Consider the following 121,896-nt stretch of genomic DNA (forward strand, 5'->3'; position numbering starts at 1 on the left):
ACCCTCTAGCCCATAGGTCACATTTGGCCCATTTTCCCAAAACTGTGCCCATCTGCCCTACACCTGACATCAGATGTGACATCAGCTGTGGGGCAGATAGAGACTTGGTTGGATTGACTGTGCAACTGAGTTTCCCGCGGGGAGACAGCTGATCCCTGTGGAAAGCAGCTTTGCCAGCCCTGTGCTTGCTTAGCACTTGGGAAGCACTGAGCACAGGGCTGGCAAAGTGCATTGGGCAGTGCTTCCTACATGTCTGACGGTCACCTGACTGTCAGGCATTTTGGAAGCACTACGCAGAGAAGTCAACTTTGACGGTTGGGCAGGACAATACACCTGTCAGTCATCTGATATCATAATAGGTGATTGACTGGTGGGTTGTCCTGCCCACCTATCTCATTTGTCCCACAGGGGTGGGGAGAGATAAGGATCTGGCCCACCACATCAGAAAGAATCCCATCCCTGGCCTTAGAACAAAGGGGAACATCACCCACCCAATTAACGACTAAGTTGACTTTCTGTGCTTCCTGAAAAAGCAGCTGCTCTCTCTTCCTTGGCCCTTGCACGAACCACAGCTACACAGCATGTGTTCCTTCCAGGATATATGGACCACATGGGAAGAGCCCACGTGGCATATCCTCTCCTGCCAGCATTTTTCTAGTTTCTGGGGAAAGAGCAATGCTAAACTGGGCAGAAGCCATGGTGTAAGCTCTTTTCCCACATGGCTCCAATCTCTCAAACTTATAAGAATGGTGCAGGAGGAATGCCCACTGCAGCAACTGACATCATCATCATACTGGTTACATGCCAAAATGACTTCTAAGCAGTTTGCAAGCATAAAATCCATTAAAAATTCATATAATTACAGAATACACAATAAAACCATTCCATCAAAGCATTAAAAAAATCCATAATTAACATATACCATAAAACAAGCCAGTTAAAAAGCATAAGTTAAAACAGGAAAAAACAATTAGACCAGGAGGTTCAAGTTCAGGGGAATGCTTGCATAAACAGCTGTATACCTGCCCTGGGCTCCTACTGGGAGAAAGGGTGGGATATAAATCTAATAAATAAAGAAATAAAGAAATAAGATACAGATGCCAATAAAGATGGGGCCTCTTGTATTTCAGCAGGGAGGACATTCCACAACACTGGTGCCACTAGTGAAAGAGCCTCACTCTGTGTTACCACAAGGAGATAATCATCTGGCTGTAGCAAAACTAACCAGGTTCCGTTTGCCAGCTCACCAGAGAAGACATTTCAGAGTTTTGATGCTGCACTCCAAGAAGGTCCTGTCTTTTCTACTTACCCATTTGATTTTCTGCGATGGCATAGGACCACAGGAAGCCTTCTACTGAGTCAGACCTCTGGTCTATTTAGTTCTGTATTATCTACACCAGCCTTTCCCAACCTTGGGTCCCCAGATGTTGCTGGACTACAACTCCCATCAGCCCCAGCTGGCCTGGCCAATGGTCAGGAATTACGGGAACTGTAGTCCAGCAACATCTGGGAACCCAAAGGTTGGGAAAGGCTGGTCTCCCCTGATTGACAGTGGCTCTCCAGAGTTCCAGGCAGCGAGTTCTCCCAGGCCCTATCTGGAGATACTTGGAATTGAACCAGGACCTTCTACTTGCAAGGAGCTCTACCACTGAGCTACAGCCCTTTCCTCTTCCACAGGACACAATGCAGGGCCTCCAAAGTTGATCTTAAAGCTCGAGCAGATTTGAATGTGAGAAGGCAGTTCCTGAGGTAACCTGCTCTCAGGCCATTTAAGTCAATGCCAGCCTTTTAAATTGAACTCAGAACCTGTAACTGTGAGGTCAATCAAAACAATTGTGTATTCCTTCCCTGTTTACTCCTGCCTCCAATTCCTTCTTCTGTTGTTTCTTCTCTCTCCAATTTTTGATGGTAAGGTCCTTAGGGCAGTGACCTACTGTCTTGCATTCTGTAAAGTGCTATACATACTGATGACCCTAAACAAACAAACAAACAAACAAGGTAACAGATACAGGATCAGAACAACATGCTCCTGTTAGTAAAGGTAAAGGTGTCCCCACACTTGTAGTGCGAGTCGTTTCCGACTCTTAGGGTGACGTCTTGTGACGTTTACTAGGCAGACTGTATATATGGGGTGGGATTGCCAGTTCCTTCCCTGGCCTTTCTTTACCCACCAGCATTAGGGTTGCCATATTGCCCAGTTAGCCGGGTTTTACTCATGTCAGCAATTGTGCTGCAGCATTCTGCATTAACTGCAGTCCCCAGGCCAGGTTGTGCTGCATGGGGATTTCTATGACCTTGGCTGACTGCTAGGATTTTTTTAATTTGGGTTTTTGGTTATGAATCCTGACTGGTTGTGGGATGCTGAGTTTTCTGCCTTACTCATAGGAATCTTGTTGTGGTTGGTATGGTATTACACTTAGGAAAGTGATACTGCCTTTTGTGTTGTTTTTTTCCTATTTGCATTTCACTTATCTTTAACCTCACTCCGTTACAGCCATAGAAGCAACAGCAGCATATGCAAGATAATTAACTCCCATTAGTGATAAGAGCAAGAATTTATAATTATTTCAATTAAAACAAGAGGCTTATCAATACTTTGAAGAGGACCAGATATTTATTTTCTTTCTGAGCCCAGGACTGGGTCTTTCATGATGCCCGGGGGGGGGGGGAGCAGGAGTGTAGTCAATAAGACAGACATCCTGGCATTGGTAATCTAATTAGCAAGGTATGTGTGGGGTTGTTGCACACTTCCAGGCCCAGTTTCATTTTGAGTATGGAGGTGGAACCTATGTAGATGTGGTTGATCAAAGAGAGAAGAAATTTTGAGTTAAGCAAAGCTCTGCTTTTATAAAACCTAAGAAACATACAGATACTTTGAATGTCTGAGTGCCTGCACCAGTGGAATACTGGAGGAACTTGTAAAACTTGCTGCAACAGTGTTTACAACTGAGCATGTGGTGTGAAAGACTCCTTTTCCTAACATTTTGGCTTCTTGTTTTTCTCCACCCACCACATCTCTGAAATATATCGTATATGTAATGGTTAACCGTACTGCTACCCTGACTTACTTTATGTTTGTTGCTATTTTGTGTTTTTATTATGTTTTTATATTGATTGTGTATTTTTATTGTTTTTATTATATTTGTAAGCTGTGCTGAGCTCTGTTTTTAACAGCAGAAGGGCAGGATATAAATCCTCTTAATCAATCAATCAATACTCCATAGTGTTGGAAACTAAAGTCTAGGCATTTAAGGCTGAAAATGTGGCTTTTAAAAAAAAGATTTCTCACATCTTTCCACAGTTTTTGGTGGTAATTCCTAGGCACAAAAACAAAACAACTGGACAATCCAAATATTAATATGCAAATATTTGCATAATATGCAAACAATATGCAAATAATTTACATAATATGCAAATTAGCCTGCCTGGATTTGTGGAACTGGAATATTATTATTATTATTAACTTTATTTATACCCCGCCGTTTTTCCAAATTGGAACTCACGGCGGCTTCCAGATAAGAAAACAGATACAATTAAAACCTACCAAAGTTAAAAGCATATAATACATAAATAAATAAATATAGACAGATATAATTAAAAAATGAACTCTAATTTAAAATAGCATTAAACTGTTTCTGATAATTAAAAACTATACTCATAAAATCAGAATAATTAAAAAATAAACAAGCAAGAACAATATAACCTTCTTTTGGGCCTATCCTTAGCCGCCTTCGGAATCAAAGGCTTGCTGAAATAAGAAAGTTTTTCCCTGTCGACGAAAGGACTGCAGGGAAGAGGCCATTCTTATCTTCTTAGGGAGGGAATTCCAAAGCCTAGGGGCAACCCTACCCAGCATATGCCGGGTACTCATTTTACCGACCACGGATGGATGGAAGGCTGAGTGGACCTCGACCCCTTTTACCAGAGATTCGACTTCCTCCTTCCTTTGGAATCGAACTCCGGCCGTGAGCAGAGCTTTCGGCTGCATTACAGCTGCTTACTATTCGGCTCCAGCAAATACTATGGCAGCTGCATTTTGGACTTATTGTAGTTTCCCAACAGTTTTAAAGGCAGCTCCACATGCAATAGTCCAGCCTAGGGATATGCTAGTAATGAGGTAGCCAATGTGGTGCCCTCCAGATATTGTGAGCTACAGCTCACATCATCCCTGTTCATTGGCCATGCTGCTGGGGCTACTGGAGTCGTCGGTCCCCATCTGCACTATACACTTTAAACTGTCATGGTTTCCCCCAAAGAATCCTGGGAACTGTAGTTTGTTAAGGGTTCTGGGCATTGTTAGGAGATCCCTGTTACCCTAACAGAGATACAATTCCCAGAGTTCATAGAATCATAGAATAGTAGAGTTGGAAGGGGCCTATTAGGCCATCGAGTCCAACCCCCTGCTCAATGCAGGAATCCAAATCAAAGCATTCCCGACAGATGGCTGTCCAGCTGCCTCTTGAATGCCTCCAGTGTCGGAGAGTCCACTACCTCTCTAGGTAATTGATTCCACTGTCGTACGGCTCTAACTCAGGAAGTTTTTCCTGATGTCCAGTCGAAATCTGGCTTCCTGCAACTTGAGCCCATTATTCCATGTCCTGCACTCTGGGACAATCGAGAAGAGATCCCGGCCCTCCTCTATGTGACAACCTTTCATGTACTTGAAGAGTGCTATCATATCTCCCCTCAGTCTTCTCTTCTCCAGGCTAAACATGCCCAGTTCTTTCAGTCTCTCCTCATAGGGCTTTGTTTCCAGTGCCCTGATCATCTTTGTTGCTCTCCTCTGAACCCGTTCCAGTTTGTCTGCATCCTTCTTGAAGTGCGGAGACTAGAACTGGATGCAGTACTCAAGATGAGGCCTAACCAGTGCTGAATAGAGGGGAACTAGTACTTCACGCTATTTGGAAACTATACTTCTGTTAATGCAGCCTAATATAGCATTTCCCTTTTTTGCAGCCACATCACATTGTTTACTCATATTCAGCTTGTGATCAACGACAATTCCAAGATCCTTCTCACATGTCGTACTGCTGAGCCAAGCATCCCCTATCTTATAACTGTGCATTTGGTTTCTTTTTCCTAAGTGTAGAACTTTGCATTTATCCCTGTTGAATTTCATTCTGTTGTTTTCAACCTAATGCTCCAGGCCATCAAGGTCCCTTTGAATTTTGTATCATCCGCACATTTGATAAGCATGCTTTGTACCTCCTCATCCAAGTCATTAATAAAAATGTTAAAGAGCACTGGGCCCAGGATTGAGCCCTGTGGTACCCCACTCGTTACTTCTGCCCAGTTTGAGAAGGAACCATTGATAAGCACTCTTTGAGTACGATTCTGGAGCCAACTGTGGATCTATCTGATAGTTGTTTCATCCAGCCCACATTTAGCTAGCTTGCTAATCAGAATATCACGGGGCACTTTGTCAAAAGCTTTGCTGAAGTCAAGATATATTATGTCCACAGCATTCCCACAGTCTACAAGGGAGGTTACCCAATCAAAAAATGAGATGAGATTTGTTTGGCAGGATTTGTTCTTCATAAATCCATGTCGGCTCCTAGTAATCACTGCATTGCTTTCAAGGTGCTTACAGATTTACTGCTTTATAATCTGCTCCAGAATTTTTCCAGGGATTGATGTTAGACTGACTGGTCTGTAGTTCCCCAGTTCCTCCTTCTTGCCCTTTTTGAAGATAGGGACAACATTAGCTCTCCTCCAGTCATTTGGCACTTCACCAGTCTTCCATGATTTCGCAAAGATAATAGACACCGGTTCTGAGAGTTTTTCAGCCAGTTCCTTCAATACTCTAGGATGCAGTTTATCAGGCCCTGGAGATTTGAACCTGTTCAAAGTGATTAGGTATTCCTTGACCATTTGTCTATCAATCTCAAGCTCCAATCCTGCCCCTTTTACTTCATGTTTCCCGGGAGGGTCATAGACCCTTTTTGGGAGAAGACTGAGCCAAAGTAGGAATTGAGCACTTCTGCCTTTTCTTTGTCATCTGTTATCATCTGCCATCCTCATTGAGTAGCTGTGCCACCATTTCTTTTCTCTGTCTTTTACTATGGACATACCTGAAGAAACCTTTTTTGTTGCTTTTAGCATCCCTCACTAGCCTCATCTCATTCTCAGCTTTAGCCTTCCTGACACCATCCCGGCAATTCCGTGATACCTGCCTGTACTCTTCCTTTGTGGCCTGGCCTTCTTTCCACTTCCTGTATGTGTCCTTTTTTGTTTTCAGGTCATCTCTAAGCTTTTTGTGAAGCCACATTGGCTTCTTCTGTTGTTTCCCCCCTTTTTTCCTTGTTGGAATTGCTTGCCATTGCAATTTTAGAATTTCCTTTTTTAGAAACTCCCGCCCATCTTGGACTCCTTTTCTCATTAGTGTGGCTTGCCATGGAACTGTACTTACAATTGTTCTGAGTTTATTAAAATCAGCTTTCCTGAAGTCCAGGGTGCGCGTATGGCTACTCTCAGCTTTCGCTTCTGTTAAAATCAAGAATTCAAGTATGGTGTGGTCACTGTCCCCCAGAGTTCCCGTAACTGCCACTTCATCCACCAAATCATCTCTATTGGTTAGAATCAAGTCCAGGATACCCGATCCTCTGGTTGCTTCCTCCACTTTCTGTAGGAGGAAGTTATCTGCAACACAAGTCAGAAATTTCTTGGAGGGGCCGTGTTTGGCAGAATTTGTCTCCCAACAGATATTGGGATAACTGAAATCACCCATTACTACTACATCATGCCTCCTCGAAACATTGGCAATTTGCTTTTCAAAAGTTACATTCTCATCTTCTCCTTGAGTGGGTGGTCAGTAGTAGACTCCAAGCACCACATTCCTTTTATTACTTGCCCCATTAATTTTAATCCAGATACTCTCGGAGGAGCTACCAAGTTCATCTTCCTGTATTTCTGTGCAGGGATATATATTTTTAACATATAGCGCAACTCCACCTCCCTTTTTATTCCTTCTGTTCTTCTTGAACAAGTTGTATCCTTCAATTGCTGTATTCCAGTCATGGGAGTCATCCCACCAAGTTTCAGTTATACCTATCAAGTCGTAATTGCCCTCCTGTATTAAGAGTTCAAGTTCGTCCTGCTTGTTTCCCATGTTCTGCACATTAGTATACAGACATCGAAGACCATGTGATTTATGGCTTGGCTTCCTTGCTACATTTTTCTGAGGACTGTTACTGGGGCCTATTAGAGCCGATCTCTCTGGTCCGCTACTGTGCATAAGCCTTCATCAGTCATTACCACCAAGTTTATGTCTCCCTCCCCTTTAGGATTCAGTTTAAAGCCCTCCTGATGACCTTCTCCATGCTGTGGTCAAACACATTCTTCCCAGTCCTTGTGAGATGCAACCCATCACTTGCCAGCAGTCCATCTTCCAGGAACCATAGCCCAGGGCCCCAGAATCCAAATCTCTCACGTCTGCACCACCTTCGTAGCCATTCATTCACACGGAGTATTTTTCTTTCCCTTTCTACTCCTCTTCTAAGTACTGGAAGGATGGGTGAAAAAACTATCTGGTCCCCAAAGTCCTTGAGTTTCCTTCCCAGAGCTTCAAAGTCTGATGTTATTTCTTCATAGCTCCGTTTGGCAGTATCATTTGTTCCCACATGGATGAAGAGAAAGGGATACCTGTCAGTGGGCTTGATGAGTGATGGCAACCTTTCCGTCACATCTCTAATCTGTCCTCCTGGTAGACAGCATACCTGGCAAGTCCAAGGATCTTCTCGACATACTTGGGTTTTCGAGTCTCCCAGTACTAGTCTCATGTTGTTGTGGGGCGTGGTTTCCTTGTCCCTGCTTGATTGAGCTTCAGCCTCTTGCTCGTTGTCTCACAGCGTCTCCTGCAATTCTTCCACCACAGGCTGTCCTCCAGTCTCCTCCTCAAGAGGTTGAAAGCGGTTCCATAGCTCCACTGGTGACGGGTGTCTTCTAGCTCTTCTGCTCCTAACTGTCACCCTTTCCCACGGAGTTTCCTCCACTTCGTTATTCCTCTCCAAAGCAGTCTCCTCTTCTGCTACCACATGCTGTTGCTCCTCCACCTCCACGTCTCTTTGGTGCTGTTGTTCCAGCGTTCTGTCTAAGAACTCTTCATCTTCTCTTATAGTCTTCAGTGTAGCCACCCACCATTCCAGGCCTCTCACCTTTTCTTCCAACAGTGCCACGAGCTTGCACTTGTTGCACATTTACGCCATGTTTTTCTCAGGCAAGAAAACAAACATGGCACACACCTTGCAGGTCACAACCACTGGAGAATCCTTCCCGTTCATACTCTCTTCTACTTTTTGTTTCTTTCTAATGACTTGTTTTGCAGTGGCCTGTGCTTTGTCCTGCCCTACTGCAGGGTAAACTTGAGAGTCCCACTGGAGAATTAGTAATTTGTTTGGTTTGTTGTTGTTATTGTGTGTGGTTTTTTGGGGGGACCTCCCCCTTGACCTCCCCTGTGGAACTCCTTTGTCAAACTCCTGTTTGCCCTCCCTGTTCACTCACTCTTTTCTTTCGCTCTCTGAAAGCTGGCTTGCTTTTATGTCCTCACCTGCAGATCAACTGAGACAGCTCACTCTGCTCTGCTCTATTAGGAGTCAGGAAGCAGGTGAGCCTACCTAATTTGCACTTTCTAAAACAATATGAGAGCCGAAACACAGCCATCCTTTGAAATTCACACTTTTCTGAATTTTGCAATGCAGTTCTCCAAATAAAAGAAAATGCATGTATTAAAGTGTGCATATATTTGTGAGAATAATGCATTAGGCAAATTTGCTTAATATACCCAAAGATGTGTATATTAAGCAAAATGCCAAAAAATATGCATATTAGGGGAAATTAAAGTGATGATTAATTTTCATGAGACCTTTTTTTGAAAACAAAATTGCAAACTGATGTCTAAATGTGGAGAACTTAAACTTAAGACTAGAAAAAAGAGAACCAGAGAGAAACTGAAACTGTCAAGATTTACCCATTAATTGCCTATTACGCTGTGTAGTGCTGCTCTTAGGCAGAGCTATATGTTATTTTATGTATTGGGTGAACATAGCTGCCTGCATTTTTTGACTCTCCCTTTGGGTATAGCATTGAGGACCCTCACAATGTGCTCCTGCACTTTGAAATTTTCCACTTTCTACTACTCTTTCCTTCATGCTTTTGAAATGGTGGAGTGAGGCAAGAGAATGACATTCCTAGTGCCAAAAGGTACCTGTGGTTAATTATTAAGCAATTATTTTCTCTTCCCCTCCCATCTGCGTACATGCACAAATACATGCTATGTTTTCAAACAAAGGGAACACGTGGGAAGACAAAGAGTGTTGTAATTGGCTGGGGACAGTGAAATGTGTCATAATGAATTTCATTGCTCTGTGCAATGTGGGATCATCAGGAAGACAGGGAGGGGCATTCCCTGAGCAGTTTAGGTTTCACTTAAGAACACTCGGAATCTCCATCAGGTCAGCCGTCTATCGGGCTTGCAGTGAATTCCAGCACACGAAGAATCTCCAGATCCTGACTTGCTCCAATCAAAGAGTCCAAAAGCAGAACCAGGGAGCTTGCTGGGAAGGTCCTTCACAGATCATTCTAGGCCACTTTGGCAAAGTCCTTTTTTTCCACCTAGAACAAATGTACCCTTTCCATTCATATGTTTTTATATGAACTGTATTTGTGTTTTGCTGTATGTCGCCCAGAGTGGCAGACTAACCTCTGCCAGATGGGTGTCTAATCAAATTTAATAAATAATAATAATAATTCAGGCTGTCCCCAGCAAAGCACAACAGCATCAGAGATCCAGTTTAAAAGCAGCACCTGCCAGCACACCTTAGATCAAATCCCCATTAAAACTGTCTCCAATACACCACTGCTACTACCGCCACAACTGCCAAGCTCCATATGACTTTACATGCTTTTGAGGTCTGTGTGGGGATATTAATCCCCTGCCACCCTGGCATCTCCCTTCCCTCCCTCCCCCCTTTTGTTTTTGAGATTCTAAAATTGAAGTAGGGTGACCTGGGGGGTGCAGTTGAGGACAGCACGTTATGATGTATAAAAATTGTGAAAACTTTAGCAAACTATTAATAGCAAAACCAAATTCTATCCCCTCCTCCAATCCCCCCCACTAAGGGATTCAAAGTGACTAACGGCATAGAAACAAACCATCAAAACAATGAATATATTATGAAAATAACATATACACATGCATTATGTTAAGAGAAAATGCTTGCAAAAATGTGTACAACAGTCAAAACTGCATCCAAAAATGTGTTCAGTAGGAAAAATTCTCACTAAAATGCTGGAGAATTTTCATGAGGATTTAAAAAATAAATCACAAATTACTGCAGAAATGTGGAGAACCAAATTTAAAGTTGGAAAAATAAGAATTTGAGAGAACTGAAATTGACAGATTCTTCAATCCCTAATTTGGGGGTAGACTTTGGTAGTATTTCACGGGAAGGATTCAAGGTGCTTACCAGAAATTTAGGCTTGTGTAATTAAAGTGGATTAAAATGCTCTGTTGCCCTAGTGCAACAAATCCACTTTTTAAAAAATGGATTTCTTGCTTTTAGGAAAGTGATGGGGAAATTCATGGAAAAGTGTGGGACAAAAAAGACTAATGGGAAGACATATAAACACCACAATAAGCATATCAGAATAAATGCTAATTGTCATATACAGTAGGGCCCCGCTTATATGGCGGGTTAGGGACCAGGCCCCTGCAGTAAAGCAGAAATCGCCGTAAAGCGGAACCCATTGACTATAATGGGTCGCGTTGCGTGAAAATGACGCGAAAATGCCACAAAAGCGCAAAATGGGCTTTAAAACGGGGAATTTCCCCTAATTGAAAGCCACCGCATCAGCGGAACGCCGGAAAACGGAATGCTGCAAAGCGGGGCCTTACTGTAAGCACTCACAAGCAAATCAGAACAAATGCTCAATGAAGTCCAGACATAGTCTAACCTACACATTTGTGCAAGAAAATCAGGATGCATGCTCAATAAATAGGTCATCTGGAGGAGTCTATTTGTGAGCAGTTTGTTTATGTACCAGCTTTGGAAGCCAGCAGACAGAGAACAACCTTCAACAATGTTTAACACTGTGTGTGTGTTTGGAGCAAGAGGGTGGTAGTGTGAGAATGGTAGTGTTCCAAGTCCACTCTGTCTTCAGTGTCCCTGTTTTCATTTATGAAATCCTTCAGCACTCTTTACATGCAGCCCAGTCTTATCTGCCCAGTAGATCACTACACTCTGCAGGTGAGAGCCTCCTGCAGATACCATCTCATCAGGAGGTCCATTCCGCACAATATAGGAAGCAGACCTTTAGTGTAGTGGTACCTATCCTTAAATATCAGACAGGCACCATCTCTGATGACACGCAGCTCTATTTCTCCTTTTCATCTTCTTCAGGTGAGGCTGTCAATGTGCTGAACCGGTGTCTGGCTGCGACAATGGACTGGATGAGGGCTAATAAACTGAGGGTCAATCCAGACAAGACTGAGATGCTGCTAGTGGGTGGTTCTTCTGACTGGATGGTGGATGTCCAACCTGTTCTGGATGGGGTTGCACTCGCCCTGAAGGAGCAGGTTCATAGCTTGGGGGTTCTCCTAGAACCATCTCTGTCATTTGAGGCTCAGGTAGCCTCGGTGGCATGGAGTGCCTTCTACCAACTTTGGTTGGTGGCCCAACTACGTCCCTATCTGGACAGGGATAATCTGGCATCAGTGGTCCATGCTCTGGTAACCTCTAAATTAGATTACTGCAATGCACTCTACATGGGGCTGCCTTTGGAGACGGTTTGGAAACTGCAGCTTGTGCAAAATGCAGCAGCCAGATTGGTAACAGGGACCAGACGGTCTGAACATATAAAACCTATTCTGGCCCACTTGCACTGGCTGCCTTTATGTTTCCGAGTTCGATTCAAGGTGCTCGTATTGACCTATAAAGCCTTACACGGCTTGGGACCACAATACCTGATGGAATGCCTCTCCCGATACGAACCCACCCGTACACTACGTTCAAGAACAAAGGCCCTCCTCCGGGTGCCTACTCCAAGGGAAGCTCGGAGAATGGCAACAAGGGAGAGGGCCTTCTTAGTGGTGGCCCCCAAATTATGGAATGATCTTCCTGACGAGGTGCACCTGGCGCCAACACTGTTATCTTTTCAGCACCAGGTCAAGACTTTCCTCTTCTCCCAGGCATTTTAGCATGTGTTCTATATTGCTTTAAATTTTTAAATTGTGTTTTAAATTGTTTTTTAAAAGATGTATTTAAATTGTATTTGTTTTTAGTTATTGTAAACCGCCCAGAGAGCTTCGGCTATGGGGCAGTATACAAGTTTAATAAATAAATAAACAAGCCTTTTAAGTAGAGACCTTATCCCAGTCTGTGTCTGTGTTGGAATTGCTTTTTAATCTGTTTTTACAGCTTTTTTTAAAAAAGATGTTTTTAAATATGTTTTGTTTTAACATGTTTGTTAAAGATGTTTTGATATATTTTAAAGTCTGTTTTTATGATGTCTTAGAGTGTTTTTAGTGTTTTTGTTTGCCACCCTGGGCTCCTACTAGAGGAAGGGTGGGATATAAATTTAATAAATAAATAACTAAAATTGGAAATTCGAGACAGGGAGCTACCAGCCATATTCAAGTCCTGACATATCTTCTTTGAAATTAGATAAAGCACTGATTAGGAGGGACTGGGACAGGGATGGAAAACCTGTGGGCCTCCAGATGTTATTGGATTCCAACTCCCATCTGCCCCAGTCAACATGGCCAATGGCTAGGGATGACAGGAGGGGCATTTGAAGGGCCACTGGTTCTCCACCTCTGGACTAGAAGCAATGTCTGTGAGAGGCTTGCAGATCTTGGATGTTGCTGGACCAGCGCACCTGGTATCCAGAACACCCTCTGCCTGAAATTCCCACAGGAAGGCATCTTCCTAGGCCATTCTGGTAACATGTGATGTGAATTGGACTGTAGTGTCCTTGTATAGGGAAACTGAATGGCTTTCCATTATGTGTACATGAAATTGCTCGTGTATACTCACAGTTATCATATGTGATGGTATACTGTAGTGTACATGATGCTTCCTTGATGGAAGCTAGAGCTATCAGAAATTAGAATTATAGAGCTACTCATCATAAGTTCAGTATTTTGTGAGGTTTCATGTGAAAGGGCCTTCAGACTCTAATGAAAGTCTGTTATGGTTATAGTATGGCCAGGTTTGTCTGGGTTTGGGGCATGGCACCCAGTGTCCCACTGTGAGCTCAATTACCTGTTGAAAAGGGCATGCCTGGGCTTGACTTTCTAGCATCTGGATGACTGTCTCAGACTGGTTTTCTAAGAAAACTGGTGAATCGTTTTTAGTTCTAACCAGTTCCCCTCTTTAAGCCCCTGGGGCATCTTTTCTCTGCTCCTCCCCTGTTGCTTTTCTATCTACAATAACATCACAAACGGGTCCCGGCTTCTCAAAGGGGAAGCCCCAAGTGACATTCATGCAATGAAGTAAGCTGCTTGTGGTCTCTTGGCCAGGATGTGGCAAGGGAGAAAAATGATGGCCTTTCTGACAACAACCGACAATGGGGGAGTCAAATGCTTTGGGAAGCTAAAGGGGAATCAGAGGATCCTTTCCTGAGGGGTTAACCGCTTGTAAGCTCTGACTGCTGCATCATTTCTTTGTTGTTATTGTTATGTGCCTTCAAGTTGATTACGACTTAAGGCGACCCTATGAATTAGCGACCTCCAAGAGCATCTGTCATGAACCACCCTGTTCAGATCTTGTAAATTCAGGTCTGTGGCTTCCTTTATGGAATCAGTCCATCTCTTGTTTGACCTTCCTCTTTTTCTACTCCCTTCTGTTTTCCCCAGCATTATTGTCTTTTCTAGTGAATCAGGTCTTCTCATTATGTGTCCAAAGTATGATAACCTCAGTTTCATCATTTTAGCTTCTAGTGACAGTTCTGGTTTAATTTGTTCTAACACCCAATTATTTGTCTTTTTCGCAGTCCATGGTATGTGCAAAGTTCTCCTCCAACACCACATTTCAAATGAGTTGATTTTTCTCTTATTCGCTTTTTTCACTGTCCAACTTTCACATCCATACATAGAGATCGGAAATACCATGGTCTGAATGATCCTGACTTTAGTGTTCAGTGATACATCTTTGCATTTGAGGACCTTTTCTAGTTCTCTCATAGCTGCCCTCCCCAGTCCTAGCCTTCTTCTGATTTCTTGACTATTGTCTCCATTTTGGTTAATGACTGTGCCAAGGTATTGATAATCCTTGACAAGTTCAATGTCCTCATTGTCAACTTTAAAGTTACATAAATCTTCTGTTGTCATTACTTTAGTCTTTTTGATGTTCAGCTGTAGTCCTGCTTTTGTGTTTTCCACTTTAACTTTCATCAGTATTCGTTTCAAATCATTACTGGTTTCTGCTAATAGTATGGTGTCGTCTGCATATCTTAAGTTACTGATATTTCTCCCTCCAGTTTTCACACCTCCTTCCTCTTGGTCCAATCCTGCTTTCCGTATGATATGTTCTGCATACAGATTGAACAAATAGGGTGATAAAATACACCCCTGTCTCACACCCTTTTCTATTGGGAACCATCTTACCATCTCCTTCGTGAACCTCTTGTTAGGAAGGGGATTCGCCACAGGTTGGGGTGGATTCAGATTGCAATTCAGTTTGCATTGAAAGCTGAATGAATCAATCAAATCCGCACAGTATGGGAACAGAAACACAGTCAGAACAGAAATATTTGCACTTCTCTGAATTTTGCAAAGCAGCTCTCCAACCAACTGGTGTTTACAAAAATGCATATTTTAGGGGAAAGTGTGCATAAAAATAAATATATTAGTGAAGATAACATACAAAAATGTATTATATTAGGACAAACTGCTTGCAAAACTGTGTACTTTAGTCAAAACTGCATACAAAAATGTGTATATTAGGAGAAATTCACACTAAAATGCTGAAGAATTTTCATGGGGATTTAAAAAAACAAACGCAAATTGCTGCAGAAATGTGGAGAATTGAATTTAAGATTGGGTAAATGAGAAAGTGAGAGAACCGAAACTGACAAATCCTTCCAGCACTAGCCACAGGTATGGATATCCAAAAATCCCAACAAAAATCAAAAGGAAGCAGAAATAGCCGCAGTTTGCATGTTTGTTTGTGGTCAGGAACAGAAACAGTATTTCTTCAAATTGATGTTTTTTAAGTTCACAAACAATTCATAGTTACATTATGTTGACGTTTCCCTTACACTGAAATGAATGTAAGTTATGTTACTTTCATAAGCTACGCAACTAATGTTAAATAGTGGACAGCAAAACGAATAACGTGGTATTTGGTGGAAACCAAACTGCAGCAGAATAGAAACAATGTTGATTGTGATGAATACAACTTGGAATGGAAATAGCTACCCTCTTGCCTTCCTAGTCACAGGTAGCCTTAGGAAGAGACATCAGGTGTGTTCATACACTAGATCAGTGGTTCTCAACCTTTATGAGCACGGGACCCCCTTTATAAGCTGAAAAAAAATGTGACCCCCTCCCCCTAGGGAGGCAGGCTGGCTGCCAGGAAGGAAGGGGAAAAGCAGCCTTTCTATGCAGGCTTGCTTCTTTTTGCTTCACAAGAAGCCCTCCCCTCTCATTCTAAGTAACGGCACTGTCAGTAGTGGCAGTGCAAGGAGACGGGAATCAGTGATAGTAATCCCCTCTTCTTCCTGGTAGCTCCACCCTCAGCCTCCTTTGGCATCTGCCATGTGTTCTATAGGCAGATGCCTGCCCTTAGTGCACCTGAAAGACGCTCTGGCGCTTCAGCAAAAGGCCTCCCCTCTCGTTTGGAGCAAGGGGGAGGTGTCATCTGCAGCGCCAGTGGGAAGCAGACAGTGTTGAGGGAGTGAAGACTTCTTTAAAAAAAAATAATAATAATTTATTTCTTTACCATTCATGGCCCCCTCTGGATTACTTCACGGCCCCCCTGGGGGTCCCAGCCCCCAGGTTGGGAACCACTGCACTAGATCTCATTCTCTAGTTCACCACTGCAGACTTCACTCTCCAGTTCAGCAACAGTGGATCTGTGTTGTGTAGTCTAATCAGGAGTAAGGAACTGAGCCCGCAGGTTGGCAACTGACAGTGGTGACTAGTAATCACTGGACCTGGTGAGATAGCCAAGGGGGGTCACCAGAGGTAGGGCCAATAATTCTGTTTTTCTTCACATCCCCCTTCCTTGCAAAGATACTGGAGACACTTCAGCTATGCAGTGTTAAAAATATGAATAGGGGTCTGCCCTGCCTCACCTTGGTGACCAGCCTCCCATGGCAACTGATTAGGAACATAGCTACATAGGATGCTACCTCATACCAAGTCAGACCATTGGTTCATCTAACTCAGTACTGTCTATTCTGACTGGCAATGACTTTCCAGGGTTTCAGGCAGGATTCTTTCGCAGTCCTACCCAGAGATACTGGGGATTGAACCTGAGACCTTCTGTGTGCAAAGCAGATGCTCTTCCACTGACCTAAGGATCATATGTTGAATTGAACAAGGGCAAGGGGGCCAGCAGTGTTTGCTCTGACCATTGACTCACTCCCAAGCAAATCAAGACAAAGAATGCATCCAGATAGGGGCTTAGAGTGATATTGTTCTAAGTCAACCTGTCAGTGCAAGGATTTTTCTAATGGGACTTTCCCCACTCTTCTCCCATAGTGTGCATCCCGCACCCTCCTGGAGGGATGAGGAACCCCTAGAACGTATTTCAGGGGTGCATGAGGAGGAGGGGGAAGTCCCATTGTGTAAGTGGAAACCTTTATGCTAATGGGATTATTACCTTAGTACTACATTTGATCCCACACTTAATTTTCAAAGGGGTCATTGAGATATTGCAAAAGAGTTATTGGCAACAGTTTTTTTAAATTAAACTTATTGGATTTTTCTCAGAAAGGGTAAATCCAGATTAAAGAGGGGGGAGAGTGGGAATATGTGTTGGCTTGCTGATGGCAGTGACATCATGTGGACACACTGCAGAAAACATTGGCATGCACGATCAGCACTAATCTCACAATAAAGGCCCATCTGGAAGCACCCAAAGGCAAAGATCTCTTCTTTCCCAGAATGAGCACCCACAATCTTTTTGGCAGAGCCCTCCCCTTATTGTGTGCCACAGATGTTCACTCCAACTTGCATGTATGAATTAAGCAGAGAATTCTAGCAGAGCCTCCACTGCTGATCACACTGTGGGGGACAGGGTTAAAGAGCCCCTTTACTTGAATCTCAGCTCAGGGAAAACAACTGATATACACAGTATTGTATGTGTATATGCACATCCACGCACACGTGCATACAGAGGGACAGGCATGTATATGTGTGTGGGGAGGATGGCTGGGAATCCTGGGGAGATGGGCACATGCTGAGATCCAAATTACACAATATCAGAAGCATATACTTAGGGCAGCAATTTGAAAAGGGTCAAATATTTTAAGGGTCAGACTTTCAGGTATGTTTCACATTACATCTCTTGTTATAAATCTGGACATGGGAAAGTTTGGTATGCTTTCCAGCTCTGAGGGATTTATGCCCTAAAGACCTAAAGCTTCTGCTTCAACAATTTCTACAATGCAAGTGGTAGATGCTGTTATTAGGAAATACAGAACCGGGCATGTATGTGCATAGCACATTAGTGGTGCTTTGAGAACCACTGCTGCACTGTGTGCATGGACACAAACAGAGCTCTAGAGTGCGTATCATTTATTCAAAAGAGGGTTTTAATCTGAAATGAGAATTTCCCCCATCATTATGAATGTCATATCAATGGCACTGGATCAGAGATAACAGAGAAACTTTCCAGGACCCATGGAAGTGTCAATATGTCACACATGCTTTCTGAGCTGTAAAACAAAGAGCAGAGGGGGAAGATGGCAAATGTGATCTGTAGAGTCTATTGTCTTTTGGGTGCCTGTTGAAAACTTTCCTTTTTCAACAAGCCTTTTAAGTGGAGTGGTGTAGGGTTTTTTTTATCCCAGTCTCTGCCTTGGATTTGAATTGTTTTTGTATATGAAATGGTCTTATATGTTCGTATTGTTGACATTATTATTGTTAATCACTTTAGAATGTTTCATGGGAAGCAATCCAGGCATGGAATAAAATGAAATGAAATGAAATAAATAACTATTCAACAAGAGCAGGTGTCCTGACTACTCAGACCAAAGCCTGGCACATTTACAGGAGCAAAGAGGTATCCCGATTACGGTAGGCCTCTCTGTGCAAGGAGACATCTTTGGCTGGTGTGGTGGGTCTTTCTACAGCTCCTTCCTCTAACCCCAGTGCTCTTCAACCATGGGTTGTCAGTAGGGTTGCCAGGTCGGAACCATCCAAAAACCTGAGAAAATGGGGGCGGGCCCTAATGATGTCATGGGGCGGGCCCTAGTGACATCACAGGGTGGGCCCTAGTGATGTCATTAAACATGATACATTGTATCAACCACAGTTGCTTGGAGCATACCATTCAAAAAAAATTCTCTGGAGATTAAAATAGAAATCTTACCTAAAATAGGGTGTTCCTAGGTCCATCTGAAGTGACAAGGTCATTCTTTCTCACAAGCTTAGGGTGATGCAAAATGGAAATGGACTGCCTTCAAGTTGATCCCAGATAGGGTCTTCATGGTAAGCGGTATTCAGACAGAGGTGGTTTACTATTGCCTTCCTCTGAGTCTGAGAGGCAGTGACTGGCCCAAGGTCACCCAGTGAGCTTCATGGCTGTGTGGGGATTCGAACCCTGGTCTCCCAGGTCGTAGTCCAACACCTTTAGGGAACATTTAATCTAGCTTACTTGCTTCTGGCAAGAAGGGTTTACGTGCCCTCAGACCAGGCCATTGTAGGAAGAAAGGAGCTTAGTGTTGCAGAGATGTTAGATGGGAGCACAGATGGATGCCCCTGAAGGCAGCAACTGTAAACATGCTTATTAAGGAACTAAGCCCCATAGAACTCAATAGGAGTTACTTCCTCCACTTGCTAAGACTCAGGCCACATTCACACCAGACATTTAATCCACTATTATTCCACTTTAAACAGCCATGGCTTCCCTCAACAAATCCTGGGAAGTGTAGTTTGCAAAGGGTGCTGAAAGCTGTTAGAGGACTCCTGTTGCCCTAACAGAGCTACAATCACAGAAATCTCTGGGAAGAGATTTTGAATCACTATGGCAAACTGTAGCTCTGTGAGAACAGGGGTCTCCTACGTTGCTGTAACTTGAGCCCATTATTCCGTGTCCTACACTCTGGGATAACTGAGAAGAGATCATGTACTGAGAATGCTTCATGGCTATCTTGGCTTGTGCTCCTCTATTGTGATCTGTGATTTTGCTAACAACAACAGCTGCAAAGTGAGTTTTTAATCTACATTTACTTAAGACATATGTTTGTTGTTCATTGGGTCAAGGCTGAGTAAACTGCTACATCAGACAATAATTTAAATTAATTAACTTATTTTATAGAACCCAAACTTTCTTGTAGGCCTGTAGGAGTTTCATAGGCACTAATGCAGGGGCCTAGTGGGTAATCCAGCCCTGCACATAAGTATGCCACAATGCTGCTGGAGGAGCCCTGTCGGATCAGAGTAAAGGCCCTTCATATCACAAGCTATATGGCTCTGTGTACCATTTGCTGGGAATCACAAGTGGGGACAGCGCTGCTGCACTCGGGTCCTGCTTGTGGGCTTCCCACAGGCATCTAGGTGGTCACTGTGCAAACAAGACGCTGGACTAAATGGGCCTTTGGCTGATCCAGCAGGGCTGTCCTTATGTTCTTCAAACCCAGCATCCAACCCTGGCCAGTCAAACGCATCCTGTAAGCTCACAACCAGACAGCAAGGCGATAGACCAGGGATTTGCAAACTCACCACCACCACTACTTGAACATTACTGAGGGTCTTGGCAGACCACTTAATGACTTTTTTGCCTGCTGAAGCAATTGGATGGTTTTTAATTGCATCAAGATGAAACGTCTTATAAAAGATTATACAAAATAAGAATAATCTTTTATAATGCTTGGGAAAATAGCAGGGAGTAGAAAAATAGGAAGGCCAAACAAGACATGGATTGATTTCATAAAGGAAGCCATATGATTCCATAAAGGCATGCCTACCAAGATCCTGCTGTGCGTGCTTCTTGGATATTCTGGACCTCGTCCCAGCTATCTACAGCAAGATAAAGGTGGAGGGACAGGCACATCAGCTCTGAGAATTGTTCAGCCCACAGCCGCTGCCCCCTCTCTCTGAGGTTATGCAGCCCATCACTCTCTCTGCCCCCTCTCTCTGAGGTTATGCAGCCCATCGCTCTCTCTGCCCCCCTGTGATGTTCCTATATTAATGTATATATGGTAAGTGTTGGTTGTTTAGAAGATACATGGTAAGTGGAGTGAAAGAGGAGGGGGAGTGAATGGGCAGTAGAATGCTAGATGATTGGCTGAGTGTTTAAAATGGCTGAACGTATAAAAGGAAGAGTGAGAGTGGAATCTGGGGGGAGAAGAGAAAGAGTGGGTTGTTTGGTGGGTTTGAGAGAGTGGTTTACCAGGAGAGAGTGGAGAAGGAGGGGGGTGGAGTTCGGATTAGTATTGAGTAAAACCATATGCTTATGTGCCTTAAGAAGAAATCTTGTTAATCTTGTTAGCTTTGTTATCTTTAATAAATACTTAATTTGGTTTACCAAAGGCCTGATCCTTGGCTGGGGTTTCACAGACCAGAAGGGAGGGTAAGGTAATGACCAAGGCTGAAGGGAAACTGTAACAAATGGTGGCAGCGGTGAAGAGAATAACAATACCAGTATTCAGAGTCTCTGGGAATACTAGTATTAGGACGTGACTGGTGGTTGCCTAGCAGGGGGATCTGTTGAGATCTGTGCTAGAGCGGGGAGAGAAACAATAAAAAAGGACAGTCCGGACTGGTGGAGTCCCTGGTGGTGCCTAGTGACAGGCAGTAGCCACGCGCAGGTAGGAACCTGACAGGGAGAGCCAGGGAAGGGTGTCACACACCCCTCTAAGGTTATGCAGCCCTCTCCCTGAGAGTCTTCAGCCCCTGTCTGAGGGTTATTCAGCCCTCTCCCTGGGGTTCCTCAGCCCATCTTTCATATATAAATATTCAATATATTTAGGTCTGAACTTTCACAGATTTATCTATATTGATCTCTATAGGGCTGTATAGACATGTATAGGATTGTTCCATGAAAGCCTACATCAAAAACCATACATATTCTAATAACAGGCAGTGAAACATGCAATATTTTAATAACTATAATTATGATAGTTACAAGTTGGTATTTTCTTTTAAAAAGTTGGTGTTTTGATTTAAAAAACTTAACAATATGCAGGAAAAATGAAGAGTAAAACTACCCCCTTTCTACCAAAACTTCTATTGAATGTAGGCCTTAACAGGAAACAGTTTCAGGAAGTATAACAGACACAGCATGCCTTGGCTTGTTGCCAGTAAAAGGGAATTGCTTCAATGGCTCATTTAATAAGTGTCATTGAAGCCATTTTCCTTCCCTGGCAGCAATGTGTATGTATGCCATTGTTGGCTTTAAGCAGAGCTTGGAAAAGTTACTTTTTTGAACTACAACTCCCATCAGCCCCAGCCAGCATGGCCACTGGATTGGGCTGATGGGAGTTGTAGTTCAAAAAAGTAACTTTTCCAAGCTCTGGCTTTAAGATATATAAAAAATACACACACAACACATCCAAGCAGCCTGGCCATGAGGGATGATGGAAAACATTCTGAGAAAGCAAACTGAGGAGGAGAGTATGTGATTTATGAGAGACTTCTGTTAAGAAAATGTTTCTAAGAGCATCAGGCCCCTGTGAAAGTAAATATTTGTAGTGTCTTTAGCTACCTAGTTGTTGCTTCTTATCAAAGCCTCAAATTCCCAGCCATCTTTTCCTCCTTCCATGCAGTGCAAAGGATGAGGAGGATTTTAGATGCATGACTTGTCTGTCTCAAGAGATAGCCCTGAGAATCACAATTCAACCTTCCTATTAAGAGCTCTGGATAGCAGTTACTGTTATTCCTTCTAATAGCCAAGTCAGGTGGTGACTACTGACAGCTGAAATGAAGCCACTGAGAAATAAGAGGGAGATATCACTGCTTACCTTTTGCAATAAGTGCCTGAGTGTTGTGTTTGGAATTAAAGAAGGACTAAGGGTTTTCACTGGTTGTCCTCTTCAGGGATAAGTCCCTTGTACAGCAATTGCCTGCTGGAACACAGGGAAGCACATTTACATAATGCAACATGAAAGAGGCTTGTGGCTCACTGGGGAGGATATTGTTCCTTCTAGACTTTGTATGCCGAACCAACAGACAGACAGTCCCCTCTCCTCCCTCCCTCCCTCCCTCCCTCCCTCTCCCTGTCTTTCTCTCTCTCTCTCTCTCTCTCTCTCTGTGCCTGCCTGAGCCAGCCTCCAACCTGCTCCTGCCTCCAGTCTCAACAGCCATCTCATTCGAAACGACGAGCTCCTCCCTCCCAACGGCTGTCTCATTCGAAATGACGAGGTGCTCTAGCAGCCGCGATGGACACCGCAGGCACAGACTGCCTCTGGGTGGGAGGAGCGGCCGCCATCATGCATGCGTGCCTCAGGCGGACACTCAAAAGCCGGAGATCAACGTCTTCAAAGCAACTATGGCCGGAGGCCGGAGACTGCCCCCTTTTGCCGGAGACTCCGGCAGAAAACCGGAGATCTGGCAACCCTAGTTGTCAGATGTGTGTGGACTACATCTCCCATAATCCACAGCCAGCATAGCCCAATGGTCAACGATGATGGGACTTGTGGTTCACACACATCTGGGGCCTACAGTTGAAGAAGACTGCTCTAGCCAGAGCTGGGCAATGATGGCATACAGGCTGAATCCCTCCCTGATAACAACCCGAAGGTCATCCATTCACGACCCACTAAAGGCTCAAGGCAAAGGACAGCCCATCAAGCCAAGCCCTAGACTGGTTCTCCCTTCCTGCTGCTTTCCTCGTGGAGTGTCAAGTGACAAATTGGAGGGAGTTGTGCACTCATGCTGCAAAGAGGCCTCCTGCCTGGATGCAGTGGATGTTCTGCTTACTGGTTTCATCACACTTACTCCAGTGCAATCCCTAGTCTGCCGTTCTCCTGACATGTAAGAGGCCAGAGGTGTGGGGGGGGGACTAAGAAGGTCAGAAATGTACACAACACACTTTCACTGGGGTCAGATGAGCCCCCATGAAATAAACTCATAACACATGCCCTGCCCAAGGCCTAGAAAAAAATAATAAATGGAGCCATCCTACATGTGAAATTGCAGTCATTGCTTGAACAATGCATGCATCTGCAAAAGCCCTCTGTCCAAATAATCTCTCATCGTTACTGTATCATTAATGAAACAGTGAAGATCATAAGAAATGCTCTCTTAATAATACTGTCAGTGTACCAAATTAGGACATGGCGCTTACAGAGAAAGGCATGCTGGGAGCCTCTCCTAGGCTTCTCCCCCCAACCCCCCTCCAACAATTTTTTAATGTTTGGTGTCAGGATCAGCTTTTGATACGTGTTGTGCTCTTTTGTTTTTTGGTTGCATATAGTCTTGTAACATTAAAAGAAAACAAAGTGAAACCAGCTGAGAAGCGAGAAAAACAAACCCATCAATTGTATTCACAGTGTTAAACAGAAATGAAGTACAAGACAAAGCCACTGTGTGAGGAAAAGAATTATTTTCTCAGCATTTCCTCAAGCGTAGCTAAGGCTGCATACACACCATATATTTAAAAGGCACTAAGAGCACATGATTTCACTCAATGAATCTTGGGAATTGTAGTTTGTGAAGGGTGTTGGGAATTGTAGTTCTGTGAGGGGTAAGCTACAGTTCCCAGGATTCTTTGGGGGAAGCCATGGGCTTTAAATGTATTTTAAATGTTTGGTGTGTACACAGCCTAGGCTCCGTTTTGATGCACTATTAGTTTATTGTATTTTCATCCTGATTTGCACAAAGTTTGCGGGGAAGTTGAACCACACCGGTTATTTATTGAGCATTCAGTCTGATTTATTTACCCAGGGTGGTGGTGGTTATATGATGTGATGTCAAGCAACCATTATCCCAAACTTTCTAGTGCATTTTTTCCATCACTTTCCTTATCACAAAAAGTCAGATTTTGGAGGGAATTGCATACCCTGAATTTTGCCAGTCCCTCCTGAAAATAGCATCAATCTGGAAGCTCCCTAAGTTTATCAGGCATCTTCATAGAGAAGAGATGCTTCATTGAGGTATCTTATTTACTTTTTTTAAAATTGCACATATACTAGTGGGATCTGCAACAAAATATTGCAGTGTGGAATTTTCTTGTTCAGGCTTCCAGCCAGGCAGTCATGTCCTTTTCTAGGGTCCTTCACTCCATTTCCTCTGCTCCCCACTCGCCACCCTCAGTTCCACCCACTCCCCAACAATCAGTCAGCATTCCATGGCCACTTCCATGTTCATTCCTTTTTGGGTTGTTTTTGTGGTTTTCTGCCCTTTAGGTTTTTCTCCCTGAAGATCTGTTGTACTTTTGCAACCCTTGGGGCTCTCCCAAATTTACCATACCTCCCTCTTCTGTGTGGACTGTGTCAATAGTGCCATTTGGCAACATAAGGACTGGCACTCATCCCTGAAATAGAGGGAATGATGGTGCTACTCTCATATTGAGCTCCCGGTAGCCCCCCATCTAGAGAGCTGATCAAGGCCACACTTGATTAGGGATGGGGTGGGTGGGATCTGATTCATTTCTCATTTAAAGGTGAACCTACATAATTTGCATTTTATGATACAATATGTGAACTGAACCACAGCTATCCTTTGACATTCACACTACTCTGCATTTTGCAATGCAGTTCTCCAGCCAAGTGTAGAAAAATGCATAACTATAGTAAAGTACGCATAAGAATGCAGATATTAGTGAAAATAACATATCAAATTAATTATATTAAGGAAGGTTGCTTTGCAAACAGATGGTTTATTAGGAGAAATTCTCACTAAAATGCTGATGAATTTTCCTGAGGACCTTAACAAAAAAAAGAAATCACCAACTGATGTGGAGAACTGAACTTGAGAATGGGAAAATAAGAGAAACTGAAATGGACATATTTGCATTTGTATCTGTCTTTTACTCTGGTCTATGCCTATGTATGCTATATTAGGGCTTCACTGTATATGTTTTCTGTATCACATTTTGGTTATATAATATTTGCTGCTCCTTAATTCTTTGTTTATGGTTACTATAATTTTATTTTACTTGTTTTATTGTATTTTCCAAAATTCAATAAAAAGGATAGTTTTTTAAAAAAAGAAATTGACAGATTTGCCCATTCCTACCCATGACAACCTTCAGTGAGGCTGTATCATCAGATGCTTACAGGTCATTCACTGTCCTCATCTTCTTTAGTGTTAAAGAAATGAATGAAGCTGGAATTTTTGTTTTAGGCTGCTTCCAGATGGGTGGCTCCTAGTGCTTCCCAAACATTGCTCTTTTGTTGAAAGCAAAAAGAACAGCGACTGATTTTCCAGTTTCCATGCTGCTGGAACTACTGTACTTTTCCCGTGGAAATATGATCTCACTATGTTTTCTCCATACCTGTGGGCATGACTTAGCTGCTATGTGTGAGGAAGAGAAATGTCCAATTCATCTGAGTAGCCATTTGAAGCTTAGCACATATTCATTATAAACTTTGCACCTGGTGTCATTTTATCACCTCATTTATTTTTTAATCAGTCTTTTGGTTAGCTCTGAAATGCTTCTCCACCTAAAATATTTTTTAAAATATTAAAATAGTGAAATACCTCTTAAATGCCAATTTTAAAAAATGATTTCTTCCAGTGACCTCCACTAACCACCGTTTTGAGACAGGAAATGAGTTTTTACAATAATTTTAAAAGTAGCACATAAAGTGTTATAGCACTATGACACTCTGTTAAGTGGTATTTCACTACTATTTGAATATAAAAAATATAGCCGGAAAGCATTTTAATTAAAAGATGAATTTAAAAAACCAGGGTGATAATATGGCACCTAAACGTTATAGTGAAAATGTTTTGAGTTTTGACAGGTTCACCTGTCTGTTCTCTGTCTACATCAAGATCCCACCATTCAAAGAAGATCTACACCTGGGTAGATTGTATTACTCTTCCATTCTTCTTTTTTAAAAAGGCAGCCTTTCTGAGGTCTGAGAAAAGACAGAAGAACCACAAGGAAACAGAAGGCGACAGTGAATGAAGGATGGCACAAAGTGAGTGAACCAAACAGCAATTCCACACTAAATCCTTTGGGTACTTCCATGGAAGCTTAATAATTTGCACATGGGTTGTTGAGATACCACAAATAGGTTGTTGGCAGCAGTTGTTTTATTATTATTATTATTATTATCATCATCATCATCATCATTATCATTAAAACTTATCAATTTTCCCCCTGAAAGGGTAAATCTGGATTAAATGGGAATTAAATGGGAATAAAATACAGCCTTTCATTTTGATGTCAGTTATGTTGTATAAATGCTGCAAAAATTCTCCATGCATGAGGAGCGCCCCTCCCAATAACACACTTGCCTCGAAGCACCCTTGGCTTGAGAGAGAGACAGAGAGATTGAGGAAACTGCAAAGACAGCCCTGTAGCCACCCTTCCTTGTTAGGTGGGGCATTTGGGGGGGGATCTGCGTAGTGCCAGCCTATCCCCTCACCCTGGGTGGAGAGGGCATGAGGGCCAGGCCTGGGGAAGGGAAAGGCAGCAGCCTTCCTCCTCACTCCTCCTCCATCCAGATAGTTTGTCAACTTACATGAATGAAGTTTAATCGGTTGAACTGTCTCACCCTTTTTGGAGAGATCCCCAGGAACACCAGACTCAAAAGCTTGTTTTTGCCTATTGCTACAGTCTCCTTTCACCTGTGGCCTGTCCCTGTGTTCTGATTCTTCATGAACTGTACTACTTTAGTAAAGGCAGTGAACTCCTGAGCTTGGCTTTGATGCTGCATGAGGTATCTCAGTTTATTTATTTATTATTTTATTTATATCCCGCCCTTCCTCCCAGCAGGACTCCCAGCAGGACACTAAAAACACTTTAAAACATCATAAAAACAGACTTTAAAATACATTAAAACAAAACATCTTTAAAAACATTTTTAAAAAAGCTTTCAAGACATCTTTAAAAAAAGGTTAAAAACATATTGTTTAAAAAAAAGGTTTAAAAACATATTAAAAAGCAATTCCAACATGGACGCAGACTGGGATAAGGTCTCAACTTAAAAGGCTTGTTGAAAGAGGAAGGTCTTCAATAGGCGCCAAAAAGATAACTGTCTAATATTTAAGGGGAGAGAATTCCACAGGGTAGGTGCCACCACACTAAAGGTCCATTTCCTATGTTCTGCAGAACGAACCTCCTGATAAGATGGTATCTGCAGGAGGCCCTCACCTACGGAGCACAGTGATTGACTGGGCATATAAGGGGTAAGACAATCTTTCAGGTATCCTGGTCCCAAGCTGTATCGGGCTTTGTACACCAAGACTAGAACCTTGAACTTGGCCCAGTAGCAAATGGGCAGCCAGTGCAATCCTTTCAGCAGTGGAGTGACATGTTGACAATACCCTGCCCCAGTGAGCAGTCTTGCTGCTGCATTTTGCACCTGCTGCACCCTCCAGGCCAACCTCAAGGGCAGCCCAACATAGAGGGCATTACAGTAATCCAGCCTAGAGGTTACCAGTGCATGGACAACAGTGGTCAGGCTATCCCGGTCCAGAAACGGCCGCAGCTGTCTCACCAGCTGAAGCTGGTAAAAGGCACTCCTAGCCACTGAGGACACCTGGGCCTCTAGCAACAAATATGGATCCAGGAGCACCCCCAGACTACGGACCTGCTCTTCCAAAGGAAGTACAACCCCATTCAAAGCAGGCAGCTGACCAATTATCTGAACTCGGGAACCACCAACCCACAGCGCCTCCATCTTGCTAGCATTCAGACTCAGTTTATTGGCCCTCATCCAGCCCACCACTGAATACAGGCAGCGGTCCAGGGCTTGCACGGCCTCTCCCAATTCAGATATTACAGAGAAATAGAGCTGGGTATCATCAGCGTACTGCTGACACTTCGCCCCAAATCTCCTGATGACAGCTCCCAAGGGCTTCATTTAGATGTTAAACAGCATGGAGGACCAGATGATACCCTGCAGCACCCCACAGCTCAACTGCCAGGGGGGCGAAAGACAATCACCCAATGCTATTCTCTGAGAACACCCTTGGAGATAGGATCGGAACCACTCAAAAACAGTGCTTCCGATACCCATCTCACCAAGTCAGCCCAGAAAGGTACCATGGTCAATAGTATCAAAAGTCACTGAGAGATCAAGTAAGAGTAACAGGGTCACACTCCCACTGTTCTTCTCCTGATACAGATCATCCATCAGGGTGACCAAGGCCGATTCAGTTCCATAACCAGGCCTGAACCCAGACTGAAATGGGTCAAGATAATATGTTTCAATTCCAAGAGTACTTGCAATTGCTGTGCCACAACCCTCTCAATCACCTTCCCTAAGAAGGGGGTATTTACGACTGGTTGGTAATTGTCACAGACCAATGGGTCCAGGGTGGGCTATTTCAGGAGCGGTCGGGTCAACAACTCTTTCAGAGGGGGTGAAACCACTCCCTCCCTCAATGATGCATTGACCACACCCTGGATCCACTCGGTCAAGCCCCCTCGGCAAGCTTTAAGAAGCCAAGAAGGGCAAGGGTCGAGAGGACACGTTGCTGGCCGCATCATCGCAAGCACTTTGTCTACGTCATCAGGCCTCATCAACTGAAACCGTTCCCAAGAATGTGTGGCAGACATTGCACTAGACACCTCATTGGGGACTACAGTAGATGTGGATGGGGCATCACGACTGCTATGGAGGGAAGCAACTTTACCGTCAAAGTGCCTTGCAAACAATTCACAGTGGGCCTCCGAAGGGTCTAAAACTCCATTTCCTGGAGTTGATGTCAACAGACCCCTGACAATACGGAGAAGCTCCACCGGACGGCTACTTGAGGATGCGATGGAGGCAGAGAAGTGGGCCTTCTTCACTGCCTTCACCGCTGCACAGTAGGTATGGTTATGATGTTTTACTCATGCCTGATCAGCCACACAGCACTTCTTTTGCCACTTGCGCTCTAGCCGTCGTCCAACCTGTTTCATTGCCCTTAACTCACTGGTGTACCAAGGTGCAAACCGGGCTCCACAATGCCAGAGAGGGCATTCAGGGTCAACCGTGTCAAGAGCCCGACACGCCTTGCTGTTCCACAGCGTGACAAGGGCTTCAACAGAGTCACCTGCTGTATCTACTGGGAACTCCCCCAGGACATTCAGGAATCCAGGGGATGCCATTAGTCTCTGGGGGCAGACCATCTTAATCTGTCCACCACCCCTGCAGGGAAGGATCAGAGCCATAAGGCTAGGAAGTGTTCTGACCATGACAATGGGGTGACATCCACCCCCACCCCCATCTCCAGACCACCCCATCCTCCATCTGGAGCAAAAACCAAGTCGAGGGTGTGCCATGCCCAGTGCATCAGGCTGGTGACAACTTGAGACAGCCCCATGGTCATCATGGGGGCCATGAGGTCCCGCACCAGAACACTAGAGGCAGCCTCAGTGTGGACATTGAAATCATCCATGACTATTGTTCTGGGCTCCTCCAATACCACAGCCAAGACGGCCTCTGCCAGTTCAGTCAGAGAAGCTGCCGGGCAGCAGGGCGGATGGTACACCAGCAGCAGCCTTAGTTTACTGTCTCCTTGGGCCGACACCAGATTCCACCTGAAAAACAAACTTGTCCATACAAGTTTAGGGAAGGGCAGAGAGAAAATAAACACTTCAGGGTGTGTTTGTTAAACCCTGCTTGAGAGTCCCTCTTTCTAGTCTTGTTCCTGACCTTTAGATTTTCCTTCCTGTTGGAAAATCAAGGGAAAACTTTTTAACTGGCTGGCTGCTATATAAAGGACAGTGACAGCCAGCGTGGTCTACTGGTTAAGGTGTTGGACTACGACTACGAGGTTGCCCTAAAGGGCTGAACCCTCTGCAATCATTTTGGCTCATGGCAGGGATGTGCGTGCATAGCATGCATGCATGCCGTCAGCCAAGATGGCGGCAGAGGCTTCAGCCCCTTAGGGAAACTCGGCCGCCATTTTGGTTCAGGGCAGCACTGTATGCACAATCACACAACAGCCGAGAAAGTTAGGTTGAGCAAGGGAATGGTGGGGGCTCTGGAGCTCTCACCATGTGATCCGCGGCAGCGATCCTGCAGCAAATCACGGAAGGAGAGCAGAGGGGCCCCTCAGGGGTCCCTGTAGCCTCAGGGGCCCATTGGAGCCGGCCCTGATTTCACCCTTTAGCAATAAGCACTCAATCCTGCTCTATTAACTATAGTAACTGCAGAATAAACAAGCTCTTACTTCTTACTGTAGGCAAACAAATATGCTTCTTTTATTGCTGGCTGGGTAGAGAGCACAACTGAAACTGAAAAGTAGAGCAAAGGAAAGTCCAAGGGATGGAGCCTAACTGTAGTCCATAATATAAATTTCTAATAGTTAACTCTACAAGGGTCATGTTACTATGCAGCCTGTTATCTTCAGAATCTCTTAATTATAGGGTGATTGTGATCATGAAATATTCACCCACGGTCAGGGAAAGTCTTCAATCAGCAGACTTTTTGGGTCTCTTCGAGATGAAGCTTTTGTTTTGCACTCGCCCTGCCTTATTCATTTAATTTTTCGCAGGGTCCCATTCTTAAATTGCTCCTGTTCTTATAACAAGCTGTCATTCTTTAAATGGAGGCTGTCATTGTCTGTCATGTCACAAATTAAAAAGGCAATTTCCCCACAAAATCCTAGAGGGATGAAGCACAACTCTAGGGGGACAGCACCCACCCCCATTTTTCCCACTCTGGCTACAGGCGTGGAGGGAGGGACTAAAAGGGAACCAACCAGAGGAATCCTAAGCCTTACCTATTAATACTGGGCAGGGCAGCAGGGGGTGGGGCAACCTTTCCTTTCCTAGTTCCCTCCCATTGCCTTCAATGACAGGCAACTGACTATGCCAGCTCTGAGGTAGCATAGCTTCTGGCTCTGTTTTGGACAGAGCTTGGAAAAGTTACTTTTTAAAACTACAACTTCCATCAGCCCCAGCCAGCATGACCACTGGATTGGACTGATGGGAGTTGTAGTTCAAAAAAGTAACTTTTCCAAGCTTTGGTTTTGGAGTATGTCAGCTGCTGAAGGCCAGGGTGAAGGCTGATCCACTACGTCGAATGAGATACTGCCCCACCAACCACAGCCCACTTTCCTGCCTCTTTACTTACAACCAGTCCGGGGGGCGGGGGGGGCGGACAGCCTGTCAGATTCCTTCTCCTTAGCATCAGTGTTGCCCATTGTAGAACTGAGCAGGGAGAATGATGGGGACAAAACTAGAATTAGTTGGCTCTGCCTATCATTTGCTCTGGCTACACCTACTGTTGGCCTCCCTGCTTTCTGCCCTTCCAGTCCCAGGAGATAACAGCCACCATTGATTAATGAAGCCTAGAATCCTGCAGACTGGCCCAGCACCAGCGGGCAGGCAGATCAGGCACTGGCTGAGGCCTCTGGGGCTGGGAGGGTGGAGCTCCTGCTCTACAATCCCTGCCAGCGTCAGGTCGCAGGGCACGATCGGACAGTGGCACGGATCACAAAGTGGGAGCTCCACTCTCCCAGGCGACACACACACACACGTGCATGCAGCCAGCCCATGCTTAACTATGCCTGGCAGAGCTTGGAAAAGTTACTTTTTTGAACTACAACCCCCATCAGTCCCAGCTAGCATGGCACTAGATTGGGCTGATGGGAGTTATAGTTCAAAAAAGTAACTTTTCCAAGCTCTGATGCCTGGGCATGGCACCTCTTGTATTGCTGTATCAGCGTGCTGTGCGCGCATGCCTGCTGACGTAGCAACACAAGAGATGGTACAACCACGTCTTTTTAAGCATGCACATATGCATGGGGGGTGGGAGCCGGTGGCAGTCTGGTGCTGGCCCTGCCAACAGATCACTCTCACACACACACAACTGTCCCATTTGCGGCCTGTGCAAGGGAGGTACACACAATCCTATACCCTCCCATGGACCATAGGATTGAACCCTAAGTATCATTGCCTATTATCAATTTTAATTTGCTATTTCAGTGCATCTTTTACTGTGTGTCATCAGTTGCCCAGAGGCTTTTTAAAAAAATGGGTGTTGTCTAACATAATGCCATACATGACCAACGTGGCAAGTTTCAACGCCACCTTTTGATGGTTTCATTGCTGTGAAAGTAAGGATGTGAGCTAGGGTTGCCAGGTTCAATCCCTGAGACTGATCCTGTAACTTTAGGAGAAGAGAAAGTCAGCCAAGTGCAGGTGTTCTTGCAACCCCGTAATGAGAAAAGCCACAAGGTGGAATTCTCCCTCCCCCCTCCACAACTTTTAAAGATACAGAAAACCTCTTGGTTGCCAGGCCCAGCCTCCAAGAGGTCTTCTGTATCTTTAAAAGTTGTGCAGGGAGGAGGGAGAATTCCACCTTGTGGTTTTTCCCATCATAGTGTTGCAAGAACACCTGCACTTGGCTGACTTTCTCTTCTCCTAAAGATACAGGATCAGGCCAAGATCAGGCCAAGAACTTGTCAACCCTAATTGTGAGCTGATAGTGATTATGATGTCAGCATATGTATACGTGCACATTTTTTAGGCATTCCATATTGATACACTCTCATTAAGCAATTGTACTGATTCCTCCTACACCTGTGCAGTATGATTATCTCAGCATGTTTTGATGACAGGGAAAATTACTGTCCTTGCAGTCTGTCTTGCATCCTTCCAATAAGGCATATAATTCTGTGCATTATGTTTCATTGCATTAGTATTGCAGGAGGAAGTAATTCCTTTTGTCTGTCCTGCTACAAATAAGTTTCACTGAGTGATCCTGAGCTCTGGTATGAAGAGGGAGAAAAAAATCTATTTAGGCTGCAATCCGATGCAGTTACAACAGAGCGAATCCCACTGAACACAATGGCCTGAGTAAACATACAGAGGATCACACTCTTAGCCACTTTCTTTACCCCATGCATACTTTATTAAATCTCTATCATGTTCCTTTTCCTTACACATCTTTTTTCTAATTCTCCATGCCCCTTTCCGCTATCCATAATTTCTTTCAGTCCCTTTCTTGTTCAATGTAGATTGCATTGCATTTAGTCAGGGGCCATCTCAGTTCGGTGTTCTGTGCCACAGTGTTCTTCAATCTAGTGTCTCTAGATGTTTGTTTGTTTGATTGATTGATTTATATCCTGCCCTTCCTCCCCGCAGGAGCCGAGGACAGCTGTAGATGTTGTTGGGCTACAGCTCCTATCATCTCTGACCATTGTCTAAACTAGCCTTTGCCAACTAGTGGGCCACCAGATGTTGTTGGACCACAATTCCCATCTTTCCTGACCATTGGCAATGCTGGCTGAGGCTGATGGGAGTTGTGGTCCAACAACATCTGGTGGCCCACTAGTTGGCAAAGGCTGGTCTAAACTGTCTGGGGATGATGGAAGTTGTAGTCATACAACATCTGGGGACCAAAGGTTGAAGGACACTGCTGCAAAGTATCTAGCACACTGTTGATGCTATATAAGTATTGGTTGGTAGGCTAGTCTGGGTTAGGTGCAAGTACAGACTTGGAAGCCAAGGTGCTGAGGTCCACATTACAATTCTGAATTCTTGATTTGACTAGCTCAGTGCTCTATACGTGGGCGGCTCTTGAAGACAGTTCAGAAACTTCAGTCCACGAGCTTATTCACAACCTGGCACAAGGATTGCCCCTATTATCTTATATTACATTGTTGTTGTTTTTAAAAGTGTCACTTGTCATTAGTTAATTTCTGGTCTTAATTCAAGATAAACTCTATAGGCTAGAACATTCAGAAAACTGAAAGGGAAAAGGGAGATACTTGAAGCTCAATGAAGAAACAAGACCTCTGTGAACAATGGTGGCAACTAAATTCCTCAAATGTCTCAGGAAACCACTCCGTCAATAACAGAGGGCACTTCCAGACTGCCACTATTTTCAGGCAGGATTCAGTCATGTACTGGAAAATTCAGATTGAGCAGTTAAAATGAATTAGTGTTGTTGTGCAACAATCTTACCTCCCCCTCCCCCCCAAAAACCCAAACTTTTTGTGATAGGGAAAATGCACTTTAAAGGGTGGGATAACTAATCAGAAAGAAAGCTTAATAAATAGGCTAAGTCATCTAACCTCCCTGCAAACAAATAAGGATGAATGCTCAATAAACCAATCACCTGGAACATATAGACAGTAGTTTTGAGCAGCGACTGGACCTACAATCGCTATCATTGTTTACACTGTGTATTGTTCTGCTTATAAATTTCTAGTTTTTTTTAAGTTGGTGAAAGGCAGGATCCATCAATATAAATAACATAGGTAGGGAGACAGGACTTGTGGGTTTTGAAAGGGGGCACATGGGCTTTTTGGCTGTGTGGGTGGTGGGGCAAGGGGGCACTGATTATTTGCACAGTGAGATGGGGGAATGGGAGGCCAGCTTCCTGGTTTCCTTTTCCCAAGCTGTTTTCTGACAGAGGTATTAGATGAGGTAAGGAAAAACACTTTGGATTTTCTGTGTGCAGGTAGGGAGAGGAAAGGGGGATTTATGATTTGCCCACCCTGTTTGGAGCTGCCTGTGTCCTAGCCTGGGGAAGCATTAGGCAAATGAGCTGATCTCTTAGGTTACCCACAATCCACACTGGAGTGCCCAGAGAGGGGATTTGCTTCTGCTTTTTCCAGTGGACTTAGCAGTGTCACAATGAAGGGGACCTGCTGGACTTAGCTCTGATTCCTGACATCACTGCAATGTAGTACCACCCCAACCTGTCAGCTCAGAGGGGGAAATCCCCATGATTGGCCTGAGTCAACCTGTGGTATAAATATAGAGATCCTGGTTCCTCAAACTCTCAGTCTCAAGTCAAGTCCTCCTGCATCATCCCAGACTCCATCTGAATTCCTCAGAGATGAAGGGCAACTCAAGGAACCACTGGGGAATCTGCCTCCTGGGGCTCTTGCTGCTTGTTGCCACCTCAACAGGGATGAGATTGCCCAGGAAAAGCAATTTTTCCTGGCAGGATTGTAAAGATGCCTCACAAGAGATCCTTGGGGAGTTGTGGAAGTTGAGAGTCAATAAGCCGCTAGTGGTGAGTAAAAACAGAATTCCTCATCTTCACTTAACAGAGTGGTCCAAAGTTCCAGACAGGAGCATGGACCGTAGGATAGGCATACAGGGAAAGCCCTGACAGCACAGAATCTTGTGGCACCTTAAAGACTGCTGCTTTTATTGTGGCATAAGCTTTTCATGGACTAGTCAGCTTCCTCAGATGCATGAAAGGTCATCCTGAATTGGCAAGCATATAGCCACATGGTGGTGGTGGGCTGGAACGTAGAGGGGCAAGTTCAGAGGGGAAATGAAATGCAAAAGAAGGCAATGACACCCACAATTACCTGAAAGCAACTTAGGGTCAAATGGGTTCATTTGTTGGGATTGTTCTGACTGAGCACCCCTCACAGCTAGGAATGGGGGAGAAATTTGATTCAGTTTGCAACAAAGGCAAATTTACCTAATTTGCACTTTACGAAATAAGATGCGAACTGAAACACAGCTGTCCTTCAAAACCCATGCTTGTCCAGATTTTGCCAGACAGTCCTCCAGCCAACTAATATGTACAAATATATGCCTAAAATATGCATGAAAATGCATAGGCAACATTGCAAACAAAAATGTACATATTAGGTGAAACTTGCAGTAAAATGCTGATTAATTTTCCTGAGGACTTAAAAACAAAATTGCAAACTGACATAAAATGTGAACAACTGAACTTAAAATGGGGAAAATGAGGGAAGTGAGAGAAACTGAAATTGACATACTTGCCCATCTCTACTCGCAGAAAAGTGAGAGGGGAAAGGCTGTAGCTCACCACACATGCTAGGTTCCAGTCCTCAGAATGTCCAGATAGGGCTGGGAAAGACTCCTCTCCTGGCATGCAAAGCCCTGTAGAGCAGCTGATTTAATCCCCCCACACACACTGTGCTGCCTTTTAGAGAGAACCCTCCCAAACTGGCTTACATACAAAAGGAGAAACAAAAAAAGCTTTAATATCCATTCCAATAAAATACAGCATTTTAAAACATTCCATCATCTGGCGGCACACACATGTAAAACTAGTTTTAAACAATTTAAGGGGGGAAATAAGTTTTAAAACAGTGGCACTGCCATCAGCCCTTAAAACACAGACATTCAGGTCAGCATCATTCTCAACTAAAAGCATCTCAAAATAAATGGATATCCATCTGAAGCCCATTTAAGAGCCAGAACTAAGGGCATCAGATGTCAGAGATGGCTCCATCCCTTGAGAGGGAGCTCCACAGTTGTGGGGTCCCCCAAAACCCCAAAGGTATTGTGCTAAATGTTGAAGGACAGATGGTCTACTTCCTCGGTCTATGGGAAGAAGCAAGAGAAAGCTACTTAAGGACTCTTCCAGTTATTTACTTATTTTGGTTGGGATAGGGGTAGGGCAGAATTTGAAAGGCTGAGAGTGGAAGGGCCTGGGGAGAAGCAGGCAAAACCATGGTGGAGGGAGTGATGTTGGGGAAAACAAAGACAATTAGTTGCAGTGTTGGGCAACCTGTGGCCTTCCAGAAACTGCTGGAATACAACTCGCATCATCCCTGACCACTGGGCCAGGCGGGATGGGGCAGATGGGTGTTGAAGTCAACAACATCGAGGACCACATGTCCAGCTCCAGCTCTGCTTCAATGAGAGACACGGGGCAATGATTGAGATGGGTTTTAACACCACATAAGCTCACGTTCTTGTACTGCATGTTACTTACAGTGCAATCCTATGCATGTTTACTGAGAAGTTGCGCTATTTTCGTTTGGTCTTATTCCCAGGCAAGCGTGCATAGGATTGTAGCCTTAATCCAGAGTAACTACCACCCCCTAGCTCTGTACTCACAGTCACTTAGTAGATTAAAATCCCCACTTCAACCCCAAGTGTGCATGAAGGAGGCAGGAAGAAAAATCCAGCTGCATAACAAAATAATTGAGAGATGTGTTTCTATATAGTCATTCCAGAATTTTCTAATATAAAACCTTTTTAAAATATCAGACACTTTCACAGTTTTCCAGGTTCATCTCACAACCAATAAAAATTAAAGTCTGGCCCAGCACATTTTGATCCCTCCCTCCTCACATACACACACACAAAGTGCCTTAAAAGTTTCCCATTCTATCTCATTTCTCTTCATTTTGAAACCTTGTGATGTGTGATGCAATTGCTGTTTGTTCCTCCCCCCACTCAATATTCTAGTATTGCAGCATAATTGGTCCTTGTCTTCACATGATTGGTAGGAAAAATCCATCCTTTTACCACTCTCTAACAGTTAAAATTTCACTACTCAGATGTAGTGCAATTCAAGAGTTTATGGAGTAATGGAGGTTAAGGTGCTTTTGGGTGGGCTTCAGATGGTTTTCAGCTTATTGGGTGGATTGTGGAATGCTTAACCTTACTGATTTATATTTGGGGCTTAATTCTTGGTTAGGTTTCTAATCTACTCACCCTAAGCCAGTAGTTACTAATCTTGTCGGACCCAGCCAAGACACACATTTAACACCCAGCCTGTAACTTAAACCCCACTTTTAATGTTTTTATCCCATGTATCCATCTTTCTCCTCACTCTCTAGGGCAGGGACGAGGAACCTGTGGTGCTGCAGATGGTGCTGGACTATTGGGCATGTTGGCTGAGTCTGAGGAGTCCAGCAATATCTGGAGGGTTAGCCACACCTGCTCGATGGAAAGGAGAACCAGGTTTTTCTAGAAGGAGAAGGGCTGTAGCTCAGTGACGGAGCATCTATTTTGAACGCAGAAGGTCTCAGGTTCAGGCCTGGGATCTCCAAGCAGGATTTCATGGCTTTCCTCAAAATATTGGGAACTGTAGTTTGTTAAGGATGCTGGGAACTGCCGCTCTGTGGTGGGTCTCCTAACAACTCTCAGCACCCGTAACAAACTACAGTTCCCAGGATTCTTTGGGAGAAGCCCCAGAGAATGTTAAAGTGGTATAACTGTTTTAAATGTGTGATGTGGATGTGACCATAGCTAATACTGAGTTAAATGGACTAGTGGTCTGACTCAAAGTAAAATAGCACTTCCTGTGTTCCTGCATGTTTAAGAGAGAATTTTGAGTTGCAGCTTTTCTCATTCCTACATAACAAGCTGAAGCTACAAATCCCTCTTCTGCATGACTCAAAGAACTATGTTGTGGTCCGCATCTTGTGACTCCCTGTCTTTCTGTCCTTTTTTTTAAAAAAAAAATTGGGAAAAAAATGGTGGCTACCACTGAAGCAAGCCACTCTAGATCAGGGAACAAACTATTTTGAATTGTAAACTGCTTTGGCAGAAAGGTGGTATATAAATACACCCAGGCAGTCAATCAGTCAATTTCTGGATCCCCACCCACCAGCTGAAGTACAATGCCGCCAGGATAGGAACTGAAGGAACTATCCACCTGATAGTCGGTTTTAACAAGGCAGAACTAGCCCTTACATGTAAACATATGTAACTAAGTGCCAGTGGCCTTTTAAAAAAACAGCAAGCCTGAAAGCAGCTTGGGGAGATGGGAAACGTCAAACAGCACTGTGGGAGGCGATTGTTAACTGCTCAACACTACCCACCTTGAGTATTCCCTATTCATGTTATTTACTCTTCGCAGGCTTCATCTGCACCATACATTTAAAGCACTCTTATACCACTTTAAACAGTCTTGGGCTTCCCTCAAAGAACCCTGAAAATGGTAGTTTGTGCAGGGTGCTGAGAGCTATTAGGAGACCCGTTTCCCTCACAGAGCTACTATTCCCAGAGTTCCCTGGGAAAAGGGATTGATTGTTAAACCACTCTACAAATTGTACTCTGAGAACAGGGGTCTTCTCTCAGCACCCTTAACAAACTACCTTTCCCAGGATTCTTGGGGGAAGCCACGGCTGTTTAAAGTTGTATGGTATTTATTTAAATCTATAGTGAAGATGGGACCTCAGAGAGTCCTGGAAATTGTTGTTCTGGAAGGATGACAGTACCTGAAACTACAGTTCCTACAATTTTGGTGGTGTAGGATAATAGTTAAAGTGGGTAATATATTTGCATCGTTCTTGTTTACTATTTGGCTGTGGAAGGAAGGAACACAAATTGTACCTTGAGAATCAAGGTGTATGCTGTGGAGGCAATGGACAACCCAACATCAGCACTGTTTCTGAGGGTGTGAACGATCCTGGAAGTATAAGCATACTTGTAATCACCCTTGTAACCACTCTATATAATCTTTTGCCTGGCTCATTTTCAACATGAACCACACACTGGGCAACAATGCAAAACAGGCGTGTGTACAAAAAATGTCATAGACAGTCTAGTGACATATTTTGGGCACCTATGATGTCAGAAAAAAGAAAGTGACAGGTGTGTTAAGTGTGTGTGGCACTGCTAATGGCAAGGCACTGTGCCTTTGTAGCTAGGATCTAGCAGATTATTTTCAGGGCTAGCTGCAAAGGGGCAATGATCCCCCCCCAACAGAAGCAACAGGGAGTGTTTTCTATAGGGGTGGAGAGCCTTTTTCAGCTTGAGGACTGTATTCCCTTCTGAGCAAACTTCAGAGCAGTGGTGAACAGGGCCAGAGGCAAATGTGGACAAAGCAAAAAATGTGAATTTTCTCTTTGCACAACAGGCTAGTTTCTTTGTGCACACTCACACCCCCTTCTCTACCCTCCCTGTGAGCAAGCAAGAAGCATTATCAGACTTCAGGAACACATTCTAGCCAGGCAAAAAACCCTCAAAGAGGATGTGAAGTCAGGCTAGTGAAGGGTGTGGGCAGGGGAGAAAGGGTGTTGCTGAGGAGAGAGAGTCCTGAGGGGCAGATTAGGCCCCTGAGCCTGAGGTTTCCCCCACCCCTGATCTGCCACTGCCAGCTGGGACATTATCTTCCATTCAACATAATTTCAAAAGAGAATCCCATTTGAGGCTTTACTTGGATTGTACTTCCAGCTCAACCCCTCCATAATTTCAGGCACTATGCAAAAGCAGTAGAGGGGGTGTTGGAACTGGGCAGCAGAGGTGCTGAGGGAGGGATGGAGTCCTATGATCTGGGACCAAATCTGGGTGGCTGTGAAAGCTGGGAGGTGCTGCTGAAGGAACCAACAGGTGAGAAAGGTAGAAGTAAGATGGAAAGCTAGACAGAAGGTATACATGGTGCTGGGTTTCAGGCATGCTAGAGTGATAGCTTTACACCCAGAGCTTTTTTGTGTCCCCACAGGTGACAGCCCCAACTATCCCATTTTCCCAGCGGATTGAATGCAGAGACAACTGTGATCCAGATTCCCTGGTTAATAATAAAACGGTAACTGTTTTTATCAAAATCAAGCAGCTATATTGGTCCTTTATAACAAAAATCCACATGGCCAGTAAAAGACACTGAAGAATGTTCGTGAGGATTATAAAAAACACCGCAAAACGCTGCAGAAATATGGAGACCTGGATTTAAGATTGAAAAATGAAAAACTGAGAGAACAGATGTTGTCAGATCCTTCTGTCCCTAATTCTGAGGAAAGTTGGCACTCCTTGGATGAAAACTCATTAGTTTATCAATTGGCAAACATTTTTTTTCTGACAGACAACCGATATTCCCATGCAATACATACGTAGCCACAGAGGATTGTTAGGTGTCTTTAAAGGCACAGTCATTCATATTTGGCCACAGTGAGAAGGCCCACCAGGCCTAGCACAGTGCCCTGACTGAAATGAAAACGTTGTAGAAAGCACATTGGAACATGTCCCGGGAAGCTTTGCAACATTTAGGCAGTTCAATAGCAGACACTCAGGGCTTCCTTGTCAGTCATTTTGATGTGGAAATGGTTCCCTGAAGGCAGGAAAGAATATAAATTATTATACCATACACCAGATAATTATCCACTCTTTCTTACAAAGCTGAGGAATGATTGAAGAGTTGAAAGTCAAAAGCTGCCAAATTCCATTTCTAGTTCAGGGATGCCAGAAAGTCTAGTCAGTGGGACAGCGCCTGCCCCCTACCCTGGCCTAGTCAGGTGTTGGGTCAGGCAGTGAAAAAAAGGAAGGGGGTGGTGGAATAAACAGCTTTCACCCAAGTATCCATAGCCAGAACTCATAACTTAGGGGAGCCCTGCAAGTTGGTATTTTTTGTGAGTGTATTCTGCTACATGGTAGTGATGCAATAATAGTGCATTAGTGGTGGATTTATACTGACCTGTCCACACATTATTCCACTTTATTAGTTGTTCTGTGATGCTTCCCCAGCATTATAGCGTTATTGCCACCTAGAGGAACATTCTAGCCCTACACCGCAACAACAAAAGCGGGACTCCAAAAAACCCAACCCCAGAACATTTGTGGTATGAAAAGTTACAGGATTTCAGCAGGAAGCTATAGGATATGCACCAAATGGAAACAAAGCAGTATGTCTGCCCTCTAACATTTACAGGCACAACTGGTATTGAAAGTGGGATGGTATATAATCACCCCAATATCATCATGAGCACAAAATCATCATGAATGCATAATAAAAATGATGTCTACTCTGCTCTAAGTATCCACATCCAGGTCTCATAATTTAGGATTAGGAGGCAGAATTTCAGTAGCAGAGGACTTACAGGCAGTCTGGTCTTGCATATCCCCCCGCCTGCTCTTATTAAAGTTTGCTCTTACATGGGGCTCTCAGTAGTTTTTGCATCCAAGGGACTGGTGATGACAAGGTCTACAGCAGCTTAATTTTAGCAGTGCTGCAGCCTCTGATGTTTACTGGGCTCCAAGTATTTTAAAATAATAAAATAAAATGACCATTGGTTCTTGCTCTCTTCCCTAGCACTGCCTCAATAAGATCCATCAGGGACTTCGCCATTATCATGAACTTCTGGTCCAGTTTTCTAACCCAGAGTTAACCACCAAGCTACAAAATGCCTTGCTTAAGGCAAAATGCCTGTTGCTCCTTTCAAAGGTGGGTATATGTCTATGGGTAGAAGGGGTTTGGCCACAGGGAGGCCTTGGAATCATGCATCAAGGTTGGAGAAGTGAGAAAGCCAATGAAACAAACAATGAACAGATGCAGATGTGAGGTTTTTAATATTATTATTTTAGACCAACCTTGCCAACATCACAGCTAAAGGAGCCAACTTCACTGTCATGCATGGCACAATCATAAGGCCCATGAGCAAAATGGCTGGTTAAGGAATGGCAAGGGAGTAGGCTAGAAGGATTCTTGTGGGAAACCATCCGAGGCTGTGAGCACACTAGTCACCTACAGCAAAGCATTCCCATTGGCCACACCGGGAGGCGCAAGGGGTTGATCTGGCTGGGGCTGATGGGACTTGAGTCCAACAACATCTGCACAGCCACAAGTTCCCCATACCTGCAAAAAGCAGAGCCAAGGAAGAGCTCTCGTCAGCTGGCATGGCTGCTACCAAGCAAAATAAGACACCCACTTTGTCCCCAAGCCAGGGGGTGTTCATTTTAAAGGAAATCTGGAGTTGGAGAGTTTTCTCAGAGAGGGCATGAGAAGCCTTCAACATCACCCTGGTTGAGGGCAATCTTGGACTCTATTCAGTTAAGGCAAGAGGGAAAAAGAGGGAAAAGAAAATGAAACTAGGGTAGGAACCAGGGAAGGCTCAATCGCAATGAGCTTTCCAAGTCAGAAAGACAGCCACAGTTTAGGAAGCAGAGAGGAAAGTAGCGTTTTACATGGACAAGCCTGAAAGGACAGAAGCTGGAAGTGAGTAAAGAGGCAGGATTGGGGAGGAGATTGTTTTGTGGTGGGGATCACCCATCACCCTCTAATTTGCTCAGCATGGGGTACAAACAACCTCTTCCATGCAGATTTGTTTGCTAATTGAGAACCAAAAGTTATCACAAAAACAGAACATGCAGAGAAAGCACAAAAGCAGAGTTCTAAAAGCATGCCATTGTATAAAGCAAATGATCCATATGTGCCTCCAGACTATAACTATTTTTCAGGAGGGATTCAAGCAAAGACCAGAAATTTAAGTTAGCGCAATTATAGTGGATTAAAACGCCTTATCACGTTAGTACAACAAAGCCACTTTTTTTTTAAAAAAAGGGACTTTTTGCAGTTATAAAAGTGACACATGCTAGTGTGTACTGCATCACCTACAAATCGTTCCTCTGGATCCATTGCTTGGGGACTTGACAACCCAGTATCTTGCCGTCCCAGTGAATTTTCAGTAATCTAAAAGCTAGCAAGCAAAGCACCAGTCCCAAAATGAAGGTCATGAAATAACTTGGGCTGATCTGCTTTCTCAGAAACACATCTTTCTAACCTTATAAAGGTGGGATGAACATCCGTAAGGGCAGAGGCATTGTTACAGATGTAGCCATGTGGATGGGAAACACATATAACCCTCGCGGAGGATAAGGCTATCAATGGCTATTAGCCATTGATGGCTAGTTTCTACTTCCACTGTTGGAGGCAGCATGCCTCTCAATGAGTTACTGGAAACGATGACTGCTGTTGCGCTGAGGTCTTGCTTGTGGACTTCCCATAAGCATGTGGTTAACCAGTGTAGAAACAGGATGCTGGACTAAGATGGGTCTTTTGGCTTGATCCAGCTGAGCACTTCTTATGTTCTTCACCATGATACTTTTATCTTCTGCAGGTTGGAGGCAACTTTGAAAGCAGCAGCCCAGTCAGTCCCACCTTTGTGACAGAATGGGAGAAAGGACTACTGCAGGACTCCATTCTGTGGCGTCTGCAGTCCTTTGCGGTTGTGGTGGCAAGGGTCTTTTCCCATTGTGCAGCCTTAGGTGGGGATGCAAACTGAGAGGAGAGAAACCAATGTGGGTTGCAGGATTTGTGTCCCATTATGTGCTTCCATTTTATTTAATATTTATTTATTGATAGCTTGTATGTATTTAACGTACTTGTTTAGTACATTATTTAATGTATTTATTTATGTTGGCCTGATCCTTGCTGGACACTGATAATGGGCCAAAATTGTGTAGGGACATTATGTGCCAACTTTTTAATATTAAAAAGGGGGCAGGTTTGTTGAAGAACCTTGCCCCCTTCACCTGTTTTATTTCCATACTGTCCATTCCTTTTTGAGGGATGATTTGTGGGGTATGAACGTGCAAATATTTTGTATGAATCACTCCATTAAAGTTATTTTTTGTTATTCCTAATGTGGAAATAGCTTGACATTTCATTTGTGGAATAGAGGGGGAAAATATATTACAGGGAGAGAGAGTATGTCTGGCAAGCATCAAGCTTAGGTAGGGAGCTGGTGCTTGAAATAACCTGTCTGTTACTCTGTGTGTCCATTTCTCCAGAGGGCCACAGGTTCCCCACATCTGGCACAATGCAATGAACGTCCCTACCGTCATCTCATGGCAAATGGAAATAACATTGGGGGCAATGAAGGGCACCTCTAGACTGTCAGTATTTTGCAGGAGAGATTCAAGCACATACTAGGGGATACAGATTTGTGCAGTTAAAGTGGATTAAAGGGCTCTACTGTCATAGCACAACAAATCCACCCAAAAAAAGAAGGATTTTTTTGTGGTTTGGAAGATGACGAGGAAATGCACTGAAAACTGTGGGATGAACAAAAGATTAATGGGAAGACGTGTAAACACACAGCAAGCCAATCACAGCATGAATCCTCACTGTAATACACCGCCCCATAAACCAATCAGAATGAATCACCTAAAAAAACCCACCAGATACAATTGAACCACCACAAGCAAATCAGGATAAAAGTTCAATAAAGAGGCTGTCTAGAGGAGCTCTGAGAGAGTACTATCCAAAGAGCAGTTAACATACAATCCATCACTAATCCCTTAGCCAGGACCAACGGGAAAAAATAAAAATGGGCAGAACTTGGCAACAGGAAGACAAAGGAGATCTTAAAACAGAGGTGGGAAACCTATCAGTCCTCCAGATGTTGCTGGGCTCCATCAATCCCAGCCAGCATGGCCAATGCTCAGGCATGAGGGGAGTTGTAGTCAGTGGAGATTGGTCCACTAGAGCAAACAGGACACTGCCCCACCAGCCTCAGTCTGCACCCAGTCAGCCTCCACGTGCCTGTCTTCCTTCTTATAATGAGTCCAGCTTCTTCCTCTTCCTTAGTCTCACGTGCTGCCCTTGTAGAACTCAGCAGGGAAGAGGATGAGGACAAAACTAGAATTAGTTGGCTTTGCCTGTCATTGGCACTGGCTCCACCTACTGTTTGAGCTACCTGCCCTCCACTCTACCAGTACCAATGAACAGTAGCCCGCAGTGATTGTAGTCCAGCAACATTGGGAGGGCTGCAGGTTCCCCACTCCAGTCTTTGCAGACTCAACAGAGCTTTGCCAACCCACACTGGACAAGCTGGTCTTGCAACTGCATCTTATTGCAAAAAAACAAACAAAAATCACAACAATCCTGCCACAACTCAGGTCTGAAAAAACATGGGAGGACAAGGCAGAACACACTGGACTGCAACAATTTGATAATGACATTAATAGGATGGTCTGTAAAAAGAAGACTGAATGAAAGGATTGAAGTGCCAGAGAAAAGGGCTAATATGGATGCAATGACTATCTTTTCTTGCATATACCAGGTTACAGTTTGGTTTGCCCTCTCCACTACTCCAAGTGACAGGACGTTCCAGAGCAGCTTGACAGGTCAATTGCTCATACAGAACGGTGAAGATTATTTACATATATACCGGTTGAGCTGGCAGGCACATATAGGCAACAGTGATACCCCTTCCCAACTCAAAACTCTTCTCTTCTCATTTTGTACCTAACAACCAAATCAGGATAACTCTAATGGTCCATACAACCTTGATTAGGCTCCCTCCCCACCAAGTCCCCAGCATATCACTCCAGTTGAATGTTCAGAGTAATCATGAAGGCTCAAATTTTCAGGCTGGTTCAGCATCCTCCTTGAGTTGATTAGTAAGAAAGCTCTGCTCTGCCCTGGAGCAGAAGGAAAACCATTAGGCAGTTGGATGGCAAAAGAGCCGCAGTCTTAGGTGTCCATCTTGCCAGAAATCATTATCCATCTTTATCCATCATCATCCATCTTGCGGAAGCGTTCTATTTCCAAGATGACGATAGCTTGTCTTTTCAAGTGGGAGCAGTGATGGTAACATAGGAGTCTAATGGAAATCTCTTTCATCTACATACAGCTCTGGGAACACATCAGGTGGCACAAACAGGCCAGCAGGCACCTGTGGCAACTGCGGATCCTCACCTGGTGGTGGAAGAAAAGGATCTGGGGGGGGACAGGAGGGAAGGAGAGCATCATCTGGGAGCTGAAGGGGGAAAATACTGTAGAAATCTGTGGTAGGCAGAGCCAAAATGGAAAACTGAAAGCATTACAACTGCAGCAGTCCCAGGAGATAATTCTGTGGCACTACCTCTGAGGAAACTGATTTCTCCCTCAAGAGGACTATGGATCCACTACTCACCTTGCCTGTCAAACAGAAGACCTCCAAGGCCGTGCTCTAATCCCTCCATCATATCATTATGTAAGAGCTCATTGTTTGCATGGTGTAAACCATTCAGCTCAGGAGCTTGGACCTCTTCTGATTGCCTAAAAGAATGTGAGCATTTAGTGAGCGCAAGGGAAGGCAAGGGGCGCCTTCTGCCACTTTTCAGATGCAGGCCTGGCTGAAATGTTGAGGCAGAGCCTTTTTCTATTAAGGCAACCAGGTTGCAGAACTCTCTACCTAGTGAGGTTTGGCTGGCTGCCTCCCCTTTAAGCATTAGGCAAGCTGTTAAGACCTTTTTAATCTTGCCTAGCTTTTTAGTGTGGGTTAAAGCTTTGTCTGCCTGATTTAGCAGGGGTGAGGAACCTCCAATCTGAGGGTCCAGTTAGACCCAGCCGGTGTCCCAATTTGGCTGAATTCCCTCCCCCAAACCACATGCACCTGCCCATACCTGATGTTATATGCAATGTTAAGTGCGGGGCAGGTAGACACACAGCTGCCAATGCACAGTGCATCCTGATTGTTCGTTGGCAAGGGAGGTTTGCTGTCACTATCAATCAGCTGATTGGCGGAAAGATCAAGCCTGCTGGGATCAGCTGTGCTACTGAGTTCCCCTTGTAAAAAGTAAGTCACCACCTATCTGCTGATGTCCAGTAACTTCAACCCTTGCTTCGCTTGGCTTTTGCCACACTACAAAGGAAAAATGGGTCACAAGACATTGATGGGAGGGCACGCCCATCTGTTGAAGTGACCTACCAGGAATTTGAGAAATGCAGAAAGTTTCCCACCCCCAGCATAGTGGATGAAGTGGGTTTCAAAATACATGGGGCAGCCCCAAAGGCCAATGTCTCCAATAGGCTCAGAACCAGAAAGAGATGTGATTGAACTTGGCAGGTGGGTTCAGTCTAACGAAAGAGAATTTGGAGGAAGAATCATAGCAGTTAAGCTCCTGAAGAAGCTGTGTAGGGACGAGTTGGCACTGCTCACCTAGAGGAGACTCTGATCAGGCGGCGGTTCAGGTATAGCCTCTGTTCCATCAGGTCCGCTGGGAAGGAGAAAAGGAATGTATACAGGACAGTCAGAAGCAGCATCAGCCCTATTCACCACCAAACCAACAAAGACAGTCCTGGGCTTACCACCCATGACCTCTGCCTAAAAAGATTTTGCATTAAGAAAGTGCCTGAAATTTGCCTGAACTTTACTCAAAGTCTATTCTGTGAAGAGGTCAGGAAATCTGCGTCCCTGGTACACACATGTGCACTTTTGTTTTGCATAATTTACTTTGTAGCTTTTGAGACGCAACTTCATTCACACAATTGGTAACTTTGAATTTTTTTTAAAAAAAGCAACGATATTTGCATGGGGATCTTCACCCAGAATGGGACTGTGGTGTGGGAGGAGGAGGGGTTATCTCTGTGCCTCTGCCACAGACCTGATTGTGCCCTTCCGTCTGCAAGTAGCAAGTACAGGATAGGTGTGATCCAGATCAGGAGTAAGGCAAGAGGAAGGAGTTAAATCCCTTCACCTAGACCTTATCTAGACACAGATACATACACCTTCCACCAGGCAAAGATATGCGATTATCCTCACGTCTAATGTGACTTTTGGCAGCTGTGGGGAAAAACGGAGCCCTGCTCTCCCACTACAAGAAATCCTATACAACTCTGCTGTTTTCAAGGTTTAACACCAGGCATTGCCCACATATTTTCAGGCATATCTGCTTAGATTTAGCTTAGGCTGCTTCCACACATGGGCTTAATATTGCAACTGAGTAATTTAGATATTATAAACGGGTCGTTGGTAACAATTTTTTGTTTTTAAACTATCAGATTTTTCCTGGAAAGTTTAAATTTGGATTTAACGATCTTGATGTCAACAACCTTTTGTGGATTCTGCATTTGGGTGAAAACAAAGCAAAGCGTTTTTTATTGCTGTGGAACCTTTCTGGAAGAGATTTCACAGTGATTGGTCCAAATGTATTTTTCTTCTCTAGAAGAGAACAATGGTAAAAGTTTGAAGCAGAAGCTGGCACTATACGGCACTGATTGGCTCTCTGCCTCATGATGTCACCAATCCATGGAGCACTTTTGCATTTTTTTAAAAAAAGGTTTGTTTTAAAACTTAAAACAGTGACAAGTGAGTAGATAAAACCTTCATGCAGAACTTGATTTTTTAAAAAAGAATGCAGACAGCCTACTTGAAGCATGGGGGGATGGGGAGAGGAAAGACTGACAGCTGGGTCAGCCTTTCATTTGCTAGTGTGCCTGTGTATCCCCACACCAAAGCTGAAGAACTGCTGCAAGCTGTGATTTGTATTATGCTTGTCTTCACCTTTAGAGCAGGGACCTGTCAAAAATGCTATAACACTGATGGTATTATATAAAGTTAATCATCACGGCAGCCATAAAGGCTGTAAAATTTGTTTTAAAGCCTCACATGCAATAAAGTTCTCTACGGCTGATTTCTGCATGATGAGACTCTAGAAGCACAGAATCAGAAGCAGCTCCCCTGGTGGAGCAGAGCCACAACAGCAGCTTCGCAACAGGTGTGTGGCTGCTGCTTTCTGGGAGGGACGAGACGGCTTGTTGCAACGTGGGTACTCCAGCAGGAGCACCACCAGGCAAGCCAGTTCTGTACATAATATTTATAAGCCCTGCCCATAAACATGAAAAAGCAGCACATCTGAATGCTCTGAAATCCAGGCCATAAATTGAATAGAATCATGAAGGAAAGAACTGGCAGGCAGGAATACCTTCCCGGCGTTCACTGTAATAAGGACGAAAAGCTTCATCTCGGGGAATGTCAGGATAGAGGTACTGGAGTGGGTTCTCAGGGTTGACTTCCTTAGCCAGGAGCTGATAGTCACGAATGATGTCAGGCAGTGGTATGACCTTGAGCTCATCCTTGGTATAGGGCTCCACTGATTGGAACTTGGGGGAACCTGGGGGAGTTTACAAACACATAGATAACCAAAAGGCAAAGAGGCCTGAGGGAAAGACTTCTCAATGTCAGGTGAAGATCTTTCTATTAACCCAAGTTTTTTTATTGTGTTTTAAATTCATAAATCTGTATATTGTTTTATGTTATCTGTCGCACTGATTAATTTGTTTATTGTTGATTTTTATTATTATATATTATAGATTGTATTCAATGTACCACTAGGTCAAATGTTCCATCAGTGCAAGGATTTTTCCTTGTGCAATGAAATGTTCTCCCCCTTTTCTTCCCCTCATACAACTCCTAAATCTGTTCTGTGGGTTCCCCCAATCCTCTGGACCAGTTTTAAGGATGGAGAGGAGCGAGCGTGGGGCCAGGAGAGGGGGGCAATCCCCTTAAGCTAGTTGGAATCGCTCCACTAGCACGAGGATTTAGTTGAATACCATCCTGTATTTTTAATATGGTGTTGTAAGCAGCCCAGGAAATATTTGTTGATGGTCAGCTAGATAAAAGTTAAAACAGACAGACAAACTTAAAATTAAAATTGTCTGCCTACATCAAACGCATGCTCAGAAAAGAGGAGGTGGACTGATAAAAAATGGAGGATGTATAAATACCTCAGTTTGGAAATTCTCAAGCCAAACAATCTATTTATTTATTTATTTATAATTATCAGATTTTTACTCTGCCGTTCAATGTACATGTAACCCAGGGATAGCCAACGCGCTGCCCTCCAGATATTGTGGATCACAGCTCTCATCAGTTTTGCCCGAGGTCAGGGATGATGGGAGTCGTAGTCCACAACATCTGGAAGGCACCACACTGGCTACATTGATGTAACCCCATGTAAGAAATGAGCCTTCGTGTAATCCAGGGCAGAAGCTCCAGTTTGAACAGAGCTTTTGAAAAGAGCCAGCCTTGGGAAGGGCAAAGGTTCCAGGGGGATTTGGAAGAGGGCAAGGTAGCTGGAGGCAGTGGGGGAGAGGGATTAATACTGAGTATGTCTATTGACTATTTATTTTTCAAGTAATTATCTGTTTTTCTAAACATCCGAGTCTGCTTCTTCTAAGGTCGTGGAATATGTAATCAATATTTGCTGGACAGTTGAAGCTGAGAGGGAAAAAGACCCCAGGCAGCTGACATCCAACAGAAGGGGACACTCAACAAGGGCTTCTGGGAAATATTATCCTTTCTATTGTTGGAAAAGGAATCCACAGAACTCTGATTCCAAAGTGGATTCACCCAACTCAGTCCACATGGATCATCATGACCCCCGTTGGAATCCCTTTATGAGGCAGTCTGGTGCTGCCACTGTCTGTTTAAAAATATCTTGTTTCCTTTTACAAAGCTCCAAAAGTCATCTAGCCACTCACAACCTGGCATGGCGGTCTTCTTGCTCTGATGCACGTTGTATAGAACAAGAACAAGTCCACCTGAGAGTGATGGGGCTTGATGATGTTCCACCACTCTCAGAGGGAATTGCATGGGGGGGGATGGCTGCACCCATATAGTAGTAGTAGCAGTAGTAGTAGTAGCAGTAGTAGTAGTAGCAGTAGTATTTCCACACAGATTTGTAAAGGTTTTCCCTTTAAAAATCAGTGCAGAACTAAAAATCAGTGCAGAAACAACACGGGACAAACCCTGTCCCCATTTAGAATTGGGATGGACTGCCCTGTAATGAGTCCATCTATCCACAATCGTTATATAACACTTATCAGAGCATTTTTCAAAGAATTAAAAATGAAATAAATTATCAGCAAAGGGATTTAAAAATTAAAACAAAAACACAAACACAAAACCCAGCAGAACAAAACCAGCAATAAAAAAATGGAAATTTTACTTACTGTGAATTTCTATTTGTGCATAGGGCTGGAGGACATTCCTGATTAGGGATGGCTCCTCCTACTGGTCATGACAGGCAGGGTCTAGAAATTTCTTATTCTCTCCAGGGGGAGGAGTCATCCTGCTCTCCAGACCGAGTTGACAGAGCAAGAACTCCTCGACCCCATCAATGCCAACCATGCAGACGTTTATTAAACAGACATCTGTACAAAGTAGTAACTAGGAAAAGGTAATAACCAGAGACAAAACAGACAACTGGAGAAAAACTTAACACAAAATGAGATACACGCAGTACTAGACATCGTGTGAAAATGTAAGGAGCTAGCAGAATGCTTCAAGCCCCCAACCCCTTGCTCCAGAAGGCTGTAGCAGAGGAAGGGGAGGTGGGTGGAATTTCCATTTTGCTAGATAGGGCTGGAGGACATTCCTGATTAGGGATATAACATAGCAGTATCCACACCCCCAGGGTGGGCTTCCTCTGTGTGAAACTAGTGATTTAGCACCTTCTGGAACGCATTGCTATGAAAAACGGCATCAGCTGGGGAATAGAAATCTCTTTTATCATGTCTGATGAGGATGTGTGGAGAGGCCCACTCGTCCAACAGATGTCCATGATTGGGAAACTGCCCTTGCATGATGCAGAGACAGCCACCCCTCTAACAGAAAGTGCCCTCTAACAGAATGTGCTGCAGGGTCCTTACCCAATGCCTCATAGGCCTGAGCTATGGCCGCCCTGAACCAGCGAGAGGTGGAAGAGGCAAACACCTTCTTTCCCTTAGAGTTCCCCAGGAAAGACTCAAATTATTCTTCAGGATGTCTAAACTCCAGTGTGCAGCACCCCTAATGTCCAGAGAACTTAGGCTATGGGGCAGTATACAAATGCAATAAATAAATAAATAATGTCCAACAAGTGCCACCTACACACCTGAGTGCAGGAAGGATATGGTCAGAAAAGACGGTAAGTCCATCTCCTGAGACCTATAAAAAACTGATGTGGTGGCCACCAAAATACTGTCGTATAAGTCAAGGTGTTCAGAAGGCAGGTGGCCATAGGGTCTAAGAGTGAGTCTGCTAGTGCCAACAACATCCAGTTTAGGTTCCAGGTTGAAAACCTGTAAACCGTCTCCAGAGAAACGAGAACCACCCCTTTAAGGAAACACTTAGAGCAAGCGGCATGAAGACAACAGGGAACTCCCAGACTAGAGGACATACTACTGAGGGAAGCTGTCTGGCACCTGAGGATGGCTGCACTAAACCCTTTGTCCAAACCTGGGTGTAAAAAACCCAAGAAGGCCTGAACACTTCAGGACAATGGATCCACCAAGATTTTTGAGCACCAGCTCAAAAATACCCTCCAGGTGGGAGAGAAACCCCTATTGGTTGACTATTTACATGAGGCCAGTAATATATCCACGACTTTCCGCAAAAAAACCTTGTCCCTCGACCCGATCCGCTCAGCCTGCAAGCTGTCCATCGTACACTCCATTAATTGGAGAGAAACGACCACTGTAGCTCCCTGGAATGGATGCCCTAATTCTCCCCTTTGCTGGAATGGGATCTTGGAATGGAAGCAGAAGCTACTGAAAGGGCTGGGGGACGAGTGTCAACCATCAGATTATAGCCCGACACCCTCCTGTGATTAAGTCAGAAAGAGCATGCCCAATGAACACTTGTAAAGGTTGTGATTTATATGTCAGAATGGTTTGACCTTATACCAAACTCTGAGGCAAAAGCTTCTGCAGCTAGATGTAGCTTCTCGCACTTGTTTGTGCTGGCAGACACTGGCAACGTCACATAGACTTGTGCAGCACCAACCATCCCCATAATCAAACTTTGATTAAAGGGACATAAAAGAGTAGAGGGATAGGGGCTGCTTTTCCTCTTGATTAGACAATACAGAAACAAGCATTTTCTGCTCCCTGATTCTATTAAACCAATCCTCAGACAAGGATTATCTGTGAAAGACAGGAATAAAGAAATTTATGTTTCATTTAACACATAAAAGTAAGTGGACTGCCTTCAAGCCAATTCCAACTTATAACGACCCCAAGAAACCTTTGGTTGTGTTCATTGGGTTTCTGTGGTAAACACTACTCAGAGGTGGCTTACCACTGTCTTCCTCTGAGGCTGAGAGGCAGTGACAGGCCCAAGGGCACCCCATGATCCCCACGGCTGTGTGGGGATCCAAACCATGGGCTCCCATGTCATAGTTGAACACTCCAGCCACTGTCTCACGCTGGCTATCATTGAAAACATACATTTTAATTAATACTGAACTGCCAAGGCTCTGACAGAAAAACCAGAACAGTCTCTGAGGTTGAAGGGGCCATTATCTGCAGGCCACGTTACACTGAGCTCTTCTGAAGCTGTGTATACCGTAAACCAGTATACTGAACCACTGACAACACGGAGGCAAGTGGAACTTTTTCAATGTCTATGGATATAGCTTCATGAAACTAGAAAAAGAGAAAAGCCCATCTTTCAGTTTCATCCACCGGGACACTTAATCACCACCCTCAGGGGTGATTCCATGAGGGTTCCTAAGGTTGAAGGGGATTGCCTTCAAGTCGATTCTGACCCATGACGACCCCATGAGGAAGGCCTCATGGCAAGCGGCACTCAAAGGAGGCCCACCATTGCCTTCCTCTGAGGCTGGCAGGCAGTGACTGGCCCTACACCACACTGGCTCTTCATAAGGTAATTATCTGATTTTATTCCAAACTGTGGCTATAGAGATAATCCAACTGTTCTTGCAAACACTACCACATGTAAGGGTTTTGGGCCTTCTCCTGGGAGAAGGGGGTATAATAACCTTTTGAAGCCTCAGAAAAGGCTTTGAGGCTTTCCATTTATATGCTTTTATTTATTTATTTATTTATTCTTGGATTTATTAGTCGCCCATCTGGCTGGTTATCCAGCCACTCTGGGCGACGTACAAAACAGAATAATACATTAGACATTAAGCATACCATAAGCATTAAAAATTTTAAAACATACAGTAAAAGTTTCAACCCATCCCAAAAGCCTGCCTGAAGAGCCAAGTTTTTAAAGTCCGGCGGAAGCTCATCACAGAGGGGGCACGTCGGAGATCATTTGGGAGGGAGTTCCATAGGGTGGGGGCCAATATTGAGAAAGCCCTCTCTCTGGTCCTCACCAGCCTAGCTGATTTAACCGGTGGGATCGAGAGAAGGTCTTGAGAAGCTGATCTTGTCGAGCGGCATCCCTGACGGTGCTGGAGGCGCTCCTTCAGATAAACTGGGCCCAAACCGTATAGGGTTTTAAAGGTCAAAACCAACACCTTGAATTGGGCCCGGTAAACAACCGGTAACCAATGTAACTCCTTCAAAACTGGAGTAATATGATCTTGTCGGCGGCTACCTTTGATCATACGAGCCGCCGCATTCTGTACCAGTTGCAATTTCCGGACTGTTTTCAAGGGTAACCCCACGTAGAGCGCATTACAGTAGTCTAGGCGAGAGGTGACCAGGGCATGTACCACCTGCGGGAGCAAATGGTTGGGAAGGTAGGGGTGCAGCCTCCGTATCAGATGCAGTTGATACAGCGCTGCCCTGCTCACAGCCGAGACTTGAGCCTCCATGGACAGCTGGGAGTCAAGAATGACCCCCAGGCTGCAGACCTGGTCCTTTGGGGCAATCGTACCCCATTGAACATCAGGTCCACATCCCCCAGCCTTCCCTTGTCTCCCACAAACAGTACCTCGGTTTTGTCAGGATTCAGCTTCAGCTTGTTCCTTCCCATCCAGTCACTCACCGAGTCCAGGCACTTGGACATGCTTTCCGATTGTGGACCCCTAGAGGAGCTAACAGGCTCCTCTGTTGTTGTCCCAGCAACGTTCCCTGGGCCTACCTTTTCAGGCCTTTCTTAAAGTTAGCTCTCTAAATGTCTCAGCCCAGATTATTCATGTCCCTGTCTGTTCTGAGGAGGAAAATCTAACATTTCCACAGGAATAAACCTGAAATACATAAGATTTCTTCAGAGATATTTCACCCCTTATGTTTCTGAAGGAGGAGGGAACAGACATAGCCAACCTGAAGGTTGACTAGGTTTAAGGGAGTCACTTTGTGTAACCCTTCCACATAAAGGGAACACACTACGTCTTCGGATGACCACCATCTGGCATGATTTATAACCTTTCTCCAGGGAGTACACTACACGTATCCACTGCCCCATGCTTTGACCTAAGCACCTGGCGTCAGGGCAAGAACACAGGGAAGAGGGAATACCTTGTCACCTAATCTTAGGCATCCCCAATCCCCCCCCAAATCTTGATAAGCACCCTTTGTTCCAGCTGACAACCTCTGGGTAAAGGGGCCTCACATCAACCATCAAGGCGGAAACCAGGGAAAGCTAGACCAATTCAAAAACATCATGAAAAGATACCACTCAGCCCTCCAGACAGTTCTGAAGTGGCGTGGGGAATTAAACCACCTCTGTGGGCTGTTTGGCAGGAGCAGAAGGGAACATCCTTATTTTATGCCCTGTGGTCAGGTACTGGGATGAGAGGGCTCGGGTGCCACAGGCTATTCCTTAATTTACCAGAAAAACTGCCTGGTCAGAGGCATGGGTAAAATATCAGGTGCAGATTCCAACTTGTCCCCTGAAAACTTAGAACAGAAGCAGCCTCAGATTTCTGGTTCCATGAGAACTGGGTGGAAACTGCTGAAACAAACTGCTGGAGGAATTTTGGAGACAAAATGGCGATCTAGAAGGACACTTTGTCAGGAGCTCCATTTCTTATCTCTTAAGAATTCTAATTTAACACCCACCATTCAATATCTAACATCTCTGGATCGTCATATAGCAACTTCAGTACTAATTGGCATCAAACATTCTTGTTAGTCTTTGCTGGCTGACTTTGGAAGACTGCCCTGCTTAAGACAGCGTTTTCCCACCCTCCCCCTTTCTGCAGCGGCTCGGGTTGCATTCAGAGCTACATCAAGTAAGTTACCATCACAAGTCACAAGTAATTCTACTTAACATCTGGCATTTCTAACATCAAAAAGCTCTTTAACCACTTGGTTTTTGATATCTAAAGGACTATTTGCCTTATCTCTGCTGCTTTACTCCTACGGAGGGTGGTTACAAGCTTTTAACTCACATTAATTACTACACTGCTTCTAAAGTGGTTCTTAAAGTGGTAGCTCTGAAGTATGGTGCACACTAGAAAAGACTATAAAAATGCGGGGATTGTCCCCTCCCTCATAATGGATGACCCAAGCAATCAAAAATTACTCATTTTTATTCCACTAAGGAGAGAAAGGTCCAAGGAAAGAGGGATAAGGAGCCAGATGAAGAAAGTATTCATCATTCAAACCCAGTAATGGACTGGTCGCTGAACATCATTGGAGACCTACAAACCAATGTTTGCAACCCATCTTCTATAAATCTCGCACAAGAGATAGCCAGGGCAGAGAACATGACCTTGGAAGGAGTAGCTAAAATGACAAAGAACCGCTATCAAACTGAGCAAATCGAATGGAGCTTAAATCAATCTGTAGAATTATTAGAATGCACTGGTAGTGAAGCAAAAACTAAGATGAAGCCTAGTGGTCAAACCGAGTCCACTAAGGAGGTAAATGTGTCAAATAAAGAACCCGTCCTGCCAACTGAGACCTGGCTTTTTATGATAGCAAGAGATCTTGAACATATTAAAGTGTTTCTGTCTGAATCCAATCAACTCCTAACCACATTGGTAGAAGCGTATATAAAGCTCGGCTTTAACCGTGAGGACGAGACCTTAAGAACTCCCCCTACCATGGACCCCACGCAAATTACCCAATCAAGAAACCCAACCCTGAGAAGTAACTTATGCTGTTCACCGCCCTTTATGCTGTTCACCGCCCTGGGAGCTTATTGCTATAGGGCGGTCTAAAAATGTAATAAAATAAATAAACACGAAACTTAACGGAAGGACTAGGAAGAGTCGGAGTACCATTGTAAAGTTGAGCAAGAAGAGTATCAAACATCCAAAGATTCATCGCTATAACAAAATGAATTTCGAGAAACTTTGTAAGTTATTAGATGCTTCCCCGAAGCGGAAAATGAAGCTGGCGGCCAAGAAGACAACTCAGTCTGAACAAAGCAAGTGTGTTAACATCAATTCCCCCCATGAAGACTTTGCTGCCCCCCCGCTCCTTCCTCCAATTAATAGCACATTACAGACCCAGGTTTCGGTTCAGCAAGATCCATGGTCACTTGTACCCTTGGAACCTAAATCTTCCCCGCAGCTGGCGAGAGACATGAAATGGTGTGTAGTCCTTAACCGATATAAAGTGGTTCTATCTAATTATCCTAAACCCACTGGTCTTCTTACACAAAATGAGTGTAAAATCCATCTCCTAAAGATTTTTGAAAGTATTATTCCTGGTGCGTTCAGCATTGATATAACCTTAGTAGAATCCTTTTTTTATAATTATGTCACTGCTCGTATTGTGGTGACTTTCAGTGATCTGGGTAAAGCCAGATTGATATTTGACAACAGAGATGTACTCTATACTCGGGGCATATTAACATCAAGAATCTTTGAGAATCTAGCTCCGCCCCAGCCGTTAGCTGCTTACCCTGTAACATGCAAAAACACTTTTTTGACAAAGTTGGATAATGGGACGGAAAATTTTTTGATTGATTTTGAAACCAAGGAATCCCCTTCGCTAACCACAGTTATGGGTCTACAGGTTCTTGAGGAGCAAAATGGAACAGCCAGCCATGAGTATATTCTAGAGCAGCCTTTCCCAACCAGTGTGCCTCCAGATGTTGTTGGATCACAACTCCCATCTTTCCTGACCATTGGAACTGCTGGCTGAGACTGATGGGAGTTGTGGTCCAACAGCATCTGGAGGCACACTGGTTGGGAAAGGCTGTTCTAGAGAATAACAATAGGATGGAACTGCTCATTGAAGAAGAGAAGAAGTTACTTGACTCCTTTTCCATCTTACCCCCATTAGCCCAAACTGAAATTTTGACAAGACTTCACACTTTAAAAATCCACTTAGAAAATAAATTGACGCCTTTTACGAATGAGGACCGCAATGAGAAAGAATACAGAAGGATGGAGGATCCAGAGTTATTATATAATGACTATCTTAATGATCCAAAGAGAGTACTACAAGGACCACTCATCGCCAAAAAAAAAAGCCCCTCCAGTCCAGATCGCAGCTGAAATGAATTTTACAGCTCTCAATACGACACGGTTTTACACTAAGGAACCAGCATCTACCTCTCACAATGCAAAAGCTGCTGCTTGTGTAACTCTGTCCTGGACATGAGATGGCTCAGTGAAAATGAAGAGGGGTCCCCGCAGAAGACAGTTGCCTTCACGAATCATTCGCCTAGCCCTCTGAAGCCAGTAATATCAAATGTCAGCAAACTAGACCCAACTCTAGAGGCAATTGCTCCCTTTGAGACGGATCCTGGATCACTGTATGTCAGCTATAAAGCAGAATTTACCATCTATCCAACCTGCCTCAGTTTGACAAATAGTAAATCACCCTACCTCACATCTACTATTCCTTTTGTGGAATACCTCAGGTTGGAAGAATAAAGCCTCAGATCCATCTTTCCTGGATTATCTCAAAAAGCACGGTATTATTCTCCTTCAAGAGACCTGGCTAAGAGGGGAACTCAATTTACACGGCTTCACAACCTACTCGTTGGAAGCAACCCCAAGCACTAAGGGGGGACGCCCCAAAGGAGGTCTGAGTATGCTTGTTTCAACAAACTTATGAGCTCCCATCATCAAACCAGACCCCCTGGTGGGGTTAGCTACTTCCTTAGTGATCAAGTTTAATTGGGCTCAGCTATTGCTTATAAATGTCTATTCTCCCCCGTGTCGCCAAAAAAAACTAGTGAAGGCCACTATGTTGAGATTAGAAGAATATATTGTTAAGTTGACAGCTCTGCACCCGGAAGCCCTGGTGATCATTGCGGGGGACTTCAATGCCAGAATAGGACTGAGCAATGAGGTGAGATGGGGCTTTCGACATACTGGCTAGACAATCAAAAGACAAAGGATACAACTATCCCAGGCTCTGCCTTAAGCAAATGCTGAATAAACTGAATTTAGTTCTGGCAAATGGGCATGTGGAAGGAGATACTAATGGCGAATTTACCTTTTTATCCGGCCTTGGAGCATCTACCATTGACTTTTCCATCGTCTCCTACAATTTGTTTCATGCAGTGTCTACATGTGTAGTAGACAATCACTCCGAAAGTGATCACCTACCTCTAGCCCTTTCTTTGTATTGTGGTAATCAAACTATCTATGTTGAAGAGGAGCCAATTCTGGATGAAAAATTTGAAGTACACCCAACATGCATTAGGTGGTCGACCAAGTTAGAAAACAACTTAAAAGGGATTTTAAACTCAAGACAGGTGCCTTCAACTCCGCGAGATTCTAGTAACAATGATCTCTGTGAAAACTGCTCTGGAGACTTTCCAGCAACTGATCCTGGCCTTACAAAATGGCCTATCCTCTAAACCCAGGACTAAAACCTTTAGCTCTGTATGCAAGTCTAAAGCCTGGTTCGACCACGATTGTGTAGCTTTGAAAAAACAACCAATTGCAAAATACACCGCTTACAGAGATAAAAACTCTCCGACATTATAGAATGGCTGGAGCTGAAGAAATGTTACAAACACCTAATTAAAGGGAAAAAGAGACTTACGCAAATAGAAAATTGGCAGTGCTTATTGAAAGCCTCTAAAGGATTCAACTACCTTTTGGAAGATGGTCGCAAAGGGATGGCCTAAATCTTCAGTCAGCTTGGACTATCATTATCTCAGTGAATGCCTGGGAACTGCATTTTAGTAAAATCTATGCAAGGGAACAGCCACGACATCAGTCGCCCAAGTCTGACATAAAAGACCTCCCTGAATGGCCACCTGTTACCATTAAGGAAGTTTCTAACCTAATTGCCAAATTAAAAATGGGCAAAGCTCCTGGGGCTGATAACATCCCTTCCGAAGTATTCAAATCTAATGCAGAGTGGTGGGCACCAGTATTAGCAGCTCTTTTTACAAGCATAGACCACTCCGCTTGCATTCCAAAGGATTGGGGTCTTGCTATAATCATCCCTATCTATAAAAAAGGTGTAAGATCTGACCCCACCAACTACAGACCCATCAGCCTACTAAACATTGTTAGCAAGATATACGCCAGCCATTTACATGAGCAACTGCAAGTCTGGTTGGAACAAGAAAACATTCTGGCTGACGAGCAGGCTGGTTTCAGAGCGGAACACTCCACCATGGATCATGGCTTTGTCTTACAACAGCTGGTGGAAAAATACACGGCTAAATCTGGGGGAGCTCTGTACTTGGCTTTCATTGACTTTAAATCAGCTTTCGACCTGATCCCAAGAGATAGACTTTGGGAGAAACTTGAGGCCACTAACATCGATAGGTGTCTGGTAACACTTATACGGTGTTTATATGAAAATACCAATCTACGTGTAAGGCGCAATGGCGCCGGCCATTTATCTAACCCTATTCCCACCTTTAAGGGTGTTAAATAGGGGTGCATTTTAGCCCCCACATTGTTTAACTTTTATATTAACTCCCTGGTCAAAAGTCTGACACCGATTCACTCTCATCAACGTAGACTGTCAAAGAGGCCTCTGTCCATTCTTCTTTATGCCGATGACGTGGTTCTTTTGTCGCTGACATGTATTGGGTTGAGACGCTTGCTGAGTGCCCTTGCTAGTTATTGTAAAAAAGGACTCCTGGTAATTAATTACGATAAATCAAAAGTTGTCATCTTTTCTAGGAAAAGGGTAAAGCATCGATGGCAGATAAACGAGCACCCAATAGAGCAGGTAATATCTTACAGATATTCAGGGGCGACTCCATGCAAAAAACGCCACTGCCAATGCTCAGAGAAGTGCAAAGGCGATCCTCTCTTTTTATTACTCTAGAGGGGGCCAGTATGTTCCAGCAGCCATACAGGTCTTTGCTGCTAAAGCCATTGCCCAGTTGCTATATGGCTCACAAATAAGTGTTTACGATAACTATGCCCCTTTTGAAATTGTTCAAACTCAGTTTCTGAGATCTATACTTGGCACCCCGTGCTGTGTCCCCAATCCTATCTTCCGACTAGAAGCTGGGCTTATTACAATAGAAGCCCGTATATGGATGTGCAAAATTAAGTTTTGGCTTAAAATGATGTTTGCACCCATGGGATTGGCTCCATCTACGCTGACGTCTTTCAGTCGAAGTGGAAAAAGTCTTTAAACACTAAACTATTAAGCTTAGGGTTCTCTCCCTCTATGATTCCTGCGCTAGGCTACTCCAAAGCAAAAATGTGCATCCTCCAACAAATCCTTGATATTGAACTTCAAAGCCATTTATCTTTGGCCGCAGCTTACCCTGATTTTAGATGAAACACAAGGCCATTTGTACCCGCTCACTACTTAGATACCCTGACCATCCCTAAATTTAGAAGTGTTTACGCTAGCCAAGTTTAACATCTTACCTTCGGCACTTTTGGATGCAGGTTTAAAAAAATTCCGTATGTTGAGAGGGTGTGCCCTTGTGATGAGGAGGCTGTAGAGTCTGTGGGCCATGTTTTACTGTACTGTTCATTTTACCGCGACCTTTGATCCGTTTTAATTACCCCAATTTTACAAAAAATTCCTGGCAGAGATGAGGCTTCTTACGTGGAATACCTTTTATCTGATCAAACTCCCCAAGTATCAGCTAAAGTAGCCAGCTTTTGCGCTGCTGCCATTCTCTGCAGAAGAACTTTGATAATCCCCCAGTTTATATAAGATTTGAAAGACCCTCCGTGGTGCAGAGTGGTAAGCGGCGGTAACACAGCCGAAGCTCTGCTCACGACCAGAGTTCGATTCCAATGGAAGCAGGAAGTTGAATCTCTGGTAAAGGGGGTCGAGGTCCACTCAGCCTTCCATCCATCTGTGGTTGGTAAAATGAGTACCCAGCATATGCTAGGGGGGTATAGAAAGGCCGGGGAAGGAACTGGCAATCCCACCCCATATATACGGTCTGCCTAGTAAACGTCGCAAGACGTCACCCTAAGAGTCAGAAACGACTTGCACTGTAAGCGCGGGGACACCTTTACCTTTATATAAGATTTAGAATTGGTTTTAGACAGAATTTGTTAGAACTATTTAACAAAAATTGCCTATTTTGAAGATGTATATTTGTATGCTGGTCTATGACTGTAATAAAGCTATCTGTCTATCTAAACTGCTGGAGGAGCTCAAAGGGTGAGGTCCCACAAAATGGCTGCCAAAGGAAGATCTGTGAGATTTCCTGCAAATATAACTAGTTAGCTCCTAGCATCCCTGGCTTGTATATTTCCTTCATGAAGGATATCTCCCCCAAGAGGAAGGCCCCTTAAAATCCTGGGAATATATATAACATCAAACCAGGATAGAGACTAGGATTCTTGCTGCAAACATGAAATGCTTCTTTGCCTATTTAGCAGGCAGCTTTGATTTACATGGGAACGCCCATTCTGTGTCCCACACATCATCAAGGGCCTGATGACAATAACCAGCTTAGCACCAGTCGACGGAAGCCTGTTTAGCTCCCGCCGAATTCGACTGGGCATGGGCATCGTCTCCCCTCTCAATTTCTGAGAACTGCAGCACTCTGCGCCTTCAGAAGAAGGGGTTGAAAAACCTCTAGGGAAAGAGCCTAGGTTGCACTGGGTCACCTCTAGATCCTTTCCTGATGACTCCCCCTCTTCCCTATCAGCTTCAGGGGAATCATCCAAATCAGACAATGCCCCCTGTTGGCCATAGACCTGGTTGGGCAACTGTCCTTGTACCTGCAACCCCTGGACCATAGTGGGTGCTGGGTATGCATGTGTCTGGGTGTCTGATCAGTCCTGTTGATTCATAGCGCCCTTTACCAGTGAGATCCTTGTCTCCCACCATGGGCGCTGTCTGAACCCCCGCCCTGCACAATATGACAGGGAATAGGAGTAGGACACCCAGGTTGATGTTGGGGTGTGTGCCACCTCAGCTGATGGCTAGGGTACAATGAGAGGGGGGTCTGGTATAGCTGTATTGCTATGGCAAACTACTATATCTCCTCTCCCTGCACGAGTTGCTAGAGTGATATTTGCGCCTCCACTTTCTTTTATGGGATCGCCTACTTGAGGGCCTGTTCCGCTTACTTTTAAGGGCATGGTAAATGGGGCCCCTGATTTCAATGAAGATAAACTCCTTGACCCCAGACAAGAACTTAAGAAAGTGAGAATGGGGGTGTGTGGAGCTTCCATACCTTCAGCAGGAATACTCACACACACACCCGGCTTGGGGTTGGGTAGAGCGCAGGCTGATAGCTTGTTGAGCCTTGTGCTGGCAGCTCTCAACAATCCGTCACATCTCCCGTGTAACAGAAGTCTTGGCGAGAGAACGAGGAAGAGGCAGGCAAAGCCATAAAGTGGCGGACACAGCTGTTCTGCACTTAGGAAAAAAGTGCAGGAAACTGCTGCAATGGTGAACTGCCATAGCGGGTGCCGCTCAACCCCCTGCTGCCGAGCACGATCCGATTTTGGGGTAGATTCTTCTCCTCGGAAAGGGGAGGGGGTGAGCCAGAGCCGGCAATCCCACTCAGCATGAGTGCGACAGAAACGCAGCTCCACGGAGCAAGAAGCCAGTCCCCCTTCAGAAGTGGCTGCTGCTGTTGCAGAAGCACTGCGGATAGCCACGCTCTGTTGCTCTGAAGAACGCCTCGCACGGCGCCAAACTGATCAGCTGGACTGAACGATCCTCCCAAGCCCCCGGACTCATGATGTGAAGGTGGGAGGGGGGGAAGAAAACATTAAAGGATGGAGACAGAAGAAATAGCTAACATGAAGGAGAGGAGAAAGACGGAAAGCAGAAAAAATGGAAAAACAGCAAAAAACAGAGGTAAAAGGAAGTTCTGAGCAGAGAGAAGACCCAACCTTCACAGGCCGCAGGCAGGGCCAGTCTGGAGAGCAGGATGACTCCTTCCCCTGGAGAGGAGACTAAGAAGTTTCTAGACCCTGCCTGTCACGACCAGTAGGAGGAGCCATCCCTAATCAGGAATGTCCTCCAGCCCTATCTAGCAAATCCCTGTGATCAAACACTCTTGCCATCTAAGAAATAAAAAAGTTTTTTCCCTAGTACTGGAAAGATATTAAAGCAGATACCAGGCAAATAATTTGGGGGGGAACAGGGTGCAGACAAGGCACCACCGTAGAGAAGTTTCCCTCTCTGCTTGCCACCCACCAATGGCAGGAACATCTAAAGGAGGGCCTCTGAACCATCACAGCACATAGGCAGGTCAATATGAAAGGAGGCGTTCCTTCAGGTGCCTAAGCCATCTTGCTAGGATTTCAAATAGGGATGTGGTACCTGTGATCCTCCAGGTGCTATTGAGATTATATCTCCCATCAACTCTCACCATTGGCTATGTTGACTGGGGCTGATGGGAGTTAATTATTTTAATTCATTTATAAACCACTGGATAAAAAAAGTTCTCCAAGCAGTGTACTAATAAAAATTATAACGAACATAGCTAAAATCCCCAAATCTAAAACCATAATTGTTAAAAACAAAGATAAAAACCAATACAACTTTAAAAACAAATATAGGTAACCACATCATGTGTTTAAGCAGGCTTGCCAAAACAGAAAAGTTTTCAGCAGGCGTATAAAACAACATAGCAAGTATGCCTGCCTAAATCAGTAGGCAGGGAGTTTCAACAGCATTTGAACTGGAGGGTCACAAGTTCCCCATCCCTGCTTTAAAAGGAACGCACACACACTTTGAATTGCTATTGGAAATGGACCAGAAGCCATTGCAGATCTTTAAGCACAGGTGAGATTGGGATCTCAAAACCCAGTCCCAATTACTTATCTTAGTAGGCTTTATACTAACAGCAGTTTCTGGGCAGTGTTCAAAGGCAGCCCCACATACAACGCTTGCAGGCAACATGTGGAACAGTGTCCAGGGGAAAGCATAACATATGAGGCTATAAGAGATGATCTGAAAGTTCAATCTGAGGGTGTGTGTGTGTGTTTCTGTGTCTATTTTTGATGGTTCACATACACACATTCAAGTGACTGCTTAAAGATGAAGACCTCAAGTGATGTCATGTGGGGGTAGACCACCCTTTAGATCTAACAATCTAAAACAAGATTTCCTCCAGGTTCTCCAAAGCATCAGTGTACAAGAAGGTAAGGCAAGGGAGAGACTCAGGAATTCACACCTTCATCATCGTAGTTCACCCAGGTACATGTGATGCCACCATTTGGGATGCTCTCACTGAAACGCAGCAAGAAGGTGCCTGCCTTCTTCCTCTTCAGCAAATGCCTCTCACGCTTGCGGCTCACAAATCCCATGATGAGCCTAGGGTGGGTTGCAGGTTGGAGAAGAGAAATACCGAGAAAAGTCACACAGCCACCACCCTTGCTCTGCCTTAACTCCCTCCCAACATCTTGTATCTCTTTCCATGGTGCCTCCTCCTGATTCATAAGGACAAGGGCAACCTTTACTAAACTGGTGCCCCAAGCAAAAGGCATCCTCTCCCAGCAGCATCCTCTGCATCTCTCAATTAGGTCCATCTATGTGAGGATTGTGCATCATTCCTGACAAGCAGCAGCTCTCTGGGGTTTCAGGTAGGGGATATTCCCAGTCCCTACCAGGGGATGCCGGGGATTGAACCTGGAACATGCAAAGCATGCGGTCTGTCACTGAGCTACAGCCCTTCTCTGATGGCTGGGCTATCTGCAGTAGTAAGCTGGGGCTCTCTCCCACTGTCAGTTACCCCCTCTTTCACAAATGTACTTTTTTGGGGGGACAAGGGTTGCTTATGAAGTGGCAGAAACACCGGCAGAAAAGGGAATTCCATCATCTGGGGTTCTAACATCTGTGTTTGCAATTATTCCTTGCAAGTACTCACAAAGCCCCTCAAAAAAGATTTCTGGAGTATTTGCAGAGAATGATGGCAAAGCCCTGACGGTTTTTGAGACAAGAGGTAGAAATGGGCAAACATCCCCCTAGCAAACACTGCACTCGTGGGGTAGTTGCCATTCAAGATAGCTGAGAGGATCCAGGACTCCTCAAGTTCTGTCCTTTGCTGAGGAAGAAGCTGCATTTTCCTCTGTTTCTCTTCTCTTCTTTCCCACTCCTCCCTTCCCACTTCTTACTCATTCTTCCAGAGTTGCAGCAGGTGCTCCTTAACCAGGAGCAAGACCCCATCAATCCAGGTCCAGAAGGAGAAACCAGCAGTCATGTCCTGTGGGAACAACAGCATAGACAAAACGTCAACAGGGAAGCGGCTTTGGTGGGTGGCCAAAGGAGGCAGGGGCAGCATTTACCTTAGCAAACTGGGCCCAAGTGATTGTACTCTGCAGCGTTGCATTTGGTCCTTCAGTGGGAAGAAAAGAAAAGAAGTGAACCACATAATTATTTTGACAGAGGTGGGGCTAGGAGGAGCATGTTTGTTGCTCCTTCTTTGCCATCCCCATTCCTCCCCTTGCCTCCACATTATGGGTCTGAGAAAAAAAGAGGTTTCCAGGGATTCAAAATGAGGAGCTTGTATTGAAGAATGCACCCTGTTATTCAATCCAGAGTAGTTACCACACAGTTGCTAATGCAATTTAAAAAAAATCTTGTTCTGCTCTAAAGGACTCTGCTGAAAAAGTGAGAAGGAAAATCCACCTGAATAGGAACTTCTTGAGCCTAGGGCATTTGAGAGTTCACCTCCTCCCACACCATCTTGCCCACTCCCTAACATCAGACAAGAAGCCCTTCGCTGTATCCCACCTAAGGCAGAGGCTTGGGAGATGGTAACAAGAGACAGAGCCTTTTCAGTGGCTGCACCAGTATTGCCGAATACCTTGCCCCATGTAGAGTGGCCTCCTCTCTTGGTGCCTTTTTCCAGCTGGTCAAGACATTTTTAATATTTTACTTGTGATCACTGCCATTAAATGGATTATTAATGTTGCATATTTTTATTCCTGCATTCTTCTTCTAATATATATTTTTACTCCAATGTGATTTTAAACGGTTGAAAGCTGCCCTGAGTGGTGCATGGGCACTAGAAAAGCAAGATAGGATTTTACAAACAAACACTAAACCCCCTGCACTACACTGGCCCCACATTACCACAGAGTTTCTCTCTCAGCATCTTGAGTTGATCCATGTTTAGCCCTCGCTCAGTAGCAGCTTGGAACTGCCAGCTCAGGACAGCAGACAGCTGATCCCAGGTGGCAGCTGGTGGACTGTTGAAAAACAGCTGATTCTGGGAGAAAGGAGAGAGAGGGGGAGGGAGAGGGAGAGGGAGAGGGGGAGGGGGAGGGGGGAGGGGGGAGGGGGGAGGGAGGGGGAGAGGGAGGGGGAGAGGGAGGGGGAGGGGGAGAGGGAGAGGGAGAGGGAGAGGGAGAGGGAGAGGGAGAGGGAGAGGGAGAGGGAGAGGGAGAGAGAGAGGATGAACCAACCAATTTAGGTAATAAGGAGGGGCATGGGGCATGAACTGGAAGGAAATCTGGGATTACAAAAACTTTTTAGACACAAACCTGGCTGTAAAAGGGACAATATCACATGAGTTATAAAAACCCTACACCAAGGATAGCCAACTGATGTTGATGGATTCAAAGTCCCACCATCCCTGACCCATTGGCTAAGGTGGCTGGGACTGATGGGAGTTGGAGCCCGACAACATCTGGAGGGCACTGTGTTGGCTACCCCTGCCCTACACAGAAGCCACTTTCATGTAGGAATTAGCAGTTTGCCTGTAGGGAAACAAGTCATGGACCTAAGACATGTGCAAGATTGCTGCATGTGCCATGCCAACACACACACACACACACACACACACACACAGAAAGAGAACAGAGTCAGGAAACAAAAAGAGACTAGTGGCAAAGCCAGTGACGAAGGGAGTGGTTGTTTCCCCAAGGGGTGTCTCTGCATACCCTCTGAGACATGCTGCCTTCCTCTGCCTTCCTCTGAACTGCAGGATCACTTCACAGTGTGGCAATCTATACAATGGGTAACACATCTAAGTGACAGGGAAGGGCCATGGCTCAGTGGCAGAGCATCTGCCTTGCATGCAGAAGGTCCCAGGGTCAATCCCTGGCCTCTCTCTCATTTCCCAGCTGGACATGTCCCCCAACTGAAACCCCGGAGAGCTGCTGCCAATCAGTGTAGACAATACTGAACTAGATGGACCACGGGTCTGACTCGGTATAAGGCATCCTATGACAGGCCCTTCTGTATTGGAATCATGTAAAGTGACTCCAGTTTTTAGGACACATCCAGACAGCAAGTGCTCAGCTGAACTTTTATTTATTTCAGGGGTTTTCTATTTTTACTCTGCTGTCCAGCAAAGCTCTAGAAGTGAAAACATAAGTAAAAACACACCAGCATCCTGAAGATTATTTTAACCATCCTTCTAAATCAGGGGTGGCTAATCTCTGAACTTAAAGATGTTGTTGCACTACAACTCCCATTATCCTTGACCATTGACCCTGTTGCCTGGTGGGGCTAATGGGAGTCTAGCAACATCTGGAGGACCAAAGGTTAGCCACTTGTCAGTAGGACACCGAGTAGATGAGGTTTTGTGGCCAAAGAGTTCCAGACGTGAAATAGAAGCAGGCAACACCCTAAGAAGAGCCAGATGAGTAGGACGCGGGGAGGTGTACGAAGAAGGTATTCCTTCAGATAATCAGGACCAAGTTGCTTATGGAAGGGGAAATTGGGAGCGCCAAATAAAAAGAGAAGGTACAGTTTGTACTTACCGTAAACGGTCTTTCTTCATGGATGACAAGAGGTCTCCACGTGGGTACTATAGCTCCCCCTACAGCTCAAAGACAGGAAATGCTTCAGGAAATGTTTTTTGCTCCTCCCTTCCTGCTGAGGCTCAGTTTTCATTCTTGTAAAGCTCTGCCAACAGCCTCAGCACATCATAGAAGATATAACACACTGAAAAAACACAACAGGTGTAAAGAACATACGAACAGTTAATAAGCCTGGAAGAGGCTCAGAAAGATGCGTAGTCGTGGCACCATAGAATAGCGTCCCATATAGCCAGCCGTGTTAGGGAGGGCCGTGGAGACCTCTTGTCATCCATGAAGAAACACCATTTACAGTAAGTACAAACTGTACCTTCTCTCATGGATGACAGAGGTCTCCATGTGGGACGTACTAAAGCTACGACCTAGGGTGGGTCAGATGGAGGTAGGACCTGCTGGAGAACTCTGCGACCAAAGGAAGCCTCCGCTGACGCATAAAGGTCAATTTTGTAATGCCTTGTAAAGGTAGAAGGGGATGACCAGGTGGCTGCCCTACAAAGTTCTTCTATAGAGGCATTGGTGGAAAAGGCCGCTGAGGTAGCAGCTGATCTGATGGAACGAGCCGTAAGGTTCAACAGAGAAGGTCGGGGCAGAGCTTCGTATGCCAGAGATATATACGCTCTAATCCACCTTGCCAAGGTATTTCATGAGACCTTGTTTCCTAAGGCAGGCGGATGGAAAAATACAAACAGGGAATCACATTTACGAAAGGACTCAGTTCTAGAAATACAGACTTCCAAAGTACGCCTAACGTCTAAGGAGTGCCACACTCTTTCTCTGGGATGAGAGGGATTAGGACAAAAGGAAGGTAGGATTATTTCCTGCTGCCTATGGAATGGTGAGTTCACTTTGGGAACGAAGGCTGGGTTAGTTCGTAGCACCACTTTATCTTTGTGGAATGTACACAGATGCTTTTGTATTGAGAGGGCTTGCAGTTCAGATACTCTGCGGGCCGAGGTGATAGCTACGAGGAATACCAATTTGAAGGACAGGATCCTGAAAGGAACGGATGCAAGTGGCTCAAAGGGAGGCTTCTGAAGAGCGCTGAGGAAGGTATGCAGGCTCCATGATGGAAATCTGTGCATTACTGGAGGACTTAATGCAACAGCTCCTCGCAGGAACTTTTTCAGAAGAGGATGTGCAGCCAGAGAAGTATTGCTGGTTGGTAGTAGGATGGATGAGAGAGCAGATGTTTGACTTTTAAGGTATTTGGCCGCATGCCCTTTTTCAGACCATCTTGTAAGAATTGCAGAACCCGAGCGACCGCTGCTGACTCCGGAGAGATAGCCTGTGTGGCGCACCATGAGGAGAAAGCTGTCCATGTAGATTGATAGCTTTTAATGGTGGAAGGGTGTCTCGCTGACAAGATGGTATTCACCACTTCAGGGGAGAATCCTAACGCTAACAGTCTATTGTGCTCAGTCTCCATGCAGTTAGTCTGAGCCATTGTGGGTCCGGGTGTAGGAGGGGACCCTGATGCAGCAGGTCGTGGCGTGCCGGTAGGTGAAACGGCAGGCCTTGTGCCAGCCGAACTATGTCTGAGAACCAGGGACGTCTCGGCCAATAGGGGGCCACGAGGACGTGAGCTGCTTCTGTTCTGATTTTCTTCAGTACTCTGGACAGTAAAGGAGTCGGTGGGAAGGCGTATAGGAGGCCCTTTGGCCAACTTATTGCCAGAGCATCTTGTCCTTCTGCTCCGCGACTTCTGAATCGGGAGAAGAATCTTTGTCTGGGGATTGTTGTCCAAAGTGAATAGGTCTACTTGGAAGTTGCCAAACGTTGCTTGTAGAGACTGGAATACTTCTACATTCAGAGCCCACTCTCCCGGGAAGAGCTGCTGTCTGCTCAGCCAATCTGCTGTTATGTTCAGGCGACCCTGGATGTATTCTGCTGAAATTGGGGACAGGTGTCTTTCTGCCCACAGTAGCATTGAGGTAGCCTCTAGGTTTAGTGTCCTTGAGCGGGTACCTCCTTGTTTGATCAGGTAAGCATGAGTCGACGTGTTGTCTGTGCGTATGAGGACATCCGGAAAGGCAAGGATTGGCGCGAAGTGCCAAAGAGCTAGATGTGTTGCCCTTAACTCTAACCAGTTGATGTTTCTAGTTGCCTCTGCTGTCGACCAGCAGTCTTGAACATATTGCCCCTGGCAGTGTGCTCCCCAACCATGGAGGCTGGTGTTGGTGGTGATGACTGTTTGGGGAGGATCCTATAGTGGGACTCCTTTGACAGGTTCTGTATTTCCGACCACCAGATGAGGCAGCGTTTGACCGGAGTTGGAAGGAGAACGTGACGATGGTTGCGTAGTGCAATGTCTGACTGGAACTGAAGTAGAAAGGTTTGAAGTGGGTGGGAGTGCAGGTGTGCCCAAGGAGTGATCCCTATTGCTGATGCCATCATGCCCAGAAGTTTGACAAACGACATTATGTCTGGAGATCGAAGTTGGGACAAGGTAGTTGCTAGTGAAGCAATGTTTTGGACCCTCTGTGGCAACAGGGAAATGAGCTGTTGGGCCATGTCTATAGTCGCTCCAAGGTGAAGCAGCTGCTGAGAAGGGTATAGATGGCTCTTTTGGGAATTTATGAGAAAGCCGTGAGCTTGCAAGAAGTCTAGAGTAACACGGACGTCCTGTTGGGCTTGATGGAAGGAGTTCGACTGGATGAGAAGGTCGTCTAAATATGGGTATATGTGCAGTCCTTGCATTCGAAGACCTGCTACTAACGTCACCATGACCTTCGTGAACAGTCATGGAGCCGAAGCTAGACCAAAGGGCCCTGTATTGAAAATGGCAGCCATTGTAATAAAAGCCGAGTAGTCGTCTGTAAGATGGGAATATGGAGATGTGCAGGTAGGCCTCTTTTAAATCTATTGAAGCCAGAAAGTCCTGTGGAAGAACAGCTTCTCTGATGGACGTAAGGGTCTCCATCCTGAAGGTTCTCTGGGTCACAAATTGATTCAAGAATTTGAGGTCGAGTACCCCGTGCCAGGATGCGTCCTTTTTCCTGACCAAAAAGAAGATGGAGTAAAGACCTGAGAAGATCTCTCCTGATGGTCTTCTTCTATGGCAGAGATATCCAACAAGTGATGAATCCCACCTAAGATTGCTTGGTGTTTCTTGATGGAAGTGGCCACGGGAGAGGGAAGGAATCTGGTGGGTGGGTACTTGTAAGTTCTATCTGGTACCCCTCCTTGACGATGGTGAGTACCCACTTGTCCTGGGTCGTGTGTTGCCAAAGGGAAGCAAAGTGGGTTAGTCAACCTCCTACTTGTGGTGTTGGCGGTGAGTCAGAAGCGTTGTTGGTTCTGATGTCCTTGTCTAGTTTGGTTGGTGGGGGGCCTGGAAGAAGGGGTCTGAGACTTCTGTGGAAATCTCTGCCTGGTCCAGTAGGAGCGCCCGCTTTTGAAGTCACGTGCCCTGGTGGTAAGCCTGGAGCCACGAAAGGACTGGAAAGGGTAGGAGGAAGAGGCAGGACACTTAAATGTGCATCTATCTTCTCTCTTTTTATCTCTGGTCTCTACGAGGACTTCATTGAGTGCCTCATCGCCGAAGAGCTTGGTACCTGAGAAGGGGACAGAGGCTAGGTTGGCACGTGAAGCTGCATCCACGTCCCAGTGGTTAAGCCAGAGATGTCTTCTAGCTACAACTGCTGCCGCCATTGCTCTACAGGAAAATTGGGAGTCCATAGTGTCATCTGCTATGAATGCCAGGGATCTAGATACCTTGAGTAGAGTTTTTCTAACTCTAGCTGGGTCTCTGTTAACATCATCAAGCAGGTATTCAACCCATAACAGCGCTACCCTGGCAAATACAGAAGCCGAAGTAGAGGCTCTTATTAAGAGTGCATTAGCTTCGTGGGAGTGCTTCAGGGCTGCATCAAATTTGCGCTCAATGGGGTCCTTTAACTGAGCATCTCCGTCCCGTGGCAAGAGGGCATGGGAGAGTAGAGCAGAAATAGGCCTGTCCACAGCTGGAATGCAAAGCTGGTTCATAACGTCAGCATCTAGGACATAAAACTTATTGGCATAGTTAGTACCTTTTCTGCATTGGAGAGGCAAGTCCCATTCTAACTTCATATTTTTAAAAGAGGTGGGCAAAGGCATGCACCTAGTAGAAGGCTTAGGAACGGGGAGCACTAGAGAGCTCTTAGATAAGGGCTCCTGTTGTTTCTGCGTCACATTTAAGTCCAGAGCTGCCACTACTTTACGAAAAAGAGGGTCAAAGTGAGCCTCTACAAATAATCTAGCAGACTCAGTGTCATCCATATCTGAACTTTCGCTCCATTCCCCTTCTTCAATATCAGGATCTCTGTCGTCATCAGACTGGCCTGCGTCTAAGGAGAGGCCTTGCTGAGTGCTGTGGCCTCTAGCAACAGCATGCAGGCAGGGTGAAGGAACCCTATCAAGGTGTGAATGTGCAGTTGAGGGCCTTTTGGAGGCTGGGGGTGGGAAGTCTGCATTATCCTGTATGGAGGGAGAATGACTGCTGGATCCCCTGCCGCTTGTAAATTCTGTAATGAGCTCCCCAATCATGGCCTCCTTAAGCTGTTGAAACACAGCAGGAGAAAGCAGATCAGATAGGGACAAATGCGGCTGTTGAGGCATTGCATTAGAACCAGGCTGGAATGGGGGGTTAATCTGCATGCATTGAACTGGGGAATCATACCTCCTTTGCTCCTCATCTTCAGAAGAAAGACGCTCCAATTCCCTAGGCCTCATAGGAACAAGGCGGCGGGGGGGTTCTGGGGAGCGTGGAGGCCTTGTTGCCGAGAGGACCGCAGCACTATTGTTAAGCAGGTCATAGGAAGCATCCACTTCAATAAGTGCTCTTTTTTGTTGTAGTGCAGGAGCGGCCTGAAAAACGGCGGGCAAATACCTATCCAAAATGGCAGCCGCCTCATGTCTGTCGGACAAAATGGCGGGCGCCGCATCGTGAGCAGCCAAAAACGGCTCCGCTAAAGGCCCCTGCAGTAAGGAGGTAAGTGGAGGGGACTCACTGACTCTGGCAAGTTTGTGGGGATCGATGGAGTCCATCCGAGAAGAGGTGCCCTCGAGAGGGTTGTCTCCGCCAATAAGCAGCTACTGCTGAGCATTGGCGGGAATCTGAGGCGGGAGGGAGCTGACTGCAGGCAAGGCTGAGTACTGCCCTGCCTTTTTTGAATATTTTTTCTTCTTGGAAGAATAAGATGCTGTCTTTTCCATGTCTTGCAGGGAGCGGAGGGCAGAAGAAATGAAAGTGAAACAAGAAGGACAGAGAACTACTAAAGGCAAATAAAGTATAGTTTTTGTTTTGTTTTTTTGATTATAAAACAAGTAGAAGAAGAGATAGCTGGAAGGCAGACACAAAAAACGTGGAATATAGGCAAAGGGAGGAGAGAAGCTAGGCCATAAAGGAAGACAGCCAGAAAGGGTGTGCTCCGAGCTGAGACAGGAAAGAAAACTGAGCCTCAGCAGGAAGGGAGGAGCAAAAAACATTTCCTGAAGCATTTCCTGTCTTTGAGCTGTGGGGGGAGCTATAGTACCCACGTGGAGACCTCTGTCACCCATGAGAGAAAAGGTGGATCCAGCTGAGGTGGCTGGGAAACTGGAACATTCAGTTTGAGGAGAAGATGGGCATACTTTCTGGCTAGGGGCCAATCTTAGCCCATAGAGAAAAGTTCCAGAATAACAGATAAATGAAAAAGTCTCTTTCGTACCATTGAGTTTGGATTGACCATGAGGAACCATAAGATAGAGGCCCAAGCACTGGACATCTGGTTGATGTTAGAGATGATCACCACAGGCAAGGTGGATGTCTAATGGAAGAAAGGTTATAAAGACTGAAACAGCAGGAACCAATAACCATCTGAAACTATATGGGACCAAATTAAAAAGACCGTATGGTCCCCATATGACAAATTACCCTCTGTCCTCTACCTGTATTCACACACTAAGGGAGAAAGACAAGGAGGGCCATTGACAGGCAGGCTTAATGAATCTCACTTCTTCCCAGCCTCTGTGTCCTCTTGCTCTTCTGCAGTGACAAAAGTATTCTTCCCTTGGTAGTGATGAAGCTCACCAACACTGGAAGTTATCCTACAGTGGCTAGGAACATGGCCACTGATCTCTGTTCCTTCCTTGTGAGGAGGAGAAGCCACTCCATTCCTAGCCAAAAGGAGTTTTTGCAGAGTCCAAAAGAAGGGGCAGAAGAATAACAATTCCCACCCTGGGCAATTATATAAAAACTCTTGAGGCCTTACTCTGTACCTCACTTCATATGTAGGTTAAGCATGCCATGAACCCAGATGAAGAGAACGCATCCCATCACTCCCGGTTCTAGAGGAAATCAATCTGTACCATGTTTACAGGGCCACGAGGGGCTGAACTGCCACAAGGGGGCCACAAATGCATTTGCCAGCTTGCCACTGACAAGCGCATGTTTGTTTGTTTTCATTCTAAGGACAGCTTTTGATCTTCTACTGAGCTAGTTGAAGGGCAGGCAACCTTCTTCCTGTGCACTGAACAGCTGCATGATATGGGAAGAAACTCAAAACCTTAGCATGCAACTGAAGGAATGAGAAAAGATTCCCTTCTTAAAATCCCTGTCCATCACCCAGTTGTTAAAAGCTGACGCTCTGCCAGAAAAAGAAGCGAGTGGCAACTCTAGCAAAATAGCACCACATGGCAGTTGAAGCCATGTGCCTGTTATGCCACAGATAATGAGAAACTGTCCTTCCTTCCTACCAAGGAGAGAATATTCCAGCTAGAAGCTGAATTTCCCACTTCCCATTTGCTCACTTCAAGCATCCTAGCCAATAAAAGATGTGTTCCACCCCTCACCCTCACCCCTCCAATAATCCTAACTCAATTAGTGAGGTCCTCATACCTGCAGCTGGCACTTAAAATCTTGGTAGCAGTAGTCCAGGGTGAAAGTAATGATGTGCAGCTCCTCTGTGACAGGCAACAATCCCTAGAGAGGGAGAGGGAGAATGAATGAGCACAGGCAAATAGGTATATATAGTATATTCAGCTGTGACTGCTCATTGTTAATATTACTGTTATTTTATATAGTCAAAGATTCTTGTAGCACCTTAAAAAGATTAATTGAGGCATGAGACTTTGGGGATTAGAGCCTACTTCATCAGATTCACAAAGTGTTATTAGCAGCAGATTGTATCACTCAAAGAGTACTGGTGTGTGTGTGTGTAAACAAGCGGGTCAAAAGGATTATGAAATGCAATACAGTAAATCTCTTTATTGTCTTGAAGGTGCCACAATCCTACACAGAAGCCACTTTTGTGTAGGAATTAGCAGGTTGCCTGTGGGGATTCAAACAGATCTCTCAGATCCAAGCCCAAACTGCTACTAGACTACAAAAGCAAAAGACGGGAGAGCCGGGCTCAAACACGGCTAGCTCCATGACAAGAATACTTAGGGATGAAAGGACAAAGCTCAGTTGCGAGTCAGTCTGGAAAACTCTACATTTTGCACTAGACTGTTGAAATCCTAGTAGCAGAAGCTTCCCAATTGTTCCACAAAGGGCTGCAGAGGTTTAGCCCCTGCCCAATGAGGAATTAAAAAAAAAAAAGAAGAGAAGCATACCCGGAACAATGGAAGGGGGCCTGTCTGTATCTGGAAACAGTATCTTGCTTTCTATAGCTGTTTTTTTTTTTCCTAGAAAGGAAAGGTCAGGAGTGACCCACATTGTGCAGCTGTGCTGCACTGCCACCCTCCCATCAGTGGTGTTGCTGCTGCTTACCAAGATGGGGGCAGGGGGCGGGGCAAGGTGGCTGCAAGGTCAGGGCTGCATGGGTGCATTGGGCGGAGGGCAATTGTGCCATGCTGGCTCCACTGATGCGCTGGTGCAGCTCTGACATCACCACCACCCTACATTGCTCTTGCATCACTCCAGTAAGCAGCAGCAATGCCACTGTGGGGAGGGTGGAAGCAGAGCCCTGCTCTTCCAAGCCAGCCACTCCTGGGAAAGGCACAACCCTTTGCCCTATCTAGTTCTGGTGCTTATGTGCCCTGTCCATTTAGCAGCACAGAGAAGAAGGGCCAGGGGCTTAATTCTTCCCTATCAGGCAAACCCACCTCGTTGAGCCCTTTGCCGCCCTTGCCTTTGCCCGAGCCGCAGCTTTTCTGCTCTTTCAGCATCTGCCAAGGGAAGGGAAGAGAAACCACAAGTTCAGAGAGCTGGAAGCAACCAGATACCATCAAATCCAACCCACAGCCAGAAGGCAAAAGCTGTGCTTCTCATGCTACTGAAAGATCAATCTGTGTGGAAATCTAGGCCACAAATGCGCCACCAGGTCAGAACAGAAGAGAGAGTGATACAGTGAGATGCAGAAAGACAGGTAATCTTTCAACTTTATTAAAGGGGGAGGGGAGGAAAGCTATAGTAATGAGGGTCAGAGTCCATCTGATGTTAGCAAAAATCCTTTCTCCCTACCACTGATGCTCAGTTATAAGCTGTCTAAGAGGAAGGCCCAAACATTAAGCTCCTCCCCATTCCCCTGTGCCAGAAAGAATGTATACTGGGCTCAAGCCTCCTTCATCAACATCTTGGCCTCTTATCAGTTCCTCGATGGAACAGCAGAGTGGGGAAATACAGTGCCTTCCCCAAGCCTCATGAGCTACAGCAGGGATGGCCAATTATTATTATTAGATTTCTTACTGCCCTTCACTACAAGGGTGAACAATGTAAAAATGCAAGGTTTAAAAAAAGCATACAATCGGAACTGTAGGATGGGTCCTAAAATATGTATCTCAGGTTTTAACAGAGAGGGTAAAGAGGTGGGTATTCAGCATATGACCAATAGCTATACAATGAAGGTGCTGGCATAACTTCTTTATTCCCAAAGAGCTGGTCCATCCCAGAGGTGGGGGAAACTTGTGGCCCTTGGCTGAATTTCATGGAGGTGTGGGAAGCAGGGCAGAGGCCTCCTTGGATTTGCTAGATTCAAAACCCTTTTGTTCCCCCCAGAATCAGGATCATTAACTATGCCAGCTTGGAGCTGGCATAGTTAAGTGCTCTCTGCTTTCGTTTCAATGGGGGAAAGTATTTAAAAGTTGAGATCTGTCAGGCAAAAGAAAAAAAGGAAAAGGAAAAGATGGAAAACATCACATACATCCTACCCAGCAAAAGTCAGCAGGGCTTGGGAAGGACAATCCATCACTTTACTCCCCCCTCCTCAATTAGGACTGCTCTGCCTGTAAATAAGAAGTAAACCTACTCCTGCCCTCCTATCCTTCCAATGGGCACAAAAACACCAGGATGATTTGTACCACTTCCTGCTAATTTTCTGTTTTAAATCAATTCATGTTGAAATCTGTTAGGTTAGTTATATTTTTGTTGTGTTGCACTGTTGTCCCTATCAGAGCATTTTTCCACACTGTACCATAAAATGCTCCCTACTAGCCTCTCTCATTGACAGGTAAAGATTTTACTAAGCATTAAGGCCTAGCTGCCACTGGTGTGGCTTGCCCTCTTAAAACTTCAACACATTGTTTTCCTCCCAGTTAAAGAGTGAGGGGAGGGAAGCAGAATCCTGTTCACTTGTATTCCCTTCAAACATTCAGTGAACGAGTGGGGTAGAGGAGCACCACCACTGGTCACCCATCCTGGTGGCTACATGCACAGGATCCCTTTCACACTAATGGTAGTGAATTGGTAGAGGGGCCAGAGGGCATGGCCCCACGTGCTTACTGAATGCGCATTGCAATGTTTTAAGTTAATTGCTAATACAGAAGAAGAAGAGGGGAAATGCCCTATGCAAATAAAACAACATTAAAAAGTAGAGCAGGGGGAAGGAATGGTACAAGGAAGCAGGCCCGTAGCCTGGGGGGTTGGAGGGGCTCATGCCCCCCTAAGTTTTTTCTTCCCCCCTACTTTTTCTAAATAAATAAATCATTACAGAAAAAACCCTACTTTTTTGTTCCCCCTTCAAAAAAACCTTTGGCTACTGCAAGGAAGCAAAGGAGGGGAAGGTGTGCTGTGGCATTTGAGGCACGTGAAGTGGAGGAAAAAAGGCCCAAGAAGAGCTGACCAAATGTCTTCATATTTTTTTGCCACACCTTGATAAAAATGTTATGGAGCCAAGAGTGACCAGGCAAAATTGCTTGGGAGGGAGAATTTGGCTTCTGGGATGGCACTGTGGGTCAGCCCTGAGCTTGAGAGAGTCTGAATTTGTAAGTCTTTCTTCCACCAAAGCTGCACACACATACACACTGACTTCCTTCCCAGAACTACAAACAAACAAGAGTCTTCACCCTCCACTCCCCTCACCCTTCACCCGGGCCCATACAGTGCACTTGAAGACCTGGGCCCATACATTGTACTTGAAGTCACAAATGAGCCCCGCAACTTGGGGCCGGTCCATCACCATGGTTTTCGTGGTTGACGACAAGATGTTGAACCTCCGAAACCTCCAAATAAGAGAGAGGTAGGTAAAAATGAGAACAGACACAAACGTCAAATCACAGAAGCATGTTGTCATCCCCCGCTGGTCAGAGCCTGACACATTCATATTCAGATTCAGTTTTATTATGATGATATATTGCTCAAATTGCAGAGTGGGCAGCCCCCCCCCATGTTCTGTAAAGTCAGAGCTCACTTCCTTCTCATGTGCCACTGCTGCAGCCCTCGAATCCCAGTCTTCATGTTTCCTTCCCTTTCTGATCGTGCGCACCAGTTCTGGGGTTAAGCCTTCATATGCTATGGCTCAAACCCAGCCCTCCCCAATTGCCCTCCCAAGCAAGCAACTTCCAGTGCCCCCCATGCCATACTCATCACTAGTCCCCTCCAGACTGATGGGGGGTTGGGAGGAAAAGGGGCTGCAGGTGTATTCCCCAACGTGCGATTGATGCCAGAACAGTGAATTAATGGTGGATTTATACTGGCCCATCCACACATCATTCTACTTTATCAGTTGTTCTGCAATGCTTCCCGGATGTTACCACATCATCGCTACCTGGAGGGGCACTCTTGCGATACAGCGCAACACAAGCAGGGCAAAAACAAAACCCAGAACATGTGTGGAATGAAATGTTCCAGGATTTCAGCAGGAAGTTACAGGATATATGCACTGATTGGAAAACAAAGCAGGACGTCTACCCTGAAACTTTTGCAGGCACAAACAGTATTGAAAGCCAGATTGTGTAAAAGTATCACAATCCCATCTGGAGCACTAATCATCATGAATGCACAATAAAAAAGATGTGTCGAGGGGCCCAGCCTAGATCCCTTGCCACACAAGTGCCGGATCAGAACTCGTATCCCATCACCAATCCACCAGGATTCTGTTGCCTATCCCCAGTTGTCGCTTACCCTCCCAGATTAGCAGCATTCCTGCAAGAGATGGGGGGGGGGAAGACAGATGAGAATTATTTGTGGAAGAACGCCCAGTTCCAGCACCCTCCCAGATGCAATGCTGCAGTCTTCAGCAACCATCATAAAACCTTGGTAGGAGAACCCTGTCAGGAGAACCCACCTGTCAATCTCAATCTGCACCTCCATCGGGTGGTTTCGATCCAGGAGCTTCACCAGGAGCCTGAATTAGAGACAATAACAGTCCGTCAGCCATGTGACCAGAAGCGGCAGGCAGTAGAGGCTAGTCCATCAGGGCAAGCGGGGCACTGCCCCACCATCAGTCTCAATTCCTCTCAAGCCGCCTGCCTTCCTGCTTACAACTGGTTCAGGTGGTAGCCCTGGCTGTCAGCCTCCACCTTGCAGAACTCAGCAGGGAGGAGGAAGAGGATGGGGGTGGAATTAGAATGAGTTGGCTCTGCCTATCATTGGCTCTGGCTCTGGCTCCCTGCCTTCTGCTCCACCAGTCCAAATGGGCCACCACTAGTGGGAGGTCTCTGTACTGCCTGAGCTGAATTTTCCCTGTTGCCTCGTTCTAAAATGTAAAGGTTTTTATTGCAACATTATTTACTGGAAATGTGTCTTGGCTGCATCTGGGCAGAAGCCTCTTGATCAGATCACCACTCTGTTCCGTCTCACAGCGGGAGTGAGGAACCTGCAGCCCTCCAGACAGTCCTGGACTCCAACACTCACCTTCCCTGCCCATTGGCCATGCTGGCTGGCGCTGATGGACACTGGGAGTCTGACAACATCTGGAGGGCAAAGCACTTTCCCCACCCGCCTTGCACTTTTCAGTTTATTCCAAATGGCTACCACCCCCAGGAGCAGCAGAAGGTGACTACTACTAGATTAAGAATCTCTCCTACCTGGCACGGACAGAGAACTTGTTGCTGGTTTTCAGCACCAGAGGCCGGTGGTTGGGCAAGGGCATGTGAGGCTGAACCTCCACCACAAATGCACTGGGGACAGAGCAGAAAGATCTTTAGGATCCACGCCCTCCCTGTGTTCTCCTTCTCTCCCCCTATCAAATAGAGGCCTTCCCCTCTCTTGGCACCTTTTCAAAAGGCAGAAAATCTGCTCTTGTAGCCGTTCTTCCAGCTGGGGCAACTCGACTATCAGGGGATCTGGCTCGTAGGACACTTTTTGACGCAGCTCCTCCAGGGTCTTCAACAGCTGCAACAATTGGAAGAGGACCTCCGCGCTCCCTGTGAACCTATGGCAAGCAAAGTGGATCAAGGGATAGTCAGGCCACAGACGGGGGGGGGTACAGCTTTGTGTGGCTTTGCAGGGGCTATTTTGTAGCCAGAAACTGCAAGAGGAAGAGCCAGACACAAACAGCACATGAGGCCCAGAAGATCCTTTCAGAAGCTCAGATCAAAGAGTTAGATTGATGGAAGAGTTCGATTAAGGGAAGAGAAACAGGGTCAGTAACCATTTTAGAGGCCACCCAGACTAGGCTTTCCCCAAATGGTTTCTTCCAGATGCTGTTGGACTACAACTCCCATCAGCCCTAACCAAAGGCCATGCTGCCTGAAAAGGATGGGAGTTGGAGTCCAACGGCATCTGGAGGGCACCAGGTCGGAGAAAGCTGACCTAGATTTCCATTCCCATTCTGCCTTTACAAGAACCACCTGGGCCTTGCCCAGAGTCAGAACACTGGTCCGTTTTTTTTCTTAATTAAAGTTCAATAATTACACTTCACCCTTACACCACAAAAGTTGTTAGTGCATAGAAGAGTAAGAACTACTACCCACCCTCAAGGAGAGCCCACCTGCTGGTGTTTCAGCAGGAGGGACAGAAGAAACACAGCACCATGCACTTAATTAGCAATTGTGTGGATGTTCTTTTAATTTTTTAAAGAGGAACTAGCAGGAACAGGGGCCCTCTTCTGGATCAGGACCCAGGGGGCTTTAACCCTTTGCCCCTGATTGGCCCCTTCGGCACCTGCAATTGACTCAGAAACAAAAGATGCTTGATGTGAGAACAGCATCTTCTTTAGCCTAACCTTGAGTCACGGAGCTGGGCATACCTCATGACTGGATCCCAAAAGCAGCAACTCACAGACAGACCTAACAGGCACTCTGCTATGAAGGCACGTAATTAATTCTGATTAATTCTAATTAAGCAGCTCTTTGCTGGGAATGCTTGACAAAGACTGCCATAGGAATATAAAACAGCCTAAGGATCTAGTTCAAGTGCAATGTCACTTGATAATCAGCAAGTGGGGCAAACGCTCTTCCTACACCTTAAGAACATTTTGATGAAATACAAGGCATAAAAATAGCCAGCCTTGTTAGGATTACACACACAGAGAGGGGGGGGGAGAGGGAGAGGGGGGGGGAGAGGGAGAGGGGGAGAGGGAGAGAGGGAGAGAGGGAGAGAGGGAGAGAGGGGGAGAGGGGGAGAGGGGGAGAGGGGGAGAGGGGGAGAGGGGGAGAGGGGGAGAGGGGGAGAGGGGGAGAGGGGGAGAGGGGGAGAGGGGGAGAATGAATACAAAAGTGGCAACTGGATGGTTGCTTAGGCCCCCATTTGCTGAGACTTACCACTTCTCCAGTTCTGCTAAGCTGGTATCACAAGTGGCCCCAAGACACGCCTGCCGCTGCCGATCTTGCCACACAGCTAGCTCTGCCAGCAGAAGCTCTCTCAGAGTGGCAGAGCGGCCCAGCATCTCCTGGATCTGGGCCAGCAGTTCCTGACAGGAGGGGAAAAAAAACTGGACAGGTAAGAGTGGGCCCATAAGTAGGCCTAAGTGGGGTGCAGAGGGGACGTGGTGGGTGTGACAGCTCCTGCTCTAATGAGAAAATTGAGAAAGACACACACATATATTGGGGCAAAGAGCCCAGGCTTACTCTCATGAGCCCCAAGACCACATTGCTGTGCTGGGCAGCGGTGCCCAGATTCACCTTGCGGCAACAGTCCATGTTGTTTAGCATGACTTGCAACTCCTGATGTCTTCTGGGGGCGGGGGCGGCAGCAGAGGCTGTACTTTCTGCAACAGAAAAGTGCATTTAGGAGAAAGGCTGACACCATTGGCAAGATCAGGGATGACTTCCAAGCTAAGAAGGGCCGTGCTGAAGCTACCAACTATTTCCTAGGGGCAGTTCAGTTTTACACATCATGCCACCTGGGAAGGAAAGAGGGTGCACCTGGTGTGTAGGTGCTTCCCATTGCAGGTGGTTTGATGCAACAGTAGCTCTTCCTCCTGTGCTGATCCCGTTAGCCTGTGTGAACTCATAACAGTTGGACTAGGATCACACCCTGTGTGTGGATCGTGGCTGATCAGTGCTCTGGTTTAGATGCATTCATCTGATAATCCTCCCCCCAAGGGAGTGTATATCAATCTTTTTCCATTTCTAAGCTTACTCTGCCTTCTAGACCAGAGGTTTCCAAGCTGTGGTCCATAGACCACCAGTGGTTCACGAGCTTCCGTCAGGTGGTCTGTAGCATGTCCACATTCAATATTAATATTGATTTTTAATTGTAAGTTATTGCTCCTTTCTTACATTGTATATTATTGTATTACAATTTTAGTTCTATGGAATGCAAACTGTAATACAATAAAATACACCTTAAGAAATAAAATAAACAATAAAAATACAATTACAAATCATACAGCACTTAGCACAGTGCATTACAATTGCTACAACAGGCAGAAAAATCATTAAGTGGTCCACAAGACCATCAGCAGTTTTCAAGTGGTCTGTGGGGGGAAAGCTTTGGGAACCACTGTTCTAGACCAAGGGTGGGGATTTTTTTTTACCTTGGTGGGCCAAATCTTTATCTCCCCCTCCCCCCACCAAGGGCCACCTTTGACAGGTGGGCAAGACCACTCACATGTCAATCATTTTATGTCATGATGCTATTTGGTGATTGACAGGTACATTGTTGGGCCCACCTGTCAAAGGTCGTCCAGGGGGATGGGAGGAGATAGCAACTTCAAAGCAGGGATGTGCTAAAATTCCACCCACTTCAGATTTGGTACTGAATTTTCCATTAATTTGCTTATTTGTGGATTGAGTTTTTACGTAGCGATTTTCCACAGCTATTTTTGGAAACAGATAAAAATAAATCTAACATTTCGATATTAATATTTTTATTGGTATTTCCTTCCATTTATCAATATTTCCTTTAGTTTATCGACTTTTCCTTTCAAAATATCAACATTTTCTTTTAACATATCGATATTAAAATCAGTATTTTTTCCCAAAGAGGGAAAAAACAGATCTGTAAAAGCAGCAGCTAATGGACAAAGAATGAACTTGAATCAATACTAGCTTGTTAGGTCAACAGAATGCTTTCGAACCTGCACTAACCAATGGATCCTAACTTCAAAGTACCACGCAGGGCTTGTAAAGAGCCCTGCACAGTGCTTTGAAGCACTGCTGATCAGCAGGCTTGATCAGCTGATGAGTGGAGAATTCAAGCCTGCTGGGATCGGTTGCATGCTCAAGTTCCCCACAAAGAACTTGCATGTGCAGACAAACAAGCCACATCGCTACTTGCCACACACCTGACATCAGATGTGGGGCCGGTGGCCATGTTTTGGGGAAAACAGCCTGGTGAGCCAAATGCAGAAGCCTGGCAGGCCAAATATGGCCTGCAGGCTGAGGGTTCCCCACCTATGCTCTAGGCCCAATATCCCCAGAGTCAGCTGTACTTGCTTACATTTATGTACACGCCACCTGCTGCTGCAGACAGGGATCTGTAACAGGGATGAGGAGCCGGAGCCTCTCCAGATGCTGCTGGATTCAAATTCCAATCAGTCCCAGACAGCATGGCCAATGGTCAGGAATGATGGGAGTTGTAGGCCAACAACATCTGGAGGGTCACAGGTCCCTCTTCTATAGTTTGGGGGTGCCACTCTTATTAGGAGAGGCTAAGAAGAGGTCAGCATTCTTCCTTTCATGTGCGTGTGCACACATACACAGTCTCAGAGGCAGATATCATTAGAACAATGCAGCGACTCTTCCTTCTTGCCAATTCAGGTTGGGATCCTGGAGCATGGTGTAAATTGGACCCACAAATATCCTCTACCAGGGGATGTTCAAAAGACACAGGTCTTGGCTAGTGGGGGCAAGGAAGATTCCATTTGGTTCAGAACCTTATACCTTCCTGGAACTTCATGGCCATCCGTTCCAGACATCCCACGCTCCTGAAAGGAGGGCCATGCCAAGGTTTGACATGACCTAAGATGACCCTGCAATTGCACAGATCAATAGGTGGTTTGCCTCGCTTTGGAAAAGTCCTGTCAATAAATCTGGTGCGTCTTTAAAGATGTTTTTTTGTTTCGTTTTGTTTGGTGCTGTAATAGACTAAACACAGCTACTCCTCCAGAAGTTGTGGGGGGCAGTTTTGGGAAATGGGGGCATCTATAGAATCTGAACTGGGAAAGCACAGACACCGCAGTGTCTCCCCCTCCCCAGCTGTTAGGTAGTCACATGGCAAGGAAATCAGAAAGACAGGAAGGCAAGGACTGATCTTTGCAAGAGAAATTATAGAAAGTTATTTGTTTTCGAAAGGGAGCTTAAGAAGGAAAGAAACATTCCCTGCAGTGAAGAACAGTTGAATCTTATCCATGCTTTCAGCAACCCTCCACCATCCTCACCCAAAATCTTCTGCGTCCTGAAACGGAAATCAAAGATGTCCTGCAGATCCTCAAGTTGATCTGTGGAACATTTCAGACCCTGCCAAGCAGAACCAGGTGGCATGTTGAGTCAAGAAGGCAAACAACTCCAAACAGGTGGAACAAGGGCTGCCCTGCCTGTGACACACACATCTACCCACCCAGCAGAGTTAAGACTAAACCCAATTCCCCACCCAAGCCTGTCAGTTTTCTGATGGCCAACTCTTGCCCATTCTCAAAATGGGAGTGAAAGTATGCAGCTACCATTTTAAAAAAGGAGGTTGTGAGTAGGGATCTAAGAAGGCATTGCTTTCCATTCCGCCTTGTATTTGTCACATGCAGCACCGTTTCCGTTCCACTGCAGTTCATCTTCCACCAAAAACTATGTTATTTGTCTCTGTCAGCTGTAGTGAAATTACACCACTTATGTAATTTAAGTAACTGATTATGTAAATTATGCTATCATAACATTATTTCATCATTATTTCAATGCAAAGGAAACACAGTACAAATGGGGGCAGAGGAAATGTAATCAATTATGTATAATTTGCAGACTGAAAGCATAAACAGCAGCGAACACCAATCATATTTGCTGGATTGTTTTCCATTCCAGACATAAGAAGAATAAGTAAATATCAGCAATTTCTGCTCCCATTTCCATAGGAATTCCTCAACATCTCTAGCTGAGAGAAACAACTGGGGGTGGGATAGGGAATGGGGGTGGGATAGAACTGGGATCCTTACCAAAAAAAGCACTCACAAAGGAAGGGAAACAGCCAGGCAAGCTGCTCCATACACCAGTGGCATTGCGCCTGCACTCTCACCTGAATTGTCCTTTGCAACTCCATTAGCCGACCCTCAATGTTGTGCTGCTGGCTGGAGACCAGAGAGGCATCAGGTGGTGGCTCCACCCTTGTCTGCAAAGAAAGGAAGAGGAAATACATTGCCATCAGTACCTAAAGTGCTTTGTCGGGTCCAAGATTCCCTGGAACAGCATTTCAAAACCACTGCTCTAGAAATAATTGGGAAAGATATTGAAGCAATGGAGAATTACAGATAGAAAACAAAATAGAGAGACTGGGCAACCAGGCAATGGTGCCAAGGATCATCATAAGAGAAGCTACAGAGAGAGAGTGTGTGCCTAGGATTGTCAGTCTTCTCAAATTCCATGCATATAGAATTTGGAGCTGGAAAAGAATGTGCTACAGAATCCTGAATGCGTCAGTCAAGTTAGTTAAAGCTTCTAGCCCTCACTGTTGTGAAAATTCATTTGAAAAACATCTCCAGAAGGGATTATCTGCATCTTGTTTGAATGCTTCATGTTCCCCTGGTCCTCTTTCTCTAACCATATTCCACTGCTGTCTATACCCTTCTTCCCGCCACAGCAGCGGGGGGGGGGGGTGACAGGAGGGAAATCCAGATTTGGCAAACATCCCAATATCAAATTCAGTTCTCAGATGCAAACTTAAACGCAAATAAAAAAACCCAGCCTTTGGATATAATTTAGTGACTATTTTGATTAACCTTTGGTGTAAATATTGAAGAGAAGGGTTTATTGATAATTGTACTGAGAGCACCACGCTCTAAGGTGGGGGGAAATCAAGTAGAGCGGGAACGCTACGCCAACGAGGGCTGGAACTGAGAGACATTGTGCTGCCAGGAAGAAAAGGAGGATGGATGACTGTAACACAGGGTATAGATACTAGAGCCCATCAAGAGAGTACCAAGCAGGTTTCTCCCACCTGTGATGTAGCCAAGGCTGCTGAGAGAATTGCTTTCTCCTTTCTCAGCAGGCTGTCAATTATGCTGGCCAGCTGCTCTGGTTGATCTTGATACTTGGCCTAGAATGAAAGGCAAAATATAAGGCTGCATGCATGCCAGCAACGTTTCACACTATCTGGTGACAATGTTGATCAAAGGAGGAGTCACTTTCTGCATCATAACCCATCAACTGTCTGTGTAGAATTATATGCTTCCTGCATTTCACTTTTTCACAATTTCTTTCTCTATTCCCATGTATATTCTCTCTCTATACCCATGAATTCCCTGCCCCTCTTGCCAACTGAGAATAAGACTTCCTGTATATGATGAAGTGGGCTCCAGTCCATAAAAATGTATACCATAGTACCATATATATATATATATATATATATATATATATATATATATATATATATATATATATATATATATATATATATATATATATATATATATATATATATATATATATATATTACAATTCATCCTAGTCTTCTGATTGTGAATGGCTTTAACTGATTTTGATTTTGTATTTTTATATTGTTGTAACCCACCCTGTGTCTTTATGGAAAAGGGTGGGTAAGAAATCAAACAACAACAAAAGTGAAATCCTACACCTTCTTAACAGTGGCCCTTCAAGCTACCAAACATTCACCCTAGGGAGGTTGGTCTGCTACACACTTTGTCTTTTCAGTGTCAGGAAAATGCATTGTTATTTTCATAATGATTCAATACATCATCTCAGGTATTCTGCTATGTATGGGCCTTACCAGAATTTTATTTATGTAGATTTTGTGATTTTAAACTGTTTTTATAATTTTTGCGTATCATCCCCACCATCACACCTTTACATCCATTCATCTAGATACTTTGCAAATTTTACCAGTTAGCAGAAGCAAACAACCTGACTATTCCACAATCTTGAAATATCAACCACTTTATCCTTAATCTCACTATCCATTCTACCCTCCCCCCCTCCCGGTTTCCTACATACTTCATACAATCTAGAAGAAGGAGGATGGGCAAATCTTTACACAGTTCCAATTACACAAAGTCCATGCTTGGCCCTGCCAAAGGCCCATTTTATTCTGCCTGTAATAAAAACTGGAGTTGCTGACTTAACCCTGAAGCTGTCCAGCAAGTTCCAGAGGCAAAAAGTGATTTGAACGCAGATCTCTCACATCTAAACTAGGGCTGCAACCTCACAAATTATCAATAACATCCTTATAGTGAGTCATTCGGCAACATCACATTTCCATTTGAGAAGACAAACTCTAAATTGGTGCAACTGTAAGTTAAAGATCAAATGTGACTAGGTTTTACATTATTCTGGTTCTGATACATAACTGTAAAAGGGAATGAAAAAGAAAAATATGAAACGGCTTTTTCTCCTCACAGTTAAGTGGCGACTTTCGTGTATTATATTGCATACCATCTTGTATTTCCCTTGATGCCTCAGAAAGGCACTTTAAATTGAAGTTTTGATAATATGCAAATTTAATCTAATGGGTTAAATATTTGAGGGAGGGAAGCAGCAAATGCTTAATTGACTAATTTATTATTAAACAGTTTACAGCCCACTACTCTGTAGGCCCACTTACAGTAGATTGCTTGGCTCAATCCAGGCAGCTGGATCGCCATCCTTGCTCTAAGCAACCGACCACACTGGCATCAGACTCTCCCTAAATACACATTGCCAGCTAGACTTGGAAACCCTCGGCTCTGTGCACTGCTGCCCCATGCCAAGAACCACCTAAGCTGTGGTTTGGAGCATCTTCTTGGGCAGTAAACATTCTTGGGCTCTGCATGGCTCCACCTACCCAGGCAGGCCATTGGCTGTTCCTAGATGGGAAGGGCTATAAAGAGCTTCCTGTTTCAGCTGGGATGTTTGCCTGAGCAACAACAGCAGTCCTTGCTCTGTTCCTCAGCTTCAACTCTCCTTGGCTTGGTTCCTCAGCCACTAGTTCCTAGCTTCCCCCCGATTGCTACCCTATGGCTTAGCCCTCAAACACACATAGATATAGATCTTTCCATGTGCCTATACCTGTAGGTTCAGTTTGGAGCAGCGCAGGTTGTGTTTGTGTACCATGTTGGAGTTGTTCTCTTCCCCCAAAACAAGACGTCCCAGCTGATCATCCAGTAGAGCCAGCATGGTGTGGAAAAGGCAGCAAGCCTGTGAGGGATCCGACTGCGCTGCTTGGCTCCTGGAACATACACAAGGGAAAAAAGGCAGGGAAAGGGGGAAGCCTCGACTCAGGAGCGCAAAAACAAGGATACTGGCAGACAGGCAGATCGGGGTCAGGATGTGTAATATAGAGCAAGCATATCCTAAGTGCCAACCAGAACGTAGTTTCAGTAGGTCTTATACATGCAGATTCTGATCACAAAGTGGCTGCATTCAGGGTATTCTCCCATCAAGAGCTCCTAAACATCTGCAGCCATATTTCTGGGAAGTTGAGCCTTCCCAATCTTTCAGAGATGTCCCTCTCTGGGTACCTTCCTTTTGAGGCACACAGATCCAGTAGCGCTGAAGGATAGGGGCTTTAATCAATAGTGGCAATGCTGTTGCCTCCTCAAAACAGCCTGGCATCTCCAACATCAGCAGATTCTGCACTTTTGAATCAGATTAACAGCCACAATCAAGAAATGCCTGCCTCCAACTAGAAAACAGAACTGAATTCTTCCATACTTGTAGGTGCTTCTCCTCCCACCCCACCACGGCAATCACACTTGCAGGAGCAAAGGCACATCCCAACCACAACATATCCCATTCACATAAGTAATTCAGCTCAACAGCAGCTAGAATCTGCACCCCACAACGCTGGACACTAAGCAATTATCTAGGAGCCCAGGAAAACCCATGGAATACTACATTTATAGAAAAATTGTCTTTGTTAACTTTTGGAACAAAAAACTTTCAAAGACAATATTCAACCCTATACCCTTCTCTCTCCCCCCACCCACCCACCATGCAGATAAATTAATGTGGCCAAGACTCTTGACTGATTGATTGACTTATGTCAATTATGTTTATCTGGCGTGATGCATACCTTTGTATTGAACCGTTTCTGTTGTCTGTTTTGGTACTCTAGACATCTGACAGCATGGCTTTTTTTTAAAGGTGGGGGGAACAAGTAATTCAGCTGTAAAGAAGCATGCAACTCTAACCAATAGCTTTGGTCCTTTAAATATCACAAGAGGGTAGCTGGAGGTGGAGTCAAACAAGCCTCTTTCTGGACCACCCTACTATGCAAGGGCTCAGTTTGGATCAGCACTATTTAGCCAAGGACCTTTCTGATGTTAATGAAAAGGTTCCTGTATGCAAGTTCAGTTCATTTTATTTTTTCCCTTTGGTTGTAGCTATAGCATTAAGATAAATAGCCTTCAAATTGCCTCTCAATCTTCCAAGTGCCAGTTTCTCTTTTCTTAAGGGAGGGGACTTTAATTATTGGTTTCCTATCACTATTTTTTCCTCTTTGGATTTTCTGTAGTGAAAGTGTGTTATTTTGCTGTAACAAATGAAAAGGAGGGAGAATAACTCAGGGAAACTAGTAATTAAAGCCTTCCCTGCCCCTACAAAAACAGGAACTGAAATTGGAGCAATCAAGAAGCAATTCATCACTAACATCCAGCCATAATACACAAGATTTATTTATCATTTATTTAAGGAATGTATACCCTGCTTTACACTATCAAGTCTGAAAATGGCTATAAAATACAAATATAGGCATGAACTGCAAACAGAAACTGTTTAATTAAAGAGACAGTAGTACTGTAAAGCCTCATCAACCTTTGCTTGACTAAACTGGACTGGCCAGCGCTATAGTTGCATTTTTTGTAATAATCAAGCTTAGGAAAAACATAACACCACCACAGAAAACAATGGAATGCAATGGGCTGACTATGGCTTTGTCTGGATGCTCTATCAAAAAAAAAAAAAAAAAGAGTGAACAAAGGGTGTCAGTTCCAGAGAAAAGAGGCTAGTGTGAAAGCAACTGCTATGTGCTTCTGTTGCGGAATCCTGAAGAAAACTCATCAGATGAAAGAAATAGCCAGTTACACAGGAAAGGAAATAGGAGTCTCCTTTCTTGAAAGTGACAAAGTGGCATTACCATTTCTGCTCTTCAATCCAATAGGCTAGGTACTCTCGTACTTCCATGGGCAGGCAGTCATCAGAGTAGAGGTCGTGCACAAGCTCCAAATGAGGTCTCTCCAACTTCTGGATCTGTTGCCACTGAGACATGTTTTTTTGGAGTGGGGAGGTCAATACTGGGCCCCTCACAGCTGACAATGCCTGAGGAAGCAAGTTAGAATATCAAGAGTTTAAAAGGAGTCCTTCTGCAAGGAATTGAGCAACTCAAATTTGCACACACACAGCTACAAGAAGAACACCTGATTCCTAACAAATACTCTTCATTTTAAAGATACAGAAGGCCTCTTGGAGGCCGGGCCCGGCAACCAAGAGGTCTTCTGTATCTTTAAGAGTTGTGCAGGGGGAAGGAAGAATTCCACCTTGTGGTTTTTCCCATTACAGAGCTGCAAGAACACCTGCACTTGGCTGACTTTCTCTTCTCCTAAAGATACAGGATCAGTCTCAGGCCCTGAGCCTGGCAACCCTAGTAACATGTGCACATTGTGAGTGGTGGCAACACCTGCAATCAGCCCAAATAATAGAAACAAGACATGTGCTGATCTTGTTTTAGCAGGGAGGAATAAGACAGTTGATATAGTTCAGATAGTCACTTTAAATATGTTTGATTTACTTTGCAATTTTAGTGAAGCATTTTCTTTTGCTTCTGTTCTAGCAAATTTCTAGGTGTGCTCTATGTTTTTAATTGACCATGTCCACCCTTCCTAGTGACTCTCCGTGGCACAGAGTGGTAAGCGGCGGTAACGCAGCTGAAGCTCTGCTCACGGCCGGATTTGATTCCAACGAAAGGAGGAAGTCGAATCTCCAGTAAAAGGGGTCGAGGTCCACTCAGCCTTCCATCCATCCGTGGTCGGTAAAATGAGTACCTGGCATATGCTGGGGGGTAAAGAAAGGCCGGGGAAGGAACTGGCAATCCCACCCCATATATACAGTCTGCCTAGTAAACGTCGCAAGACGTCACCCTAAGAGTCGGAAACGACTCGCACTACAAGTGCGGGGACACCTTTACCTTTTACCACCCTTCCTTATGTAGGGTGATCTAAGCATAGCAGGCTGAACACATGCATCTTAGGCAGGCCAAGTTTGTTTTTTCAAACAGCTAGACTTATTGCTTAAGTAGCAACATATTGTAATCAGTCTGATTTTACATCAAACTGCAGTTTCAGAATCAACTGTTGATGCACTCAAAATAGAAATAGAACATAATCTCCAGTTTGAAACAAAAAAGGCTGTCTTCACCATATGACACTGACCAATTAAAATGCTTAGAAATGAATTAATAATAAATTTGACACAGATTTCTAGGATGAATAATGAGAGAAATATAATTTTCCAGGTTATATTCTCTGCAGAAACAGTAGTAACACAGGAAAGAAGCAAAATAACAAGAACACCAACAACCATACAAAAAAGGAGCTCGCTATTTTTTGAGATGTAGCCCTGATGGCACCACTCCATGGCTGCAGGCAGTATTTGGGATCACCTTTCAGAATACCTATCCTCCCTAGAATGTCAATATCCTTTCTGTAAGATAATTATATGTGGAGATTTTAATGCCAGGATGGGGTCTGGTTGGCCCAGCTGGCCTGCATCTAATCATGACCCCTCCCCTAGTATTATTCTGAATGATAGAGTCTCCCAAGACCTGGTAATGAACAAACAAGGCTTGAGACTCATTGAACTAATCCAGACTCATGGTTTAGAATGCCTCCATGGCTCAAGATTAGATCATTCAAACAGTACCTTTACTTACTGCTCCCATCAAGGAGCCAGCGTGATAGACATCACGCTGGTTTCTAGCATGCTGTTTAAGGAGGTTTATAAGTTCAATGTATTGCATAGAATTGATAGCGACCATTTCCCCACCATGACAGTCTTATGCCTGCGTCGCCCATGGTCTCCCCCAATTTTATCATCTATCGAGGGCTTCCAACTAGCCGACCGCAGACTTCGATGGTCCCTGTCCCTACAAACTGCAATAGCAAATCTATTAGAGAGCATTCCTATTTCTCCCCTCAAGAAGGGGGAAGTGAGTGAGATGGATGCTCTTCATTCTTACCAGAATATAATTTCTCTTCTTAAACCAGTGGTGAGTTTTACAGGCCCCCAAAAATCTATTTCCTCGAAAACTAGAAAGTGGTTTGATTCCGAATGCAAAGTGGCTAAACGTCAATTAGTCAACTATGCTCGGAAAAGAAGAAGTGATTCTTCTGCATTTAACTATGACCATCTTGTTTATCTTCGCTCCACATATAGGCTTCTTTTGAGGCAAAAAAAGTTTTCATATGCACGTGCTCAATGGCAGTTACTTAATCAAGCCCTCTTGGAGGGTAATGAACGACAGTTTTGGCATATAGTAACTAATGGTTCATGTACATCTAGATATTATGATTCCGGTCAAATATCCCCCTCCACATGGATTGAGCATTTTACAAAACTTTATACTACCACAGCCGTCTCTAGTTCCTCCTGCCCATGGCCAATTCAGGATAATTTTCCTAACTGGCCGCCAGTTCCACCATGCCAAATCAGGTTCCTTATCTCTTTATTAAAAAGTGGTAAAGCACCAGGGGAGGACATGATTCCCCCGGAACTTTTTTCTAACTTCCCAGACTGGTGGGCTCCACTTTTGGCAAATTTATTTACTTATATCAATGCAACGGGCAACATGCTGGAGGGTTGGAAACGGAGCATTGTCATCCCTATCTATAAAAAAGGCGAGAAACAAGATCCTAATAACTATCACCCTATTAGTCTCCTAGACGTAGGAGCTAAACTGTACAGTAGATTTCTCTTACTTAAGCTGGAAGAATGGGAAACTGCCAATATGGTTATCCACCCTGAACAGGCGGGCTTCCGAAAAGGCCAGTCCACCATTGACCACTGTGCTACCCTTTTCTTCCTGGCTCAACAGTCCATCAAGGGGCCCACTAAACACCTCTATGCCGCCTTTGTTGACTTGGCGGCTGCTTTCGATTCTATTGATAGAGATCGTTTGTGTGCCAAATTGGCTGGCACAAATATTGACAAACGTCTCCTATATCTGATTAGAGAGCTATATTCTAATAATAGTTTGAGAATTAGGGTGGGTAACAATCTAACAGAGCCTATATTGGCTAATAAAGGGGTAAAGCAAGGCTGTTTTTTAACCCCCGCCTTGTTCAATCTTTGCATAAATGATATAGTTACAGAACTGGTGGGTCTGAAATTTTTCCCTCCATCAATAGGATCTAGGAAACTATCCATCTTACTCTACGCAGATGACATGACTCTGCTTTCTTTGACCCCAATTGGCTTAAGGAGGTTACTGGCAAGTCTAGACGAATACTGTAAAAAAGAATCCCTTCAGGTAAGCCACCAGAAAACCAAAATTATGGTCTTTGGAAAAAAATACTCTAAACATAAATGGTATCTAGGGAATCAACCCATAGACCAATGTCGTGTCTTTAAATATTTAGGTATTCTTTTTCAAGATACCTTGTCATGGAATCAGCACATTGCTGCCGTAAAACTCAAAGCCGCAAGATCAGTTGGTCACATCCTCCATTTTTATAGGACTGCGGGTGGTCACTTAGTGGCCCCCGCTTTGAAAGTTTTTCAGAATAAAGTCCTTCCCCAGATTACTTATGGAGCAGTTATATGGGGTTGGTCAATACCTTCCTTTCCTTCCTTGGAATGTATACAAAATAAATTTATTAGAATGGTTTTGAATCTCCCTCCTTCCACTCCGGCTGCTTTTCTAAGAGCTGAAGCGGGGCTCCTCCCGCTCAGCGCCCGGATCCATCAATCATTGCTAACGTTTTGGTTTCTTTCAATAAATTCCTTCTCAAAGGTCTTAGCGAAGGCTTGTTGTAATCTGGTCGGCATGGATTGTAAATGGAATTCAAAACTACAGGCTATCCACTTACATTATCACATACCTTTACATTCGCCCTTACTACTGAGCAAAGTAAAAACCCAAGCCCAGATAAAAGATTACTGTGAGTGAATGGATAGATTGACAATTACTAATTCTAAGTTTTCTACTTGGTTTAGGCTGTATAAAGTAGATCATATAATTTTAATTTTATGTGTTTCATGTTACAATTTTAAATCTCTTTGTTTCAGTTTATTTATTGTGATATTTTGTATTTCTGTATTTTTAATCTTTTGTACACCGCCCAGAGAGCTATTCGCTATGGGCGGTTTAAAAATGAAATAAAATAAATAAATAAATAAATAAATGTAAGAGCGAATTACCTGTCAATCCCTTTACCACCCCATCTACGATTCGCCTTTACAGCCTTAAGATTTCAAACAATGCCAACTGCTTTATTAGCTGGCCGTTATCTTCAGATTCCTATGGACCAGCGGAAATGCATATGCCAATCGGGAAAATTGGAAGACCTTCCTCACTATCTTTTAGAGTGCCCCCTTTATGACCATCCAAGAGCTAAGTTCCTTAACATTTTAATTAATCAACGAGAATCCCTCAGCGTCGAACAGATTGTTTACTTGCTCTTAGCTGATACTAACTACTGGGTTTCCTATCGGGTAGCCCTTTTTGCTGTGGTAGCTCATAGGTTGAGAGCAAAATATTTGGTTGATCTGGAAGCTAAGGAAAATTAAACATGTTCTGTATGGTTTTATAGATGTAATTCTTTTAGTTATAAGCTTGTTTTATACTGTTTTTTATTACATGTTGTGATGTTGTGTTACTGTGATGTTGTGATGACCTATGGTCTGACAATAAATTGATTGGCACCACTCATCATATGCTCAGAGGCACATATTACCAAATTCTTCCAAGCTACACAGGAAGCGGATTGGACTGTAAAAGACCAACCCAAATTGTATTTGCATTTTCACAAATTTGTAGAGCAGTACAATATCTCAGAGAGAAGGGCAGGTCTCCTGCTTCCTTGGTGCATCCACTATAGCTGCCCAATTTCCCTACTTTTCAAAGTTTGATTGAAATATCTGTGGGCTATAAGTACTGCTTTTTAATCCGGGAGGTAAGAAGTAGGATCCTGTGCAAGTTTGCTGAGAATGGACTGATCATTTGCATGCTTACTGAGTTCAATGGGATTTTCTCCCCTGCAACCTTGCTTAGGATAGGTGGAACTGACAATGGACGGAGGGAGGGCTGGAGTGGGCAGGGGAGGAGGAAGAAGGAAGAGGGGAGGAGGAAGGGAGAGGAGAGAGGAATGAGGGGAGGGGAAGGAGAGGAGGGAAGGGAAGGGAAAGGCAGATCTGATCATTTGCATATTTATTGAGTTCAGTGGGATTTAGTCCCGTGCAATCATGCTTAGGATGGGTAAAATGGACCATGGAGGAGGAGGGGGAAGTGACAGGAAAGGGAAGGAGGGGGAGGGGAGAGGGAAGGAGGGGGGAGGGGCAAAAGAGAGGGGATAGGAGGGGAGGGCAGGTTTGATCATTTGCATGCTTTTTGAGTTCAGTGGGATTTTCTCCTGTACAATCATGTTTAGGATAGGTAAAACTGACTTGGGGGAGGAGGGGGAAAGGGAGGAAGAGGAGGGAAGGAAAGGGTGGGTGGGCACTGGGCAGAGGGAAAGCCCCTTTCCTTTCCAAAAGGAAAACATTGTGAACAGTATCATTGTTTTTCAGGGTTTCCCCCATCTTTTTATTCTACCAGCAGGCACACGTGGTCTCTCACCCAATAAACCAAAGCTGTCCCTGGCCACATTTATTTATTTATTATTTATTTATTTAATTTGTATCCTGCCCTTCCTCCCAGCAGGAGCCCGGGGCGGCAAACAAAGCACTAAAAAACTTTAAAACATCATAAAAACAGATCTTAAAATACATTAAAACAAAACAGCATTAAAAACATTTTAAAAAACAACCTTAAAAAAGGGTTAAAAACATTATTAAAAAACATATTACATAATTCTGACACAGATGCAGACTGGGATAGGTCTCAACTTAAAAGGCTTGTTGAAAGAGGAAAGTCTTCAAAAGGCGCCGAAAAGACAGCAGAGATGGCGCCTGCCTAATGTTCAAAGACCATTATTTCACTTTAGACAGTCATGGCTTCCCCAAATAATCCTGGGAAGTATAGTTTGTGAAGGGTGCTGAGAGTTGCTAGGAGACGCCCTACTCCTCTCACAGAGCTACAATCTCAGAAGAGGGATTGATTGTTAAACCGCTGTGGGAACTGAAGCTCTGTCAGGGGGATAGGAGTCTCCCAACAACTCTCAGCACCCTTCACAAACTACATTTCCCAGGATTCTTTGGAGGAAGCCATGACTGCCTAAAGTGAAATAAATGTCTGGCGTGGGTGTGGCCACCTCATTAGCCAAGTTAGCCAAGCAACTGTGAGTCTGGCTTTAGAACACTGACAATTGGTTCTTACTGAGCAGGCCCATGCTTATTATTGACTCCAATGTCAAATTTCTTAAATTAATTAAAAATAAGCCATGCATTTCTTAAACCTTTAAACTACAGAAGATGAAGGTCAGAGTATGGGGCAAGGTCAGTCATAGGACAGGATTACAGGTACTCTGTGAATACGGCTGATTTTAATTAATTTCAACAAATTATGAGACCACTGACAGAAAAAAGTCCAACGGGTCTGGATTCCCCCCCCCCCATTTTATAGTTTGAACTCTCTATCATGAGCGGTTTGTGTATCTCTTACACAAACCTTCAGTTTTGTAAGGTTTTGTTTTGAAATGAGGTTATGGGAAGCAGCAGAATGGCATGGGGGGTATTTTCAATTTAACATTGTGGAATGTGAAAAATCCATGCTGGCTGTAGTATACAGCCACTCAGCTGTATAATACAACATTTACAGTGTTGTATGATTTTGCTGCTTGATTTGAATGCAAGTCAAAACATTCTCTTTACATTAATCTGCAGAGTTTACAGAGCCATTTTGCAATTCTTAGGATCAGGAAGCAAATTAATTGGAAGTCTTAAGGACTGAGGATCTGAATGCCGAATATCCACACTGAAAAGACTTCTCCAACAGTTGGCAAAACTCACAAATTTAGTGAGAGAGAGAGAGAGGTGGTAGGCAAATAGAGGATAATTTCCTTGGGAAATGGGGATTGTTTATATTTTATTGGAACATTAAAGGGCAAGGACAAATAAATCTGCATTTGCCATTAGGAAACATAGAAATATATGTATTTTTTATTGTTACAACAGACTATGTATTTTATTGTTCCACTTTAATTATGTATATTTATATATCTTAGTATATCTTTATACTAATATTATAGTTATATTGATATTTATACAATAAATTAAGTTATTTGAACCTAGTATTTTTATATTCACAAAGCCAGTATGTAATATTGCCCTATCAATATATCTTTTTTTCTTATTCGTGCTGCAATTTATCCTTGATCAATAAAAAAAATGCTAGCATTTTTTAAAAAATGATAAAAGTCCAAATTTGATCTGTGACTCTGGAAAACATGTCTGAGTTCAGATCTGTTCCCAGCATCTCTATTACCATGAGATTTAAACAACTCTGCCTGTTTCACAGCTGAAAACAAATAGGGATGTGAAACTAAAAAGAGAAAATGCCAAACTGAGGAGCTGGGGGCAGGGAGAAGGCAGAACAAAACAAAATATTTTTTTTAAAAAGCAGGCAGATGCTAGAATAGTTTCAGAAACCAGGAAGTCCAGATCTCAACAACAGCTCATCGCAGCTAATGGGGCTGAACAGAGGGCAAATCCACTCCATACATTTAAAGCACATTCAATGCACATTTAAAACACATGGCTTTCCCCAAAGAAACCACAGAACTGTAGTTTGTTAAGGTGCTGGGAACAGTAGCTCTGTGAAGGGAAAACTACAGTTCCCAAGATTCTTTGGGGGAGCATTACATGTTTTTAATTGTGCATTCAACGTGCAACAAGTGAGAATAAGGAGCTGGGGTGCTGAGACCCCAACCCTCTTACTAGTTATTACTAAAGAAGTTCCATTTTGGCTAAGCTATTCAAGTTATAGAGTGCAGGGTGGCCTAATGTTCTTACACATTCTCTTTCTCTGTTCCACGATTTTCAGTTATTTTATTGTTTATTTTGAGTTTTCGTTTCTTTTTTCATCTTGCCCCATCCTGTCCCAAGACAACTCATTAGTGTAGCTGACTAACAATGTGCAATCTGTAAAAAAATCTAACAAAACAAGCTATTGCAGCAGAAAACACCCAAAAGAAAAATCAGCAAGAGCAAGGGGGGGGGAAACAGAAGAAATTCGAAACCATGAACAGATCCAGGCAGGTAACCAGTAACAGAGCCAAAATAACTATCATTAAACTGACAAAACAATGACAAAAAAGCCTTAAAAACAAACTATAGAACAGCAAAACAGAGAACATCAGTTCAAAAGCCATGTGCAGCAATAACACAGTGCAATTAAAAAAGCATGAGAAAATTAAAATATTTGCACCTGGTACCTAGAATTTGGAAGAATAAGCACCAGGAAGTCTTCCAAAGTTGGGGCACCACCAGCAAGAAGACCATAGTCCTGGTTGTCATCTCCCTGAACTCCGCAGGCAGGGGTACCTGAAAAATGGTCTCACTATGGAATCTCAAGTAACTGGTAAATGTGGTCCTTGAGATACAGCAGTCCCAGCCATAAGGTCAAGGCCAGCACTTTGAATGTTGCCAGAAACACACAGGAAGCTGGTGAAGCTCTTTTAAAAATGGCAAGATACATTTTGATCAGTCTGTAGCAATCGCCAAACTAACATATTTTGAACCAACTGAAGTTTCAGAGTAGACTTCAAAAACAGACCCACATACATGGTATTGCAGTAATCAAATCTGGGTTTTGCTGGGACATGGAAACAGCAGCCAAACTCTGTACACACCAGAGCACATTACTTCCCCCGCTACAGGAACTGTGGTTTATTAAGGGTGCTGGGAATAGTAGCTCTGTCAGGAGTAAACTACAGTTTCCAGGATTCTTTTTTGTGGGAGGGAATGTCCTTAAAATATATGGTGTTTATATAGCAGACCTCAACTTAGGCAGAAAACTAGATTGGTTCTTCTCCACAAGAGTCTTAAGGCTGTACCAAAATCCACCCTCAACAGCTTTCAAAGGTAGTCAGGGGTTGTTGGCAGGAAATTCAAATCCAGGTGTGTGTGTGTGTGTGTGTGTGTGTGTGTGTGTGTGTGTGTGTGTGTGTGTGTGTGTGTGTGTGTGTGTGTGTGTGTGTGTGTGTGTGTGTGTGTGTGTGTGTGTGTGTGTGTGTGTGTGTGTGTGTGTGTGTGTGTGTGTGTGTGTGTGTCTGTCTGTCTGTCTGTCTGTCTGTCTGTCTGTCTGTCTGTCTGTGAGAGAGAGAGAGAGAGAGAGAGAGAGAGAGAGATGGAACACACTGGTACAGAGTACTGGCACCTTTTTTTTTTTTGCTGCCCATGGTAGCCATTTTGTATTGGCACAGAACACTTTTATCAAGGTCTGAATACCAGCACCTCATATTTTACTAAAGAAAGCACTGTTCAAACCAATATTTTCTGACTTGGCCACTGTTGCAACCTGGAGGCTTCATGTAAAGCCTGCTAATTAGCATCTCCATTTATTCGCATCATACCTTGCACCCACTTCTCCCCATGGAGGCAAATTCAGTGATAAGGAAGGGTGCTTCCAGAAGGGTGTCTACAGTGGGCGGTATGCATACAAGTGTTTCACAGCATCCACATGACATTGTTGGCATCATTGCTGTCACCTGCACCACTCCCACTTTAATCCAGATTAAATTCTTTCTGTGGACAACTGGGGAAATTAAACAAACCCATTGCCAATGACCTGCTTGGAATATATGAACAACCCGTTTGCAATACTAAGCCTCAAAGTGCTTCCAGCAACACACTGCTTGACCAGAAAAAGAAACAGGCAGGGGGCCAGAAACATGCAGAGCAAAAGGGAGAATTAATCCCAGCTAACAACCACTGCCAGTGGCATGTTCAAAATTCAAATCCCCCACTTTACTCATAAACATGCATGTCTGAACCTGTGCCACCACTTGATGGGAAACAGCTTGGGAACCCTAGCCTATATATACCACTAGAAGCTTGCTGGAGGAAAGGAGGGATATAAACATATCACGTGAAAATAAAAAAAGACCTAGGACAGTACTCCCAAAGTGTGGGCCAGGACCCACCAGTAGGACTTGGCTCACTTTCAGGTAGGCCTTAATGCTACCTGCCCAGTGCCTCCCCATCTGCCTTGCTTGCCCCCTGGCTGTGTCAGAGAGGAGCCTTTTGATGGGACCAATGCCAGTATCAGCAACTCTTTGCATGCTGAGTAAAGGTGGCCGGGTGATGATGATGCAGAAATTCACAGCCAGGGGGGAAGGAAGGTCTCCATCCTTTGAGGGGAAAAGGCCATTGAAGGTGATGAAGAAAATCAGAAATCGACATAAACGGTTAATATTTATTTTTCATCATTATCATTACTAATAAATTGGGAGCAGAAAAGAAGGGGATAAGAAAGCAAAACCATTATAGAAGGAAGAAATGAAAGTAAAAGGACCAGGGAGGAGCGATGAAAGAAATTGGATGATTGAGGGGTGGGGGGAAATTAAGTGCGAAAGGAGAATGGGAGAAGAAATGACAGGAAATAGGTAAAAATACTTTTGAGTAAATTGCAGGGGAGGGAAGGGAATAATATAAAAAAGAAAAGGCCTTCTCCAAGCCTGTGAATTACCAAATTCTGTTCAAAATGGGCCGACAAGTCACAGTGTCTCCAGAACAAATGTCTGCACTTACCTTGAGGAAAGCTGAACTATGGAACTCCTTGCCACAAGGAGAACGTTGCAGCGAGAATTAAGCAATTTCCCAAAATGGATTAGATATCAGTAGAAAGGGATGTCCCCGGTTGCCAACTGATTATGCCAAACTCTGCCTGCATCTGCTATTTTGTGACCGGCTCAGTCTCTCCCTGCACCCCTACCCCATTTTGTGACTAATGGGCCTCAGTAATTTTCAGTTGTCTCAAGGGGGCCCTGGGAGTAGAAAGCTTGAAAACTCCTGACCTATAGTATCCCACAGAGTGGGAGGCACCTACAGTATTTTATGGTATGGAATACCAAGCCACCAGACAGACCCTCCCTCCCTCTGGAAATCATGTTTAGATTAAGATGTTGCCCTCGACTTGAATCATAAGATAAGTAAGTTCACAGAAGGAAACTTTCTCATCCCCTCTTCCCCACTTATGACCCCAGTAAAACCTCTCCAGAGGGTGGGGAGCCTCTTGGACAATGTGGGATGCGGGGCAAGGAGATGGGCTAGAAGCTTTCTTACCCTTAACTTCCTTAGGTTAATATTAATGTTTTTGTTTCTTTGTTTGAAGAATTTTCCAGTGGCTTGTGGCTGATGCAGATAAACCAACGTTTGCCAATCTAATAACCTCCAGGTATTTTGCACTACACAATTCCCATCAGGTCCAGCAACACAGCTGTGGACCAGGGCCGCATAATGACTTTTGTGGGCCCTAGGCACTTTTGCCTTCGTGGGCCCCTTCCTCCATAATAATATCAATTTTAAAAATTATTTTTGATATAACTTTAAATACTTCAACATTTTATTTTTTTCTGTTTTAGGCAAAATTTAATAGATTTTCGTGGGCCCTAAAAATTTCATTTTTTTTATGTGAGGAAAAAAAATTAAAGATTTTCTTCGACCCTAAAAGTTCATTTTTTCCTTCTGATTTAAAAAAATAAATAAAACATTTTCGTGGGCCCCTAAAAGTATCGTGGGCCCTAGGCACTATGCCTTCTGTGCCTAATGGATAAGTCGGCCCTGCTGTGGACGACATGGCATCAGATTTCCACTCAACCCTTTCCCACAAAGATCGCCACTTGCCAGCCAGTCTTCCGCCAAGGGGTTTCAACTCCTTTCTCTATGCCAGCTTACATTTGCTAATCCTCTGGGATCTACCCTAATCCTATGCCACTTTGAAAGGAGCGGGCAGACTTCTGGCTGGTGTGAGGGTCAATTTTGCTTTTTAGTAGGGCTCCGAAATCCTGCAGCCAGAGCCTGCTGCTAAACAGACACAGTTAGAATTAAAGAATTTTGCGCTCAGGAAATGTTTTGATTACCAGAACGGAATGGAGCTCACAGTTCTTCCACACAAAAAATCCATTCCTGGTTACGCCAATCTTTATTTATTTACTTAGGCAATATAATTAAGGAGAGGGGGGAAAGGAGGTCGGTTTTTGGAAGGAGGGGGTTGTTTCTATCGTTGAACAATTTGAAGTCAGAAATCCTTGCCAATCTAAAGCATATTACCCAGAAATCTAGCAGATCCAGAGCTACCTTCTGCCCACCCCTGAACAAGATCCGGACACCACCACCCGCCCCCAGCAGATCCACCTCCCAAGTTTACAGTTGTCCTCTCCCAGAAGGTGCCTAAATGTACTCCACTTTCCCCCAGCTCATTCGATCCTAAGCCCACCGAGTCGCCCTATGCACGCCCCGACCTGACGCCAATGCATTTTTCCTACCGATGCAAGACCGCTACCCGCAAGACCCGGCAGCCACCTTCCTCGCGGAAATTTTATTCCAAAAATTGCAATTCCAGCTACCGTGTTGCCCTCCCTCAGCGAGTGAAGGAGCGAAAGCTGGACGGCTGGTGGGGCTGCCCCGCCCACCTTTTGTGTGATTGGACGAAGGGCCTGAGCGAGAGTCCAGGAACGGGGGGAGGAGCAGCCATTAAGGGGAAGAGCCTCATCTAGCTGATGGGGATTTCGATTTCCCAAGAATGATGTCAGCCGTAGAGGCGGGGCCTTAATTGAGTTTTGTAAACGATGCACCAGGAAATCTGAAGAGTATTTCACATACAGTGTTGGAAGTGGTTGGTCCAGCGGCGTCCCTAGCGGGAGTGGGGGGGGTGCGGACCTCCGGCGCGCGCCCTCCCAGGGGCATGGACAGGGGCGGCTGGTCTCGCGCGCGCTCCAAGCTGACGGTGGAAGGCCCGTCCATGCTTCACCGCCAGCGAGCAGGCGCCTGCTTTCGGCTTGCACCAGACCGGGTGCTGGGGAGCCCTTGGCGAGCCCCCAAATCTTGTGCTGAGCGCGTGCACGCGAGGCCAGCCACCTCTCTCCATGCCCCTGGGAGGGCGCGCGCGGGAGGGGCACCCAGCCAGAGAACCAGGCCTGGGAACGCTGGTGTGCCTCCCTCGCCCCGCCAACGCTGCTCCCGGTCTCGCCCGCCCGCCTGCGTGCCTCCGAGGAGGACATGGAGTGTTTCTCGGCTCCCTTGCTGGGCAACAACGCAGGGCGGGGCGGCTCTGGGTGTCACCCCCCTCATGGTGTTACCCGGGTGCAATTTGCACACACCCCCGCACCCCGGTAGTGATGCCCCTGGGTTGGTCCATGCATTCGACGTAAGGGATCCGCTGACTGTGGTCCACCAGCTTCATTTGGGAGGTTGGCAGCATGTTCGCATTGAACATTCATACTGATTTTTAATTGTATCTTTATTGCTTCATTTATTTCTTATGTTGTATTTTATTGATTTACAATTTGCATTCTACATAATTCAAAATGTAGTACAATATAAAATACAATAAAAGAATCAATAAAGATACAGTTAATAATACAGCATTTAGCACAGCATACTACAATCATTACAACAGATTTTTAAAAATGAAGTAGTCCACCGAGACCATCAGCAATTTTCCAGTGATCTGTGGGGGAAAGGTTTGGGAACTGCTGTTCTACATCATCTGATTTCTTTACAATTGAAGGCTGACCCCAAGATGCATACGGAGCCCACTGAAAAGCCTTGGCTTGTGAAAACAAGCAAATTCAGTCTGCAGTGTTACATTGCTGACGGCCCATTCACAAATGCAAGCCACCAGGTGATGTTGTGGTCATCACCTGATCCTGTAAGCAAACTTTTATGCCACACTTGACAGTGTCTTGCGCTCAAACAAGTGTTGGATCAGATACAACTCAATGGTACTGCTACCTAGGAAGAGTCATGCTCCTGGACATGCAGGTGTATGATATGTGGAGGCCTAAAGCTTATTTTGGTGTGTAACACACACACCCCACGCTCTTTGGCTATTATTGGTATGTTTGACAGTGTCCTGTGCCCAAACGAAATGTTGGGATGGATGTGATTCAATGCTTTCTTATACAGGATACTCTTCTGGAGATGGAGATGTATGATTTGTTATTATTTTTACTATTTATTATTTTTATTCAAAATATTTTAATACCACGAAACATTTTAAAAAATCAAGGTGGTGAACAACATAAAATCATCAAGAAAATGTCATCCATAATTTGAGGTGACCCAAAGGTGTTGCAGCAATTTTCCTATGAGAAAAGGTTACATTTGGAGCTTTTAAGTTTAGAAAAGTGGTGAGTAAGCAGAGGACATGACAGACGTATATAAGATTATGCATGACGTGGAGGAAGTATGTAAGCATAATACTAGAACCCAGGGCTACCCAGGGAGCTGAATGAAGCTGAAGACGCAAGACACACAAAACAAAGTGCTTCTTACAGAACATTGTTCAACTATGGAATTTGCTCCCACAAGGTATAGTGATGGCTACCAACATGGATGGCTTTAAAAAAGGGTTGGACAAATTAATGGAGGCTAAGGCTACGCACTACCACCGCTGTCAGAGGCAGCATGTCTCTGAATACCAATTGCTAGGAATCACAAGTGAGGAGAGTGCTGTTGCGCTTGAGTCCTTCTTCCTGGCTTCTTACGAGCATCTGGTTGGCTACTGTGAGAAGAAGATGCTGGATTAGAAGACTGGCCACTGGCCTGATCCAGCAGGGCTCTTATGTTATTACCATGGGATGCACATACCAAATTCCTTATTTATGTCATCTGGGATCACACATTTATGAACACAGCACTAAGACATCCGTTTTTTATTGAAGAAAATTATTATGGCTCTTGAAGGGTATAATGTCTTGGTCATGGAGAAATATGGTGTAGAGCAAAGCTTAGCTTGAGGTTCAGGGACACATAAACCTTAGTTTGAAAAAGGTTTTCTGATTGAGCTGAGTTTCAAAGTTTTGTACAGATAAGGAACAGGAAACTAGCAGTAATCAGCATTATCTGCAACTTGTTAGTTAATATTTATTTTAGTGTGAAAACAGATCATCCATTTGGATTTTCGTCCTCCAGAACCAAAATGCATTGGGCATTCCCTCCCTTAGGGTTTATATCTCCAAATCCTTATGTAGTTCTGCAAATCTTGGGAGTTCCCGTAAAGCTATTGCTACCTCCCTCTCATGCGTGAGTGGTACCATTTCAGCTACTTAGGTACTCACAGCCTAAACATCAAACATAGAAGGAATTGTTCAGGCAAGAGTTGCTTATCTGTGGCCTTTGACAGTTTGTTTCCTACACGTATGTATTTGCATAACTGCACACATAGCACACCCACCTATGGTGTTCTATTCATTGTATCTCTTTGGGTGACATTTGACCAGAAATGGGAGAAACAACATTGGCCTTCTCCACACCACAACTCAAATTAGCACAGCACTGCATCATTCTGATCACAATTTCCACACACTTTTGAATGGAGACATCCTGGGCAGGCAAAGGGTGGAAGAAGCATTCTTCAGTAACCACCCGCCAAGTTTGCAGATTGTAAATGCTATTATCAGCCACTTCTAAGTGGATAGCATAAACACAGCCTTTGAATGCAATTAGGATGTATGGAATGAGGAAGAAGAAATGGGGGGGGGGTGGAAGAGAGAAAAGAGAAGCATGCAAGGAGGCTCTAAGTTATGACAAGCAGAACAAACAAGAAATGTGGGAATAAATTAATAAGCAATGTGACTGGTGCTCAAACTATCCCCTTGAGCATTAATCCCAACCCATCCTGGGATTCTTCCTACTGCCCCTCTGCAACATACAAAAACTCTGCACCCAAATACTTTTAGAGACAGTTTTTTTAAAAAAAGCAAATGTAGGTGCCCTAGCAGACAGGTAGCAAACAAGGGTCCTCTATTCCCCTCCCCCAAAAATATCATGTTCTGTAAGCACCGCAATATAGATAATTTACCAAAACATCAACATTATAGCAACTGACGTTTGGTCTGGGATAGGAAGAACTATGTTGCAACAACTAGATGATGGTGACCATGCCAGAGTGATTGGAGGGAACAGGATAAGGTTCTTCCTTCTCTGTGAAGTAGCGGATCAAAGCACGCACACCACTTTTGATCCTTGGCTTTAGCCCCACAGAAATCCCCACCCCAATAGCACTGCTTGCACCTCCTGTCACAGCTAGCAGTGCATCCTGGCCCACATCTATGGCACCATCTATAGCACGGTCCTTTGCCAGATCTGTGCAGTTCTGGGTTGCAAAGTAGATGCTGGTTGCAAAGTTGTAGAAGGTGCTGACCCCAGGTATCCATTCCATGACTGCATGTACTTGTTGCTCCTTTTCGCTGGCACAATCTTCGGGGCTGGAACGCTGGACTCTTGCAAGCCTCTGGCATTGATGCAGCCAGGAACGGGCACCACTGTGGGGCAGGAAGCAGCTGCCCTCTCGATTCACCACGTGGAAGAAACTGCTGCCATTGGAGGCCACTCCAGCACAAGAATCTCTTAGACGGTGGCAGGCTGTAGAAGCCGCCAGAAACCCTGGGTAGACACTGTGCACCTGGCCGTGCAGGAGGGATCCATTCACCTGCATCAGACCTTTGCAGTGCCGGACCTGGGTGCGCGCTAGCTGGTCCAAGTTGAACTGCAAGGCAAGACTGATCTTCCTCTGGCCTGGGGAGCGAGCCATCCCCAGAGCCCCCGCCATCGCAAACAGGAGGTCGTCGGCATCTGCCTGTCCCAGCTCCTTGTAGAGGTGCAGGACCAGGGTTTCCGCATGCCAGCTACAGCCTGCCCCTTGCAGGGCAAGGGCCAACGCAGCTCGAATGAGGGTCTGGGAGAGCCTGGGGACTTCAGCAAAACCTTCCAGGGCATCAGGCATCAAGTCTTTACAGGAAACCCCATTTTGGGGCAACTGGGAGGATCTGGGGGAGATGGAACTCAGCAGAACGTGGAGAGGAACAGAGCTGGAGTCAGAGGTGGACTGGTGGGCTTCAGGAACATTCCCTCTTGGATCAGCCATGGGGAGCAAGCGCCCTTGCGATCCATGGTGTAGCAGGAGGAAGCCAAAGAAAGTCAAGGCAGTAGTAGGCAGCGGCAGGCTCATGTTGGACACCAGCTGCCTTGGGGGCCCTGTTGAAAGGAGGACATATAGTCACACACAAATTGCTTATTGATCCATCAACCATTACAGATAATCAAGCAAATATTGCAAAACAAGTTACTCCACGAACTGTTGATCTTTAACCATCTTAGCCTTAGTATCAATAACAATATTTGACCATTTGACAACATTTAAAATAACAAAAGAATTATTACCATTTAAACATACTTTCAAAAGAACTGCATCAGATCTACCAGGAAACCATTCTAAGATGGGGTGCCACAATGTGTCCCTTGCACCCTTCTAAAAATTACAGTACGGAAGTAAGTGTGCTAAAGTCTCTTCCAATCTCCCAAAAAAGCTTCACAGTGTTGCTCTGCCTGGATCCACTCCATACATTTAAAGTACATTGTTTCCCAGAAAGAATCCTGGGAATAGTAGATTGTTAAGGATGCTGGGAATTGTAGCTCTTTGTGGGGTAAACTACAGTTCCCAGGATTCTTGGGGCTCATCCAAATGGAGCGGGACAATCCACGTTTTCCATATCCCGTTTGTCATCTGACAGTCCTCACTTTGCCTGTTTGTTCGCTCTTTCCCAATTAAAAAAACCCGCTTTTTTTGCGCCCGCACATGCAGCGGGAGGACCCGTACTTCTTCTCGCTTTTTCCCAGCTCCGCCCATAACACTCCCCCCTATCAGCCAATTGGTCCGCAAAATATGACGTATGCTCCTCTCCCCTTTGCAACGAAGCACAATATCGTACATGCGCTTGACTGTAACAGCGCAAAAGTTTGAATTTCCTGTGGATGTAATGGAGTTTCTTGCCACTCGCCACTCTGGAGCAGGGCCGGTGGTAGTGGTAGTGCTGATATGCCAATAATTCCTGTATTTTTGTGTGCTTGTATTTGCGATATAACGCAAAAACAAATGTATGTGTTTTTGCCTTTATGCATAGTAAACATTCTGGAGATACACAGGGCTGGCAAGTCTCAGTCAGCAGAGAGAGTAGAAGGCTGCAGGCAAGAATGAAATCCTGGCCTAGAGCCAGGGGTTCCTAGCCAAAGGATGCTGAATGCACTCTGGAGAAGGGGAAGGGGCGCCGGGGCGACTGGCATCCCTTCCTTCTCCATCGCCTGCTGCCCCTTTTGCTCAGCGCCTTGCCTGGCAACACCCCCTGCCAGCTGCTGCCGGGCCGCCTGAGCTCTCCTCCCCTTTTCGCCACTCTGGCTGGCTTCTCTCTGATCCACCCATGGGCTTCCAGGGTGCTCTAGCCCACCACTTCGCTCTACGAGCGGTTGGAGAGAAGGGGCGGCAAAAACTATCTCCAGCTCTCCCGAGGAGGGGGCCAAAGGCTTCAGGGGCCTCGCGGGGGATGGGGCACCCCTCCGAGAGCCCTCGCCACCCCCCATCTCCCCCTCCACCGCCACCTCCTCCCCAACAGCCAGGGTTGCACTGCAACTGCCTGCTTCCTTCCTTTGCTCTCTCTTTCTCTGCTCCGGCTGCTCCACATTAGGCAGCCGTTCCCCCCCCCTTCACCAAGCCGCGGATCAGCTGGGCTGACAGCTGAGCCATCACAGCCCCCCACAGCTGATTCGGCAGCCCCCTTCCCTCGCCATTTGCCGCCCAGCTCTCCCTCAGGCTGGCGAACATAGCTTCAAGCAGCCTGTGGGAGAGAGGGTCCTGCGAGGAAAGGGGTTGTCTGGGAGCCTCCCTGGGGTCTCCCCCTGCATGGGGGTGGCCTGGCATCACTGCCCGCTCTCTCCCCAGCTGGCCCTCGCCACCAGCATCCCCTTCCTCCGCTCTCCTTCCAGAGCCTCCTTAGATGGTTGCGGGTGGCCATCTAGCAAACCACTTATATGCCAATAATTCCTGTGGGTTTTTTGGTTGTATTTGCGATATTTCGCAAAACCAACTGTATGCTTTTCTGCATTTATGCATATTAACGTTTCTGGAGATACACACGGCTGGCAATTCCATTTATTTCTCCAGAACATCTCCTCCCCATTCTCTCTCTCTCGCTCTGCCTGCCTCTCTCTCTCCGCGTAGGCAACGGGGGCATCGGCAGTGTCAGGGAAGAGCTACTGAGAGAGGCTTCCCAACCACTTCGGGCAAAACTTGATGCTCCGTTGCCTTCACCCCCCTCCTTCTCCCTTTCCTTCCCGTGGCCCTGTGCAAAGCGCCACTCTCTCCCTTTTCTCTGCTGTGTGTGCCTGTGCATGTCTGTCTGTCTCCGAGTGAGGAGGAAAGAGCAAAGCGAGCTCCCTGCACCAACCAGCAGCACTTGAGTGAGACCAGCCAGGAAAAGGGGGGCTTTACAAACAACCACAATTGCCACCCAGTTTGCACGCTGGCTAAAAATTAACGGCTGTTTCTGCTTCTGTGCAAATGCACTTTTTTGCATCTGCGCAGTAGAAGTTGCAGAGCCCCCCCCAACACCGCCCCATTGCTCTGGTTGGTTCAGTTTTCCCAGGCTTTTCCTGGTCATTTTCGAACATGCGCAAAAGTGGAAATACATGATTGGCTGTGAATGAGAGAAGGGGTATGGGGAAACCCCCAAGCACCGTGCACGGAATGCCTCCTGCTCTAAAGTCCACGGTATTGCATCCTAGCGCCTGAAGGTACAGCAGATGATTCCCGGTTTAAAAAAGCAAATCGCATTTTTTGCGGTAATGCCAAAGTGGATTTAACAGCGAGATAGTCTGCTTTAACAGGTGACATCGTATGGACCATGGAAAATTAATGAACACACAAAGCGATCATATCGCAGATTATACAGTCGTCTGGATGAGCCCTTGGGGGGGAACCATGTGCTTTAAATGCACAACATGGAGATGATCGAGAGCTGCCGTTAGGCTCCAGAACTAGTTCAGCCCTTCATCAGGACAATCAGCATCTGAGGCCCTTGTTTGTGTGCTTCCTCCAAAGGTGGTGCGGAGGATAGTGGCACAGGAATGCTCCCCAGAGAGCCATACCTGGCACCATTATTATCTATATTTAGGTGCCAGGCAAAACATTTCTCCCAGGCATTCGGCTCTTAATTTAGGGGAGTGTCTTTTGACATTATAGCCTCTTTTAAGCGGTGGGCTGTTCCACCATCATATCCATGTACTGTGGCGTTTTGGTTTTTAACTTTTTATTTGTGTTAGTTTTATATTGGTTTTAAGCTTTTTATTGTATGTTGCTTTGGGTTCATTTTTATGAAGAAAAGAGACTAATAAAGTTAATAAATCAAAATAAATCAATAAAATGTTTTGGCTGAAACAAGGCTGTTTCAAAACAGCAGGCCAGAACCATTTCTCCCAGTGGCACCCCATCCGCACACTTACTTGCCTGTCATTCTTTATTCACTGCTATTTGCTAGGGTGACAGCAGCAGAATGTTTTCAGAAGAGGAATAGGCAGGAGAAATAGCTTGCCTATCTGCCTCCTGGGAAAACAGAGCAATGCAAACCACGGCAAGGAAAACTGTAGCTGTTGTTGAACTCTCAAACTTGCATCAGCCCCAAACTCAACCACTGTGGCCAGTTGCCAGTTGCTCCAACCCAGTAATAGCGGGAAGGGCACCAGCCACGGATGTAGTCGTCCAGGGTCTTGGGGTGTCTTAGACTCCTTACTTTTTGGGGAGCAGGGTCCCATCAGGATCCCTATGTTTCTAGCATCCTACAGGCCAATCAGCATGAAAGGGGAGAGTGTTAGCCACTGAGAAGAATCTTCTAATATGCTTCTTGTCCTTTTCCTGCTGATTGAAGCCAATCAGAGTGAAAGAGAAAAAACTCTTCTCAGTAGCTAACACTCTTCCCTTTCATGCTTATTGGGTCCTAGGGATGTTTATTGTGTGACAGCACATTGTACATTGCTATGAAAGCATTAACAAGGATCTAATTCTCAACTCAGCAGCCAAAAATAATGGGGAGGAGGGGGCATGGCTGTGACTATCATGAAGGGATCCTGCAGTTCTGAATTTGCCACTACACTACTGACGTCAACTCCCCTGGTGCAAACCCTCAAGATCCAGGACCAGAAATTGTGGGGGAGAGAACATGAATGAGCGAGCATTAAAAGAAAAAAAAAGTTGTGTTCTAAAGGATGCATGCTGTGCAATCCAGGGTTCCACGTGGAGCTGTCTGAACTGTTTAAAATAAACAAATGTGAAACAGGGAGCTTCACCAGAAATAGAAAGTTAAGCCAAGGTAGGGTGTCTTTCCTCTGGCGTCCGTGATTAGGAAAGAAATCAGGACGCTATAACTTCACTTGAGTGCTTTCTTACAAAGGGCAGTTAAAACAGCTGAGTCAGTCGTGAGCTCACAGAGATCTCAACAGTGTCAAAATATCTGACCTGTTTTCTTGTAAACAGCCACACTATATACTGCATGTCATTGTTTGATATTGGGCTCCTTTAGGAGGAAGGTTGGGATAAAAATTAAACCGATAAATACAATAAAATAAAATTGAGCTCCTACTGGGAGGAAGGGAAGGATATAAATCTAATAAACAAACAAATAAATATTTCAGATAGTGATCCCATTGAAAGGGGCTTTCTTATCAGCTAGCACATTATCCCACCCTTCTTGTATTCAGAATTACTCTGAAGTTTTATCCTCTACAAACCCCCTAAACCAGCACACTGGTCCTCTCCCACCCACTTCCCTGCCATAAGTAGAGAGCAGCTTACCTGTTTGGAGAGGATATGTGGGAGTATGAAGAATCCAGGTGGAAATGCAGAACTGTTTCAGACAGGGCTTATATAGCTATATCCCCGTTTGGCCAGTCTTATCAGCAGACTGAATTGCAACACCCAGCTTCGTTATCAAATTCTGGCATCTTTCTCCCTCCCTTTGCAAGGGCCCCAAATGTGGTCTCTCCTTTATTTTCTGAGGCAGATTTCTCTCAGAGTAAGAATTCCTGGGAATGGTACACAAGTCCTTTGCAACTAAAATGGCCAAAGGGTTGGAGCACTTCCCCTATGAGGAAAGGCTACAACATTTGGGTCTCTTTTCTTTAGAAAAGACAAGGAATGGGAGACATGACAAAGGTGTAGAAAATTATTGTTGTGTGCCTCCCCCAATCTCCGAGCGATGAGATTTCGGGGGTCCCTGCGCTCCTCCAGGGTTTGGTTTCCTTTGGGAAGAAGGTCAGAGGAGACTGCGGTGTTTTATGAAATATGGTTTATTTATTTACACACATTCCAACCTGAGCTCAAGGATGGAGGGGTTCAATGCATCAGCAGTCTAATATCCAGCTTTCCATCTGGGTTGCAGGAGGCACCACAAAGGCCATGGTGCAGAGAGCCAGTCTCTCTGCCTGCCTTCCAGTTCCCAGCAATTCTCTAGACACAACCAAAACTACAAAACTCTCCTGGGCTCCAGGAGGGGGAGACGGCTCTCCTGAACAGTTTCAATGACAAAAGGGTCTTCCTGGCCCATTCACCGTTGCTGGGCAACTGATAGACTCATTATCCTACCTGGCCAATCTATTTGGTTAACAAAAGACTCATTTGACCAGCAGAGAGTTCCTCATTCCAAGGCACAGGATTCCAAATCAGAGGCTGGGAAGGGGACTCACAGGAATCATCCATCCCAACCCCCATGCTCATAGCATTCATAGCATGGTTAGGAATAAGGTTTCCTCCCTCTCTTATAATACTAAAATTTGGGGACATTCAGTGAAGCTGAATGCTGGAACATTCAGGATGCACAAAAGAAAGTACTTCTTCGCGCACGCACATGCCTGCCATCAGCCAAGATGGTGGCTGGGGTGTCAGCCCCATTAGGGATGGAGGGGATGGAGCGACTCCGTTATGAGGAAAAGTTGCAGCATTTGGGGCTTTTTAGTTTTGTTGAGATTTTGGGGCTCACAAACCCATCTTTTTCCACAAATCTATTTTCCAGTCTTTATAATAATAATAATAATAATAATAATAATAATAATAATAATAATAATATTTAATTTGTTTGTCGCCTATCTGGCAATTAGCCACTCTAGGCGACATACATTAAAAAGATAAAATACAATAATATCAGATGCAATCACAGTAATAACAATAGATAAAAATACAGGACAGTCATCAATACATATAAAAGCAATTATATTAACAACATACGATAGATGACAGACTCATGGCGATTTACCCATCCCAAAGACCTCAAATTTCACTCACGCCTATTTTGCCTCCGTTTTCTCCCAAAAAGGGAACAGTGTGCAACCTTGCATCAGTAGCAATCTCAGTAAGGTAGGAATCTCAGTAAGGGGTCAGGATTGCAGTTCAAGATTGATAAGGAGATAGTCAGGAAATACCTAGTTAACCTAAATGAGTTCAAATCTCCAGGGTCTGATGAACTGCATCCCAGAGTATTGAAGGAACTTGCGGATGTACTCTCGGAACCTCTTGCCATCATCTTTGAGAAATCCTGGAGAACAGGAGAGGTGCTGGAGGATTGGAGACGGGCAAACGTCGTCCCGCTCTTTAAAAAGGGTAAAAAAGAAGATCTGGGGAATTACAGGCCGGTCAGTCTGACTTCAATACCGGGAAAGATATTAGAACAGATAATAAAAGAGTCCATTGGCAACTATCTAGATGACAATGCTGTGATTAGTAGGAGCCAGTATGGGTTTGTCAAGAAAAAATCCTGTCAAACTAATCTCATCTCTTTTTTTGATCGGGTCACTAGCTTAGTAGATGGTGGAAATGCTGTAGATGTCATCTATCTAGATTTCAGCACAGCGTTTGACAAAGTCCCCCACGACCTTTTGATTAGCAAACTGGTCAAATGCAGACTAGATGGAAATACTGTCAGGTGGATTCACAACTGGTTGGAAAACCGTACTCAAAGAGTGGTCGTTGGTGGCTCTGCTTCGGACTGGAAGGAGGTTTTGAGTGGAGTGCCACAGGGTTCTGTCCTGGGGCCGATACTCTTCAACATTTTTAGCAATGACTTAGATGATGGGGTGGAGGGAAGCCTTATGAAGTTGCGGATGATACGAAACTGGGAGGGATAGCTAACACAATGGAAGACAGGAATAAAATCCAAAGGGACCTGGATAGACTAGAAAATTGGGCTGAAATTAATAAAATGAAATTCAATAAAGACAAATGCAAGATTCTGCATTTAGGCCACAAAAACAAAATGCACGGGTACAGGATGGGAAATACCCGGCTTAGCAGTAGTGCGTGTGAGAAGGACCTTGGAATTGTAGTGGATCGCAAGTTGAACATGACCCAGCGGTGTGATGCTGCGGCAAAAAAGGCGAACACGGTTTTGGGCTGCATAAACAGAGCTATAGTTTCCAGGTCGAGGGAAGTAATAGTCCCACTATATTCTGCATTAGTAAGGCCTCATCTGGAATACTGTGTTCAGTTCTGGGTGCCTCATTTTAAGAAATATATAGACAAGTTAGAGCGGGTTCAGAAGAGGGCGATGAGGATGATAGCCGGTATGGAGAACAAGTTTTAGGAGGAAAGGTTGAAGGAACTTGGCATGTTCAGTCAGGTGAAAAGAAGGCTGAGGGGTGACATGATTGCACTCTTTAAGTACCTGAAGGACTGTCACATAGAGGAGGGTACAGATTTGTTCTCTGCTGCCCCAGAGGGTAGGACTAGGTCTAATGGTTTTAAGTTGCAGGAGCGTAGATTCAGATTGGACATTAGAAGGAACTTCTTGACAGTAAGGGCAGTTCGGCAATGGAACCGACTACCTAGGGAGGTGGTGGGATCCCCTTCGCTGGATGTCTTCAAGCAGAGGCTGGACAGCTATCTGCGGGAGATGCTCTAGCTGTGGATTTCCTGCTGTGAGCAGGGGGTTGGACTCGATGGCCTCCAAGACCCCTTCCAACTCTATGATTCTATGATTCTAAGTTTGTTCTGAATTACTTTTGCCCTACAATTCTACAGCCAGCACACACTGACACCTTAGTGAAGGCCACTTTCACTTGCTATCCTATGTTATGGCTTCAAGCCTTCTGGCAGAGAGAACACTGATGACGCACAAAGCAGGCTGATAACACTTGTTCAGCAGAATGCAAGGTTGGAGCAGGGAGGACTTGAAAACTATTGTAGAGTATACACAAAGAGCAATTTGAAACTATTGTAACTTAGCCAGCAAGTGTGAATGATGGAGTGTGCCATATATGGTGTGTTTCCTGCAACCTCAGTGCCTGAGGGTATGAGAAACCCGTGTCTAATGTCTATTGCTGGTCGACCCCTCTCATCTTGCTGATGGGTGTGAGTGCTGTTTCTTTCTTTCTTAAAATAAAACATGTTTTTGTAGTTTTACTCCTGGGCTGCTGTCTGAAAGCTCGCCAGCTGGCATGGGATCCTTTACATTCCATAGGTGTGGACTTTCTCAGCCTCTCAGAGGGGGGTAAGTATAAGGCTATCAAATTGGTCAGGGATTGTGCTTGCAGCAGGCTAGGGATACAAGAATTGTTTTTATTAGTCATTTTTGCTCTTTCCTTTTTCTTTTTTGTCTTTTGGTTTGTCCCCTGCCAAATTCTCCCTGTTTCGAATGTGCAGTGTGGTGTGAATGATTGATGTCTTGTTGTTCATCTGCTGAGTCACAAGCGTGTAAACAAGAGTGCCTGCATTGTCCCAAGTAATTTAAGATCTTGGACTGTCATTAGGACAGCCTCCGCCTAACGAAGCGGCAAAGCCAAAGGGTATTGACACCGAGCCTTTAAAAAGGTGTATAGGGCAAGGAAAATGGGTTCTAGTAAAGTATGGTACTAGTAAAGTACCAAAGGGAACGCCATTGAGTAAGGTATTGCAGGCGTGGGACAAAGGAATACTCCCGGTTCAGCTGGGAATGACCAAGAAGCAGCTTGTGTATTTGTGTTGTAACTGGGAACGGTTTCTGGATGAACGAGGACAGTTAATTTGGCCACAAGGGGGAACTTTTGATTATTGCAAGCTTAAAGCTTTGCAGCCTCGTTTAGAGGATTTGGCGCCTAATCAACTTTCATATTGGTTTTGCTGGGCTAGGCTCAGCGATGGCATTTGCCCAAATACCAGTAGCCAACTGATACACCCACCCCCATACAACTTGGTCAAACTACCAGATGCGGAGCAGGGGGTTGCTGAGCCTCATGTTAATATGCCACAGTCTGCTGCCACTTCTATACAGGGGCGGGATGGTGTTGCCCCCCAGTGTCCTGCTCCCCCTCAACTGGTCGCCCCCCTCAGGGGACAGTTTATTTGGTGGCCGGCCACAGCGGCAGACACAGCGGGGGATCGGCTCACTGAGGTGTTCACGCACTCCCTGTTTGCCCCAGGCAATATAGTAACATGGCAACAGCAAACCCCTAGTTTCCGTGCTGACTCACAGACAGTAATCAAAAGAATACAAACTATCATACGTTCTCATAACCCCAGCTGGGCTGATATCAATGACCTATTAGATGCTCTCCTGACGGTGGACGGAAAAAGGGCTGTACTGGAAAATTGTATAAAAATGGGAAATGACAATAATGCAGCAGGAGCAGCTGGCAATGTTAATTTCATTCAATGGCCCAGGCAGGATCCACATTGCGGCTATAATGATCGCGCAGATGGGGGCCATTGGAACACCTTCCAGCAGGCAAAAGATACACTGCTGAGGGCATTACAAGAAACTGCAAAAAACCCCATAAATTGGGAGAAATTCCATGCTATTGTCCAAACAGCAGATGAACACCCAGATGCGTTTTATACGCACATAACAGAAGGGGCACAGCGCTACACCCAGTTAGACCCAGAAAATGAAAGAGACCAAAAAGCTATAGCTGCCACATTCATGAATCAAGCAGCCCCAGATATAAGACTGTATTTTCAAAAGTCCTGTCCTGGGTGGAGCGGGAAGACAATCAGTGAAATCCGAGGGATTGCAGCCTATCTTTTCGAAGGCAGAAGAGAAAAGGATGCAGCAAAAGAAAAAAAGGAATGCAGGGATGAGATAAAGTTGCTTGCAAGTTCTTTACATGGTTTCCAAGGGCAGAGTGCCTAGCGTGACAGAGGAAGAGGCTTTGGCAGCCGGGATCGCTCTGGCAGAGGAGGAAGGAGCCCACCTGTAATTACAGACCTCCCCACCTGTTTTTATTGCAAAAGACCTGGGCATATGCTTCGAGAGTGCAGAACTACAGGACTTCCCAGGAGGATCCCTCCGCCTGTGCTGCCTCTGAGACGGGCTCCCGTCTTGGATGAAACTTATCCAGTTTTAAATTCAGTCAGAAGGGTTTTTTCTGACTGGGGATGATTTCTTCCGGATAAGGAAGAAACGTGAGATCTGCCACATAGTTTTGTTTTGATTGTTGGAGCCTGGAATTCGTCAGAATTGTCTGTCTTCCAGCAGTTCAGAGAGAGCGAGGATTTTATGCTAGCTCAGCTGGATAAGTGACCCGTTTTTTTTTAACGGACTAGCAGGCAAACCTCCTGTCTACATTTATCATTTTCTTATCTATATAGCTGAAGAGATTTGTCAAAGTAACAGCAATTAAGATAACCTAGATGAGGTAAGACTTTCCTTCTTTATTTACGGAACTAAGGGGGAAGAAAATATAAACAGCTTATCTTTTTTTTATTATTATTGCAAAAAGCTGACATGGAAAATTGCGTTTTAAAGATTACAACGGATGAGAGCTTTCTGATTGGGAGAGATAAGAAATCTTTTTGATTTACAAGACTTTTGTGTAATATATATAAGGGAGTATTTTTTCTGATCTACTTTTTTGTTGTTGTTGTTGACGAATCTGCTCATTCTCTCTGCTACTAGTTATTTGAACGCTGTGAATTAAAAGCTGTTTTTGCACTTCTGGACATTTAAGAGATAAGGACTGTCTAGCGTGTGACGTTAGTTGGTTGGAAAGATTAACTCCTTTGTAACTGGATAAAGAAATAAACTGCTCTTTGCTTGGGACATTGAAAATTGAAGGAGTTTTGTTCTTTTGGTTTTAAGAATGGCAATTAAGAAGATCATGGATGTACAAGAAGGGACTTTATTTCTAGACATGCTTCAGAAAATAATGGATGGGATTAACTCAATAAAACAAGAACTGAGAAATAATAGACAAGCGTGGAGAACTGAATTTCATGAAATGAGACAGGAGCTGAAAGAAACTCAGATTCTATGAGAAAGGAGAATAAAGATAGATCTGGAAAACAAAAAAAGGATGAAAGAGAAATTAAAGGCAAGGTTCAATCTATGGAGATTGGCTTAAATATGGACATGAAAAAAGATTTGGATTTCCTGGTTGTGACGGATCCTAGAGATAAATATTACAGTTTGGAATACAGCGCTGTCTCTGAAGGAATTGAAGAGATTGGAGATAAAGATATTATCGGTTCAAAAAAATTCCTGGACTGGAAGGATTTGATGGAACTTGAAATGGAGAAAGTTAATAGAATTAATCCCTGTTTTGTGTCAATGGAAAAACCTTCAAGAAATGTACTAGTGTATCATGTGGAAAAGAGGAGCAGAGATGCAGCTTTGAAACAATACTTCAGTGTTACGTTTGGATTTGATGGTAAGAAAATATCTGTGATGGAGGAAATTCCTATCAGACTTTTATTATATGACTATGACAGCAAGATTTTTGGGTGCGTAAAGATGGAAGATGGACCCAATATGGATAATGACAGAAGAGCGATTTGAAACTACTGGACTCAGTAGATTTGATGAGTTGGATTAATTGACATGTTTATTTAGAAAAAAAAATTGATTGTCATATATCTCAAGGATTGGAAACTTCTCTTTGACTTTTTGTGGAAGATTAAAATGATATGATGTTAATGAGATTTGAAACCAACTAAGATAACTGCTGGAGGAAGGTGATTTTATAATCTATTAAGAGATAGGTCTGTTATATATTATAGATTTATAGTTGAATTATAGTGTTTTGAAATTACTGGATTTAGTAGATTTGATGAGCTGGATTAATTGGCATGTTTATTTAGAAAAAAAAATGATTGATATATATCTCAAGGATTGGAAACTTCTCTTTGACTTTTTGTGGAATATTAAAATGATATGATGTTAATGAGATTTGAAACCAACTAAGATAACCGCTGGAGGAAGGTGATTTTATAATCTATTAAGAGATAGGTTTGTTATATATTATAGATTTATAGCTGAACTATGACAAATCGGAAGTCAATATTTTTATATATATGTATTTTTTTTTGTATTGTATTAGTTATTGATTTGTGTTGTTTTCTTTTTGTATTATTTTGGTTTTGAAAATTAGAATAAAAATTAATTGAAAAAAAGAGAGAGTGCAGAACTACACAAAGAGATGAAGCAGCTGGCAACTATCGAGCTCCATCGGTGCCATTCAACCATCAAGGTCCAGACCAGAAGTTTCCCCCACCCCTTCCAAGCGCGCCAACGCAGCAGTACCCTGTTGACACTGCCCCGGATGAGTATCAAATGACTGCATGATGTGAGTGGGATGGCTCACAGACTGGGGGTGGGATGGGGAAATTCACGTTTTGCAAGCTGCCTGTGGTCCCATAACCCACATACAAAGCGGGGAGCCCTTTGTGGATTTGAAAGTAGGTGACACTACCTATCCTTGCCTCCTGGACACTGGAGCCTCTAGATCACTCTTAAATGTACTACCTCAGGACCTGGAATGCAAGACCCAGGGAGTTAATCACATTATGGGAGTGGGGGGGGGAAGGTTTTACTGTGAATGTTTCTGATGA

The 121,896-nt window shown here is 44.8% G+C and overlaps 3 protein-coding genes across 5 annotated transcripts; 1 reads left to right on the top strand and 2 right to left on the bottom strand.

The window, feature by feature from the left end:
- Positions 1-35,042: 35,042 nt before the first annotated feature.
- Positions 35,043-44,340, top strand: IL23A (interleukin 23 subunit alpha). The gene is made up of 4 exons (XM_061615178.1): positions 35,043-35,247; positions 40,405-40,488; positions 41,986-42,117; positions 43,790-44,340. The coding sequence occupies exons 1-4, from the start codon at positions 35,068-35,070 to the stop codon at positions 43,952-43,954; spliced, it is 561 nt and encodes a 186-aa protein (XP_061471162.1). The 5' UTR covers positions 35,043-35,067; the 3' UTR covers positions 43,955-44,340.
- A 443-nt stretch (positions 44,341-44,783) lies between these two features.
- STAT2 (signal transducer and activator of transcription 2) lies at positions 44,784-104,668 on the bottom strand. Of its 3 annotated transcripts, none has more exons than XM_061615177.1 (24): positions 104,543-104,668; positions 92,041-92,222; positions 89,973-90,132; positions 87,910-88,008; positions 86,992-87,084; positions 86,150-86,228; positions 83,448-83,533; positions 83,088-83,236; positions 81,599-81,757; positions 81,411-81,503; positions 80,669-80,728; positions 80,506-80,526; positions 79,511-79,604; positions 77,271-77,333; positions 76,063-76,146; positions 74,894-74,992; positions 67,516-67,651; positions 66,726-66,775; positions 66,555-66,643; positions 65,615-65,754; positions 49,365-49,553; positions 47,600-47,657; positions 46,592-46,716; positions 44,784-46,395 (listed from the first exon to the last, which is right to left on the bottom strand). In XM_061615177.1, exons 2-24 carry the CDS (start codon positions 92,169-92,171, stop codon positions 46,280-46,282), a joined length of 2,373 nt encoding a protein of 790 aa, XP_061471161.1. In that variant the 5' UTR covers positions 92,172-92,222; positions 104,543-104,668; the 3' UTR covers positions 44,784-46,279. The 3 variants fall into 3 exon arrangements, with proteins under 3 accessions (XP_061471161.1, XP_061471159.1, XP_061471160.1); XM_061615175.1 differs by having other exon boundaries at positions 83,394-83,533; XM_061615176.1 differs by lacking the exon at positions 104,543-104,668 and adding an exon at positions 100,490-100,510 and having other exon boundaries at positions 83,394-83,533.
- Positions 104,669-105,601: 933 nt separating this feature from the next.
- On the bottom strand, positions 105,602-113,989 carry APOF (apolipoprotein F). Its single transcript, XM_061621740.1, has 2 exons — positions 113,899-113,989; positions 105,602-109,256 (listed from the first exon to the last, which is right to left on the bottom strand). The coding sequence occupies exon 2, from the start codon at positions 109,228-109,230 to the stop codon at positions 108,145-108,147; it is 1,086 nt and encodes a 361-aa protein (XP_061477724.1). The 5' UTR covers positions 109,231-109,256; positions 113,899-113,989; the 3' UTR covers positions 105,602-108,144.
- Positions 113,990-121,896: the final 7,907 nt, after the last annotated feature.

This window comes from Rhineura floridana, chromosome 3, assembly GCF_030035675.1.
Source record: "Rhineura floridana isolate rRhiFlo1 chromosome 3, rRhiFlo1.hap2, whole genome shotgun sequence".
NCBI lineage: Eukaryota > Metazoa > Chordata > Lepidosauria > Squamata > Rhineuridae > Rhineura > Rhineura floridana.

Bases quoted from the DNA above. Each gene is read 5' to 3' on its own strand.
- STAT2 (XM_061615175.1), bottom strand. From the start codon at position 92,171: ATGTCTCAGTGGCAACAGATCCAGAAGTTGGAGAGACCTCATTTGGAG. The intron at 90,133-92,040 runs GTAATGCCACTT...TGTATGTTCCAG, and splicing joins TGGATTGAAGAGCAGAAATG to GAGCCAAGCAGCGCAGTCGG. The intron at 66,644-66,725 runs GTAAATGCTGCC...TTGTTCCCACAG, and splicing joins CTTGGGCCCAGTTTGCTAAG to GACATGACTGCTGGTTTCTC.
- APOF (XM_061621740.1), bottom strand. From the start codon at position 109,230: ATGAGCCTGCCGCTGCCTACTACTGCCTTGACTTTCTTTGGCTTCCTC.
- IL23A (XM_061615178.1), top strand. From the start codon at position 35,068: ATGAAGGGCAACTCAAGGAACCACTGGGGAATCTGCCTCCTGGGGCTC. The intron at 35,248-40,404 runs GTGAGTAAAAAC...GTGTCCCCACAG, and splicing joins GAGTCAATAAGCCGCTAGTG to GTGACAGCCCCAACTATCCC. The intron at 40,489-41,985 runs GTAACTGTTTTT...TCTCTTCCCTAG, and splicing joins CCCTGGTTAATAATAAAACG to CACTGCCTCAATAAGATCCA.